At 51.4% G+C, this 134,186-nt stretch overlaps 6 protein-coding genes across 12 annotated transcripts; 3 read left to right on the top strand and 3 right to left on the bottom strand.

The window, feature by feature from the left end:
• Positions 1 to 10,400: 10,400 nt before the first annotated feature.
• Positions 10,401 to 16,708, bottom strand: RBM41 (RNA binding motif protein 41). 3 transcript variants are annotated; one of them, XM_051630087.1, is made up of 7 exons: positions 16,675 to 16,708; positions 15,636 to 15,862; positions 15,146 to 15,338; positions 12,723 to 12,927; positions 11,912 to 12,288; positions 11,177 to 11,324; positions 10,401 to 10,841 (listed from the first exon to the last, which is right to left on the bottom strand). In XM_051630087.1, the coding sequence occupies exons 2-7, from the start codon at positions 15,818 to 15,820 to the stop codon at positions 10,684 to 10,686; spliced, it is 1,266 nt and encodes a 421-aa protein (XP_051486047.1). In that variant the 5' UTR covers positions 15,821 to 15,862; positions 16,675 to 16,708; the 3' UTR covers positions 10,401 to 10,683. The 3 variants fall into 3 exon arrangements, with proteins under 3 accessions (XP_051486047.1, XP_051486048.1, XP_051486046.1); XM_051630088.1 differs by having other exon boundaries at positions 15,636 to 15,752; XM_051630086.1 differs by lacking the exon at positions 16,675 to 16,708 and having other exon boundaries at positions 15,636 to 16,650.
• A 924-nt stretch (positions 16,709 to 17,632) lies between these two features.
• On the bottom strand, positions 17,633 to 25,382 carry LOC127389514 (nuclear pore glycoprotein p62-like). Of its 2 annotated transcripts, none has more exons than XM_051630079.1 (12): positions 25,033 to 25,382; positions 24,311 to 24,717; positions 23,812 to 23,922; positions 23,284 to 23,412; positions 22,627 to 22,722; positions 22,041 to 22,146; positions 21,746 to 21,890; positions 21,351 to 21,400; positions 21,098 to 21,232; positions 20,489 to 20,600; positions 19,586 to 19,652; positions 17,633 to 17,834 (listed from the first exon to the last, which is right to left on the bottom strand). In XM_051630079.1, the coding sequence occupies exons 1-12, from the start codon at positions 25,314 to 25,316 to the stop codon at positions 17,743 to 17,745; spliced, it is 1,734 nt and encodes a 577-aa protein (XP_051486039.1). In that variant the 5' UTR covers positions 25,317 to 25,382; the 3' UTR covers positions 17,633 to 17,742. The 2 variants fall into 2 exon arrangements, with proteins under 2 accessions (XP_051486039.1, XP_051486041.1); XM_051630081.1 differs by having other exon boundaries at positions 24,311 to 24,486.
• Positions 25,383 to 25,653: 271 nt separating this feature from the next.
• Positions 25,654 to 31,913, bottom strand: LOC127389515 (nuclear pore glycoprotein p62-like). The gene is made up of 12 exons (XM_051630082.1): positions 31,564 to 31,913; positions 30,842 to 31,248; positions 30,343 to 30,453; positions 29,815 to 29,943; positions 29,158 to 29,253; positions 28,582 to 28,687; positions 28,287 to 28,431; positions 27,898 to 27,947; positions 27,645 to 27,779; positions 27,036 to 27,147; positions 26,727 to 26,793; positions 25,654 to 26,282 (listed from the first exon to the last, which is right to left on the bottom strand). The coding sequence occupies exons 1-12, from the start codon at positions 31,845 to 31,847 to the stop codon at positions 26,191 to 26,193; spliced, it is 1,734 nt and encodes a 577-aa protein (XP_051486042.1). The 5' UTR covers positions 31,848 to 31,913; the 3' UTR covers positions 25,654 to 26,190.
• A 305-nt stretch (positions 31,914 to 32,218) lies between these two features.
• On the top strand, positions 32,219 to 41,934 carry DNAAF6 (dynein axonemal assembly factor 6). Of its 2 annotated transcripts, none has more exons than XM_051630103.1 (7): positions 32,219 to 32,331; positions 32,653 to 32,767; positions 34,370 to 34,433; positions 35,647 to 35,752; positions 37,747 to 37,843; positions 38,632 to 38,717; positions 41,175 to 41,934. In XM_051630103.1, the coding sequence occupies exons 2-7, from the start codon at positions 32,672 to 32,674 to the stop codon at positions 41,302 to 41,304; spliced, it is 579 nt and encodes a 192-aa protein (XP_051486063.1). In that variant the 5' UTR covers positions 32,219 to 32,331; positions 32,653 to 32,671; the 3' UTR covers positions 41,305 to 41,934. The 2 variants fall into 2 exon arrangements, with proteins under 2 accessions (XP_051486063.1, XP_051486062.1); XM_051630102.1 differs by having other exon boundaries at positions 32,219 to 32,542.
• Positions 41,935 to 61,330: 19,396 nt separating this feature from the next.
• FRMPD3 (FERM and PDZ domain containing 3) lies at positions 61,331 to 110,886 on the top strand. 3 transcript variants are annotated; one of them, XM_051630078.1, is made up of 16 exons: positions 61,331 to 61,369; positions 81,869 to 82,021; positions 86,336 to 86,498; positions 86,742 to 86,844; positions 87,226 to 87,271; positions 88,106 to 88,210; positions 89,227 to 89,334; positions 89,861 to 89,992; positions 90,473 to 90,592; positions 90,728 to 90,864; positions 91,696 to 91,819; positions 92,505 to 92,594; positions 94,137 to 94,316; positions 101,499 to 101,643; positions 105,853 to 106,674; positions 107,452 to 110,886. In XM_051630078.1, the coding sequence occupies exons 3-16, from the start codon at positions 86,348 to 86,350 to the stop codon at positions 110,313 to 110,315; spliced, it is 5,127 nt and encodes a 1,708-aa protein (XP_051486038.1). In that variant the 5' UTR covers positions 61,331 to 61,369; positions 81,869 to 82,021; positions 86,336 to 86,347; the 3' UTR covers positions 110,316 to 110,886. The 3 variants fall into 3 exon arrangements, with proteins under 3 accessions (XP_051486038.1, XP_051486036.1, XP_051486037.1); XM_051630076.1 differs by lacking the exons at positions 88,106 to 88,210; positions 89,227 to 89,334; XM_051630077.1 differs by lacking the exons at positions 88,106 to 88,210; positions 89,227 to 89,334 and having other exon boundaries at positions 86,333 to 86,498.
• An 8,001-nt stretch (positions 110,887 to 118,887) lies between these two features.
• On the top strand, positions 118,888 to 130,736 carry PRPS1 (phosphoribosyl pyrophosphate synthetase 1). The gene is made up of 7 exons (XM_051630089.1): positions 118,888 to 119,172; positions 121,643 to 121,826; positions 122,141 to 122,239; positions 123,993 to 124,117; positions 125,764 to 125,937; positions 126,631 to 126,790; positions 128,680 to 130,736. Exons 1-7 carry the CDS (start codon positions 119,051 to 119,053, stop codon positions 128,770 to 128,772), a joined length of 957 nt encoding a protein of 318 aa, XP_051486049.1. The 5' UTR covers positions 118,888 to 119,050; the 3' UTR covers positions 128,773 to 130,736.
• Positions 130,737 to 134,186: the final 3,450 nt, after the last annotated feature.

The following is a 134,186-nucleotide window of genomic DNA, read 5'->3' as shown; positions in this document are numbered from 1 at the left end:
CTGCCATTCCCCCTCTGACATCCCATCGCCAGGGGACCCCCTTACCCTGGCTCCCTCTCCCCCAGGAAGCAGGAGGTCTACCTGCTAGCCCCTCATAAAGCAATTTAGATTAGGTCCCAGAGAGCAGGGGATCACATTCTCTGCTCAGACGTCACCACTGTTACCCTTGCACCAGTGAAATCATGTTTGCCACGGGGTTAACCTGCTCCTGATAGCACTGACTCACGCTTTCTCCCCTCCTCACCAAGCAAGGGGCCACTCAGGGTCTCATCCCTAGGGTGAAACTTGCTGGAGGGAACCAGGGTGGATTTCATGGCAGAGGCCAGTCACCCCCTCTCCAAGGCCAAGGGACAAAGCACCACCTCAGCCCTAGGGTTGGTTGAGTTACTTATTGCTGCCCTGGGACAAAGAGAGACCTGGGCGCAGAGGATGAGAAGCGTGCAAGGGGGTCAGCCTGCCAGCTGCAGCCTCCAGGAGATGCCACAAGTTCACTTAAGTCCTTCAGCTGTAAATGTGTTTTTCTTCTGGGCAGCTGAGGAGGAGGGCAGAGAGGAGGCGAGAAACTAGTTGGTACGAGAGGTCACGCCTGTGAAGAGGAGGAATTCCTGGGTACTGTGTCCTCGCCCCTCACTTCCCACCCCGGCTGCGGGGCCAGACAGCGCTGCCTGTGTCTGCAGGCAGGGGCTCGGCTAATTAAACAAAGGGGCATTTGAAACACTCGATTCAGAGTGTGACTGCTGCTGGGTTTATTAACAATTTAATTCAAGCAGCAGAAGGGAAGATTTCTGGTTTTCAAGGAGTCAGCTTTTGCATGGCTCTTCCCCCCGCCCCCCAAGGAGACAAGCAGCCAGTGTAGGCAAGGACAGGCAGAGTGAGGAGCTTGGGGACAGAAACACCCACAGTTTGGACAGACAAGGACAGGCAGAGGCACTGAGAGGGCCCCAATGTCCTCAACAGCCCCTCAGGTTTCTTTGTCACCTGTGCAACATCAGACCCCTGTTCCATGGGAGCAGCACACCAGCTTCAGCTGCAGCACAGCAAGAGAGGAGCTGAGGAGCATCACACTGAAAAGGGGGTGAACCTTTCCCCAGCCCCTTGTGCCTCCAACCCTCCCAAGGGGGAGTCCCTGCATCAAGCAGTGGGTGGGCTCAGGGAGGAGGTTTCTCACCTCAGGCTCTCCTGGCCTTTAACTTGAAGGCACCCAAAGAAGTGAAACTTGGCTACAGGACAGGGCAGGTTAAGAAGGATTTTCCACTTCTTTACTAGCAGGAGCAGAGGACAGGGAAGGGAAGGACACTGCGTGCACAAATGCAGTGGTTATCTCTGCCTCTTGCAACAGCCACATTCCCTGTTATTGATAAGCTGGTTCCTCGAGGGCCAGCTGGATGCAGACCAGCCCAGGGCCAGAGAGGACAGGAGCCCAGACTGTCCTGGGAGCCAGCTCTGCCCGCAGCGACCATGAGTGAAGGGATAGAGCTCAGCCAGCCAGCAGGGTACAGAGCCTGGGTCACCTCCTGCCCTTCACCAGCTCAGTGGGAAAAGCTGAGGGTGCTCCACGTTCTCCTGCAGGAAAGTCACGCAGAAGCACAGCACTAGCTCAGGGTAGGAGCAGGATGTGAGGGGGACAGGCAGCCAGGGGGAAGGAAGAAGAGAGGTGGGAAGAGGGTTGGGTGGGGAACAGCTTCCTCCTCCAAGCTCCTGGGCTGGAGCCCTTGCCTCATGGGACAGCTTGGTGGAGCCCCTCACTGGAGGGCCAGACTGCAACAAATAATCCCCCATCATAAGGAAACGAGTCCTTCCCTTCTCTTCTTGTTCTGGATGGTGCCTCAGATGAAGAAAAGGAGGCAATAAAATACTAACATTCCCTTATCTTCAAAAGCAATAGGGGCACTATAAACACCCTGCACGCTCAAACCCACATCTGGGCCAGGGGCTGCAACCTCATTGGATGGTTGTCAGAAACATGCCAAAAGTCCTGATTTCTTTTTCCAAAGAGCAAACAACACGTGCTGGTGAGCAAGGCCTTTGCAGCCAGCCCTTGCCCACCAGGCACCCCATCCCACTGCCCACAGCACCCCAAGTGATGCCCTGGCCCAAGCACCCTACTGCTTCCCTGGCTCCCAAGCAAGCTGAGCCTCTTCTCATGCAGAGCGAAGGGTAGGGATGCCCAGGGAGCAAAAGTGCACAGGTTTGTCCCACACACAGTCAGATCCCCCACTTGCTGCCTTCCTGAAGCCCTCCAGGCAAGCAGAGCTTCGTGCCTTATAGCATCACCAATCTGCCTCTTTTTCCTGCCCAGAACAACTGATCTGAAGCAACAGCAAATGTCTCATACAAGCACTTTGAGGAGTATCAGGCCAGGTGCTGCCAGAGCCTATCTCTGCCTGCAGCCCTCAGAAAGTGCTCAGATAAGAGAGGAAGGAGAGGTAAGAAAATTCAGGCCAATTTCCTGATGGGCTGAGGCACTTAGAAAGGGCTTCCACATTCCTCCATGCTCCTCCCTGCTGCTACACACTCCCAGCTGGTTTCTGCACCATGCTGGAGCCTCTCAGCAAGCCAGGGCTGGCACAGAAGAGGCTGAACTCTCCCTGCCTTACAGCAGCCTTTTCAGGAGCAGCAGAGGATGTGCTGTGGAGTGGGGCTGCTCTCAGGCACTTCAAATCCTGCCTCCCGGGCTGGGCTAAGCCACAGCTCAAGTGGAGGTGAGGGGTAGTGAGAAACCAGCTCCTCTTCAGAGAACACCTTCAGTCAGAGGAAAAGCCTGTCTGCAAACTCAGGGCTTTCCGTAGCCTCCTGGCAGAGACCTGTTGAGACGTGCTTTAAAGCATCTTTAGGTCTCTACAAAAAGATAGGAGGGAAGCAGGGTGGAAAGAACCCCATGACATCATAGGGGACAGAGACCTTTGAGTGCACCAGAGATTGCTAGAAAGCAGTTTCATAGCTGGGTTTGAACAACAGCTCTGAAATCTATCAGGAGAGTTATAAAACACGTTTATCTCAGAAAACCACGATACCTGTGAAGAGGACACGGGTGTTTGATCTTCCAGGTACTACATTAACATTAATTTCTCTGTAATTTGAGTCTAATCTATGCTAGAGGAGTTTCAGGTTAGTGATCTCAGCAAACTTGGCATACACACAAATCTGTAGCAGTAAAGCAGGCTTGATCAGTAGAACCTACAGCAATTCAGTGAGCAAAATAAGCTTTATCAGCAAGACACTTTTATAAATGTAAGGTCTTCTAGAGATTTTGCAGAAATATTGGTGAAAACAGACTCTACCTCTAGCTAAAATTTCCCCTGGAGAACTAGCCTAGATAATATAAGAGGAGTTGTCCTGCACCCTCAGCAGCTCTATGGACAATTGATGGCTAAACAGCACCGCACTGCACAGAAGGGATGAAGACCAGAGGATCCTAGACACCTTTAGAAGGACAAACTGAGCTGCACCACAATAGCCAGTCCACAGTGTCTTCCCAAGCAATCCAGTCTACCAGCCCCTACACTTGAGGGCACCAACATTGCAACAGATGCTAACCTGGGTTCATACCTAGAGGATGCTCAGACCCCAGACACAGCTGAGCCCCTCCAAGCTCTCTGCTGTGCACCCAGAGTCTGGAAGAAACAAGTCACCTCATGTGCAGAGAAACCAGTGAGGCTTTACCAGCTCTGGAATTGCCTCTTATCTCTGCTAAGGATTTCAGAGGAAATGTGTGCTTTGATGAAGCTTTTCCCACACTGGAGAACTAATCTTTCCTCAAGCCAGGTGCCTTTTTTCACAGCACTTGCAACTCCCTCTATTTCTGGGATGTCCAGCCTCCAAGAAAAGGCTAAAGCCAGGACAAGACCTGGGTCACAAACAGCACAATTGCCTTGAACTCACTTTCCTAGAAAAACAGTCTCTCCAGGTTTCTCAGGTCCCTGGAGCAAAGTCCCATACCACCAGCTGTACCTGGCAAGTACCCCCAAGGTTGCTCCAACACAGGCATTAGCATTACCCAGATTTTTAGCTCTTTCCTTTTGGGGTGGTGGGAACAACTCCAGGCTTCAGTGTTTTCCAAGGGATTGAGAATCCCAGGGAGCCTGCAGGCACTATAGAGCTAATGCTTCCTCATTGGCTTTCTGCTCTTCCCAACCCACCTTTATTTTAATGGTGTGTCCAGACTGCAAGCTGGCAGGTCATGTCACCCCAGGTCCAGCTGCTGGCACGTGCAAAGCTGCTCTCTCCATCTCCATGCAGGCAGAGAAGGCACAGGCTTCCTGCTCCCCTGAGGGGGCCAGCAGGGAAGAGACAGAAGATGGAAAAAACAATTAGCTCCTTGTTTTCCAGGTGAGGAGAACGGGTGTTTTGGGACCAGGGATGTTCCTCGGCAAGGGGAAGGATCTCTCTGCAAAGCCCCTGGAAGGGGAAAGTGACTCCCAGCACAAAGCACCTGTAGCTCAGCCCCAAGGAGAAAGACACGAAGAACTGCAGCTGCCAGGAGCCTGCTAACACATGAAATTTCCACCTCCCCAGTCTACAGGAGACCTGGCATCCCAGGGCCTGCTCACAAAGGGTCTTGCTGTGAGTTACAGCCTCCTTCCCAAGCCCAAAGCATTCCCTCTCCCAGATGTACCAGGGTGACTAGCATCCCATGTAAGCCTCATGGGCCCATTTCTGATTTGCAATTCTGCAACAGAAAATAGGTAATTTTTACTGCACAGGTCACAGGCAGATGCAGCTAATCCACCCAACTTCAGTGCTTCTGGATCAGTAAAAACCTCAGGGGGAACAAGGGAATAACCAGAGCAAAACACGCTGCAAAGGCAGCCTGGTCTTGTACAAAGTGACATGTTTATCCTCAGCTGTCCCTGAGGACATCTGCCCTTTCCAATGGGAGATCTGTGCATAGCTGAGGAAGGCTGGCCACAAAAAAACAGCTCCCAGGTGGGATGAAGAGAGCCCCACGGCGTGCAGCAGCGTGGGGGGAAACACGGCACTGCTCCTCCCTGCCTCCTCACGGCTCCTGCCTGCTCCTGCACACCTCTCCCACCGTGCTGGAAAGCAAGGGCAGGCCAGGCTGCCAGCTACAGCTCCAGGACTTCATGGAGCACAGCATGGTACTGACACGGAGGGCATGGAGAGCTCTGGGATGAGAAAGCTTTGTCAGGCAGCCTTATCTTTGAGATGCTTTTCTGACCTCCTCACCTGCAGTAAATATTTATCTTCATGACACAACTTAATCCCCCCAAACAACTCTAGCATCATCCCTCTGGCATGGGCCCTGTTGAGCAAGCTTTGAATGATCCAGGAGAGAAGTGCCAAATTCTGAAACCATGTACTTTGATACCAGCTTATCTAAGGAAAATTAATAGCTGCACTGTTTGCCAAGTTACATCCGTTTAGGAAATGCTCCATCACAGAACTGCTTTCTGTGGTATGTGAGGAAAAAAAAACAGCTCAAGATATGTCAGAAGACCCACGTCTTGCTGGAAGGAGCAGTATTTTTGCCCAGCTGGTAATGCAAGACACAGAGAGGTGAGAGTACGAAGGCTGCTGACTGATCACAAGCTGTTGAACAGTTCCATGGGCTCACAGATCTCTGCCAACTGATGCTTGCATCAAAGCTGCCCTCTGCTCACCACCTCCTCCTCCAGCAAAGCCCATTCCTATCTCTATCACCTCATGCCTGTTTTCTGTACGTCATGCATAAACACCCTCCTCTCCCCAGGTGGCAGGAATGAAGCAGGAGGAGCTCTGAGTTGGGCAGGCTCTGCTGTGGCTCCATCCTGGAGATAGGGTCTAGCCTGAAGGCCCCACATGTGACACAACAAACATCAGGGATCTATCCAACACAACAAACCAATCACAAACATCTGGGATTAATATTCTAAAAAAATAAGGTCAAGTAGCATTAGAGATGAAGTTCAGATCCCAGAGCTAGTTATAGCAGGATGGAATAAACAAGAGGCAGAGAGGAGCAGCAGCACCCAAGATTACTAGCTCAAAACATATGTGCTGTGAAGAGCATTGAGACCAAGCCTGAGGGAGGTGTGGACATTTCCTGCTTTAGAAGCAGCTTTGGAGAAGACAGTAAAGGTGTGTCTCTTCCCCTGCCCAGGGTAGATGCTTCAAAGGATGACTGGTTTTTGGGTTAAAACGTTCTAGTATGATCAGAAGCAGAAACCATATTTCATGCAACCATAAAAACTAATGCAAGTGTACTCCACACTGAAAATTAAATGTGATGGGGACATAGTCCTGTGGTTTCAGGAGCAGCTGGTGAGATGTCAAAAAGCAAAAAAATCAAACATTAATGGAGATAAGAAATGCTACCTTCAGACCATGAATGGAGGGAGATAAGGGAGCTACCTTCAAGCTCAAGTGCTACCACCTGCAGTACTGACCTGAAAACACAGTAAACAGTTGTATTTGGTCTGTCTGGCTGAGATGGAGTTAACTTTCCCCCTACAGCCCTCAGAACTTCGGTAGCTGGAAAGGTGCTGATGACACCCCAATGTTGTGGCCACTGCTGAGCTGGGCTCCTACAGCATCAAGGCTGTCTCTCCAACATTCCCCTGCCCTTACCAGGAGGCTGGGAGTGGGGAAGAGATGTAGCCAGGGTAGCTGATCCAAACTGACCAAAGGGAGGTTCCATGCCATATGACTTCTGCTCAGCAATAAACCTAAGAGAAAGGAGGAGGAAGGGGGGCATTCATTGTTATGATGTTTGTCTTCTGGAACAACTGCTGCACCTACTGAAGCCCAACTTCCTGGGAAGTGGCTGGACATCACCTGCTGATGGGGAGAATAAATCTTTTGTTTTCCTTTGCTTCCACATGCAGTTTTTGGTTTATTAAACTGTCTATATCTTGACCCACAATTTTTTTTTCCTCTTATTGTCTACCCCCCATCCTGCTGAGGAGGGAAGTGATGGAGAAGCTTGGTGGCCAACCAACCAGAGTCAACCCATCATAGTCCCTTTTTTTTTTTTCCGGCGCCCAACGTGGGGCACAAACAATGGCAGTTTTGTACTTCACATGCTATCACTATAGCAGCTGGTAACCAGCAAGCTCCTTTGTGGGTCAGAGAGTTTCTTGGCTGCACTGCTTATCTCTTTATTTTGGTGAGCTTGGGAACATGTTGGTACAAATGATGTCAATGTGCTTTGCCCTGGCATTGGTGGCCTTGCTGTGCTGGGGGAGCTCTCTTGGGGAAAGGGTGAGGGAACATATCTCCTTCCTACCTGGCATTGATGTGGGTGGTTTGATTATGCAATCTCCTGAGGTTCCCTGCTCACCTTTATGGGAGCTTTTAATACTACAATAAACAGTTGGCATATTATGGGGTTTGTGGAAACTGGTGTCATCCTGGTGTAAGAAAAGACAGCTTCTGGGTGAGATGATACTGAAATGTGCCCTGAGGTGGCCAGTTGATTGGTGGGAGGGTGTGTGGAAGGATCTAAGCAGATGCCTAGGGTGGTGATCACCCCCCACAGCCTGGGACTTTACACCTGAACAGGCAAGTAGCCCTGACAAACTGACACACAATGGCACAATCTGAAAATGTTTAGAGAGGTCACAGAAACAGTTCTGAGATCTAGAAACATAAGCTGACAATGAAAGAGGATTCAACCAGGCAGGAAATCAGGAATGGTAGACACAGAGACAACACCTACAGACTGCAGAAAAAACACAGTTGTATAGTGGTGTCTGTCTCCACTACCAACGGGGAAAGTAACTTCCATGGCGACATGTGTAAGTCCAGCCACAGCAGAAAGGACATGGCACAGTCCTTACCATGCAGGATGGGGCACACATCTCTGTCCACAGAGCTGTGTTGCTCACCTCTGACTTTCAAGCAATACATACTATATGTTGGGTGACATCACCTAAGCACATGGTTTCTGTCACACGGTCTCATGCCTTTCCAGGATAAATTGAAGTGTTTGAGTCAAAGGAGCAATGCTGTGCTGGCCACCCAAGCACCCTCCCCTCCATACCCACTATTTGGGCAAGAGAATCCAGAAGGACAGGAACATATGATTGCAGAGGGGGTTTCTCCTCAGCTCCTTTAAGCCAGTCATTTTATGCCTGTAGGTAACCATGTTTGATTCAGGTATCTTCTGAGCTGGAAGTAAGTACAAGCTTGAACAATACTGAACTATATTGACCTGCCCTGGCCTTTCGTTTCTTCTCATGAACCATGCTGGAGGCAGGACAGGGAGATGCAGCATCCTTTGGGTCATGTCTGGCTGCTTTCAAACCCCACATCTTCCTCCAAACACCTTATCATCCTTGAAATTCCCCAGGTTAAAAGGACAGCCATGCTGCTGGCTAAAGAAGAGTCTAAGAAAATAAGCCTAAAACGAAATGTTAAAAGTCAAAGCTCCCACACAAGACAGCACCTGTTGAAAGAAGCTGGGCTCAGCCATGCCAGCCTAGAGCCTTGCAGCAGATCTGACTGCAAACCCCAGCATCACCAAATCACTGACTGTTCCCATAGCTACACAGGAAGATAAATTTAGTTCAAGGAACCTTGTGTTGCTACATTATTTAACAAACAAACAGAGGCACTCAAGAGGAAAACACAGGCAGGGACTCAGCTTAGCTGCTGCGTGGGCTGATCAAAGCTATGGTCCTGAGACTGCTTCCTGGAGTGAAAGGGCCCAAATCCTGAAGCTCAGCACCACGCTGCTCTAGCCTGAGGCAGTCTGCTCTGTAAGTCACAGGAAGACTCCAGCACAGCCACAGAGGAGTGCCCAGGCTGCACCCTCCTGGAATATTTCTTGCTCCAGGAGCTGGGCAGCCACCACCAGGGTCTCCCTGCCTCTCTGACACTCAACCCAGACTGCTAAGAAGCCACAGGGAGTGTGTGCTGGGCTAGACACAGCCCAGCCTGGCTGTGCTTGGAGCCACGACCGTGCTGCAGTCCCCTCTGCTCACACTGCCTCTGGGTTTGCTCCACCTGGGAAAGGCCAGCCCGCAGCAAAGGGGAGCAGAAGAGCCATGCTGGTCCCACAAGACCAGAGAAGCACGAGGAGAACCCCTGCCCCACCAGAATGATGGCCTAGAGCACAAAGAAGGAAACCACGGTTTTATTAATGATCATGTGCAAAAGGCACAGTGGAAAAAGAGAGGGGACTAGTCTGAGCCAGCTAGGGATGAGCTGGACTGTTCTTACCACACAATGTTTGCAAGGCTGGTGTAACACAGCTCCTCCCCAAGATCCTGCAAAGAGGAGCAGAAGGTCAACCAGACAGATCTGTGATCCACCAACCAGCTGCATCATGTGCAGGGGGCCACGGAGAGATGCCAAGGTTCACTCAGCTGCTCTCTTGACAACCCAGGAGCCCAGGGACAGCCCTTTCCCTGGGAAACGGGTGGCCAGGCAGAAGGGACAAGTTCGGGACACGACCAGGCAGTGCCTCAGGCAGGCAAGTAGTGCCACCGTGTGGGAGCAGCCCACATTGCTCTCTCGTGACACGGGCAGTGAGGGTTTCAGGAGGGGGTGAATGAGAGAACTTGAAAATAAGTAAATAAGCCAATCGTATCTCAAGCCCCCTCGAAAGTTACAGAAAATGTGAGACTTCTACAGAGAAATTCTCTCAGCCAGAAACGTGCTTCCTTGCTGGAAGCCAAAAGGTATCTGGCTTCCCTTGGGTAAAGATGTCACCTGTGCAGAGCAACCCCTGGACAGACAGAGCTGAATGCTCCAGCAGTGGAGTGACAGTCACGTCAGCTGCCACCCACGGGGCTGGAGAACGCTAGGGATGGAGATGAATTTAGCTCACGGGGGTGTGAAGGTGTTAACACTGATACACAGAAACCAGGAGCATTTAAAAACACCAACTTGGCAAAGATTTCATAGAGCCTGGAGGAGGAGAGAGCAGCAGGGAAGAAAACAACAACTCATGGGAACATTCCTCTCCTCTGCAGGGCTACAGGTACTGAGGTATGCAGAGGAAAAAGCCTGGGTTCCCTCAGCTACTAACACCAAGAGCCCAGATGTTGCTCTCCCAGAAGCACTGGGAGGAATCACAGGACATCAGCTTCCCTCGTTCTCATAAAGAATCAAAACAGGTCAGCAGATAAACCATGGCATCTGCCACAACAGTACTCCATGACAGCAACCATCCTCCATGCCTCAGGACCTCATGGGAATCAATAGTGAGGAACCAAGACACATTTGTGACCATAAAGCACCTGTGTAATTAGATATCTGTGCAGCCCAAGTGTCAGGAAGGCAAGGAGCAGCCTTTTTTCTTGTCCTAAAGCAATGTATCTGCTGCCACCAGAGAGAGAGCAGCAGCCTCACCAGTCCCACCACTCAGGTACTCCAGCTCCCAGGCCTGGACTCTGCTGACACAGTCTTGAGAAGACTCACACAGGACAAAGGTGAATAAGTAAACACTAAGGAAATACAATAATAAATACATTTATTTACATGGCTTCCTCCCTCCTTGCCACAAGGGGCTGAGAAGGCAGACACACGTAGAACAGGAGGAAAAAGCCAGTACACCCCAACAGTGTAAAGACAGTGCCCATCACTCTCAAGGAAGAGTCTGGTCCCCAGCTCTCTCCCTTTCCCATTTGACATTTATGGACCTGCACATTAACTCCCAACAGTCCCTCACTGTGCCAGTTACAACCAAGATGTTCCCATGGCCCATGCAAATCCACAAGGTTCCCAATTATCCACCCCTTACTTGGCAGGGGGGTTCTCTCCAGCAGAGGAGTGGGGGATGGCAGAGTCAGCCTCTGGCAAATGTCCCTTGCTTTTCCCAAATGCAATCACCAGTGGCTTTCCCTGCAGCTTGTACCCGTTCAGCAGGAGCCTGGCATCCTGGGCCGACTGAACATCTGCAACAGGAGAGCAAAACGGGTGCAGGTTACACAGCAAGTTCTGGCCCAGACACGTGGGGTGTTCAGACATTCCTAGCCCACGGAGCCTCAGCCAGCAGCACAACCCAGTGCAGCACTGGGACCCTCCAGCCAGACCAACGTGCTGAATATAAGCACAGCATAATAGATCGCATCCCATCTTCTTCCAGTGCAGGAAAAAGACTGATGTCCTAGGCAGAAGAAGGAGTGAACTCCTCTCCTTCCCCTTATAAAGCAGGCCTGGCACCACTGCAGGAAAATGTGGCACCTTCGTGGGTCAAGGAAGAACTGAGAGGCAGGAGGCAGCAACTCACCAGGGAAGGTGATGAAAGCCTGACCCCTCATCCGGCCACTCAGGAGGCGGAACTGGATCGGTGGGCTGTCCTCCTTCTGGAAGCGAGCAAACAAGGACACCAGGTCCTTCATCACCACTCGAGGGCCCAGGTTCTTCAAATACAGCACCTGTTTCAGAGAGACAGAGGCTCAGCTGGCCTGTGTCACCCAACACAGACATCTTTCAACCTGGTCGCAAGTCCATCCACCTCAAAGGTGTGAATTAGGTCAGCTCCTCTGCCATCCCAGTGTCCTTCTTCCACCCACATGCTAACAGCGGGGTTTGGAAGACAGGTAGGTGTACAAAGAAAGGCAGCTCTGGACTCAAGGCATCATCACACTTGCCTGCACCAAGTGCTGACAGCTCCAGCTATTTATAAAATGCAACAAGCTCCAACTTCTTACAGTTTGAGTAAAGTCACAGCTGGTCTCAGTCAGGCCCAAACAAGGAGAGGACATCTTGATCAGTGACCTGCCAGAGCCAAGAAGGGCTGGGGTCTGAAGTACAGCTCTTTGGCAGGCCAGGCAACTTCCCGATAGATGCAAAGGTCCCCTTCCCTCCCAGAGTGGTGGCTGCTCTCCCTTACCCAGGAGGACCAAGAAAGCACGTTCCAGACAACAGTCAGTCAACAGCAAAGAGGAACCTTTGTCTGCTGAAGCAGCTTCAGGGCATGCTAGTGAGGAGGAAGAATAAATCCTGGTTCCTGACAACATACCTTGCTGGGCTCCCCAGGATGGTAGGATGAGAACCTGGGTATATGCTGGAGTTCTTCCTCTGAGAGACGGTTCTTGCAGATCTCCTCCTCTGGGACAAACTCTACAGGATCTTTGATGATCACATGCCTCGGAGGGGACTGGTGGCGCCTTGTTGCAGGAAGACTGGGACTTCTTGCCTGTTCTGCCTGCTTTTCTTGGTCAGGAAGTGATGAGTCCTCAGCCACAGGCCTCTGTGCATCCAGGGAAGGGCACAAGCATGGGTCACTCTTGGTAGGCTGGACTTCTTCAGGCCACTTCTTGCTCAGCAGCTCGTGGTAAACACTCTCCAGATGAACCATGGGGTCCTTTTCATCTGTTACCTTCTTCTGAGTGTCATCTAATCCACAATAGATAAGCACAGTGATATGACTACAACCAAAACCCTGCAAAATCCACAGACTGTTAAGACTGCAGTTAAATCAGAGAACGGATGATCTCTCTCTAGCACCACACAGGCCCCTCCTGTCACTCAGTAGGGACCTCTGGGCTCTTTGAAAACATAATCCCAGCTGCTTTTCCACATGCCAAGGAGTACATGCTGCACTAAAACTCTGCTCTTCAGAGATGGACTTCACAAGCCTCTATATTAAACCCTTCAGAGAGCCCACTCTCTATCTGCTCATTTAAGAGAGGAAAATATCTCCTCCCACACAGTGCAAAAACAGCATCGTGTCTTCAGGGACAGAAGGCCAGACAGAATTGTGATAAGACTCCCACACACCCTAGTTCTCATGCTGGAGCAAAGGCAGGAACAGCTTTGTGCCCACAAACCTTGGTGGTAGAGTGCCCGGAGGAAGGAGTGACGGTCTGTTCCCTGGAAGAGGGCGTTTTCAATCTCCATCTCCCTCCGGCTCAGCTGCTTGCTGCCAGCAAACCTCTGGGGCAGAGCCAGGATGCGCTGACGTTCTTCCATCTTCTCCTGGATGGCATGGAGTCGGTCCTGCGTGGCCTCTGGGGCTGCTCCCAGCCCAGAGCCCTGGAAGACAGGCACAGCTTTGCTCAGATATGACATGTGCCTTCAAAGACTCAGCCACCAGTCCAACTTCGCATCCTCCAGACCTGGGAGTGGGTGCAACTAGGAACCGGACCCCAGAAAACAGGTCACCAAGAGGTCCTGTCACTGCAAGGGTAGGACAGAGATAGAACCACTCAGCAACCCTCAGTTCTTGAGAGAAGTGAGCAAACAGATCCTTTCTCCTGACCTTTCTGTGCTGCTTTCTATCCCCTGGCCTCACTGTCTGATGGTACCTGTGTCCCTCTGTCCCAGCAGACCCTGCCCCTGCCAGCTATAGCCATTTTTAAGGCCACCCAGTGTAACTGCACAAGCCCCCTTGGGTTTTTCTTTTGCCATGCCTATAGCATCCCTCCCTGAGGTCAACTTTCCACCAAGCTTTTGGTCCATGGCCCTGACATCACTGAGAAAACCTCATTTGCTGAAAAGGGGATCCCAAGCTGACATTTGGCACCTGAGGATCAGTTTATGCTGAGGACTAACCCCCTGACCAGCTCCACATGAACCAGCTCCCAGAAACCAGCCAGCTACTGCAGCACAGACCTCATAGCTAAGTAGCTACAAGTGAGCATTCCTGAATAAAGAAACCTCACTGCATGGGGCCAGGGCACTGCTGAAACTCACCAGACTCTGCTGCCAAAGCACAGAGACACACCCCAACTTCTGGAGGGGTGTTTCTGTTCCCTTTCCACCTCTATCAGACTCCAGAAAACACCCTTTAATGGGGCTGTAGGTGGATTTGCTTGTCTCAAATTTAGTCCAAGTATTACTGTGGCAGATCCTTCTGCCTCAGGCAAGAAATCAGGCTCTCTCCCTGCACTGAGCACAATCTAACAAGGATTTTCCCATGGGTACCTCTCCCATCCCGCCTGACTGCAGGAGCTCACATCTGCACGGCTTCCATTCACCAATTCACAGCTTCCCTGGGGCACAAAAGGCTGTTTACATGGAAAAGCAAATCCAGGAAATCATTTGTAGCACTTTGTTTTCAAAAAAGCTGCAGCTTAACAGCTGAAAATAACAGCTCTCTTTGTTGAAAGCTTCATGGGCAATCTGAAGTTCTCTCTGTCTCAGCTGATTCCTCCTTGGTGGAATCTCACCCAGGGCCTCCACATCCCAAGCTGTACATCACTACCTGATTGGGGCTTTCTCTCTAAACAGTCATCTTCTCTCACGAGCTGTAGATGATGTACCCTAATGTCACTGGTTGTTTCTCTCAGAGCAGTGTTTTCCACGCTCATCTTTATTTTTAAACATCCCAGAACTGATTTCATGCCAAAGACAACAGCTGGTACTGCTGACATTAATTTTCATTCTTAAACGAACACCACCCCAAGCTTTAATGTAGGCCACACCAGGGCTGTGTTTGTATTTAAACACCAAAACAAGTAATGACTTCAACTGAAGAGAGGCAAAACCATGATTACCACAAACTGCTTCCTCCTGTACACAACTGTTGCTCAGGAAGAGGAGGAGAGATAAAGGGAAGCCAAGAGTCAGCCCAAGTCCTGTTTTGCACTTTCTGGTTTACCAAGTTAAGAGCAAGAGACTCCAGTGCACCTGAGACAAAAGACCCTTGTCTCTGGAACGTGAAAGTGGAAGAAGGGGAGAAACCTGCTTTGGCACTGCTCTGCAAACTGCACTCAAAGAGGAGGACACTTGGTCTAACAGCTCTGCACTGCTATTTCTACGTAGCTGTTTTAAGTCACTTGAAGCATCTGCAAGCCCCTGAGGAGAATGTACAAAAGCCTCCCTACAGCCAGCTATCCCAGGCCAGCCCTGGGAGCCAGAAATGTGTCAGAATACAGAAAAGAGGAGGTAGAGGGACTCTGCAATGTTTCTTCTTTTTCCTTCTCTGGCCTTTAAATCCTTCTTACACAGCTATATACATGTGAAATGATTTGCTTGAGATCATCGAGGCAGAGGCAGGAATGCAGTCATGTCCTGCTGTGTTCCAAAGGATCAACTCATCTCTCCACCACAGCTTTTAGCACAGTCAATTCCACCAAAGAAAAAAGGCCACAAGAAATGTGGGATCATGCTGGCCTAAAGGCAAGAGATACATGGAGTGGCGATTTTCTCCCAGAGAGCTTAAAAAGGACTTGAATTTCCTATCAAGGTGCCACAGGCCATGGAGTCAGAGGGACTTGACCACATTCACATCAGAGCAGAGCATTCCTACCTTCCCTGTTGAAGCCCTGTTCTTCCAAAGCAGGATCTCTGAGTCGGAGAGCCCCAGCTCCCGGAGAGAGGCGGTTTCCTTGTCGCTCTCCTGCAGGGCCTGGAACTGTGACAGGGTCAAAGCCCCTGCAGCCTCTTCCCCAAAAGGCTTGTAAAAAGCTGCAGGAGCAAAACATCTCCGCTTTGACTTGCACCTGTCACCCAAAGCAACAGAAGAAGAGGAAACAACTCAGCACTGAGAAACCAGGCTGGCCTCTTCCCCCCAGCCACGCTTGGTCCTGTTGCACCTCGGCAGAGGTGCCAGGTTTCCAAAACACAACTGAGCCATATTCTCCTAACCCTCTTCCAAGTTCACAAGATCATAGAATCATAGGGGATGGAAGGGACCTCTGAAGATCCTCGAGTCCACACTGCTGCTGCTGCCCCTCACGAGGCCAGACTCCCCTCACCAGCCCCTCCAGCCGCTCCCCCAGGGCCAGGTCAGGACTTACTGCTCGATGGAGGCTGTAGTATCAAGCTGGTGGTGAAGGAGGCTCTTCAGCTGCCTTTCTCCTTCTGTCTCCAAGTCTTCCACCAGGAGCTCATCGCTGGACAGGCTGCTGTTGACCCTGGGGCACACCAGCACAGCATGGGGGTGGGCAGTGAGGCAACGGGAAAAACACTGCTCCAAATGCATCCACGCTCCAGCCTCTCTACCTCCTGGACTGTTTTTACAAGGCTTAAAGCACAACAAGGAATCAAAACTACTTTGACCAAAGCTCCCACTAATGTTAACGAGAAAAGCCAACAGATCTGGGACTACTTTGAGAAAATTAAAAATACCACAGGGATTTAAAAAAAAAAAGAAACCCACCAAAAACAAAACACAAGAAACAAACAACACATGCAATCTTTCACTGCTGGGAAGCTGTTTTGTATCAGTATTTAAACAGACGCTGCTAGTTTCAAATTACTCAAGAAGGACAAAAAAAATATGAGGGAGAAGAAAAACAGGGAGTCTGAGCAGCACTCCACGGAATTCTCCCTTTTCCCTTCCCGGAGTCACCTGCTTCCACGCAGCCAGACCCCAGACCCATTGTTCCCCACACACACGTGTGCAGTGTGGCAGCCGGGACCCTGCTGACCCCTCTTTTGGGGACGTGCTCCTGCTTCTGCCAAGCGTGGGGTGTCCTCCAGCCTGGCCAGGCCACGCCACCGGCTCGGGCTGGGAGGAGAAGCCCACGCGTGTCCCGGGAAGCCTTTCTGGGCTGGCTCTGCACTGGCAGAAGGCAGGCAACCGGCCCGGTTTCAGGTGAAAGCTTTGGCTGCCGGTTCCGGGACCACGGCAGCTCCGGGAGGCTCTGACGCCAGAACCCGGCCACCCCAAAAGCAGCTTTCCAAGGATCGCCGGAACCGGCAGAGGAACGTGGCGCCGGGTGGAGCCCTGGGCCGTGCAGCCACGCGTGGGGAAAGGCTGACGCGAGCTCCACACCGCGTGTCCTGAAACATGAGGAAACCTCTCCCGGCCCCAGCCCCGCACGCCCCACTCACCTCCGCATGGCGCTGCGGCCCCGGCCCTGCAAGCCCCGGCAGCGCCCGCGGGAGGCGCCGGGCCCGGGGCTGCTGGGGCTTGTAGTGCGGAAGGGCCGGGGCGGCGCCGCGGAGCGGGCCCTGCGCCCGGCATCGGGCGGTACCGGCAGCGCTGCAGGCAGCCCAGGGGCTCCGCACTTCACTTCTTCCAGGGGACGGTACCTAAGGCAGAGGAAGGTAGCCCCTGGCACATTATTCCCACGCCTTCAGCGTCTGGCAGAATAGAAGCATGAAGTGCAGTAGAGAATTAAGGATTAGGACAATTCAGCAAAATATGTGAGCATTTACCTTCCTCCAGGATTGAAAAAAAATGCACTGCAATTATACACCGTAATTGCCCACACTGTGCACTGGAACCCAGAAAACCAACTGTGTTCTGGGTTGCATCAAAAGAAGGGTAGCCAGGAGGTCAAGGGAGGCGATTCTCCCCCTTTACTCAGCTCTCATGAGACCCCACCCTACAGCCCCCAACATAAGGAGGACATGGAATTCATGGAGAAAGTCCAGAGGACCACAAAGGTGATCCAAGAGGTGGAGGAGCTCTGCTCTGGAGACAGGGGGACCTCGTAGCAGGCTTCCAGTATCTGAAGGGGCTACAGGACAGCTGGGGAGGGACTTTTTACAAGGGCTTGTAGTGAGAGGACAAGGGGTAATGGCTCAAAACTGGAAGAGGGGAAATTTAGGTTAGGCATTAGGAGGAAATTCTTCACCGTGAGGTTGGTGAGACTCTGGCCCAGTTCAACCAGGGAAGCTGTGGATGCCCCATCCCTGGAAGTGTTCAAGGCCAAGTTTGATAGGGCTTGGAGAAGCCTAGTCCACTGGGAGGTGTCCCTGACCCAGAAGGAACACAAAGACACCTACTGCCTGCACAGACTTCACGCAGTCCCTCAGACTGGAGTAATCAAGTCCCTGCAAGGACTGACTTTGGAACAGACAACAAATTTTATTGCAAGAAAAGAAACAAACCAAGGTCCCCGATAACCTGTTCTCTGTGGAGATTTTGGGCTAATCCCTCAAGCTGGGAGTCACTCAATCAAACGTGATCCGGAAGCTGCGCTCCTGCTCCTTGCGGCGGCTGTCGCAGACCTTGGTCACCTCTTCTACCTTCCTCTGCAGCACGGCTGTGGGAGAAACCAGGGATCACTCTCACAGCCTCCTGAAACACAACCCTGCCCAACCTGACTCAAAAGAGGAGAAAGAAAAACACTTGGACAGTCACTCAGATCGGATACTGCACAGAGGAGGAGGAAAACCCAACATAAAGCACCGCTGATCCTCCAAGGCAAAGATCATCTAAAAAGTGTTCTGAGTCACTCAGGGACTGGCAGGCACAGTCAGATGAATCCTGGGACATGCTGTTGACACTTTGCTCTGCCAGTTTGTTGCAGTTTCAGGGCTGAGCAAACCCTCCCTGAGCAGGAACCACAAGCAGATCTGCAGCTTGAGAAAAAACAACTGCTTTACAGAGCAGTTTCCCCACCACAGCTCCTGCTACACTTGCTCTGATCCACACCACCAGCCAAGAGTACACACACACACTTTCCTGCAGGATATCACTCAGCCATTAGCAGCTTTCAACTGTAAATACAGAAAAGACACTGTGATTGCACAGAAGAGGAGCCACAACACAGCTCATCTGTCATTTGCAGCTCAGGGACTTGGCAACACACAAGCCACTCATGGAGCATCAACTTTCCATAGAGCAGGAATTGCAATATACAAAAAAATCCTGGCACAAGCTAAAGAAATTTCAGATTTCATTCCATGAAAGCTTATATATCAGAAACTATTCAAAAGGGCTATGGCATTATGTCAGCCTGTGGCTTGTAGACAGGCATTCCAGGTCAGGTTTTATTTTGTACAGCATGCCCAACCCAGAATCTTCCAGTAACATATTAACACATTTTCCTGTGTTACTTTTCAAAAATGTGCCACCTAACAATAATTATGGCATAAAATGGCAGCCTGCCTCAGTGTCTCACACGGCTCAACTCAGAATTCAGTTCTAGCTATGACACAGAAGACTTTGTTTCTCTCAGGGAGAGGCAGAAGGTCAGAACAAAGCCGTGTCCAAACACTCCTTTCAACTGTGGAAGCAGCACCACCCTGTGTCTGTGTTCAGCAAGTCCATCTAATTGTGGCAGGGGAGGTTGACACTAATTTGAATACAGTGCCACAGCTGCACTAATTGTTTAACAAGTCAGACAAGTTACGAGACACTATCAATGAGGGTGTTTAAAAAGATCCCTGGCTGTTGTGAAAGAGTCCTGCAGATGCTCCACAAGAAACCAAACTGGTAATATCACCTACAGCACAGATGGCCTAGTTCTGGTTTGGGGGGGCAGGTTGAAATATTTCTTTCACACAAAAAGAACGTTAAGGAATTTGTCCTTGTGAAATTCCCACACTCCGGAGTCACTGCACTTGCAGATCAATGCCTGCTGCTCAGTGTGACCTGGACTGGGCTTTCCTGTGGGAGTGAAGGGAAATGGGGATGACAACATTCAGCACACACACAACCACTCACCAATTTTCCTATTCCAAAGGGAAATCACAAAACACTTTAGGAGCTGAAATATTTAACCTTAGGTTGACAAAACAAAGCATGAAGTTTTCAAGTCCTCTGCTCTGATGCATTTCAAGCACTGCTTTTTTTTTTTTTGGTAAAACATGAGCAGTTGCCAGAAATTAATTCTGAGCAGGGGCCTTTGATGAACAGCAGGGGAATTCAAGCAGAGGAGGAACAAGGTCATTGAACAGGAGGAGGAGGAGATTCCTCAGGCAACCTCAGGGATACATGCTCAAGGAACACTTGCACACGTGCTACCTGCTTTCCATTTCCATTCTGAAAAAGCTGAAAGGCAACTCTCACCTGAGTTCTGGTCAATCCACTGCAATGAATCCATGTGTGCATTCAAAATTTTACAGATCTGCTGAAGCTGAGGAGAAAGAGAAGGTGCAAGTCATTTGACAACCATATAAACTAAGAGCAGTAAAAGACAGCCTGCCTGTCCCTGCCTATGGAACACGATGCAATCACATTCCTAATACATACAGCTCCAATAACCTGGCAGACACTTTCCCAGGAAACTCTGAGCAGCAACTGTATTGCTTTGCTTCTCTTTACCATCAAGGAAACAAACTGGTTTAGAGTATACGCCCATGGCTTAGGCTTATTTCAATTCAGCCCTAGGAACCACCACTCCATGAATCATGTTAGGCTTAAGGTGACAAAGGTAAAAAAACAATGGGAAAAAAACCTCAGTCTGCAAAACTGAAGGGAGATTTTTACTGAAAAACAGCTTCTCAGAAAAGCCACAAGGGATGTGAAGATCAGCTTAATACACATCAGTAAGAGCTGGTAATTCAGACCTTGTTTTCAGGAGGATGGAAAAATAGCATAAGGAAAAAAATCAGCAGCTACAGAGAGCGCTCTAAGCAAAATTTAGATTTGCTACAAGAAAGATTCAAGGATGCAGCAGACAGCCAGGTCAACATTAAGAAATGCCTCTGAAACAAGATGTAAACTAGGCAAAAATAGACAACCACCAAATAACCCAAGTGAGATACTTCGAAAACAAAACTGTGGAGTCAATACGTGACCAAGGATGGCTTGTGGTGTGATCTAATGCTCATTTTAAGAGAAGAGAATCAACCCAAGGAAGAAATAAAAACAACCTTCCAATGCTGAAACTGCATGTATCCAGGAGTACACAAGCAAGTTTAAATATCCTTTGTCTCTTACCAACAAACAAAAAATAAAGCTTGGATTTACCGGGTCACTTGTGTCTGCTGGGCCTCTTGATGTGTTCAGGTGCTCAGTGATGTCCTTCAGATCTTGTGCCATACGCTTCAACTGAGCATCTATGTTTTCAGCCAGTTTGTAGCTGCAAAACACAGGGGAACCAAGGTCAGAAGGTTTCAAGTGAACTTCAGAAGACCTGCTACCAGTCCCAACAACTCCGGGCAATCAATTACCTTCCGAAACTTCCAAGCAAGGCTTGAAACACATACTGTGATTACCCTGATACAATAAAACACTTAAAGCTTACAAGGATGCACGAGCCACATGTCTCAGTGCATTCTGCTCTCACCAGTGCCATCACTAAATAGCCACCAGTTTTCAGAGATCATGCCAAAATAACCTTTTCCCACACAGCTCAGTAGACCAACATCCAAACAGCTTCTCGTGCCAACCCAAGGGCTTCCACTCTCACTTCCCCCATTTCTAATGTGTAAAATCTAGGCTGCCATGCACAAAACGGGGTCATGTGGTTGACAAAGGCCAAGACGAACCAATACTCTCTTGCAGCCCAACTCCACCTCTTGCCCATTGATCACATTAGTCTGCTCATCACACATCCCAAGCAGATCTCGCTCTTACGTCCTCTCCCGTTCCTCATCCGCGTGCTGCAAGTAGATCGTCCCGCTCTGCTCCTTCACAGACTCCTCCAGAGGCGTCAACAAGTCTTCCAGCTCTTTCTGCTGGGACAGAATGAAGTCCAGCTCCTGATCCAGTCTGAAAAGAGAAGACATGAACTGCTCCACTCAGACCCTAGATACATTCCACATCTGCCATTCCACAAGGCAGGAAGACATGCTTTCTACGTCCTCTACTGCAGTTCACAGTTTCGTACCTCTTCTGATCAAGCTTCACCTTCTCTACTTCCCTGTGTAATGAAGTAATCTGCAAACACAAGACAAAAAGAGTAAACAAACTCACAAGTCAACTCCTCCAACAGTTACCTCAGGATTTACAGACCAATCACTGAACAGTGCAAGTCTGGCTCTGAAAACTCCACCCCAACGTAACTTGCTACCACAGCGTGAACCCACGGAATGTAGTTCCAAGCTTCAACACATCGAGACCAGGACAGACACAGAGAGGCTTTCAAAAGCACCACACACAACTGATTCATGCCTCTCTCTTTACAAGCAGAACGTCCCTCTAGCTGGCTCGGAGCATCTCCAACACCTCAGGCCCTGGAGGATCTAAGCAAGCACAACCAGGTCACACCGGGCAGCACCTCACCTTCTCCCCATTCTCTATCAGCGTCCGATCCCAGGCGTTCACTTGTGTCGCTTGATGGAGAAAGTGTTTCTCTTGGTCTTCCAGTTCCAGGCTCCACTTGTTTATCAAACTCTCCAGCTGGGCATACGTCATCACCGGAGGTGCCCTGAGAGAAGTGCGAGCCAGCACAGAACCCCAGGTCAAACACCAAAATACAAACGTGACAACACACCCTTACACTTCCCCCTCCAGGTACCACCATCAACTCTCTCTCTTGCCCCAGTCACCAAAGGGTCAGCTGTAACTCCACACTCACGTGGGTGCTGCTGTAGTCAGGGCAGCTGTAGAAGTCCCAGCTCCAATGGTGCCAGTTGTAGTTAATGGCTTCAGGTTCAAAGCAAAGCCAGGAACTGACGTGGTGCCTGAGAGGAAAGACTCCAGTCAAGCAACAGAACAAGCAACACAGCTGCTGTCCAGAAAACTGGGAACAGGTCCAGTGTACACGTCTAAGGACGGTGCTGTGTGAGCTCTGATAGGTCCCTTTCACCATAAGTAAATCCCATGTCTGTCACCAAGAGAAGGAAGCACATCCTGACACAAAGCAGGCGACTGTAAATGCCTGACTAGCGGCTCCAATAAAGCAAGCAGCTGTCAGCCTGCCCGTCACCTGGGCATGAGTACCAAGAAACACACATTAGCCCACATCCCTCTCAGTCTCCTCGTGTTTTAGCATTAGATCTAATGACCACCCACTTCACCTCCTGCGTTTTGCAGGTAAGATTTCTGTTTGCACAAAGATACAAGCATCTATCAGATGGCTTTGTCAGCCAGGCACACGGCTGCTGCAGGGCACTCCACTCAGGCTGCCTTCTCTTCAGCTACTTGCAGCATCAGGTTCTTACTAGTGGCAGTGCTGGTGGTGGCAGCTGTTGTTCCAGGAACTTTTAATCCAAACCCAAGCGATCCAAGACTGCCTGTCCCAGTGGAAGGGGCACCAACTGCAAACAAAAAACAACACTGAGATTTTGCAGAACCCATTCAATACAGTAAGCTGTTTGTCTTGACCTTAACAATTGTGAAGGTCCTTGCAAGTCCATGCCTCAATTTTCAGAGGCATGTGTGAGACATCATCACATACAGAATAGTTCTGTCAGGGCTGGTAAACACTGACATTTACGGTGGCCAGTCCAATAACCAAAGGCAACTGAAGCTTTAACACCACATCACAGGCTGAGGAAGGAACCTGGTAAGCCTGTCTCCAAACCTGGGCTACTGCCTTAAGGCTATCAGAAATCAGAAATCATTTCCCGCCCTAAGATGGAACTAGGCAGTTATTGCCACAGGAACTCACAAACATGCAGCTCTCTGAATACTTGTTCCTGGCTTGCTGCAACTCCTCTGCCACAGCCACCATCCTTACAGAACACCTCATGCAAGAGTCAAAGGCAGCTGTACCCAGACTAAAGGCACTGAGGCTTGAGGATACCAGCCAGAACATCATGAGAGAGCTCAGCTGTGACTAGAAAAGAAACAGCAGAAGTTTGTGTGCTGTGCCTTACGCGAGAGGCCCGTGGTGGTCGACGACGTCGGTGCCGAAGAGCTCGCTACAGATCCAAGCAACGTGGGGCCCGTTGAACCAAGAACAGAGGTTGTGGTGGTGGCAGCTGTTGTAGCAGCTGTGGAGGTCACTGCAAACAGAGAAAGCGTCACCTCCTACAGCCAGACCACATCAACCCTGCCCCATTTCAGAGGAATCATGCTGAGAACACAAGACATATCTGCCCATCTGCACCAGCTTTCTATGGACGCAAGCATTTTAAACTACTTCCCCTCGTGCTCCACCTCAGCTCTCCCTCCTGCCCAGGGAATGCTGCAGAAACAAATACCCCACAGAACTCGGAGCGTGGGATGCAATAAAAAATACGGGATAAGCAGCTCAACATCTGTGTGAACTGTCAGGGATTCCTGGTGCCATTGCATACCCAGGGTAACAAACACTTCTGGCCCATTCCCAGGCTCCAGTTCAGAAAACTACTCCCAGGGGGTCACTAAGTCATGAGTAAGTATTTCCTAAAATCATCTCCTACCTCCAAGTTTGGGTCCAAAGGACAGGGTGGGTCCCTGGCTGGTACTGGTGGTCAGCGTGGCTGTGGGTGCACTCGTGCCTGCTGTTGAAGTCAATGACCCAAAGCTCAGGCCTGGAACAAAGAGCACAAGGAAAAGACAAACCTTTTACTTCACAGACACTAGCGTCTACTGATCACGGCAGGAGTCAAGTTAGAAGCAATCAGACCTTAAGTAAAACGATCACATTTGATGTAACCAACACTCCATGTTGCCCTGGACATTAACTAGAGCAAACAAGCTCCTTACATGAAAAACTTTCCAGCAGGACTCTAACACAGAAGAACATCACCCTCACCACAGAGCTGAGGGTCCCTTGCAGCTGGGACTCCCCAGGAGAGAGACCCTGATGCCAGCCACCCTCTTCATCTCACCCCAGCTGGAGGCTGCAGAACCTCCACACCACCCCCAGCTGCCCACCCTGCTGACACACCTCCTGCCCCTTGAAGCCCAGGCCCTCACCTGCAGGCTGCCCCCCAAGGCTGAAGGGGGCTGCTGACTGCGTGGCAGCTCCCAGGGTGGCCGCCGTGGTGGCAGCAGCTGCAGGGGCTGCTGCAAAGCTCAACCCGGTGGGCGCTGCTTGCGGAGCTGCGGCGCCAACGCTGAAGATGGTTGTTCCAGCCTGAGTCGTGGTGCCACTGGAAAAGGTGAACCCTCCAGTCGTCCCAGCCTGGCTGCTGCTGCTGCTGCTGGCTGCCGTGGTGCTGGCCGTGCTGCTGCCAGCAGATCCAAACACAAAGCCAGAAGGGGCTGCTCCTTGACTCGAGGGCACGCTGCTTGGCGCCGAGCTGCCAAACCCAAAGCCCCCTGTGGTGCCAGCAGCTTGAGGCTGGGTGCTGCCTCCGAAGCTTAACTTGGGTGCATTTGCCCTGGACAGGAACAGAAAAGAAGCCAACCCGCTCGAGACACCCGCCGCTGAGCTGCCCCTCTCACAGGCACCACCAGGCACCTCTGAAAGGAGACGCCCGCTTGACCCAGGGAGATGCGTCTGCTTGGACCAAGACTCCATCCCAGCTCCTGCCACCTCCAGCCTCTGCTCAGCCCCTCTGCAACGACTGCCCCTTCGCTTCCCTTCCCGGCACCTGAGCAGCAAACAGCTCCGCTCCCTCGGGAATTCCTTCCCAAGCGCTGCCGCGGCAACATCCCCCGCCCCGCCCCGCCCCGCCGGCCCCCGGGCCGCTCACCCCAGCGGGAACGCCGTTGCTGCCGGAGCCGCCGCGCCCGTGGCCGGCGTCCCGAAGCTGAAGCCGGCGGGCTGCGCGGCAGCGCCCGGCGTGCTGAACGAGAAGAGCCCGGCGGGCTGGCCGCTGCTGCCCGGCGTCTGCGCCGCGCTGCCGAAGCTGAAGCCCCCCGAGCCGGCGGGCGTGGAGAACGAGAAGCCGCTCGTGGCCGTCGTGGCGGCCGTCTTCGGCGTGCCGAAAGTGAAGCCGCCTCCCGCCGCACCCGCACCGAAGCTGAACTGGCTCATGGCGGCCGCGGGCCCGCCGAGCCCCGGGGCGGCGGCGGCAGCGGCCCGGCCTGACGGACACCGGCCGCCGCGCGCACGGATGACGCGCCGCGCGCCCGCCCGGCGCTTCCCGCCCTCGGCGGCTATTGGCTGCGCCCGCCGTCGCTCACTGACGGCGCGCCCTGATTGGCCACCGGGTCCGGGCGGGGCGGGACGAGTGCGCTGGGTGCCGAGGAAACGCGGGCGCAGCGCGGGGCACGGGGCGCGTCCTGCCCGCGGCGTTACATGAAAGGAAGTCGTGGACCAGGTTCTGTGGGACTGGACAAGCTACACTACACCACATCACCAACAGAAATACTACTTTTCTAACAGCACATTTACTAGTTTTAATTTTAGAAAACCCAGTTCCAGGTACCAGCACAAAAGCAGCTGATGGCGAAAAGTACAGAAAACAAGGGCCACTCTCAGAGCTGGAAGCAAACCCGACTGCAACACAAGGTCAGGCAACCGCTGTGATGTATGTGCATCCTTCAGACTGCTGCAGCTCTTTCTGAGGACACCACTTCATTAAGCAATCTCTAAGGGCACGAATAAAAGCTTATGAAGTCTCAGCTGAATGTGGTCAAGGTGCAACTCTGTGCTGTGGGGCAGCATCTCTGCACCTCCCCAGGCTGCATGCAGTTACCCAGAAGGGACACAGACACCTACTGCCTGCACAGACTTCAGGCAGTGCCTCAGACTGGACTCGGTCAGGGTCAGTACGACACAGCTAAGACCGAGACAACAAATTTTGTTGCAAGAAAAGAAACAAACCCTGATCATCATTTGAGTCCAAGGTCCCTAATAACCTGTTCTCTGTGGAGATTTTGGGCTAATCCCTCAAGCTGGGAGTCACTCAATCAAACGTGATCCGGAAGCTGCGCTCCTGCTCCTTGCGGCGGCTGTCGCAGACCTTGGTCACCTCTTCTACCTTCCTCTGCAGCACGGCTGTGGGAGAAACCAGGGATCACTCTCACAGCCCCCTGAAACACAACCCTGCCCAGCCTGACTCAAAGGAGGAGAAAGAAAAACACTTGGACAGTCACTCAGATCAGATACTGCACAGAAGAGGAGGAAAACCCAACATAAAGCACTGCCAATCATCCAAGACACACACTGGTGTTACTGCACTTGCAAATCAATACCTGCTGCTCAGTGTGACCTGGAATGGGCTTTCCTGTGGGGGTGAAGGGGAATGTAGATAATAACAATTAATTCTGAGCAGAGGCCTTTGGTGAACAGCAGGGGAATTCAAGCAGAGGAGGAACAAGGTCATTGAACGGGAGGAGGAGATTCCTCAGGCATCCTCAGGGATACATGCTCAAGGAACACTTGCACACGTGCTACCTGCTTTCCATTTCCATTCTGAAAAAGCTGAAAGGCAACTCTCACCTGAGTTCTGGTCAATCCACTGCAATGAATCCATGTGTGCATTCAAAATTTTACAGATCTGCTGAAGCTGAGGAGAAAGAGAAGGTGCAAGTCATTTGACAACCATATAAACTAAGAGCAGTGAAAGACAGCCTGCCTGTCCCTGCATTTGGAACAAAATGCAACCACAACCCTCATACGTACAGCTCCAATACCCCGGCAGACACCTGTTGAAACTGCATGCAGTGGAGTAACCAGAGTGGACAAAGAGGCAGAACTGTTTAAATATCCTTAGCCTCTTAACAAGTAAAAAATAAAGCTTGGATGTACCGGGTCACTTGTGTCTGCTGGGCCTCCTGAAGTATTCAGGTGCTCAATGATGTCCTTCAGATCTTGTGCCATACGCTTCAACTGAGCATCTATGTTTTCAGCCAGTTTGTAGCTGCAAAACACAGGGGAACCAAGGTCAGAAGGTTTCAAGTGAACTTCAGAAGACCTGCTACCAGTCCCAACAACTCCGGGCAATCAATTACCTTCCGAAACTTCCAAGCAAGGCTTGAAACACATACTGTGATTACCCTGATACAATAAAACACTTAAAGCTTACAAGGATGCACGAGCCACATGTCTCAGTGCATTCTGCTCTCACCAGTGCCATCACTAAATAGCCACCAGTTTTCAGAGATCATGCCAAAATAACCTTTTCCCACACAGCTCAGTAGACCAACATCCAAACAGCTTCTCGTGCCAACCCAAGGGCTTCCACTCTCACTTCCCCCATTTCTAATGCGTAAAATCTAGGCTGCCATGCACAAAACGGGGTCATGTGGTTGACAAAGGCCAAGACGAATCAATACTCTCTTGCAGCCCAACTCCACCTCTTGCCCATTGATCACATTAGTCTGCTCATCACACATCCCAAGCAGATCTCGCTCTTACGTCCTCTCCCGTTCCTCATCCGCGTGCTGCAAGTAGATCGTCCCACTCTGCTCCTTCACAGACTCCTCCAGAGGCGTCAACAAGTCTTCCAGCTCTTTCTGCTGGGACAGAATGAAGTCCAGCTCCTGATCCAGTCTGAAAAGAGAAGACATGAACTGCTCCACTCAGACCCTAGATACATTCCACATCTGCCATTCCACAAGGCAGGAAGACGTGCTTTCTACATCCTCTACCGCAGTTCACAGTTTCGTACCTCTTCTGATCAAGCTTCACCTTCTCTACTTCCCTGTGTAATGAAGTAATCTGCAAACACAAGACAAAAAGAGTAAACAAACTCACAAGTCAACTCCTCCAACAGTTACCTCAGGATTTACAGACCAAACACTGAACAGTGCAAGTCTGGCTCTGAAAGCTCCACCCCAACGTAACTTGCTACCACAGCGTGAGCCCACCAAATGTAGTTCCAAGCTTCAACACATCGAGACCAGGACAGACACAGAGAGGCTTTCAAAAGCACCACACACAGCTGATTCATGCCTCTCTCTTTACAAGCAGAACGTCCCTCTAGCTGGCTCGGAGCATCTCCAACACCCCAGGCCCTGGAGGATCTAAGCAAGCATAACCACAGCAGCAGCACCTCACCTTCTCCCCATTCTCTATCAGCGTCCGATCCCAAGCGTTCACTTGAGTCGCTTGATGGAGAAAGTGTTTCTCTTGGTCTTCCAGTTCCAGGCTCCACTTGTTTATCAAACTCTCCAGCTGGGCATACGTCATCACCGGAGGTGCCCTGAGAGAAGTGCGAGCCAGCACAGAACCCCAGGTCAAACACCAAAATACAAACGTGACAACACACCCTTACACTTCCCCCTCCAGGTACCACCATCAACTCTCTCTCTTGCCCCAGTCACCAAAGGGTCAGCTGTAACTCCACACTCACGTGGGTGCTGCTGTAGTCAGGGCAGCTGTAGAAGTCCCAGCTCCAATGGGGCCAGTTGTAGTTAATGGCTTCAGGTTCAAAGCAAAGCCAGGAACTGATGTGGTGCCTGAGAGGAAACACTCGAGTCAAGCAACAGAACAAGCAACACAGCTGCTGTCCAGAAAACTGGGAACAGGTCCAGTGTACACGTCTAAGGATGGTGCTGTGTGAGCTCTGATAGGTCCCTTTCACCACAAGCAAATCCCATGTCTGTCACCAAGAGAAGGAAGCACATCCTGACACAAAGCAGGCGACTGTAAATGCCTGACTAGCTGCTCCAATAAAGCGAGCAGCTGTCAGCCTGCCCGTCACCTGGGCATGAGTACCAAGAAACACACATTAGCCCACATCCCTCTCAGTCTCCTCGTGTTTTAGCATTAGATCTAATGACCACCCACTTCATCTCCTGCGTTTTGCAGGTAAGATTTCTGTTTGCACAAAGATACAAGCATCTATCAGATGGCTTTGTCAGCCAGGCACACGGCTGCTGCAGGACACTCCACTCAGGCTGCCTTCTCTTCAGCATCAGGTTCTTACTAGTGGCAGTGCTGGTGGTGGCAGCTGTTGTTCCAGGAACTTTTAATCCAAACCCAAGCGATCCAAGACTGCCTGTCCCAGTGGAAGGGGCACCAACTGCAAACAAAAAACAACACTGAGATTTTGCAGAACCCATTCAATACAGTAAGCTGTGTGTCTTGACCTTAACAATTGTGAAGGTCCTTGCAAGTCCGTGCCTCAATTTTCAGAGGCAGGTGTGAGACAGCATCACATACAGAATAGTTCTGTCAGGGCTGGTAAACACTGACATTTACAATGGCCAGTCCAATAACCAAAGGCAACTGAAGCTTTAACACCCCATCACAGGCTGAGGAAGGAACCTGGTAAGCCTGTCTCCAAATCTGGGCTACTGCCTTAAGGCTATCAGAAAGCAGACACCATTTCCTGCCCTAAGATGGAACTAGGCAGTTATTGCCACAGGAACTCACAAACATGCAGCTCTCTGAATACTTGTTCCTGGCTTGCTGCAACTCCTCTGCCACAGCCACCATCCTTACAGAACTCCTCATGCAAGAGTCAAAGGCAGCTGTACCCAGACTAAAGGCACTGAGGCTTGAGGACATCAGCCAGAACATCATGAGAGAGCTCAGCTGTGACTAGAAAAGAAACAGCAGAAGTTTGAGTGCTGTGCCTTACGCAAGAGGCCCGTGGTGGTCGACGACGTCGGTGCCGAAGAGCTCGCTACAGATCCAAGCAACGTGGGGCCCGTTGAACCAAGAACAGAGGTTGTGGTGGTGGCAGCTGTTGTAGCAGCTGTGGAGGTCACTGCAAACAGAGAAAGCGTCACCTCCTACAGCCAGACCACATCAACCCTGCCCCATTTCAGAGGAATCATGCTGAGAACACAAGACATATCTGCCCATCTGCACCAGCTTTCTATGGACACAAGCATTTTAAACTACTTCCCCTCGTGCTCCACCTCAGCTCTCCCTCCTGCCCAGGGAATGCTGCAGAAACAAATACCCCACAGAACTCGGAGCGTGGGATGCAATAAAAAATACGGGATAAGCAGCTCAACATCTGTGTGAACTGTCAGGGATTCCTGGTGCCATTGCATACCCAGGGTAACAAACACTTCTGGCCCATTCCCAGGCTCCAGTTTAGAAAACTACTCCCAGGGGGTCACTAAGTCATGAGTAAGTATTTCCTAAAATCACCTCCTACCTCCAAGTTTGGGTCCAAAGGACAGGGTGGGTCCCTGGCTGGTACTGGTGGTCAGCGTGGCTGTGGGTGCACTCGTGCCTGCTGTTGAAGTCAACGACCCAAAGCTCAGGCCTGGAACAAGGAGCACAAGGAAAAGACAAACCTTTTACTACACAGACACTAGCTTCTACTGATCACAGCAGGAGTCAAGTTAGAAGCAATCAGACCTTAAGTAAAACAATCACATTTGATGTAACCAGCACTCCATGCTGCCCTGGACAATAACTAGAGCAAAGAAGCTCCTTACATGAAAAACTTTCCAGAAGAACCCTAACACAGAAGAACATCACCCTCACCACAGAGCTGAGGGTCCCTTGCAGCTGGGACTCCTCAGGAGAAAGCCCCTGATCCCAGACACCCTCTTCATCTCACCCCAGCTGGAGGCTGCAGAACCTCCACACCACCCCCAGCTGCCCACCCTGCTGACACACCTCCTGCCCCTTGAAGCCCAGGCCCTCACCTGCAGGCTGCCCCCCAAGGCTGAAGGGGGCTGCTGACTGCGTGGCAGCTCCCAGGGTGGCCGCCGTGGTGGCAGCAGCTGCAGGGGCTGCTGCAAAGCTCAACCCGGTGGGCGCTGCTTGCGGAGCTGCGGCACCAACGCTGAAGATGGTCGTTCCAGCCTGAGTCGTGGTGCCACTGGAAAAGGTGAACCCTCCAGTCGTCCCAGCCTGGCTGCTGCTGCTGCTGCTGGCTGCCGTGGTGCTGGCCGTGCTGCTGCCAGCAGATCCAAACACAAAGCCAGAAGGGGCTGCTCCTTGACTCGAGGGCACGCTGCTTGGCGCCGAGCTGCCAAACCCAAAGCCCCCTGTGGTGCCAGCAGCTTGAGGCTGGGTGCTGCCTCCGAAGCTTAACTTGGGTGCATTTGCCCTGGAGAGGAACAGAAAAGAAGCCAACCCGCTCGAGACACCCGCCGCTGAGCTGCCCCTCTCACAGGCACCACCAGGCACCTCTGAAAGGAGACGCCCGCTTGACCCAGGGAGATGCGTCTGCTTGGACCAAGACTCCATCCCAGCTCCTGCCACCTCCAGCCTCTGCTCAGCCCCTCTGCAACGACTGCCCCTTCGCTTCCCTTCCCGGCACCTGAGCAGCAAACAGCTCCGCTCCCTCGGGAATTCCTTCCCAAGCGCTGCCGCGGCAACATCCCCCGCCCCGCCCCGCCCCGCCGGCCCCCGGGCCGCTCACCCCAGCGGGAACGCCGTTGCTGCCGGAGCCGCCGCGCCCGTGGCCGGCGTCCCGAAGCTGAAGCCGGCGGGCTGCGCGGCAGCGCCCGGCGTGCTGAACGAGAAGAGCCCGGCGGGCTGGCCGCTGCTGCCCGGCGTCTGCGCCGCGCTGCCGAAGCTGAAGCCCCCCGAGCCGGCGGGCGTGGAGAACGAGAAGCCGCTCGTGGCCGTCGTGGCGGCCGTCTTCGGCGTGCCGAAAGTGAAGCCGCCTCCCGCCGCACCCGCACCGAAGCTGAACTGGCTCATGGCGGCCGCGGGCCCGCCGAGCCCCGGGGCGGCGGCGGCAGCGGCCCGGCCTGACGGACACCGGCCGCCGCGCGCACGGATGACGCGCCGCGCGCCCGCCCGGCGCTTCCCGCCCTCGGCGGCTATTGGCTGCGCCCGCCGTCGCTCATTGATGGCGCGCTCTGATTGGCCACCGGGTCCGCGCGGGGCGGGCCGGGGCAGCTGCGCCCGTTGCCGTGGGGACGGGGACGCGGCCGGTGGCGGCTCCTGGTCCTGCCCGTGCGGCGGCACCGGCGCCTCCGGGCGGCCCTCGGCGGCTGCTTGCTCGGCTGGAGAGCCGGCCGCCCGCAGCCGGGCCCCTGCGCCTCCCCTGCTGCCTCTGTGGTCGGGTGGGCTGCCCCGGTGCCCGCATTCCAGCTGGAGAGCGGGGCCGCGCTGAGGACGGGTTCCCCCTCTGCTTGCGCCTGGAGCTGGGGGTGTCCTAAGCCTGCCTGGAGCAAGGCAGGTGGGCAGACAACCTGCGGCAGACCCCTGCCTGGCTTCTCAGTGCCAGGCCTGAGCCCAGGCCTCCTGCTGGCAGAGCTCACAGCCAGGCTAGGGCTTGAGATGTGGTTGCAACTGATGCCTAATGTGGACCAAAAGAGTCTCTAACCCGAGAACAGAGAAGACAGGCTGATGATGTTCCATTAGATGTGTTTTGACAGCACACGTGAGAGGTTGGCTAAACTTTACCCTCCCAGAACACACAGGAGGAAGTTTGTCATTTTCTGGCAGCACAAAACACATTTTCTTCTTCCTTCATCTGTCACTTGTTTTTTCTGCATAGGTGAGCAGTGAGTATTGAAATGGACAGTGTTTCCTCAGGCTCCTCTCTGCAGCTCCTTGCCAAACTGCTTCATGATGCTCCACAAGAAGATGATGGTGATGATGATGAACATGGGGTGAGTAATTCATAAGAAATGCTGCTTCTTTTACATGGTGTCCCTAACCTTTTTAACCAAGGAGAAGCAAACCTCTCTTTTCCCAGAGTGAGGAAAAAGAGAATTAAAACCTTCAAAAGTCTTGGACTGACCAAAGCAGCTAGAAGATACTTTTAGGCTAACCAGTTCTTGAGGGAAGAGAATAAGGAAGATGCCCCAGGAAATAGAAGGGGAGATTGTGATCAGAAAATGTGAGGGAGATCTAATTTTTCAGCCTGAATGAAAGGAGCACACACAGGTGAAATAGCTTTAGACTTCCTGCTACTTTTCCCTGAAATCTGCCAAAGATGAAGGCAATGGCAGCTGAAGACTTTGTATGAAAGAAACAAAGCTGCTCCTCAACTTCTGAGTGAAGACTTAAATATCCAAAGGCAACTGGGTGTAGGTATGTTGGTGATTGTAGAACAGGGAATTCTAAGGTGAAGGATCTGAATGTTTCATGAGAGAAGCATCTTTCCATTCTTCTATATCGATTCATCTCAGGGCTAGATGAACATCACAGCTCTTGGAAAACATCCAGAAGGCAACTGCTGCTTTTATCTGTGTGTGTGCTGGGGAGAAATCCCCCAGGAGGACCACAGGTGCCAACAAGCACAGTGTAAAAGGCCTCAGAGCTTTGGCAAGTCCCTTAGGATTTTGAACAAGTCATGTCACAACACGGATAAGAAAAATGGCAAATGCCCCAGTGTTCCTCAAATCACTCCCAAACACAGAGCCAGCTGGCTGACCCAGCAGTTGTGCACTAGCAGTGGGAGTGGTAGTAATATTTGGGATAAAAAGGATGCATATCCACTGAAATTTCCTTTCAGTAGGTGGTAGATGGAGTCCTTCACACTCTTAACTACCCTTCAGCTGTTTAATGCCAGCCTTTTAAAACTAGCCTTTTTGCTGTACATCTCTGAAGTAAACATCCTGATTTTAAAAAGAATTTATTTACATCTTATTAGTGAAATGAAAGACACTTCAGAGACAGAAATGGAAAATTGCCACAAGGGATGTCAATTAAGTCTGAGTCAATCTGGGTAAATTGAAATCTTTATTTTGATTTAATGTTCTGCACATATGAGGCACTTTTCTCAAACCAGGGAATCTTCATGTATAGAGAAATGCCTCACAATGGCCTATTAGCACTAAATTGAATCATAATTAGAGAAAACTGTTGTTGCCTCATATAATCTTTACTGTCAAAAGGAAGCCAAATGCTGTGGAGGGGTCTTCATGGAGCACCCTTTGTTTCCTGCAGCACTTTGATGGCAGGAAAGGCATGGAAATTCTGCCAACATGCCATGGAAGCTAACACTCAAAAAGCACATCTGTCTGTAATACTCTGCTTCTAGGAGTCCTGCTCAAACCCAGTGTGTCAAGGTCACTTTCTGCTAGGTGGGAGAGGAGAGGAGAGGATGTTCAGTAGCTCACTCATGGAATTGTGGGATAATATTTTTGGGGGATTCTAGCAGGGATGTGTTTGACCCCAGATAACATTTTGTATATCGTGATGTTGTCGTTGTTACTGAGCTGGGCTTCTGTGAAACTTGCTTGAAGTTCTGTTTGTCCTTTTTGCAGCCACACTGTTCTGTCAGCACCTTGACTCCTGGTAATATTGGACCACTAAAGAGGGAGACCTCTGGTAAGGAGGAGTGGTTGTGTGTTTTAGCATTCAGACCTGTTAGTTAGTCACCACTGAGGGGGTTTGCTTCAGTAGGAGAGGGGTCAGTGACATTTGGGATGGAAATAGCATTGCATTTTTAAATTACACTGTAAAATTCTTCTTTTCCTGAAAGCTTAACTGAAAAGCATAGAAAGGGAAGCAGAAAGGGAGACTCCAGAGCACAGCAACTTTGTGGTGATGATAAACAGAGGATTGAGCCTGGTCACATGCTGAGGGGGATCATAAGTGAGCAGCAAAAAAACTCCCTAAAAGTAGAAATAGAAGCTTTGCTCACTGCTGCCCTCAGCAGACCAAGAGGCATTTTTCAATTATTCCCTTTCCTGCATCTAGTAAATGTTTGCCTGGAAACTCCAGACAATTACATGCTTTCCCTGACTCCAGGTGTTCTGGCATTATCCAGAAACAAGCTGAGAACAAATATCTTGAGGATTCCCAAATTTGCCTTAACACTTAGGATTGGACTCAGGAAAGAAAGGAAGGCCAAGTTAAATCTTGCAAAGTTAATGTAAAGCTCTTCCTGAAGCTAATACTTTACATTATTGGGCAGCCTTGTTATGAGCCATAAGAAAGGTCAACAGAGACTAGGATGAGTGTAGCAGAAACTGACAAATAGAACAAATAAAGTATTTTTGCTTTGGGTTCTTTTCACAACTAGAGATTCTACCAGCTTATTGGAAAATGCATTTTTCCATGTAGGACAGGCACAAACCATAGCATTCTTCCCCTGAGCTTCCCTGTGACTTCAGCACCTCATCTGGGCTGTGCTCAGTAATTAATGAGAAGAACTGGATTTGTGTGAGGAGGAGATCCTGGTGTAAATGACTCTGCTCACTGAAAAAATCTCATGTCAGGGGACTTGGGGGACATTAACATTTTATTCTTCTGCACTTTACCCATTCTGAAGTGCCAAGATATTTTATGCCTGAAAGGAGGGTTTCCTTGACACAGAGGCTGAGTAAAGATTTAAGGCAAATGGAGGGAGGGAAAACATCCTCCCTCTGCAAATTCTCATTCATAAGATACTGAAGTGAAGAAGACTGGAATAATTAATTGGGAATGCTTTTAAATACAACCATTTTTCTAAAGCCTAGAAAAATCTCAGTTTTCAGCAAACCTAGAGAGACAGAGACCTCCCAAAATAAGACAGTGTGATTTTTCTTATCACTTACAGACACTTCTCAAGTGAAATCTGAAAACAGGAAAACTATTTGGAATACAGAGGAGGTGCCAGAAGGATCTGAATTTGATGATACCTGGGACGCCAGGGAACAGCCAGAGTAAGTGAGCTGAGCCTGCCTGGGCTTTACACAGCACTAATGGAAACACAAATGAAGCAGCAGCTCCTACATTTCAGTGGAATAGCCACCTGCACAGCTTGTCTCATGGAAGGAGGAAGGAAGGAAACTGGTGTTGCACCTAAAGCAACATATAAGGAGTGGGTTTTAACCCCTCCCTTGGTAACCTTCTGCTCTCATAACAGAAATGTAGGCTTGGCTTTTCCCATCCTAGGATCACTTGCAGTGTCAGAGACTTGTCTAAAGTGAGATCAGGAGGAGAAGTGGGCCAGCAAAACCATTTCCTAGTTTTCAAATGTGCCATTTGTAGGAAATACCTGGCTTTTCCCACTGCATGGCAGACACATTGACTTCTCATAAAGTGCTCCAACTTATATTTGTGTGTCAAAGAATTAAGCTCTTTAGAGACAAATAGTAAAACAGGAAGGGAAGGCTCTGCAGGCAGTTTTGAGCTCTTAACTCTGGGCATTCAATCTTCACCTGTCAAGGGAAAGCCTAAAAGCAGAATATTTTCTCTTCCTCATAGAAAAACAATAACAGTAGATACAATCAGATATGTTGGAAATTCCTGACTATGAAGTGGTGAGACCCTGGCCCAGGTTGCCCAGGGAAGCTGTGGCTGCCCCATCCCTGGCAGTGTTGAAGGGCAGGTTGGATGGGGCTTGGAGCAACCTGGGCTGGTGGGAGGTGTCCCTGCCCATGCAGGGGGGGTGGAACTAGATGATCTATAAGGTCCCTTCCAACCCAAACCAGTCTGTGATCCTATATTAGTGGTAGTGTGTAGGGGTCAGGAAGCCTTCAGGGTCCATCCACAAAGCAGCCTTTGCATTTCTAATCACTGTGTTCTGATGACATATCCTGGAATGCTAAATGCTGGAGCAGATGGGATGGAGCCCATGAAGCTGCATATTGTATGCCACACTGCAGTCCAGAATCCTCTTTTCTCTGCACCTAAGTCATGCCCTTGGGTGTTCAAGTTCCTGACAAACACAGGACTGAGACCCACCTGAACCTTAGACTCAGCATTTCTGAAAATGACTTGGCATCCACCTATAGCCTCACATACAGCCTGTTCTTGGAACCATCACCCATGAGGTACAGAAGATGCTCTCCTTGTGTTGTGGGCACAACAGAAGTTTTTCTCAAGCTATTTTTGACCCCTCCCTGATGGGCAAAACACAGTGCTTCTCTAGCCTCAAGCAATTATGACCTGTGCTGCACAGCTGAAGGGTTCAACTCTTTGTAACAGTTCATTAAATTGAATCAAAGAAAAATGGCCCAAAAGGAAAACAGATGGCTAGAGAGGTACATCCAGAGCTACTGGAAAGATTCCTCATTGACTTAGCAATTATTACATACACTGGAGATGTGAAAAAGACTTTGCATGCACTCCAACAGCTTAGAGAATGACTCACTCCACTCAATTTCCCTCAGTTTAGTAAGATAATACATGTTCTGAAGACAATCTTGAGTTTGTATTTCCTCATCCATTAAGTATCAAGAGCAAGGGAGTACACAGTTCTACACTTTGTGGAGGGGTAGAAAATAAATGTTGGCTGAATGCAAAAGAACTACAGTTTGACACAAGAATGTTATGCTTTGGCTGCAAGATTATGTTGAATGCCAGAACAGAAGTCATGTAATTGCAACAGCATCATCTTCAAATCCATTTCCCAAGAGTTTGTGGGGTTTGACTGGTTGATAAGTAGCATATTCACTTTGGATACATTTCTTGATCCTGGTGAGTGAAGTAGAAGCAGCAAAGTGGGTGCCTTGGGTGGTGGAGTGAATGATCTTCACCCATCTTCTAGCTAACCCAGTCGTGGCTCTGAACAGAACCCAGTGCTGATGGGTTGAAGGGAGACCTGAAAATGAGAGGCAATGCAGTGAGTCTGTTTATGGTCCTCTGAGAAATAAACCTCTTTTAGTCTCCTGCCAGCTCTCCAGTATTTTAGGCAACTACTTCTCTTTCCCAGGTATCAGATCTTATTCAAACAGTGTGTAGGAACAGAGGATGTCTTCTTTGGGATGAGCAGGAAAGACCACTCCACAGCCTGCTGTGAAGACATGGTGGTGAGCTGAACCTCTATCTCCCATCCCTCCTCTGTGCTCTTTCTCTGTCCCTTTCAATCTTGCCACCTTCTGGAGGGACAGAACGTAAACACCAAGTCCTGTGGCTGCCTGTGGCCTCCTGCAGGATTTTCTTGTAGTTCTTCAAGCATTTGTAGATGATATTTATACTTTCTAACCCAAGGCACTTGTGTATCTCCTCAGGGATCTAGTGTACTCAAAAGAATCTATAGAAATGCATATGCCAAATACAGACTTGAGGGCAATAAAAAATAGCTCCAAGATGAAGTTTCACCTTGGACACAATTGTGGAGAGGAGATGCAAGGAGATGGTTTTCATCTGCCTGCATTTTATGATAAGACATGCAAGTTAGCAGAATGCTACAATACTGACCAGTCTTTAAAGTTACAGGTATCAGATCCTGTCCCACTATTAAATGATCAAAGAGCCTCCTGCTTTCTGAACTTCAGGGCAGGTAGAAGTGCTGTGCAGTTTTCTAGTCAAAGCAAGCTGTCCTTGGAGCACTCATCAAAGCCAGGGGGTTCTGCTGGATGTAGAATACCTGGCAAGTACATTATCAGCTCAGGATTTTGAAGAAGATAGGATATCAATACACATCACTAAGCTATTGAAAGCAATGATTATCACTTTCACATTTTCTCTGGTACAAACTGCCTGCTCAGAAGGTTGCTCTTTGATACCAGCATCAAAATATTAAGGAAGCCAAGATCTTTTGTAGCTTCTAGGACTTCGTACCTAATCACAGCTTTACCTATGACTGTCATTTCAGATTAAGATCAAGCTGCCAGAGACTAAGTACTCAGACATTACATTAGATATCCAGGAGAAGGTTCTTGACCTCCGAACTCCCAAAAAGTAAGTGCAACAAAGTGGATAGAAGTACAAGTAACACCTTGTTTGAGAGGAGGTTTAACCAAGCCTTCAACTGATTGCTGTGTGGAAAGCAAAGAGGATTATCTGATCATTAATTGCACATCAGAATTAGCTGTAGACAAAACCAGCCATAAGCCATTTGGAGTTGTATAGTGTCATGGCTTTGACTCTGGGATACTGTTCCAGCAAAAGTTATTTTAAGACAATTTTTGGCTACTTAAGCAGCAAAGCTTCAGGGGCCCATAAAATGCCTGGCAAAAAGCTGCCCATGGTCTTGCAGGGTTTCTTGGTAGTTTGCTTTCTCAATATCAATTTGTACAAATATGTAACTGAAGGTGAGAGCCAGCTTGTGGCCATATCCAAGCATGGGTGCAGAGATGGAAATGTTACAAGGTTTCCTTGGAGAGATTTCCTTTCAGTTTGTTGTTTTTATAGGGCTATTGCAAGCCTACAAAGATAATCAAATGGCTGATATACTCTCCATATTTTCCTCTGTGTGCAATTGCCCTGCCTGAGATTTCCAGATAACTCCCATGTCTGTTTTGCTCTAAGTCCTTTTTCACAATAGTGTTTTCCTAAGAAAGCCTAATCCACTCTGGGCTGACTTGCTGCTTTGAATGGGAAGTGAAAAGATCCACACACAAATAGCTTCCTGTAAATAAATTCCAGGTTCAGGCCATGAATTAAGGCCCAAATAAGTTCTGTTCCTAATGAACTGAGTATAGGAAAGCCACTTTTTTCACAGACAAAAACCAGGCTGAGGTGGTTACCCCTGCTTGAATTTAACCCAGAGATGCAACAGCAGTAGAAGAATATTGGAAGTGCTAGCTGTGAAACTGGAATATCAGGAGGAATAATTGTTCAGCTGATGACTTGCAGAACCCATAGGTAGTGCAAAAAACATAACTTAATGAAATACTACAGATGTAGAAAAACCTCAGCATCCTTTTTCTTTTGCAGTTCTATCTTTTTTGTGACTCAGATCTGCCATTATCTTCTCCTAGGATCCAGCTGTCTGTAGTCACAAGCCTAGCAAATAAAAAAATTGCCATAAATCTAATGGTTGCTTGGGTACAGCCTGAGCCAGTGCTGTTTTCACAAATGGAAGTGCAGGTCTCCTCAGTAGGAAGGAAACAAGCAGGATTTCAAGTTCTGCATACAGAAAAGCACAGCACTCTCACTGATGGGTAGTTCTGGGCTAATTCTAAGCAGAATTCTCTTGGAGAAACTGGCTGCTCACAACTTGGATTGGTGTACACTTTACCAGGTAAAAAAACAACTGGCTGGCTGGGTCCAAAGAGCTGTGGTGGATGGAGTTCAATCCAGCTGGTCACAAGTGGTGTTCCCCAAGGCTCAGTTTTGGGACCAGTTCTCTTTAATGTTCTTATGATCTGGAAAAGGGGATTGAGTCCTGACTTGGTTTGCAGATGACACCAAGTTGCAGATGACAGCAAGTTGGAGGGGGAGTGTTGATCTTCCTGAGGGTTCCTATGTTCAGTTCTGGGCCCCTCACTGCAAGAAGGACATTTAGGTGCTGGAGCATGTCCAGAGAAAAGCAACCAAGCTGGAGAAGGATCTGGAGCACAAGTCTTATGAGCAGCAGCTGAGGGAACTGAGATTGTTTAGCTTGGAGAAAAGGAGGCTGAGGGGAGACTATTGCTCTCTACAACTGCTTGAAAGGAGGACGTAGTGAGGTGGATGCTGGTCTCTTCTCCCAAGTAACAAGTGATAGGATTTGAAGAAACGGCCTCAAGTTGTGCCAGGGGAGGTTTAGATTGGATATTAGGAAAAATTTCTTCACTGAAGGGATTATCAGGCCCTGGAACAAGCTGCCCAGGGAAGTGGTTGAGTCACCATCCCTGGAGGTATTTAAAAGACACATAGATGTGGTGCAGAGGGACATGGTTTAGTGGTGGGCTTGGCAGTGCTGGGTTAACAGTTGTGTTTGATGATCTTAAAGTTCCTTTCCAATAAAAACAGTTCTGTGATTCTATATCCTTTGTGAAACTGAACTGCCCAGAATCTCCATTCAAGCTGCACCACTTACTTCCTTTTATTAGAGAAGACAAACTCCTGCAGACACATTCAGGCTTTAGGTGTTACTCAGATTTTGATCACCAGGAGAGTATTATCAATGCAGCTCCTCCTTCCTCTGCATTTAAAATGCAGCCCTGTGAAAAAACATGGACAGTGGAGAGAGCCCACAATCCATCATTGGAAACCATTGTCCTAGCCATGGCCAAGAGCAAGGAATCCTATTGGAAACATTCCAGGGCCTGTATAACTGTGCAGCAGGCATTTCAGGAATCCCATAACATGTCAGAACAAGACAGACCAAAAGAACATTTCTGTGGTTTATGAACTGCAAGAGTAACTTGTAATGCCAACTCAATTGCCCACCTAAACTGAGACAACGACATTCAGTGTCCTCTTTTACAGGAAGCTGCTGCTGCACCTCCCCTACCCTGTAGACAGCAAGAATGGTAAAGCTCGTTTTCTCTCTGAAGAGGAGACCTTGGAAGTCACCTTGAGGATATCAAGGCAGTTTGATTTCATAAATTTTGCCTGATGGACAATGAACAAGTTTGCAAAAAAGAAGTAGTCTCTCAGTTGGAAATCTTCTTAAAGCCTAACTGGTCATGAAATAGTGGGTTGTTTTCCTTGAACAGTCCTGGGGGAATATCCCTGGAGAAATTAAATTAGTCAGGAGGAACACAGCACCCATAGGTGCTATAAACTAAGGCTGTCCCAGCTCTTGCACTGCTCTGGTTAATGTTCTGCTTCCTTCAGTCTAATACTGGTTCTGAGAATGAGAAAATAGGAGATAACAATTCTGGAAGCCAGATAAAGTCTTTTTGTGGTTATGGCTGATAAGTAAGTAGCACAATGAGGCTCTGGCTGATGAGTCTGGTGCTTAGTCACTGTTCCAAGACTTTGAAGTGGCAATATTCTTGCTTGGCCTCCAATGCTGGGACTGGGAACAGTTTAAAATCTCCTCAGCTACTTCTTGATGAGAAGATCAAAGCTCTTCAGGGTTCCACAGCCACATCTGATGCTCCTTCACACCAGTAGAACAAGATAACAAGCTGTAGTTGGATTGTTAAACAACTCTTCTGAACAATTTTTGACAGTGCGGTTCAGTGTCCCCTATTCACATGCTGTCCTGCCAGCTGTTTTTCTAATCTTTCTTGAGTAATAAAATGTGTTCTGATTAACAGTCCCAGTTACCTTTCACTTTGTCTTCTTTATATTATGCCCCAAGAGACCTCCTAGAAGTGAGATAAGAACTTTGCAGACTAGAGCGTCACTTAAAGGGCTGAAATTCTGTGAAAGCTTTTCTTTGGCTTTCAGCTCCAACCTAGAGCTCCAGAAATGGGGAACCAAAATGTTCCTCTTGCACTTCCCGACCCTTCTAGGTGAGGTCAGCCCCTCTTAGCACCTCAGGTTTCCCTTAGAAGCCTTCTGCAGCTCTGACAGTTGCTGCTGACCAAGAGCCACACATCCAGATAGGTCACACTGACCTTCCAGCCTTCACACAGTTCCTATGACCCACAACAAAACCAGAAACGTTTCTTACCTTGTCAGAGCTTCCCACATCCAGCCATTAGCCAATTGCCTCCTGAATCTCCCAAGCACAGCATGGATAGTTCCAAAGCCCAGACAAATCATGCACCTTCCAGCAACCTTACTGGTTTTTGTACACTAGTGATACACCTTTCCCTCCTGCCCTCCCTAGGACTATCACGAACAAAGCACCTACTAGCCCTGTCACCTCCCTGGCTTAACTTCTCCTAGGGCTGTTCTGCAACCATTTAACTCCTTCTGGGTGGAGCCCACTTGGCTCCCAAGTGGCTGCAATCAGCTCAGATCTCTGACACTTGCTGCAGACTCATTTAGGCTACTATGGGAGGCAGAAATTCCCCCCAGAGCCTTAGCTCCCCATTTGCTGTTCTGTCTGAACCCCCAAGCACCATTCTATTAAGATAAGGGAGTAGCTGGGCAGGGGCCACAGCTGCCCTGGTGCTGATGCACTGCCAAGCAGGCTGGGAGCTTTCAATAAAAAGTAATTAATGGTAAAGCAGACTCCTGCAATTCTGCAGAGCCTCTTCTGTTTGTGTGACTTAGGCTTTTAAAGGCAACAAGATCACAGTGGCTTGACTTTCTTCTTCAGCCAAAGAAGGAAGAGCACTTAATCTAGTGACCTCACATTTATCTTCTGTCCTTCATTATCACCATCTGTCTCCCTCTGCCTGTTGAAAGGCAGCTGTGCTGAGACAATATAAATATTGCCCAATTACAGCAATGCTCTAAATGCAATTACTCAATTGGAGTTTTAATTGAATTATTTGAGTTTAATTATCCCATTAGGAATTCTGTCAGTACAGCCCAAGTTGCTTGCTTTCTCTCTGGGCTAGCAGCACAATGCAGCATCTGGTCACACAGGAAAGGGCTGGTTTTACCCAGACTCAGCCCTAATTAGGCTGAGGAAAAATCTGGCACTGTTCAGAAACAGTGCTCTCAAATTCAGGGACAAGCCTGGAGGCTGCAGGGACCTGCTTTCCTGGGTTTCCAGGCACAAAAGTACTTGCAGGCAGAGAACAGTGACTATTTATGCAGAAATAATTTTGCAGGAGAGCTAGTGACACAAATACTTGTGAAGGGTTTGTGAGTGAAGGAATCCATCCCAAGAGATACTTGGCAGAAGCCAAAAGGACCAGTTGCACAACATGAGCCTGTAGTTAAAACTACATATAGTCACTGAGATTGTTGCTAAAGGGCTGCTCAGGGGCCACGTAGGGACTTGAGACAGGAGCTCTTCTGAAAAATTCACCTGGGCAAACAGAAGAACTGTTTGGGATTTGTTCCTGATTCATTCCTAGAAGAAACAGAATAAAAAGTGTTAGGATTAGGAAGACAGGGACCAGTATGCCCTTAACCCCCTTTGAAATTCCCAAGCTGCATGCATTCAACACTGAAAGCTGCTTTCCTGCCTCCCTGGGGCAAGGACTGCTGCTGCCTCTGGCCAGGGAAGCCTGGATCTCCTATCCCAATATCCTACCACTCTCATTGTTTTTTCCTCACTCTCAGCATCACCAGGAGCTGTTGTCTCTCACCTTGTGGGGCACACTACGATTAAGAAGAATACTTCAATCTTTCCCTCCCTTCAAACAGATGAGTTCCCTCAGTTGATGTCAGGTGTGCAGCATGGGTTTAGAGCTGTGACAGGCAGACTGGAATAGCCCTGCCTGTCCCAGCAGCAGCTCTTCAGCCACAGCCTCTTCTCCTAGCAGTGCTGAAGCTGTAACACAGCAGCTCTGCAGCAGCCCAGGCCTCTGACTACCAGAGACAGTGGCCATAGCAGCATCTCCAGGGTATCTCTGTCATTCTGGCAGATTGGGTCTGTGAAGCTCGACCTTGCAAAGCTGCTTTGGTGCCAGCAGATGAACCAAGGCTTTTCCCAAGCACCTGCAGGAGCCTTCTGCTGAGGCTTGATGGCTATTCCTGCAGCAAAACACAATGAACCTCTGGGGAAAGCAATAGCCTGGCACTGGGAAGCCTTCATGCATCACCCTCCTCTACCTCAAGGCTCCACGGGGAACTCTGAGCCCTGAAAGCCCCAGCTCCTATTTGAAACAGAAGGGAGCTTGGGGGGGCTCTGAGCATCACCAGGGCATTAGCGAGGGGCAGTGCAGCAGCAGCAGCTCACCCAGCAGAGGGCTGGAGTTTGTGGGTGAGCACTCACCTCTGGCAGGCATGAGCCATGGGCCCCCAAGCCACCTCCTGTTCCTGCTGGCGCCAGGGCTGGGGCACTTCTGCCATAAATCCACACCCATTTACATCACGGGCAGGCAGAGCCAGCCCCTGGGGGTATTGGAAAGCAGCCTGCAGAGGTGTAAGCTTGTTCTTTTGACTCTTAACACCTCATTTAATATTTCACAATCTTGGCAGTGCTTTACTGTGCCACAGACACCCACAAAGGCTGGCTGGAAGTTCAGCCACTGACATGTACATCATTAAGCTGAGGCTCCAGAGCTCCTGCTCAGTGAGGTGAACAGGGCTCTTTCTTTGCTCCTAACTGGAAACACAGGGTTTGCAAAATGTTTTGGCACTGGCTTTTAGTGCTGGTCCAGCTGATGGTTACGGGTGGCAGAGAAGAGACAGGACAAAGCTGCTTTTGGAAGCCTTGCCCAAGGTTTTCTTTAAATGGAAAGTCTGGACTAGGGCAAAACCATCAAGAAACATGTTAAGCCCTCGAGAAAACGTGATCTTGAGTCTGAATCTGTTCTCCAGTGCTGTTCTGAACTGCTTCCAGATTCTCTGAAGACACCAGTTTAAATAATTGCTCTTCAGTTTGGAAATATTGGCTCTTCTCTTGTATCAGATAACATCTAATGTCACTGTTCCTGAAAGCGAGGAGGTTAAAATTGCCTGCCTTCTTTTTCCCAGTGTGTTGGCTTTGTGCATTTGGCAGCATTTGGAGTCAAATCAATCTTACTTTCTTCTCCTGGACAGGTACTTAGTTTTGCCAATGTCAGGGTACAGCTTCCCTGCGGGGAGGGGAGAGGAGGCAAACTGAGGCTGAGAGCCCAGGGAAGGGCTTTGCAAAACCTCTCAGGCTGGAAGGGAACCTCCAGGCTGGTGCTTGTATCTGAGATTCACTGCATCTGCCTCCAGCTCCTGCCTTGGCTGCAGTCTTCCCTGGGACAAGCTGCTCTGCTCAAGCTGCTTATACATTCCCAGACCCCAGTCCTGTTACCGTTTTAACCAAATTCCAGAAAGACAGACCAAGAGACTACGTTGAAGAAGGAGACATTGCTTTATTTGATTGTGCACAGAATCGGTCACTCGGGGAACATTTCCCCATGGAGTGACCTGTTGCTCACCAAGCTTCACATAATTTACATTCTGAAGCTGTCATCACCAGCCTACCTGGCCTTACCTCACATCAATCCCACCTATCTACTACATTTGCAGAATGCAACGTGGCAACACAAAACTACACAAGGGCAGGGGCCTTGGGTGGTCATTTGGGTAAGTGCCCCCTACTCATTCCAAGGTGAAGTTCACTTAAGAACCCTTCTCATGTTGATGTTCTTGTGACCTTGTGAATGTTTCGCTTAAAGCTGCAGAGAAATAGCTCAAAACATCCCCATAGGGATTTCTTTAACCCTCACTGGCATCAATTCCCCCCTTTGGAAGTCTTGAAGATAAACTAGTAACCAGCTTCCATAAATATGCATCAACATTACCTTGTTATTGAACAGAGCCCTCATCAAAGCTCACTTCAAGCCCACAAAAAGCCTTGTAGGAGTATATCTAAACATATAAAAGCCAGCAAGATCATCATCAAGAACACCAACGCTCTCTTGAGCCATAGGCTTAAATCAGGGAACCAGGAAATTGACCATCCCCAAATCACTTCAAATCCCACGGATGTGTTACCTTTTTGAATTACCTGTAGGATCTTCGTTTGTTGCCAGATTTCATTTAAATCAGTAGCAATTTTCCCCCTCTGATCTACATATACACAGCAGATAGTATTAATGACTGTGCATGCTCCACCTTGAGAGGCCAACAACATATCTAGAGTCATTTTGCTTTGAGTAGCTCTTCTAGCAACTTCTGGTACCTCTTCCTGCAAAGCAAGGATACCATCAGAAGTTTGATTTCCAAATTCTTACACAACCAGCGACTTCCTCAATTAGCTATTTTCACAGCATTTTCAATAATTTCCAAATGATTATGATTACAGGAATCAGAGCATCTCTCCTGGTTCTCTTTAGCTACCTGTGGTAGTCACCATCAGCTTCCTTTTAAGACCATGCAAGGCTGACCCACACTGCGGGGTCCAATCCAGAAATTCTCCCTTGACAGCCCCATACAAAGGTTTCACCATTAATACAAAATTCGGGATCCACAGGCGACCCCACCCGGCCATGCCTAAAAATGCTCTCAGCTGTCTTCTTGGAGGTATCTGGCCAATTGCCACTTTTTGCCCCAGGTCCAAACCTTCTCTCTCCCTGGGGCTGTGACCACTGCGACCGATGAGGTGTTTCCCCATCCCTATGTCAAAGCTGACTGGCTTTCAAGTCAAACTCACCAGCTGTCCAGAAGTGGAGCTAAAAGGGACAATCCTCCTCACTCAAGCACCTTAGGACCTGTGTGGCCTCCTGGGGTGTGGCTGGGGGGGAAGACCCCCTTTGAAGGAGGCTAATGTCACAGGCAGACACGCTCCACTTGCATCCAGCTGTGGGACTCCCACACTGCCAGGACAACTCCCCTGTGCTGCCAAGTGTCCAACCAGCACTGTGGTCACCCTCCTTAGAGCTTTCCTTTCATTACCTGTTCAGGTGCTGTCTCTTCTCTCCACCACTGAGAGTGATACCTTTCATTCTCTTCAAGAGGCCTCCTGCTGCCTCTTCAATCTTCTCAGCTCACCATGTTTACATTCTGTAGCCCACTCCAAAACCTGATAAGACTGAGTGAGCATGGTGAACATCATGTCTTCAAGAACTGTTTTTCCTCTGGATTGGGAGGCTGGGGATCACTCTCCACGTGGGGTGCTGGGACTGGGGAAGGGCAGGCAGCTGGACAGTGCTGCTGCCTATCAGCTGAGGCCTTGGGCTGGCTGGAGAATGACCTCCCAGGGCACACAGATCCTTAGGAGGCTGCTGTCTCGTTCAGCTGGCACTGGCGTGAGGCTTTTTCACCCTCTGGGCAAAAATGGCTTTCTCTGAGTGGCACCTGGGGGAAAAAGCCTGCAGGTGAGGCTGTCAGCCCTGGGTTTCTGGTCTCTTCCCAGCTGCAGCATCTGCATTTCTCCCCTCCTCCCCACCCAGCTGCTCCTCAGGCTGGCTTACTGTCCTGTGAGCAATGACAGAGAGAAATCTTCCTCTCCAATTAGTGCTTTTGGTGCAATTGCAGCCGTGTCCTCCCTTGGATGCCCAGCAGCCCAGGAGTGCTGGTTTTCCAGTCATAGCAGGGGGAGTGTAATCTCCATTCATTGCTTTATTAGTGCTGTAGCTGCTTTGGGCTGCAGTTGCCTTTAATTACTGGCTCTGCTGGGGCTGGTTGTGCCTCTTCCAGTGAGCAGTTAGTTTGGAAGTCCTTGCTCCCAAACAATCAAAGCACTTACCATCACTTATCTTTTAAATCAGAGCGTATATTTAGCTGGTACCTGCCATTCAGTCTGTTCCTCCACACCTGCATGGAGAACAGCCCTGCAATCATGCTGTTCACAGGAGGATTTGAAAACTGTCCTCAAGCCCTGCTGCTGCAGCTCTGTTGGGACGTGGTGTCAAGGAGAACATCAAGGTCTCATTGCATTTGCCTTGTTGTTCAGCTTGATTATTAATTTTCTTCTGCTTTGTGCAGCACAATAGTGGGAAAAAGTCTCCCAAGCACGTACAAAGTCCTTAAGGCCAGAGAAGGGAACAGCTGAGAGTCCCCCTCACTATGGAAGTGAAGAGAGGAGCTCTGCATCTCTCTTTCTTGGGGGGTAAAAGGCAGAACTCAGCAAGCAGCCAAAGTGTCTGCTTGAGATCCCAAAGAGTTGGAGACTTCTTCTGCAAACGAGTAAACCAGGAAACAGGGTTGTTTGCCCTGAAATCATTATTCCTTGGATTTAACACAAGCTGAAGAGAACAGGGAGCAACCCTGGCACATCCCAGGCTGTTATTTCTCTTTAAATTCAGCCACAGGAACTCCTGCAACAAGCTTTCTTCAGCAAACACTGGCTCTACCACCACATGGCAGAAACTGAGGCAGCAGGCAGGGAAATTGTCCTTCCTGCTCATCCCTTCCCGATGGCCGTGGTTTTGGGACAGCTGTGCAGAGAGGCAGTGTTTGGAGCACACAGTGCCTTGAAACAAAACATGGCACCATCATCTCCAGTGTCTCCTTTGATGCCAAGTGTCCTGCACTGAGCAGAGAGGATGTTTCCCCCTTGGCAAGCCCAGCCATGCTGCATCACGTTGGAGCCAGCGGGTGGCTGAAGCCGTTTCGCACCGTTTCCCATGCAGGAGGAACAGCAGGACAGCATGTGTCTGTAAGATGCTCCACAGCTGACTGCCTGGCATGGCTGGCTGGGTCTGCAGAGGACCACATGGCACGTCTGCCTGAGCATGCTCCGTGCAGAATGAGGTGGTGGGGAGATGACCAAGAGCCTCCTTCCGATGATGGCTGCTAAATCTGTACATGAGACAGGAGAAGTGAGCAAGAGACACAGACTCATGCTGGGAACTTGATAGCCTTAGCTGGGTGAGTTGAGAGGCAGGGCAGTCCAATTAAGTGTCTTCTTTATGCCCATCATTCCGGTCCTTTGTGTTGCCTGCCTGGGAAGCTGGATCACCTGCAGTGCTCCCTGTGGCAGGAGGTGGCTCTAGGGGAGCAGGGATGTCCATCCCTGGGCAGGGAGCAGGAGGGACCCAGTGGGATACAGGAGGGGTGCAGGGACCTGCAGGCAGGGCCAGGCAGCAGCAGGGACAGCCTGTCCCACCACCGGGTCATTTCTAACCCCCTTTTGGCTCTTGCCATGCACCCTTCTCTTGACCAGGGTTTCAAAATGCTATTAAAGGATCAGAATGTGCTCCAGCCCCAGGTGCCTGGGTGCTGGCAGCAGGCAGGAGAATGAAATAATTGATTGCTTTCTCCCAGCAATGCAAAATGGTTTTGATGTCAGGCCACTCATTGCTGTATCTGGAATACTAACACAATTCGTTTAAGCTGCAGCCCCACAAATGGGTGGCTTTGCTGATGGCTAATCCAGAGTGATGGATGAGCTGGGGGCGGGGGGGGAGATGCTACTGCTGAGTAAGGAGAAGGCAGGGAGAGGGAGGCAGCAACAGGCTGGGACCCAGCAGGCACTGTCCCAACTGTCCCCCAGCCAGCCTGGGATCTTGAGGGGGCAGCAGTGGGCAGGCAAGTTGGGCTTATCCTTATCTGTGTCCCGGGCACCTCTGCTTGGATCAGTCACATGAGAGGTAACATCAGATTTTAGCCACCTGATTCTTGCCAAGTCTGGACTACAGATTAACGAAGAGCTGACAAGCCTTCTCTCCATCCTTCCTGCAGCCCTTCTTAAAAATTAGATTTATTTATTTGTTTTTAATTAGAAGTGTCCCAGAGTTGCCAGCATCCTCAGGTAAATGAAGGGCAAAGCTGAATGCAAAACAGGGCAGCAAGAAACAATAAGATTAGTGATCCCAGAGGAGAGCAGTCATGCTGATTAGCAGCAGGCAGGAGCTGGAGTGTTCCCCAGTACACCAGCCCAAGCCTCCCGTGGACCCAGTGACTGGTACCACCTCCCCAAGCAGAAGCACACCACTGTGTTCAGCATTGCTCCTGATTTACACTGGGCTGAGTGGGAGAAGAGGTAGTTTCCATGGCCCCTCCACCCTGCATGCAAGGCAGGGGAAGGGGATGCCCACAGGAGAAGGTTGGCCTGCCTCCTAAACCATGGTTCATGCTGAGGATTCAGTTCATGGCAAGGCTGGTGACTCAGGGAGAAAGACTCTTGGGAGGAGGACAGGGACTTGTCAGACCCCTGGTTCAATCTTCACAAAGAGGGTCATTCTGGGCTCTCACAACAACAGCTTTCCACCCAAAAAGGAGCTTCCACACCTACATGCATGTGAACACATTGACTTCAAATGGTTGTGGATCAAGAAGGAGCCTCTCAGTTATTGATCAGCTACTCATTACTCCAGCACTTGGTCTTCAGCTGGTAAATACAATTACAGGGTAAACCTAAAAAGGAAGCAGACAGATGATAAGATTCTGCTCATTTACAATAAGCTCAAAAAACTTTTCCCCCTCCACCTCTCCTCCAGCTTTAGTATAAAGTCCAAGAGATCATTTGTAAGTTGAGAAGATCTTACAAAAGATTTCAACTAAGGGTTTTTTTGATGGCAAGTATTTCAAGTGCTAGATGGGGAGTACAATGCAATAGGTTGTTGTCACTGTTTTCAGCCCATCTCTGCAAAAGAGGGGAAAAAACAAATGCTTTGCAGCTAGAAATAATGTATTCCTCTTCTTTCTCCATGCTGCTGCAGTGCTCTGCTTTGGGCTCCTAGCAGTGCCAAGTGTCCTGGATCTACCAAGGCAAGCTGAAGGAGACTGTGATTTAATGGCAGGACATTTATGAGCTATGCACACCTTTGCCAGCCCTGGAAGCATCTATCTTGTGATATCAAGTGGGTCAAGGAAGTTCAAGTTCCCCCCTTCATACATTTTTTTCCAGATTTGGAGAATCTGGGTGTTCAGCCCACCTGCCACCTGAAGAATACCTGTCACACCTCACACCCTGGCTGCCTGCTGCTGGGCTGGAGCAGCTGGGGAGGAAATCCCACAGTCATGTTTCCCCAGTGAGAGAAGTCCTCTCCAGCCCTCCATAGGGCACAAGCTGCCCACAAGAATTCACACCCATGCTGAGAAAAAAAATAAGGCCACCTCCTAACCAAAAAAAGGTAAAAAGGCAGCAAAAAGTTATAAACACCTTCAAAAATGACTGATAAGAATAGAAATACATGTTCAGCCGTGGCTTCCTCTCTGCAGTGCCCACCTGAAATGCAGATGGCTGCTGCTGGCCCCACTGTGCTGGAGGCAGAGCCTGGGAACTGGCACAGGAAAGTGCCCAGTTCTTGGGGCTAAGGACGATGCTGGGGATGGCAGTGTCCTCAGCCCAGGGTGGGAGTCCCTGTGCCAAAAGTGAGGAGCACTTGAGTGAAGGGGCAGAGAGGCGGATGCACACCAAGACTGAGAATGCCACCAGCAGAATTGCCTTCAGCTCCTTCCTCCAAATAAATCACCACAGGGCTCTAACTGCTGCGCTTGCCCTGGGTACACACCAGCTTCACAGGGAAGATGAGCATGGAGGATTTATTACTGCTGATCCTTATCTTCCATTTTTGATATTAAAATGTTTAATTCATTGCAACATTGATTAAAATAAGGAAGGCCCCAGGCAGCCTCTGGTTTCACTTGGGGAGAATTTGGTTTGCCAGGGATCTGTGGTGGCTCCTGTGCCCTTTCATGCCAAACACAAGGCCAGGTCTGTCTTAATCAGATTTGATTTCACCACCACTCGGCAGCTCCTCTGGTTCAAGCAGGGTGCTCAGGAGGCACAGGAGCCCTCGTTTGCAGCTGCCCTGGCAGGACAGACGACATGGGATGCACCCCAGAGAAGTGCAATGGGAGGCTGACCGAGCCCCAAGCCTTCCCCAAGGAAACCTGCTGCCTGGGCACCCTGGTGTCCCGCCGCGGGAACGGGAGATGGCAGCGCTTCACATCGCCATGGCAACCTGTGGAAGCCGGCTCCACATCCTGCATCTCAAGGAGGAGCCTTGGCGTATCAATAATCCTGGCAAGGTTGGGCTGGGGGTCCCCTCCTGCAGGGCTGGGGACCAGAGTGTCTCTGCCCTCTGGCCACAAATTTGACCATCTGCTGGGGAGCCTTTTTGCCCAGTACCCAAACAGCTGAGCCAGAGGTGCTGGTTCTGCAGCTACAGCTGCCCAGCTCCCAACGGGGCACTGGTGTGTTCTCTGCACCCATATTTCTTCCCTGACACTACTGGGAAGCTTGTCTCCTGAGGAGGCTCTCCGTGGAGCCTTGGTTAGTGCTCAGTAACTGACAGACTGTGTCACACTGAGCTGGCAGGGAGCTGGCAGCCCCCGCGCTGATGGAGCTCGCTGATTAGGAAAATGCTCTTGTGTTCTTAGTGCTGCAGGGGTTTGGGCCAAAAAAGATCCTCGGAGGAAACCATCAGCCTGGAAATGCTCTTGCAAAACACAGCATTTCTGCGCCGGCAGCTCCAGCAGGATGTGCTCCCATCCTCTCCCCGTGTGCCTGCCTGGCAGTGCCCGCCAGTGGCTGGTGCTTCTTTGCACCTCCCCTTTCCTGTCTCACCGTCGTGGCCCCACACCAGGCCAGAGCATGGGTGGGAGAGCAGGGCTGCCCTGCTCTAGACCTGTCTGTTCTGAAGCTGCAGATCCATTTGCACCTCCTGGAAAAGGAGGTTTCCATGAGCCCCATTTTGGGACAAAGCCTTAGGGCTGGGTACAGCCCCTCACGTTTCCCAACCTCCCAGCATCTGCCTGGGGGTCCTGCCTGGTCAGATTTGCCACTCTGCCCTCACATGTCCCTGGGACACAGTGCACATCCCAGGGCTTCCTGTGATGAGTGATGAGTCCAAGTGTGCTCAGCATGGGGCAGTGACCCCATCCCTGCTCGTGTCTGCCAGAGGTTGCCCGCTGGATCATGGGGCAGTTTAAAACATGGATCAACATGACATCACTCCCCAGCAGCAGCTGAAGCCTGTGACCACCCTGCCACACTCACTGTCCCCTCCTGAGGGCCTGATCCTTGTGGGTGCCAGCCAGACCCCTGGACACCCCAGCTTTCCCCTTCACTGGTTCTGCCCCAGGCACCACTTACAGCCTTCCCCCAGCGCCTGTATTTATTTGAGGTTGATTTGTGCTGTGACAGAAAAGCCATTAAGGCCCTCTTGTTAGTACAGAAGAAAAGAGGTCTGCTGTGTGTCCATGGCCACTTTAGAAAACCAAGAGGAGGGCAGTAAATAAGGTTTCACTCTATTACTATGATTGGAAAGTCTTGAACGAGAGCAGCTGGCCAGCCAAGCTGCAGGGAAGGTGTCCTCCAAGGGGCAATTGTGGAGCAGCAAGCTGCCAGCACGGTGCTTTGGTCTCCATTTATCTTTCTTCTGAGCTACAAGATGGTTTCAAGCTCCTTGTGCTGCCTGGGGTGTCTGACACGGGAATGAGTGCCCCTGGAGTCCTCCTGTGGGACAGGGCATGGAGGAGGTCTCCCTAGCAGAGGAGGTCTGGCATTTGGCTGGATTATGGGCAGCAGATCTGCTTCCCAGGGATCATGAAGCAATGTAAAACATGGGGAGGGTCTGTCCTGCCATGAGTGGTATCAAGCCAGAGCACCAGGTGTTCCTGGCTGGGATGCAGAGGGTGGTGGAGGTCTCTACCCCTGCTGTCTCCTTCCTGACCTCAGTATCTCTGTGTGCTGCCTTCATCCCTGGCGCAGCAGCAGCTCAGCTTTTCTCTCCGTGCTGGGTGTTGGAAGATTTAATTCATTAGCATTAACAAAGTGTAGTGGTGAGACTCAGCTGAAGGTGTCTCCAGCCCCAGGGAGCTGCTCAACTGAGGGGACGTGCTGTCAGCACCAGGAGGTTGTAGCCCCTGGGTTCCCCTGCTGCTGAGTCACAGCCAGGTTCATTGCAAAACAGGCTGTGGTGGCTGTCTAGGGTTTATGTGGTCCCCAGTCTGTCACAGCACGTGTCTGAGCCTGTCCAGTGCCCCTGTGATGGGCCAGACTGGTGGCAAGGGCTGATCTCTGCAGGATGCTGCTCCAAAGACACAAGCTCTCTCCTATAGCATTAGGAAAAGAGCAGTGCACACTCCCTGCCGTGCTTAATTCATCACTTTGAAGGGCAATGCCCAGTGCCTAAAATTAGACTCCCACCTTCTAATTTAGGTACTTCAATAAATAGAATTATTTGCCTCTTTCCTCTCTGGCACTGCTCCACACCCAGAAGCTTCCAGGGAGGTGCTCTGTTCTTGGGCATGTTGGAGCAATCCAGAGCCACCAGCTGCAAAAAGCCAAAACCTTCCTGTAGCCCTGATTTACCCCAGGTAGAAGTCAGAGCCTGGGGAAGCAGGAGCTTCAGCAGTTCTCCCATTCCTAGAGGGAGAGAGCCCTCCTGGTGCTGCAGGACCCTGGTGTCTGCTCCAGCAGCTACTAATGAGCATCACAAATAAGCAGCCTGGTACCCAGCCTCAGCATCTCCAGGGTGGGCAGGGGGATGCACCTCAGCCTGGTTATGTCCCAGGGGGTCGCTGATACCCCAGCGTAGTACCTCTGTGGCACCACCCTGCTGCACGTTGCCTCTCCAGCCTCCAGGAGGGACTGAAGCGCTTTGACCCCTCTCCATCCCATGACAGGTAAGTGATGCAGGAGGAAGGTGTTAGACAGAGCCAGCAGTGTGGAGATCTAGCTGGGGCCACAGCCCTGCATCAAGGGAGCCACAGGGGCAAAGTGATGGTGTCCCTGCCCAGGGGACTCGCTGCAGTGGGACCCGCAACTCCTTCCCCATGCCTGGAGAGACGGGTGACCCCCCAGCAGCTCCCTGAGCCAGGCTGTGCCTGGAGTGATCTGCCTCTGCACGTTTCATAGCACCTATCCCATTAAGAAAAAAGATCAGAGTTCCCGTGAGCTAAAAATAACACCAGGCAGCAGAGTTCGTCCAGGAGACGGTAAGCGAATGCAGAGGTGTGGAGCAGAAGCTGTAATTTCACTGCCGGCTCCTCCAAGCATCAGGGCGCGGGGAGGAGGCCAATGAATCAAGCCTGGCACCGTGGAGAGAACTCGCTGCTGCAGGAGCAGCTGCAGGCCCTGGGGATTCAGCTCCTCCGCATCGCTCCTCTGACCCGCGGCGGGTGCGGGGAGCTGGGCGGGGAGCAGAGCCGGGTGCCCTGGGGCTGGCGGGACAGAGTCCCTGGCTGTGTCCTGCCGGGATGCCTGGAGGGACAGAGTGCCTGGCTGTGTCCTGCCGGGATGCCTGGAGGGGCAGAGTGCCTGGCTGTGTCCTGCCGGGGTGCCTGGAGGGGCAGAGTGCCTGGCTGTGTCCTGCCGGGATGCCTGGAGGGACAGTGCCTGGCTGTGTCCTGCCGGGATGCCTGGAGGGACAGTGCCTGGCTGTGTCCTGCCGGGATGCCTGGAGGGACAGTGCCTGGCTGTGTCCTGCCGGGATGCCTGGAGGGACAGAGTGCCTGGCTGTGTCCTGCCGGGGTGCCTGGAGGGACAGAGTGCCTGGCTGTGTCCTGCCGGGATGCCTGGAGGGACAGAGTGCCTGGCTGTGTCCTGCCGGGATGCCTGGAGGGACACAGTGCCTGGCTGTGTCCTGCCGGGATGCCTGGAGGGACACAGTGCCTGGCTGTGTCCAGTGCCGCCCGGCAGGCAGCAGCGGTGAGACCCCGGGGCAGCAGCACCGCGGGGGAACGGGGGCTGAGCTGTGACAGAGCAGTGACAGCGCTGCTTTCAAGTATGGCAACCTCTGGGGCTCAATGAAAAGGGTGAGTGCAAACACAGAATCTAATTACCGCAGCTCCTCCAGAGCCAGCTCTGCCTGCTCTTCCCAAGCTGTCAGATGCTCTCTAGCAAATGCCTCCATGTCCTTAGCCATTGCCAACTCAAACCTGTTTATTCTCTCCTCAAGATCCTGTTCTATCACTAGTTGAACAGCAGGGAGAAAGAGCAGGAGGAGAGGGGAGGGGAGAAGCCCCTGTAGCTCCTTGTAGCAAGATCAGTAGCACCATGAGGTCCAAACACCACATGACATGGAGGGGACAGAGGCCACTGCTCTTCCCTGCCATGGGAGCACCTGGCAAGCCTTGCTGGGGGAATGACCTGTATTTCCCATCAGTGGCATGGGGAAATGAATTTGGTCTTCAAGGTAATTTAATGCCTTGGCCTCCAGATCTTGCACCACAGCATGGTTGAGAGCACCTGGCAGGACCCTGATAAACCCAGCAGGCTCCTACCACAGCCTGGAAGGAAAACTACAAAGAAAAATCCATGGCAGTGTGTCTGATTAGCAAAGGCACTTAGGTTCTCATCACTGCTCCCCATCACCACTGGCTTTTGCTAGGGGTTGGGCAGGATGACTGGCAGCCCCAGCAGCTTTGTGCAGATGGACCCATTTAGTCAGGTGAGGAGCTGGAGAGCTGCCATCTCAGGCTGGCTCTGGCATTTCTCTGCTCTTTAATTGCTGCTGCAGGTGGGAGCAAACAGCTGGTATCTCTCACCTCTCCTGCACCCAACCTGCTCCTGTCGAAGACCCCTGGTGGGACAGCATCCATGGCAGCACCACGGAGATGCTGCCTCTGGGTGCTTCATACCTGCAGGGACTGGGCTTGGAGCCTCAGCTGGACAGCTTGCTCTGCCCTGGGGCTTTGGGCTGTGAGTGCTCCTGGCTTTGGTGGTTCAGGCTCTCTCAGCCGGGCTTCCCTGGGTGGCTGTGCTGCCTGTCCATGCTTGGTCCCCTGGCCTGCCCTCAGCTTTGGGGTGGAAGCTGAGACCGGGTTAAATGTGAGATCCAAAGATGCTATCTGACAAGGTTTTTTTGAAAATCAGAAACTGATTGGAAAACAGAAACCCCTTTTCCTATCCTCCATGGTGGGGGAAAAATGTGCTGTGTAAAATTAGTGACTCCTTAATAACAGCAGATGGGAGGCAAATCTGGGAGAGGCAGGAAAGTGAGGACCTGGAGGCTGGTGGTCCCTGTGCCATTGGCCACTGTTTCCTCCCCAGCCTGGAGTGAGCACTGCACTCCTGCGAGAGGGGTAGATGCTGCTACAAAACATCCTCACAACACTTCAGGAATCACAATATCACTCTGGGGACTCCCAGTTTCCTACTTGTGCAGGGTCCCTGTTCAGGATCCCTTCAGCCTGGCTCTGTGTATGTTCCCCAGGATTCCCTGGCTGTGAAAGCTGTGGAGTGGGTGGCTTGAAAGCTTCACATCCTCACTGTCTGTTCCTGGGCAGAAGGAAGGAGAAACCTCCTCACAGCTGCAGCTTTGAAATTACCAGTTCTGGGCTGCCTAGGGCTTTCTGTTCTCCTCAGCATCCCATGAAAAGGGGCATCTCCATAGTCCCCTGAAGTAATTGCAGGCAGTGCTTTGCCCTGCCCACTCGTGAGAAAACCTTTGGAAAAGGCAATGGTCTCCCTGCTCCCAGCTCTGCTCCCTTGTGCTGTCACTCTCCTCTCAGAGGGTGAGCCTGTTGCTTACATAAACTGCTCACTGCCAAGTGCTGATAGAGCTGTTTGCTTCCCACCCCACTGGGCTCTGCAAGCTCATTTTATTTTTTTCTTGGCTTAATGGGGTGTTTACTACATAACAGGCTTCCCTCGATACCCGGCAGGAGGGACTCTGAACCATCACCCCAACAAAGCTCTGACTTTCCCACTGAGCCAGGACTGGACATGAGCTCCCTCCCTGCTGCAGCTCCTGGTGCTGCTGGGGTGGAATGCTGGTCCTCAAATCCCACCTAGGAGGTTTCTGCTGTGCCTGGGCTCATTTCTGCCCCAGTAAGAAGCTCCTTGTTTCGACTGGGTTCTGAGGACTCTTCATCTTTGAGCAGGTAGGGCTGAGGCTGGGACGTGTGCCAGAGTCCTACCCTGTCATGACAGTGCAGCTATAAGCAGGCGACAAGGATATGGCTTGACAACTGTCAGGCTTGTTGCATGACAACTGCCAAACAGCCATCAGGTAGTCGTGATTTCTCCTACTCACTCTGGCTTGGAGCAAGGGACAGAGTAGGCTGCGATGTTTTACTTGTAGAAGAGAGAAAAGCCAGGTATGCATAGATGCCTTTTCAGCTGTCTCCCTTACATAGTGTGACACTTGCTCTGCTCCCCACCTTCCATCCTCACCTGATCCTCCCTGTGTGCTGCTCCAAGGGCAGTGAGGGTTGCTCCTACACCAGCAATCAGCATCACCAGCATCATTGGTCTGAGCAGTGGCTGTTCATGTTGCCTTTGATAACTCTGCCACATGCTGGTGTCATCATCCTCTAGCCAAGCCTCCCCTGCTGGGGAAGCCATGCCTGCCAGTATGCAGTTTCTTTGGAAAACAAAAGCCCCCTTGAAGTTTGCTTCTTGCTTTCCGTGACCTCTGTAATGTACATTTGTCATCTTGGTCTCACCTCATTCTGCTATTCTTTCTGACCATCAAAAGCCCCGGCAGAGTCTCATTTGAAGTTCCTCCAGTGCTGCACTCCACAGTGAAACCCTTCATCTTGTCATCACGGACAGTGAGAGTCCCTGGGGGAGGAGGCAATAAAGCAGCTAATTAAGAAAAGGCTAATCCAGCACCGAGCAGAAGTGTGGAAGAGCAGCAAGTGTTACAGTGGTCTTTGTCTCATCCTGCAGCAAGGAGCTGAGGACAGGCAGCACGGGGTGCTGTGCTGGCACTGCCAGTGAGCCCACAGCACCCATGGGGTAAGAAATGCATAATGTGTGCAGTGGTCATGTTCTGAGATTAAGAGATGATAGAGGAGGGTCTGTAAATTAACTGTACCTGGTAATGAACCTTAAAACATTTGGAAAATGCAGAGAATACCCTGGAGCAGCTATTCAGGCACCCAAGGAAGAGAAAGAACTTGGTGTTTCACTCGCAGCCAGTGGGCAGGACAGCAAGTTGCACATGTTGTAGTTTCCTACCACTTCCCAACTCTTGCCTAACACCGACTGCAGAACAGCCTTCTGGAAAAATAAGCTGTGCAAAACTAAGGAAACTTGGCCAAAGAAGCAGCTGAATGAGTAAAATTCTCACAAATGATACTGCTGCTCTGAGGCACTTAACTCCTGCTTTTAAGCAGGCTCTATACCAGTACCCAAACAGAGGGAAAGAAAAAGAGACAGGTGTACATAGGCAGGTGGGTACAAACAAACAAATCCTCATACTCTGCAATCAACAGTTTATGTTTTGTGAGGGATGTCTTCATCAACAGGCAGGCAGAGAGAGGAGCATGGTTGTTTTTTTATGGAATAATTTCTGATACTAAAATCCAGAAAACTATTAGAGCTTTGTTACATCTTCTTCTCAGTCTTCATTCTGGAAATATTTTTTAAAAGTTCCTTTCAGAGCTGTATCTGTAAAAGGCCAGGATAACTCCAACAGGTTTAGAATAGCAATGTAAAGGAGATAATTGGATGTCACCAGCCTTCAGAAGGTGCATGTTGTGATCAAACAAGGAAAACAGGAGAGGACAGAACTTTGGCTGAGGTAAATGTAAACCTCTAGGATGAGATGAGTTTTAAGGTGCTGAAAGCACGAAAACATGTAATGAAGACAACACCAACATCACAAGAAGGAAGGCAGTCAGTGCTGTGCTGGCTTGCTGGGCTTTTGAGGCTGCAAAAAGCTTCGAGAGACGAGCACCACACAAAGCCAAAATTAATTTCTTTACATCAGTATCTTCATGGAGGTTGTTGAAAAATTCACATCCTGTGCCCTTTCCTATGGTAGATAAATCTGAAGAACTCTCTCAAGCTGAGATGTTGCAAGAGGTTTTTGGGAAAATAGCGGTGAAATGGAGAGCAAGGGATTGCCAGGATCAGGCATGATTTCCCCAAGGGCTCTGGAGGAAGAGCAGCATGGAGCTACTGAGCTACCAACAGGGCCAGGAACCTGCTGCTGAGATGAGCAGTGGCAGCAAATGAACAGGAGGCAGCAAGTCTGACTGTGATTTTTTTAAAAAGCTTTGAGCCAGGAAACCACAGGCAGGTACAGCTTCTGTGCAGAGCAAATGAGTTGCTTGGAGGTCTGGGAAATAATAGAAGTGGAGATTTGGAAAATGATGTGATTGCAGTCAGACTTTCAAAGGAGGAATCTGTGGCTTGCAAATCTATTAACATTCTTTCTTGAGGATGTAAGGCAGCTAATAGTGTACTTGAATTCCCCAAATCCATGGTAACCTTCCTCCCAACCCTCGTTTCCTGATCTTTTCATAAGAAATGCTCACAAACCTCTTTTTGTGCATCAATAGTGTAGTTTCCTTAAGAGCTTTTGTTGGATATTTTTTTTCCTTTCCAGAATGGGAGAGAAGTTACTATGGAGTTACCTGCAGATGGGCAAACAGACAATTCCATGCGTTTGGAAAAGAGGATGAAGAGTAAGGCACCAATGTTTGCACAGCATACATGATGTCTAAAGGTAAATAAAAATAACAATAATAATGAAAAAACAACAACAACAAACCAAACTAGAAAGCAAACCAAACAAAAAGCAAACCCAAACAAGTAATGGAGAACTGCAGAAGGCTCTCATGCTACCGAGTGAGAGGACGACAAAACGGCAAGTGGCTTTGAAGGAAGTGCCACAGGCAGAGGGGCTTGCAGGGGCGGCAGGGCAGGCACAGCAGTGGCTGTGAGAGGGGCTGGTGCTGGAGGAAGGAGCAGGTGCCGCTGCAGATGGGTGCCGGGGGGGTGTGTGGCTCAAGCACCCGACAACAACGGAAAGGCACCCAGGCTGCTCGGACGGGGAAAGGGAGCAGAGCCGCTGAGACCCGCTGCCTGCGGGTCTGCCTGGGCTGTCTGCTGAGACGTGGGGCCAGAGACGGGAAAGCAGCAGGAGGGAGCGGAGGGATGCGTCGGCTGGGGCTGGAGCGGGCAGCGGGCAGCAGCGCTCGCCGCGGGGGACGTGAGGATGTGCGGGCGAGGGGCTTCTCCGGCAACCCCCGCTGCAGCCCCGCTGCCCACCGAAAGTGAGGGCCCAGCAGCGTCCGGCAGGCAGAGGGGGGCAAGGCCCGCGGCCCCGGCGGGGCGGGAGGAAGCGCTGGATCCCGCCCCGCGCCCCGCCCCGCGGAGCCGCGCACAGCGCCCGCCGCCGCCGGCCGGCCGGGGGGAGCGGGCAGCGCCGGGCCGGCATGGCGGGGGCGGGCGCTGCGGGGCGGCGGCAGCGGGGACGGCGGGCCCCGGCCCAGCGCTGAGGGGCGGCCATGGGGGCGGCGGGGGGCTGCGGCTGCTCTGCCCTGCCCGCCTTCCGCGCCGCCCGTCTGAGGCTCCGCAGGGTCACGGAGGGAGCGGCGGCGGCGGGACCCAGGTGAGCCCGTGTCCCCGGGGGCACGAGTGGTGCCCGCCGGGATCCCGCGGAGCATCGGCGGCAGGGAGACCTGTCGGTCTTGCGCTCCGTCTGGGGAGCTGCCGGTTGGCGGGAGTTGCTGCCTTCCCCCGGGGATGCGCTGGCTGGAGAGAGGGGATTGCGACGAGGCGGGAGGCCTCGCCGGCTCCTCCCCAGCACTTTCCGACACCCTAATGCCGGGCGGCTCCGTGTTTCCCGCGGCGTGCGGGAGGGATGACCAGCTCCCTGGCCTCTGGGTGCCCGATAGCCGTCTGTAGCATGGAGGTACTGGGGCAGAGCTCTGTCTCGTCCTCCCCTGAGAGCCCACGGCACAGGGTCAGCTGGTGATGCGCGTGTGGCCTTTTGCAGGCACCAGAGTGGTGATGGAATATCCTCTTCCCAGCTGTCCCACTGCCCCATCTCTCTCTTGCAACCTCAGTGGTCCCTGGACGGTGTATCTGTGGGAGGTACATGCCGTGATGCACAGGAAGAGGAACCTGGTTTGAGGGGCTCACATGGTGTGAATCAGATCAGTGCTGCTCAGCACTGAGGTGTCTTTTGCCATTCCAGGGCTCCCAGGCAGGGCAAGGCTGTGCAGAGAAAGAGGGGTGCAGGGGAGGGAGCTCTGCCACTGCCCCCCAGGTCACCTTGGCGTGCTCCTGGGTGGTGACGTTCTTGGTGTTAGCCCAGTGTCGTGGAAGTTATCACAGATCGTGGTTGATTGAGCTGAAAGAACAGAGACAAATCCATTTTAGCTTGAGGCTTTTTTGGGTTGTCTTCCTCATTTCACTGTTCTAGAGCAATTTGGATGGGATGTTTTCCTCCCTGTCAGCAGCAGGACTTGCTTTTGGGCAAGACCATTTTGAAAACATTTCTTTCTCTTCCCTCATTACCAGCAGTGAGCTGTGTGCTGCCTTCCACCTTCCCTCAGTTTCCCCAGGTCGACAGGGGAAAGCTGGAGGACAGGAAAGCTGGTTTGCACCACGGCAGGCTGGGCTGGGTGTTCTTATGCGTGAGACTGCCTCGAGGGCAAGAGAGGCTCCGGGTCAGGCCCGAGGGAGGCTGGACCTGTGGCCGGGCTCTGGGTGGAGGGCAGGGGAGAGCTGGTACTGCCCCTCTTCTGAGCAGAGACCCAGGCGGGCTGCTTCCCTCTGCTTAGCAGCCGTCCCTACTCCCCACATGCCTGAGCTGCTGGCATCCATGTCGTCCTGCAGCAAGGAGCTCACGCTGCACCTGAGCGGCAACCAAAAAAAAATCTTTTTTTTTTTTTTTCTATTTTCAAGAAGGTTCTTACTGCTTCACCGTGTCCCCCCCAGGCGTTGTCTGCCCAGACAGTGCCCTCTCCCTGTGCCTTTCAGCACCGGCGTGTGGCTGAGCCTGCAGCCTCCCGCTTTCTGGTTGCTGGGGGAGGACCTGCTGCCGTGCTCGCCCCCCCGTCATGCTGAACGTCCCCCCACCATGCTGAACGTCCCCCCACCATGCTGAACGTCCCCCCGCCATGCTAACATGCTGGCTGCCTCCTTCCAGCGCCGCTGTCCCCACACAGGGGACGAGCCGGTGCTTGCGGCTGTCAGCAGCTGCCGGCTGGAGCCGGTGCACCGGTGCAGGGGTGCGGGGGGTGGGCAGCGGGCTCGGGGGGCTGTGTGTACCCGGGAGAGCCTGTTGCTCGGTGGGGACAGCTGGCTCTGGGGTTGTGTGTACCCGGGAGAGCCTGTTGCTCGGTGGGGACAGCGGGCTCCGGGGGTTGTGTGTGTACCCGGGAGTGCCTGTTGCTCGGTGGGGGCATCAGCCGAGAGCCGCTGAGCTCCTCGGGCTGGGCGATGCTGCTGCAGGAGCCCAGCGGGGGAAAGCAGCAGCCCCCCCCGGGCACCCCGAGGGTCCATCTCCAGGAGCATGGCTGCTCTCCTGGTTTGGCAGTCCCGTGTGCCGACTGCCCGCCCGCTCGGCACGGCAGGAGCCACCATTGCACTGCAGCGCTGCTCCCGAGCCCCTGCAGCAGCCCCAGCTGTTGCAGCTTGTACCTGTGTGAAGTCCCCGATCCCGCCCTGGGCACCAATGCTGCTGGCTGCCAGCAGCTGACTCGGCTTCCCGGGAGGCTTTCCCAGCACAGGGGAATTGGGATCGCTTGATAAGGAAGGCACTGTGGAGCAGATGCAGCGCCACATCCTCTTGGTACAGTGGTGGGTAGGGGGAGAGCATTGGGAAGGCAACGGAAACAGGCTCAGGCTTGGTCCTTCAGCTCTGTAAGCCAAGGAGCAGGGTGCTGGAGATGAGGCTGGGGAAGGGAAGAGGTGCCACCTGATGAGTTAGGATGGACAGGGACCCATTGGCTTCAAGCTTCCTGAGGGAGAAGGGTGGCCTGATCCTTGCAGTGAGCAGCAGTGTGCTGGTAACAAGCTCTGGAGCTCATTTCTGTCTTGAGGTAAGCTAGTTGGAGCCTTGAACTGAAGCCTAAAAGCATAAAGCCCAGTCTAGCACAGGAGAAGTCCCTGAGTGGGAAGCACTCAGGAGATAAGGTGCTGTTTGCACCAGCCACCTTCATGTTTTGCTTTACTGCCTGAGCTTGTGTGAGCTGACCTGCATGCTGGGGGACAGCAGGAAGCAGAGCTCTGGGACTTGACCAAGGCTCTTCAGAGCTGGAATTTTGCCTCCAATAGCAGCCCCCATAATGCCAGGAAGATGTTTTTGTGGTTCGCTCAGTGGTTGCTCCCTGGCATTGAAGGACAAAGCCTCAGGCCACAGTCCTTTCCCATTCCCACTGAAATCAGCACAAGACTCTCATCTGATTTGCACCCGTGAGTTTAGCACCAGTTGCTGTTGGGTTGCTCTGAATTTGAAATTGGGGGACAAAGACATAGATGCACATCAGCCAGGGAGAAACACTCAGGAACATGGAAGAGAATGTGGCACCTTCCCTCCTCAAGTCCTGTAGCTTGGGGAAGTGATGGCCTTGGGCACTGTGGGCTGGAAGATGCCCTGGATTGTTGAAGGACTAATCTTTTTTCTGATTGATCCAGCTTACCTAAAACAGAGTCTTCTTCCGTGGCTCCTGCTGGGAGTCTGTTCAGATCCTTGCTGTTGGAGGGCTGGAAATCTCTCATCTGCCAGAATATTATCTGTTGGCAGTACAGTGGCAGTCTGTTGGCATGGCAGTCATGTCCTTTGGTTTCAGTAGTGCTTTCTCTTCAATGTCATTCTCCCTTGAATGCTTGTCTTCCACAGGAAGGAAAGGGATGGCTCCTTCACAGTCTTCCACTATGAGCCTGGGTGAGCTCTGCTCATCCTCGGCTCTGACCGGTTCTGGTGAGAGTTGACCTTTCCCAAACATGGAGGGCCAAAGGTGGGTTGAGGGAATCTCTACATGCACCACATCAGAGGCTTCTCCTGCAGCCAGGACAGAGACATGGAGGCCAGGAGCCACCTTTGAGGGTTTGCCAGCCAACATGTCCCTTCAACCTGCTTGAAGTGATGATCAAAACATCAAGGCTGTGTGTGGGTTGGTAGAGGAGCATCAAATCTGGCACAGCCACAGCTGGGCTCAGGGAACACAATGTCCAAGCTTTAATTTGTGTATGGCACAGTAAGTGCTCGTACGTGTTCAGATGGACCTTTCCTTCCTCAAGGGAGCACAGATTCTCAGCTGTGTAACAATCAGCGTTTCTCTGCCTAGCCATAACTTGTGGTCCCTGCTGGGTTTAAGACTCTAGTCTCAGGTCTCAGAGCTGTTTGGCAGTGGAGTTGCATCCCCCTTAGAAGATGGGTCCCTGCACAGCCCTGTCTTGCTGTAGCACACAGACAGATGGTCCAATCCATCCCTGCCTACACAGCCTGAGCACACAGGACTGATGCCCAGTGCCACTGGGAACGCTTCTGAGCTCCCTTGCCATTCTCTCTCTCTCTTTCAAATTAATCAGGACCTGGCCTCAACAGCCAGTCAATAGTGAGATTTATCTCTTAAATAGCATTATTGATTGCCTAGGAAGCCTGGTTTTGTATTGATAGATGTGTACACATGCAGACAAGCCCTGTGCCAGGTCCCAGTGGTGAAAGGCACAGTGTAACGTGCAGAGATGGCTTGTTGCAGTTGGGGACGTGTGTGTGTGTGTGTCCATCTGAGGGAGATGCAGTTCCCCGTGGTAAAGCAAGGTGAGGCACCTCAGGGTCTTCAAGTACGAACCTTTTCATGTCTGTCCAGCATTTTTATGCTGCCTTGACCACTCTTGAGCTTTTGCCCCTTTCTTCCTAATATGTGATGTTGCAATGCAAAAACCTCTGCCATCTTGCATTGCCTCTTTGTTTGCAGGTTGGGTGCTGTATGTTCCTTAGGAGAACGCATGCAGGTGTCTGCCCACAAATGGTGTGGTCACCTCAGAGGTCACTGGCCCTGCAAGTATTTTTCATTTGGGAGGCTTAGGATAGGTGTGCAAAACAAAGTCTGCTGGAGCATTACCTGGAGGAGCTGGTTGGAGAGGAGGATGGACAGGACGGGCTGGACCTGTCCTGCCAGGGCAAGGTTTTCTTTGTGTGGCTTCCTGAGCCGGCGGGCTGTGAGCTGTCCTGTGCGGGGAGCACGGTGCTCAGCTCTGATGATGTGGAGCTGCGGGAGTGTGCCTGGGGGGGCTGCCGTGTCTGCTGCTGGAAAGGCAGAGCTGCCGCTCCCGAGCCGTCTGCCTCCAGGTAACGGGGAGCGGGTGGAGGAGTGCTCCCGTGGGCTGGGGGGCTTCGCCAGCTTCGACTCCTTGGAGCTCAGAGTCCCCCAGCAGTGACAGAGTGCTTGCAGCAGCCAGAGCCGTGGCACTCTGCTGAAGCCCCCGTTGCCTAGCTGCCTGCACGCCCTGCCGGCAGCACGGTGTGGGGGCAGCCCCTAATGCGGGGGTGCAGGGGCGTTGTTAGCACCGTAGGAGAGGGGCCGGGGGCTGGAGCTGAGTGTGAACCAAGCTGTTGTGTTGGGCAGCGCTGCTAGACTCCCCCTGAAGCAGCTCCGTGTGCTGGGAGCCTGCCTGCTCCGTCCTCCAGGGTCGTGGAGCACAGCCAAGGTGCAGTGATGCTCGTGAGAGGAATTGCAAAACCTTGTGCCAGGTTTGCTGTAGCAAAGTTCAGGCTGTGGCCGTTCTGCAGCGTCCCTCTCCCCAGCCTTGCCTGGGGCTGGGAGCCCTGCAGCTACCACAGCAGAAAGCCCTGCTTGCCTCGCTGTGTGTGCCCACACGTGCACACTCACCCCCTGCGGTGTGACAGAGCATGGCCCCATGTCCCACACCTTGCCCCGCCTTGTGTCAGGCTGCACTGCCTGATGCTCTGCTCTCTCCTGGGATTAGCTGAGCCTGAGGAAAGCAGCAGCTGCCGTGGCACAGGCAGCTGAAATGGCACAGCTCATCCAAGGGTCAGATTGCTGAAGCCTGGCAGATCTTGGGTGACCTGTGTGTGTGTGTCACTGTTCAGCCAATCAATGGGCATAGGAAGGTCTTGGGTGCTGTCATGCCCATGTGTACGTGCATATACGTGTGTGTGTATGTGTGTATGTATATATATATGTAGCACTACTACTGTTTGGACCCTGTTTTTCCAAGCCATGCCTGCCCACAGCACACACCCAGACACCTGATCTTAGCAAGCCAATCTATGCAGGGACCTCGGGAAAGAACAGTTGGGGTTTTATGAAGCTGGCATAATTTACAGCTAAAATAGCACACCAGAAATATGTCCAATCCAATCTCCTTTGTAATCTTGTTTTCATTTAAGCCTCCAGGGTGGTTGTGGGAGATGTAAGGAAAGCAAACTGCAAAGGGAGTATATTACCAGTGCCAGGGAGATTTGCGTGAGGCTCTGTACCAAATGGCCTCAATTTGCAGAGGTTAAAGCTGGCTGTGGTGCTCCCCTGCTTGAAGTGACATCTCCTGCTCTAACTGGGAGCCTTAGGCTGCACATCCTTTTGCAGATGGCTCTGTGGTGTGCTCAGGACCATCTATGCCATGGAGCCATACCAATGCCAGCTCCTGCCACCAGGCAGAAAGGGTGATGGTGATGCTTTGGTGACCATCATGTTTATGTTGGCCTGGCCTGCTCACCAGGAAAGGGAATGAAATGATCTTGCTGCCTCTGCCTTTGCGGGTTGCATTTCTCTTTAGTTTTCAAACCACATATTATCCCAGATCTCCTGCCAATAGCAGGGAGTGAACTGATAATGCAGCTGCTATTAATAAAGCAGCGTTGTTACATATTCATATCAATCAGACTTCTAATTTCACAGGATTTTTGGTTTGTTGTTTTTTTTTTTAAAAAAAAAGGCAGTGCCTCAGCAGGGCGATGGAGGAGGGCGTCAGGTGAGATGCTGTTGGAGATGCATCTCACCAGCCTTGGCAGAACCTGCTTCCCTCATGTTTCTTCTCTTGGGGATTTCCACACTGAGCTGGCCTTGGGTTCCCCACCCTTCCTTCTCCCTGGCAGCGTGGAGCTGAAAGATGGGATCCCAAAGGCAGTTGTGGGATCCCCAGAGCACTGTCACTGCAGGGAAGCCCAAGTGGTGCGAGACAGGGGAGTGCTGGATCCAGGCGGGTGGGTTGGCAGGAACAGCTCGGTGCTCTTCTCCATTTTATATAGAAAATTTCACATATTATGTAAATCAAAAACTGGAAAATCTGGTATAAATCTGGGATGCATGTATGCTTGTACAGCCATTAGAGAGGAAAGTATCCCACAGAATCCTGGCCAATGGGTAAGTATACTTACACTTCCATTCCTGCAACCAAACATACTTTTTGTCATTCCTACAAAGGTGCTGTCTCCAAAACTGCAGCAGCATTTCATGGCAAGCCATAAACTGGAAGAGATACCTAATTATTCATAGAGGATCACGGAAGTGTCAGTAAATGACTTCACCATTAAGGCTGTACCAAGACTTGCCTGTAAAGTAAAACCCTCTCTCTCACTTCTTAATGATTTAATTCAATGTCCAGATTTAGCCAAATAAATCTTGCAAGGCCGAGCACATTTTCTGTGAACACTGGTCTGGAAACTCACCCTCTGGCCAGGAACGTTTTGAAATATATCGATAGGATTTCTGAGTCCTCCAACAAGCCCCCTGGTCTCTGAGCCTTTCCTGGCTTTCTTGTGCCTGGTGCATGTCAGAGCTGCTCCCATCTCATCTCTGCTTCCTCTGGCTCCCAGCACATGCTGGGAAAGGGAGCATGGTTGTGCTGCCAGGTGCTGGCAGCCCTGGGAAGCAGGTTGGCCTTGGTCCCTCCCAACGGTGGCTTTCGGTGGCTGCAGCAGTTTCCAAGCAACTCAGAGGCTGTTGGTCTAAAAGGACTCTTGGTAGAGACATGTAATGTATTAACTGGAGCTACTGAAAGGAGCAGCAGTAAAAAGGCTGTAGGAAGGGCAGCTGATGTGGTAAAGCCAATATCCTGCCATCGCTCAGTTTGTGCTTTAACAAATCTGGAGGAACATCTCAGCTGAATTGCCTGTAGAGCCTGGCAAGGCTGCAGGCAGCTCTGGTTCCCAGCCTGCTCCTCCCAGTGCTGCAGGCTGGCTGGGTTCAGGGCACTGCTGTCCTGCCAGCTCTTCAGCTGGGGGCTGGAACAGATGCAGAGGATGCAAAAGATGTGGTCCCTGCCTCAAAGAACATGTGTCTTGGGCCTCCATCCAGCTTTGGGACCCTTTGGGCAGATCTGTTCCCTGGTGTTGCCCAGCTGTGGCATAGCCTACAGAGAGTCTTCTGCTCATCAACAGGTGGGAGAAGGTCCCTGGGTGGATCAGGTGGGTGCATCTCCCTGTGTGGATATCCAGCCTTGCTCCATGGCCAGCCATGCATTTCCTCTCTGGAAGCTGGGCAGGTGGGGATGAGATCCACCTCTCCTTGTGTGCAGGAAGAAATTCCTGGATTTTAGAAATACCATTGAGGCACTTCAAATCCAGAGATGGATTGAATCTGGGTCTCCACCTGCCCTGCAGCACTGGAGAAGGTTCTTCATTATCTCTGGCCAGACAGTGCTGGCAGTGAGAGGGGGTCACTGGTGCTGCCCACAGAGACATTCGCACTAGGGTCTTGCTGCTGCCACTGGCTGCAGGAGGGGCTGCTGAGCTGCTGGACCAGCACAGCCAGTGCCCACACTGCTACCCTCAGTCTGCTTGGTATCCGTGCGTGGGGACGATGCAACGAGCATTCCTGCTGACTTATGGCTTCTTCTCTCCATGGGGACAGGAAATGTCATCGTGTGGCTGGCTCTGCTGGCATTTACTGCATCATGAGTTGTCCTTCCTCCCTGTGCAACGTCAGTGAGACTTGGTGTGACTACCACCAGGCAGGCAAGCGTGGGCAGGGCAGTGTGCTGGGAGCTCAGACCTCTGTGAGTCTGGTGGCTCCAGTGATGCTGTGGGAAGTGGTTGTTCCTGCTCAGGGATGCTGCGTGGTTATGGCATGGCAGTGTTGTATCAGCTGTCCCCATTAACACCAACCTTATGCTGGGGGAAATGTGGTGGCCAAATGTGAAATGGTGCCACCACTGCTGTGCTGCCTCACAGCCCTTGTCTCATGTGCATCAACCTCCATCCTTCCAAATCAGCATATGATCCTTCCAATGCTGCCTTGCTTGCAAGGCTGAAGTTGCTGTCAGGGTCCTCTGCCACCAGCCACCAGGCTTGTGGCCCACTCTGCCCTCAGCAGTGGGGTAGCCATGCTCACCCCCATGGCTTTGGGACCAGTTATGCAGCCCCCTTGAAGGCTGAGGGCTGTAAGGCTGACCCACAGTGGCAGCAGAGAAGGCTTGAAGAACTCCAAAGCAGTTCGTCAAGGAGAACAACCAGAACTCGGGAACATCAGGGAAGAAAGGGGTCACACTTGGGACCCTCCTGCAGGGAGTAGCAGAACAGACAGGTGACCCAAAACTGACCAAACACAGTGTTTCATCCCACACGTGTCATACCCTGTATAAATCTGAGGAATCGTGAGGGTCAAGCTCTCTTCATCCATGGCCAGTGTCCTGGAAGGGCTCTGTCCATTCTTCTGGCTTTGATCCCAATTTGTGTGTTCCTGAATCTGTGTGTTCCTGCATCCAGCTCCCATCTGCTGCTGACTCCAAGAGCCCAGTCTGGGATTTCCACAGGGCCTGTCCTGCAGTCTCAGTGGTGATGAGATACTGATTTTGCATATATTTGTATATCTTGCATGATTTCCCTTTTCATCAATCCTGTTTCATTAAAGCTGTGTAGCTTAGTTTCCAACCTGTAAGTCTCTCTCCCTTATTCTCTTTCCTTTCCCTTTCTGGGAAGGGAGAGGGATTAATAGAGAGCATCTGACATTCCTTGGATTGCTGGCCCAGTGTTAAACCTTGACACCCCACCTGTTGAATCAAGACTCACAGGTCCCTCCTTAGCCCTCCCTAACCAGCTTGCTGTGGTGGCTGCTGCCATCCCAGCCCATCCCGAGTAGCCCACATATTTTTCCCCATCCTTGTGCTCTTGTTGCCTCTCTCAACACCTCTGCTCCCTGTGAAGCCAACTCTGGCAAGTCCAACACCTCAGGCCACAGCAGTGAACACCAGCAACCCAGGGGCACTTGCAGGGGGAATGGGAAGCAGTGGGATGCCCCACTCCATGCCCAGCTTGGGGCATCCCAGCAGCAGCACCTGAGCTTCTTCTCTGTGCACGCTGGGTCTTGGTGGACAACTGCCTTCTCCTTCTGTGCCTCAGTTTCCTTATTCTTCCAAGGGGACTGATAATAATGGCTCTGAAGTGCTTTGGAAGGAAAGGGCAAGGCCAAGTGCTGTCTCTGTCCCTGGTGTGATGGTCAGTGGGCTGTGGTAGCTTCCTAAAGCCCTTCTGCCCAAGGAGGACCCTCTCCACATCTTGGTGCTTTGAGGAGACGGGATGCAGTTCTTGGCTAAATTAATTGTTCCACACAGCTCCTTTCTTTCCTGCTCAGCATTCAGGGAGCATCATTTTGGTAACCAAGATATTTGCATAATCTGTATTTTGTGGCAATTGCTCCTTTTCAGAAGAGGTGCTTATTATCCCATGGATTTTGGAGGAGTTGTGCTGTCTTTGAGGTCAGGTGAGGAGGTGATCCCTGAAGAGGAGTAGCTGGGATGCTGCCCTGTGGCTCAAGCTGAGGAGGCTCAGGGGAGCTTTGATCTGCTGCAAGTTCCTTCCTCACCACATGCCTCAGTTTCTCCTTAGCCCCAGAGCCTCCAGGCTGGAGACTGTTTTCTCATGCCATGTGCCTCCATGCAGAGGGGCACGGCATCTCTGTCTCTGCAGGAGCTGCCATCCCAGGGCTGCTCCCTCTCTCCCTGATGCTATAGTATGGAAAAGCAGCTCCTGGGAAACACTTCCTGGTGCTTTAGCAGCTGCCAGAGCAGCAGAGCAGGGCAGGAGGCATGGGTTTGTCACCCAGCCACAGGAGATGCTGCTCAATGGGGACACCCTGGCTTTCTGCCTCTGCCATCGTGGCACCCAGGGGAGCAGAGGGTCCTGGGGGTGAGCGGTGGCTGGTGCCTGGCGTCCCTGCGAGCCACCCTCCCCTGCCCAGCAGTGTGACTCACTCCCCAGGCAGCATCTCCCACGCGACAGCGTTTCCAAGAGACTGGGGAGATGTCTCCCAACAGCAACTGCTGAACGTGGAGCCTGGGTCCTTGTCCTCGGGGCTTGGACATCCCCCCCTCCCTGCCACCGAGGAGCGGTGGGAAGTGGCCAGAGTCCTGCTCACACCACCCGAGCCTATAACCACCAGGAAGGAGCAGGGTCCCTTGACAGCAGCAGTTCCCAGGAGCAGATGGGTGCCCCTTTGACTCTCTGCACAAACACACACACACACACACTTGCTGTCGGGCTCCTCCTCTTCCTTCAGGCTCATCCCTAGGCTTCCCAGAGCAGAGTCTCAGGTATCGAGTCTTATATAAAAAATATTGTATTGAAATGATACAGTGGAAAACCAGCTTGAGCTGGGTGCCTCCAGAGAGGGACCCAGGACAAAGGAAGCCCTGGACAATTATGCCCTTACAATCTATGCACTTGCCCCTCACGTGCTCTTTATGCATTCTTCATGTGCCTTTTTGGTCCAGTGGTCTGGGGTCTTCTAACACCTTACTGGCATCTTTCCCTGTCTCCAGGAATGCCATTAAGTGTTCTTATCTCGTTGAATTGCAGCTTCTGCTCATGGTTGTAGCCTCCTTATTTTCTGGTTTGGGCTGCTGGTGCCTCAGCTGGCTGGCAGAGCATGGGAAACTAAAAAGTCCCAGGCTTAGGATAAACATTACATGGCAAGAAGTAAAACATCAGTGTGTTATCAACATTGGTCTCATAATAAATCTGAAACACAGCACTGTACCAGCTACTGGGAAGAAAATGAACAGCCAAAAGCATATCTAGGTGAAAGTACAGAGCTTCCAGACTATGGCTTCAGCAAAGCTCATGCTAATGCTGAGTGATTGACTCTGAGCAATTCATTCTGTTTCAATATTCCTGATTTCAGCTAAAAGACCAGTATTTCTTAACAGTGGCAAACTGGGCAGCCTGCGTTGGAGTGGAAAGCAGCAAAGCCTGGTCTCGCCCAGCACTGGCAAAGGTTGGAAGGGCTGGGAGGAGGCAGCTGCTTGCCAGCTGGGATGTGGCAGTGAGCAGGGGAAATGCCCAACTCCGAGGGCTCGGGCATCCACAGCCCTGGAGAAGGAGAGGCAGGCAGCCAGCTCTCTGCAGGCTTGCAAGCTGGCTCTTGGGTTTGCTGCCCGTTAAGCATGGGGAAACAGCCTGTTCTGGTCTTGAATTATTTCTGTATCTTGCTCTTTTGAAGCCCATGTGTGTTGCCTGCAGGTCCTGGGCTGCCCGTTGGTCTGGGAAACCAGCCTGGCTTGCAGTGCAGAGGTTAAACCATCCCTGTGCTCCCTGACTGCAAGAGAGAAGACAGCACGTCCTCTTCCAGGTGCCCGGGCAGTGTTGGTTCTGCCTGAGCTGACTGCTAAGCAGGGGCTGAGGTTTCTGGCAGCACTGCCTGTGGTGATGCTGAGCTGTGCTGTGCCCCATCCTGCTCGGGGTGGGAATGCTGTGTCTGTCCCTGCTCCTCTGCACCCGCATCGCTCCCGGCACAACCCTGCTGTGCCAACTCTGCTCCTCTTTATTGCCTGCTCTACCCTCAGGCCTTGCTTCTGCACTGCCATCAGCCAGACAGGGGAGGCTGCACCTGCCCCAGCACCTGTTGTCTCCCTGGCTGTATTAAATGTTGGTTTATCTGTATAAAATATCATTTATCTTTCTAAAGGCTGGCAGGAGAGTCTGTAATTGCCATTGCTCCAGTGGTGCTGGCCTCTCTCCCTGCTAGTTTGAGATCCTCTTCGGGTTTAATCCCCCAGGAACTTCATGTTGCCTTTGCAGTCCCCAGAGAGTATTGCTTCTAAATCCAGATCCCAGTGCTGGTCTCCCTGGTAAGCCATTAATTCTCTTTCCCATCAGCAGGATGCCCACTTGTGGTCTTCTTCTGGACCTCCCCATGGCAGTGCTCCAGCTGCAGGGGCTGGCTGTGTGGGGCTTGGCTGTGGTGGAGTCCATGCCCTCTCCTCCTGGCAGTTCTCACCTGGCCCCAGTGCCTGGCTCTGGAGAAGAGTCCCTCCCATCCCCAGGCAGCCAAACCCAGAGCTGGGTGATCCTGGGATGCTGCAGCAGTGTTTCCCCACATCCTGCAGAGCCCCTGCTTTGATTCCTCCCAAGGGGAGGAGGGTGATACGTCCCATACAAGGTAGGACTTCAAAGCACTTTGCACTCCATGCTGTGCCTCAGAGACCCTGTGGAACCCATGGAGGTTTCTCTCTGCAGCTCCCCTGGGGAGGCTGCACTGGGAGAATCTCCCAGGCCGTGGTCTCCCACTGGCAGAGGATCCTTTCTTCAGGTTAGACAGAGGATGCTTTGAAGTGATTCAGTGCTTGGTTGGTTTTGTGCTTTTCTTTTTTTTTGCCTCCCTTTGATAGGAATTGTATTCTGTTGGTGGAGCAGCTGGTAATTCTCCTCCTGACTGCTGCCGCGTCACCTCTGAGCAGCTCTCCTGAGATTCCTCTTTTCACTGGCTGTACAGAGAACTCAAGCAGAAGAGCTTTGGGTCTGCTTCTGCTGTAACCCTACTGATTAGAGAGATGTTTCTGAGAAGGCATTAGATACCTGGTCCTGCTTGGTCCTGCAGCACCCCCACCCTGTTAGCTGCAGTCAGCCTGGAGGTCTGTACAGTCACAGCCAACACAGCACAGCGTGTGCTTCACTGGTGCTTAACAGCATTTCAGGAGCTTTCCTCAATCAAAACCCTCTGGTCCCAGAGGAGATCCAGACCTGAATTGGGCAAGGAAAAGGATTGTTCCCCAGAGAGTTTGGGCCATCCTGGAGCTCTGGGTTCCTCCAGAGAGGGAGAAAGATCTTGTGGCTGTGGGAGAGAAGCCAGATGAAGCTGGATGCTCTGGTCTCAGCTTCCGTGCCTTGGCTCTGTAAGAGGAGCATGCTGGGGTTTGCTTCATTTCAGCTTTTCAGAAGAGATCTCTGTGGTAATGCCTTCCCTTGCTACCTGTTCACACTGGATGAGATCCAAGTTAGATAGTCTCTGCTAACGCTGATACTTGCCTGTGTTTACCTGCCCCCGGCAATGTTCTTCCCAAGGAGGTGTCAGCAGGGATGTAGGCACTTGTTCAACACAGGGTCCTTGTGGAAATGGCTTGAACTTCAAGTGTGCCAACCACAGCTCCTGCAGGCTCCTCTGCTGAGAAGGTGGCAGTTTGTTACCCAAGCTTCAGCACAGGCTGCTTCCCCAGGAATCACTCTAGTTGGCATGAAGAGCAAGAGTCAGGTATAACAGCTGTGGGTCTCCCAGTCACAGTGTGATTTGGCAGCAGAGCCTTGCTTCTGCCTGTCCATGAAGGAGCTGGGACAGATAAGTCTCAACCTACTAGTCCCACTCAGAGTGTAAGTGATTCCCACAGCCACAGCTCCAAGGAGAGTGGGAAGCATCTCTCAGTCAATAACTCTGCATCTCTTCTTCAGTGGCCCTAAACCTTACTTGGAAACAGCCCCTGTTTGGGGTCTATGACTGACTTTCTTCCAGGGTGCCCTTTAGTTTGGTGGCCTTTCTTCCACCTGTCCTGGTGGCCTTCCATCCTTTGTGCTTCACTGCATAGGGCTGCTGTGCAAAGGATTCCCTTCCTGTGACAGTTTGGCTACCACAGCAGTCATCACTGAAGGCCAGGGCTGGGGCTGAACCCACAACCCATCACTTCATGACCCTTGGCTAGGGAACCCCTCAGCTTTCCCAGATGGATGTCCATCCTAGCCCCAGGATAGGGCTTGTGCAGCTGCTGTCTCCCCATGTCAACAAGCTGCTGGCAGCCAGGAGACACTAAAGACCAACTAGCTCAACTGCTGAGAGCATTTGATTGTTGTTGTTGTCATTTTGATTACCTATTTTATAGGCTAGCAGAAGGATTTTAATCTGGGCAGTAGAATAGAAATTGGGAGAAGCTGTTCCTGGAGCTCACTGTGCAGGTGGTGGGGGCTAGTGTCTCCTTGTCTGTGTTTCTGGGAGGTGATTTCGATGTTCTCCACCGAACGAGGAATGTCAGGGAGAGGCATTCCTGGCCTGGCCTTGCAGGACTGCAGCTGCCCTTTTGTTATATTCATGGCCCAGCTGGTGTCCAAACAGCTAGTGATGCTTAACCCCAGCCCACAGCTGCCTGGAGCCCATTGCTGCCTCAAAGCATCCATCTGAGCAGGCAGGAGGAGGCACAGTGAGCTCCCAAGGCCAAGCTCTCCCTCCCACTTCTTGTGATTCAGGGCAGACAAAGTCATCTGATGTGTTCCTGCCAGTGGCTACAAATTGACATTCAACAAAAGTGCCAAGGTGACAGCTGTGGAGCCCACGGGCAGTGGTTTCACTTGCAGATGAGGAGCAGCACAGACCCTGGCTCTGCCATGTTCTCGGGATGCTCCTGCAGCCGATGGGAAGGGCCATGGTGGTTGTGGGAGCTGCTGCTGTGCAGTCCCATGTTGCAGCTAATGCTGTGGGACAGTTTGACCAGTCCTCTTGGGACAGCCAGAGCTGACAGGCCACCTTCAGAGCTGTCACTCTCTGACTTACACACTATGGTGTTTATCATAAACAGGCAGCGTGGATAACTCTTTCCCACAGTGTTTAAGAGTGAGAAGGGCTGTGGTTTTATTTGCACATCCTCAGTCCTGTGTTGATCAGCAGAGAGATGGAGCTGGTGAGGGGGAGAGCAGAGGGAGGGGGAGGTCTAACATCCCCCTGGTCCAAGGAAGTGATGCCAAACACCTCCCTTAGAAGATTCAGGACTCTGGCAGGAGCTGAGCATTGCCATGCTCTGCTCCAGGACTCACCCCTGCTATCATGGACAAGCCCAGGCAGGTGCTTGTGGACCCGTGCCTTCTGTTTCTCTGCTCCACTGGGTGCTCTTCGTGCTGTCCAAGGGCAGTGAGGCTCCCAGTGTTCAAACTCTTCCACTCTCAGAGAGAAACAAACTGGGAACACACACAGCAATGCAGAATTACCAGGGTGTCTGGAGAGGCAGAAAGCTGGAACAAGATGGGCTCTGACAGCTGATTTCAGGAGGTCTGTGAGAGCAAGCAGTGTGTCAGCCATGCACAGCTCATCCTGCAAAGCATCAGCCCCTGTTTTGCCCAGCTGCCTTTTAGCACACACAGCCTGTCAGTGTCTCAGGAGCTGCCCTAGCTCTAACTGTCCTGGCCATGAAGTCCATTGGGTATAGGTGCCAGGGCAGCAGCCATGGGCTGCTCCCTCTTTGGGTGGCAGCTGAGCAATGGGGACACACTGGTCCTGCAGCGGGGCTGGGAAGCAGCATTTATTTCCAGGCTGAGTCACACTGGTTGTGTCTTGTTCCTCATTGAGCCCAGATATGATATTCACTCAGCAGAACTGAGCTCATCATCCATCTCTCTCCACCTGTCTGTTGGTCTGTCCATCCCTCCCAACTCCTCCACGTACCAGCAGAGTAGCATCTTCAGAGAAAAAGAAAAAAATCAGATCTCTGCCTGAAAGATTTGGGTTGCTCTGCAGGGCTGTGAGGTCAGGAAAGCAAAAGCTGGTGCTTGCTATGCAGAGCACGGAGCCAGCGTGCAGGGCAGGCAGGTACTTCCTCATCTGCAGCTGCAAGGGCTGGCTTTGCACTGGGGTGGGGGCTTCTCTCCATGGGAGGGTGAACGTGGTGCTACCAGGGCCAGAAGGGGCTGGCAGGCAAGCAGAGGAGATGAAGACATACTGAGCTCCTGGGTGGGACTCACTGTCCTCCTTTCTGTGCAGTCGGTGCTGTGGAGGGGGACAGGGCACCCCTTGCTGTTCTGTCCCCCCCCTTGCCAAGTTGTCTTTGCTCAGCTGCTCTGTGCCCAGGTTATTTTAGCTTCGATCCAGCTCTGAAATTGCCTTGGCTGAAATTCTGCCTCTATTGTTTTCAGTCTGCAGGAGCATCTTTGAACGTGTCAAAAAGATGAATGGGAGAAAAGAAGAGGGGGAAAAAAAAAAAGCAAGCCAGAAGGGAGCAGTGCAGTGGGGAGAGCCATGCTGGCTGTGGGCTCCCAGGGCAGCTGGCTGCTCCAAGCACACACTCCTTTCCCCCTCCTCACAGCCTTGCCCCCTTCTCTGCAGGGCTGAGACACCCTTCCATTCATCTCTCTTCCCTTAGCACCAGCCCTGTGGAAACTTAGTCCATTGGGAGCATCGGGAGCTCGGCCTCTGGGACATGCTCTAGCTGCCCTGGCTGGGGCTCAGACACTGAGTCCAGCCCCGTGGACACTGACCTAAAGCCCCTGGAAATCAGCCAGGAGCACCATAGCAGGGATCTGGAGACCAACAGAAAAGAAGGAGGAGGGATCAACACAAAGCCAAGCAAGACAGACAGAGGGGTCCTGGGCCCTGGGCAGGACTCAGAGCAGACATGTGTTCATCCCCAGGGGTTTCACTCACTGGTGGGCTTGTGCACATCTTGGGGTACAGCATCCCAGAACACCTGGTCCAGCGTCCATGGAGCTGGGGAAGGCTTGTGCAGCACAGAGCCAGTCTGCATGGGTTGGCTTGGGCTCCAGCCCAGGCTCTCTGAGGAGTTCAGGGAGCCCCTGTCCCAGCAGTTTGAAGAGGGTTCAGGCTTCTGCATCTCTGGAAGGATCAGGCCTGAGGGATGAGGTTTGAGGGTTATCTGTACTGCTGGTTTGGCTCCTGGGAAAGGTGCTCGTGGAGAGTTAAGGAAGGTTGAAGAGGCAGTTGTTGTTGCTGCTGGGGATGCCAGGGTAAATGAATAGCCTATTAAATAAAATGAGAGCCAGAAATGGATGAGAACTGGCATTGCTTTTTTAGTTTGTACTTTACAAAATGAATCTCCTTATGCATGGTTGATTTGCATATTCAAAACAGGCCACAACGGAGGGGCTCTCCTGAGCCTGCTGACATCAAGGGCTAAATTGTCTAAATTCAGTTATCCAAATGCTCATCTAAATGATTGGAATGATCTAATGACATAATCCATTGCCAGAGGAGATGTTTTTTTCAGAGCATAAGTCCCTTTGTTTCTGGAAATGATGTCAACTCACATGTGAGAAACCAAAATGAGAAATTGCTGGTGAGCGCCAAGCTGGGTCCAGTGCCTGGGCAGGTGAAACCATCCTCTGCCCCAGTTGCCTTTAGGGGAAGATTGATTTGTGTGAAAACTTCAGGAGGCAAATACTGAATGGATTCCATTACATAAGCCTGGTTTCAAATAAAAACTAATTTGCATGGGCTGACCAAGCTAATTACTACAGCAGAAACTCAGAAAATCATCAGATTCTTACGCAGTAGGAGTCCTGAGGAGTCTGGTGCTGTGAAGCTCCATGCTTAGATTCCTGCCAGTGTTACTTTGCCTTTAGCAGCAGCCACACAGGCAGCTCCACTGGGATCTGTGCATGGGATGTGGCTGCTGTGCCAGCTCCCTGTGAGGCACTCTCTGCCAGCAGCAGCCTGAGCTGCCATCCCCCCTCCTCTGGTAGGGGAGGCAAACCTGTGACATTGATAATTTAGGAATCATTTAGTCCTGTTTAGAAACCTGCTGTGTGGTCCTGTGGAGCAGCACCTGGGGCACCCACACAGCACAGGGGTAACAAGCATCTCATTCTAGCTGCTGAGTTGGTCCTATCTGGTACATTGGGGACCAAAAGAATGTGCTGGCATCTGTGCTCCTCCTTCTGCCACAGCCGGGCAAGCGTGACCGTGGGTGCTGCCTCAGAGCACTGGCAGAGCGTGGGAGCCAGGAGCTGGTGGGCTCTGCCCCTCTGCAGGCAGCCTGCTGAGTGACCAGCAGGGATCTGTGCCATTGGCAGGCTCTTGGGTGGCATTTGGCTTGGTGGAAGGGAGATTTGGATGTTCCCACAACCCCTGCCTGTGTCCAACAGGGGACTGTGTGTACGTGCATCCCACAGGGACTCCAGGTGCCTGTGTCCCACAGGGGACCGTATGTGTGTGTATCCCACAGGAGACGACGCATGCACGCATCCCACAGGGACCCCAGGTGCCTTCATCCCATGGAGGGGAGACCAGGTGTGCCTGCATCCCACGGGGAAGTGTGCTTGTGTGCACACCACAGAGACCCCACTGCATGTGTGCCGTGTGGTGCTGCTGCAGGAGCAGCTCCACCTCCCCGTGCCCTTTCCCCAGGCAAGCACCTTCAGGTGACCTGTGGGTGAGGACATGTGTGGCTGGTGAGAACGGGTGTCTCCTGCTGACAAACGGAGAGACCTCGTCTCCCAGGGCTGTGGGTGAGGTGCAGTGTTTGTACACACGTGTAGAAACCAGAGAACGTGTGGGCAGGTGTGGCTCTAAATATAGGCCTGGCTACCTGGGGAGCCTGCTGCACTCACAAGCCCTCTTGCTGCAGCCTGCAGAGTCCCCTCCTCGCCCTGTGTCCCCAGAAGGGTGCTGGCACTGGCAGCAGAGCTTGGAACAGGTTATAAAGAGATTAGAAAGAAGTATAAATTAAGCCTCTCTGCTAGAAACGCCAGCAGCCCCAGGCTGAAAGCATCACACTCAAGGGCTCCCAATGCTCCTTTGCTTCTTTCTTTTTTTAATGGTTTTGTCTTTATCTGGCACCAGCTCAAGAGCCTTACAGAGGCTCCCAGAAAAGGCAGGAGTCGAGGGGGATGCAGACGTGCTGTGTTAGTCACCTTCTGTAAGCGAGTTCCTGTGTCCTCTGGTGACAGAATTGGTGGGATGGTCCCCACTGCCGTGTAGGCAAGCTCATAGCCAGCTCTGTCGTGGCTCAGGGAACCTTCTTGCCAGTGTTGTGCTACCAAAAATGCTCCAGAGTTTGCCACCTCTCTGTCAAAGCGAGCTCTCTCCCTGGATGGGCTGGCAGGGCTGAGCTGTGGGTCACTGAACCACACTGGGAGATGCTGGATGAGTTCACTGGGTCCAACTCACACTTTCCCTGTACCCCAGGGCTGTCAGGGCTGTCATGCAGCCCTGTGGGCTAGGGATATTGTTGTTAGATATTAGAAAAAATGTCTTCACTGAAAGGGTAATTAATTAAGCACTGACACATACCTCTTATTAATCCTCTTTTGTATTCCTCAAATTTTAGCCTAGTGCTGACTGTCTGTTTGTAGTCCTTGCAGAGATAAAAATCCCTCTGAGTGTGTAACTTTTTCACCAGCCTTGTCCTGGCTGGGCAAGGTCAAGGTGGGGCACCTGCCCACTGGCACTAGTGGAGCACTATGGAGGAGAGGACCAAGGTAACGTGCTTGTGGTCACTGTGGAGGACAGTAGCCAAGGAGGAGCTGGAAACCAGTTTCCCCCAGACCCTAGATTAGTACCCATCCACACGGATATCCCCAAAGAGAAAGAAAAATACCTGGAAGTAATTGTCAAGTGCTATGCCTTTGCAGCTCACAGTCAGGGCATGTGCTCAAGACCCTAGAGAGGAGACAGGCTTTCCTCTTGCCATCCCACTGTCATTCCCAGCGGATTTGTCAGAGCCCTGTGAAGGAAGCCCTGCATGTCCCAAGTCCCTCTCCTCTGACCCAGGCTCTCAGCACAGTTCTGTCCTGCTAGGCAGCCCTGGCATAGCAGCTTCCCTGCCTGCTGCTGGGAGAGGCAGGAGCATGAGCCTTCCGGGCCTGACCCTGTTGTTAAAGGATTTTGCTTTGATACTCTTCTCAGCAAGGTGCTTCTCCCAGCTGCAAAGAACAAAAATGCCTTAAACAGCCAAAAAACTGCAGGGAAAACTAGAGGAGAAAGTGGTGGAAGCCTCCAGGAAAAAGCAATTCACATTTACAGGAGAATGGTGTCTGTATCAGTGTGGAAACCTGCAAGGATGAGGCCATCCTCTGTCTTTGGGGGCATTCAGACAGATTGCACGGCACCCAGCCTGTCCCCAGGTTGTGTGGGCACAGCCAGGCTGTGTGTGTGTGTGGACACCCTGGAGGTCTTCACCACCTTACCCTCAGTGTCCTTTGCTCCCACAGGTACCCGCTGCCCTGCAGTGCCGCTGCCGAGCGCTCGCCCTGGAGCCCTGCTGCCTCCTGAAGGCTGCCAGCAGGCAGGTGCCAGCAGGGTCCCCTCTCTGCCACCCTCACCTATGCCTCGGGGAGCCCACACCAGCAGCCTGACACGAGCAGGTGGGTACACAGCCCGTGGATGGGCCTGAGAGGTGGGCTGAGGTCCTCCCTCCTGCTGCGTGTTGAGGGAGAAGGCTCATGCCCATCAGACTCTTCTTGGTGTAAAATTTCCCATGTTTTGGCAAGGTATAGCATGGGAGTTTTGGGGGCTTCTGGCTTTAGTAGCTGGACATTGCTTTTCAAACCAGGGTGAATGTAAAGCCCCCCAGCACCCTGTGGCAGTGAGCTCCAGGGATTCATTGGCTCTTGGGTGGCAAAGCCCTGCCTTTTCCATGTTTTAAACCTCCTTCCACAGGTGCCTTCCAGTTCTTATGTGGTGCCAGGTCCCTGCCCCACATCTGGCTGTTTTTAGGTGCCCCATCACAGTCCCTCTTCCTCTTCTCTGTTCCAAGCTGGAGAGCCCAGTTCTTAGATGGGGAAGATGATGTTTGTGAGTGTTTGCCTGTGGAAGGTGTGATCCAGGCCGGGCTTCAGGTTCTTGGTGGTGCTTTTGGCTGTGTCTCACAAGGCTTGTTTCAGGATAGTCTCTCTTTGCACAGAAGCTGTTTGTTCTGTTGACCTGAGTGCATCTGGAGGTTGGGATGCAGGGTCTTTAGTAGCCATGCTCACACTGTATTTTCTGTTAAGCAGCATTAATTAATTAATAAGCAGCATTACTCTGGGAATGGCCCCTCTGGCACTTCAAGATTCAGCTCTGAGCACCAGGTCGGGGCCTCCCGGCCAAGGGGAGCTGAGCCCCTCTCCAACCCCCTCTGCCACCCCCGGGGTACCACAGATGCTGGGATTTCCACCTGGCCCCCAATCCCTCCCTGCCCCTCTGCCTGTGTTTAGCTGAGCTGCTAGGACCATTTGGAAAGCTGCATGCTGAGCAGCAGAGCTGTGGCTGCTGCCCAGAGCCAGGCTGCGGCTGCCGCTTCATGATTTACAGCTGCCTTTGGCCACTCGTTGGCTTCTTCAGCAGCTCAGCTCTGGTTGTGCTGGGAGGCTCTGCTCACCATCTGCTTGCTCCTGTGTTGAAAACCTTGAGTATCTTTCCCTCAAATAGTTGCCATCTGGCACCCGACCTCTGTACCAGCAGCACAACCAGCATACCTGCTAGCTCAGGACAGACCCGGTGCCAGCAGTAAAACTAACCCTTGCTGACCCTTTTGAAGAGCTCTGCAGATTTTAAATTGCTTCCTAATGTTGACAGTGAATCTGAGCTGGAGCACAGGGGGTGAAGTCCTGGCCCATATGGCAGAGCTGTACACAGGCTGCAGTTCTCCAGTCTGGGTCCATGAAGAACTTCAACCATGAAGGCCTGGGTCATTCTGCTGCCTCTAATGTCAGTCTCAGTGAGGCTGGTGTCCCTCGGTCCAGCCCTCTTCACTTCAGCATTAACTGCTGCCAGAGCAAGGGCAGCTGTCACTGGACCATCAAACACCACCTCCATGTGCATCGTCTGTCTGAGCAGCCTTGTGGTGGGTGGTCTGGAAGCACAGCATCTGTTTGTCCTTGCTCGGGACATCTGACACATTCATGTGGTCCAAATAGAGACTTTCAAGGCAACCAGCTGCATGCTGGACACAGATGTGCAGGGCTGATGGAGCAGAGATGCACATCACAGTGGATCCCATACTGGCCAGCTCTCCCCACTCTTCTGTTGTCCCCACTGTTTGTTGCCATGTGCCATGACAGCCCTGAGGGCTCCATCTGAGATGGAGACCAGCATGCAAGACTAGAGCTGCCATATGCTCCCCATAAAAACACTTCTTGGCCTGTTCCCCAGTGTTTCCTGCCACTGCCACATGTGCTCAGGATCCCACATGCCTCACAAGCCGTTCACCAACTGCAGCCCAACAGATGGAGGAGCCAGGCATGGGTTTGCAGCAGGAGAGACAGGAATCCACAGGCTCTCTTTGTTCTCAGGATGTTCACAGCAGCAGCAGAAGGGGGAAGAGAGCTGGCACCAACTTCTGCAGTATTGTGTATGCAAAGTGCCCCTTTGCAAAAGGCTCAAGACCTTTCTGTAGCCACTCCCCATCCTGGGGCTCAGCTATAAGGTCTTCTTCAGCTGCAGAAAGTGTTTCCACCTGGTGGGCCTTCTTCAGCTGCAGAAAGTGTTTCCACCTGGTGCCATCCTACTTAAAGGTGGTTGGAAAGGGTGTGAGTGTCCTGAGTAGATGGGAGGGGGGTTATTGCTCTTTCCAGGCACTGGTTTATTCTGGTGGCTTTTCCTGCTAGCAGAGATGGTCTATCAGCACTAGGAAGAAAGCCAGTCCTTGGAGGTGGCAGAGATTTATTGCAGTAGGAAATCAAAATGTAGACATGAGGTTTTTGAGTAACTCTTATTCTGCTTTTATCTGTCTGGGGGGAATGAGGGCTCTGGATTTAGCCCTGCTCTGTAGTGTGGAGGTCTGAAGGTGTTCAGGAAGCTGAAGGCATAATCCTTGGTGGCTTGTCATAGTGGGCAGTGAGTGGATGGAGCTGATGTCATTACTTCAGGGAAGCAATGGCTCCTGGGGTGCTGCCAAGCTATAATTACCAGTGTTAGGGAGAGTGTTACCAGCTGCTGCTGCTGGTTCTCTCCAACTTCTTGCTGTGGTCCAGGGAGAGGACATGTCATGTCCCAAGGCCAGTGTGGGAGAGCAACTGCAGGAAGGATGTTGGGAGCCACAGCCTGGAGAAGGCATGTCATACCTGCTGATGAGCACATTACTGCTTCTTTAGGAGTGGATAAGACCTGCTCACAAGGACACTGGTCCTCTTTTATTTAATTTCCTGGTAATGCTTCTGCAGTGTCAAAATGTTATTAGGAGAGGAGCAGCTTAAGAGCCTGGCAAAAGAGTGTTATTATCACTATCCAGCTCTTTATTCCCCTCTTCCCTTTAACGCTGGGCAGCAGACTGGTTGTGTCTGAAGTGACTGTGTGCTTTCTTTTCCTTTTGTCCCTTTAAGCTGCAAAGATTTCCCTGCTAACCTGTCTGATGGTAATTCATCTGCATGAGAGGCTGCTGTTCCTGGGCTGTCATCAGAGGGTTGTGGCTCAGCACAGGCTCTGTAGGAAGCAGTGGGGGTGAGGCCTGCTCCCACACTGCACACAAAAGGACAGATGTGGGGACATAACAGCTTTAACTGTGCAGCTGTAGTCTGGGACTTGCCATCCACTTGGTTGTGACTTGGTGAGGAAACCACTGCTTCCATTTCCCCAGAGCAGTTGCATTGACCTCAGCCATGTCTCTGAGGCATCACAGTGCTCAGAGCCCCATGGTTCATCCTCACCTTCATGTGCTGGGGGGACCTTGTTGGATGGGGGGAGCCGGAGCTGCTGTGCGCAGTCTGGGGGGAGACAAACAGGAAAGGTTTCCTCTGGGAAGACAGCAGCTCTGCTGTCTCTTGGCAGCCAGCTCCATCTCTGCAAAAAGCAGCCGTTCTCCCCAGCCGTGCCAGGCGTGTGGAGACGCAGCGCTGTGTTCAGCCCTTTTCAGACAATGCCTTTGGATAATGTTAGTTGGAGAAAATTGCTTGAATCGTGTAATTTTGTTGTTGTTCTTTTAAATGCTCATGGGAGTAGCAGAGCAGTTAATGAAGCAGCACGTAGCCAGTTGCAGGGGAGATGGTCTCACCAGCGCTTCCCCAGAGCTGGGCTCTCCTGGTGATGGAGCTGGCCCTGTACCCCACATCTGCAGGTGCTGCATCCCTGCTGGGACCTCTGACAGGTGCAGGACTTCTCCGCCACCCCAGGAGTTGCCCATGCCCTGCTGCTCCTCAGCAGTTCCCTTCCCCAGGTCTCATGGTTTTGTTTCTCCAACCCTGTGCCACTGCATGAGGAAGGAGAAGGCCATTGGTAACAGTCTGGCTGGGCACTGGAGATGGACCTGGCAGTGGTGGCATCCCATCCCCACAGAGCACAGCTCATCCACAGTCAGCACTGAATCCCAGACACTGGGTGGAGCCCTCCTGGCTCCCGTGGGAGACAGGGTGGCAGGGACAGGACCTCAGGTGGTGTCACACCACCGGGAGTTGATCCTGCACAGGGCTCCCATCTAATGAAGCGAGATGCTGGGAGAGAGATGGGACTGTCAGATGCTAGGAGAGGATGGCATGGTCTGTCCTTGGGGGCCAGCAGTCCGCCCGAGCTGCTGGCACTGTGGCAAGGACAGGCACCGAGCAGCACCACCCTGTGAGGGAGGATGGGGACAGGGAAAGCCGCGATGTCCCGGCAGGCTGCTGGGATGCACGGCGCTGGGAGGCAGGTGGAGCAGGGCTGCAGAGCCTGGGGTGAGCAGGGGGGGCTGCCCTGAGGGGCATGACAGCCTGTGTCCCCCCCAGCAGCGCAGCCATGTGATGCCGGAGGAGCGCAGGGGCGATGATATGGAATGTGGGCAGCTGCCTTCGGACACGCTCCGGCAGGTGACGATCCAGCGCCACCCCAGCTACGGGTTCGGCTTCGTGGCCGGCAGCGAGAGGCCCGTGGTGGTGCGCTCGGTGGCACCAGGTAGGGGGTGAAGGGGGTGGGTGGGTTGGACACGGGGTGCCAGGAAGCACAGTGGCACTTTCCCCTGGTGGGACCCTATCCCTGGGCTTCAGTCTTCTCCCATCCCCTGCAGTGGGCCCGCAGGGTGCCCTCTATAGCTACATACCTGGGCAAATGCTTTGGGGGTGATTGGGACCCTCTTGCTTCCCCCCCAACTCCACAGCCCCAGGATGCTTGGCTGGCTCTGACCCTCTCTCCCGGCAGGCGGCCCCTCTGAGGATAAACTCCTGCCAGGTGACCAGATCTTGGCCATCAATGATGAGGATGTGAGCGAAGCCCCCAGAGAGAGATTCATCGAGCTCATCAGGTGAGGACAACACTTGTCCCTCATTGCCTCAAGGGAGGAGGCTTGTGCCAGGCTGCTGTGCCCCAGCTGCAGCCTTGGGGTGTCAGTGCACACCCCCAGGCTCCACTGTCACCAGTGGTCACTGCTGGCATGGGGAGGCCTCAACCTGAGCACGGGCAATGCCTTGGAGCAAGTGCCATACCCATTCCTGGCTGGCCAAGGAGTGGGCAGCACTGGGAGAACACCCACAGCCAAGTTACCAAGCACCCTAAGGAGCCCACAAAGGTCCTGGCTACCATCGAGCTGGGGCATGTGGGATGTGCTCTCTTGATAGCCAAATATACATACTGAGATCCACCACTGTGAGGTCCTGTCCACCTTCATTTCTCCTTTCTGTCACAGGAAGGCCAAGGACTTCATCATCCTCACAGTCCTGCACACCCACCAGGTGAGACCAGCAGGGCCAAGGCCAGCCCTGGGGGAGCCAGGATGGGGTCAAGAGCCCTTTGGGAGACTGAGGTGGGGTCCCTGGAGGCCCTAGGGGAACACTCAGGCAACTCAAGTGTTGGACTGGTGTCCTCCCACCCCAAGGCTCTTACAAGCTGTCAGGTCTGAGAGCTGCTGCAGCCCCACAGGGTCATTGTGGGCACGTGGCTATCTGCCTGTCCTCATCACTACCTCCTTACAGGAGCGAGGGAGGAAAAGTGTCCCCAAACCCATACGGCCGCCAACCAGGACAGGCTGCTCAGCTGATGCCAGCACCCTCAGACACACAGCTCTGTGGCATGACTGTCTCCATGCTGGGGCATATCGAGGCAGAGAGTTCCTGATGCCAAGTGCTGTCACCAAAACATCCCACAGGGTTGACCAGGGTCCTGCCATCCATCTCCCAGCTCCTCCCTGCGGCTGCAGATCCACATCCAAGGGGCTTGTCTCTCCCATCCAAATCAGTCCTGGTGCCTCTGAACAAAACCTGGCTCGTGTCTGCTGGAGCTAAGCTGGCTCAGGGGCTGATGGGCACATGTTCCTCTTGGGGTGCAGCGTCCCCTGTCATGCTGAAGGCCCTGGTGTGACTTCAGGGGCTGCTGCTCTGGCCCTGCCTGCAGCACTGTTATAACCACAGCAAAGGGGACTTGCTTTCCACCCCCCATCTCATGGTTCACCACTTGCTTCCCATCACCATGGTGGCTTTGGAGAGGCTTTCTCTGGGCCCCATGTCTGGCTTTCCCCACACCAAGGCTCTGAGGACAGGCAGGTGATTTACCCAGTGCTCTCTTTCCAGTCTCCCAAATCTGCTTTCATCAGTGCAGCCAAGAAGGCGAAGCTAAGGTCAAACCCGGCGAAGGTCCGATTTTCAGAGCAGGTGACAGTCGGCGAGACAGACCCAGTAAGTCCTGCCCTGCCTTCCTCTGTAATTCACCCCCCTCAGGTGTCCCCAGGGCCATGGGACATGAGGTGGCTGGGAATTGCAGGGTTCCTCTCCCCTGATCTGGGCTCCGTGGGTGAGAGCAGCCCTCTGGTCCAGGGAACCCCACAGGGCAGATGCCTGTGGGCAAATTCAAGGCATCAGGTGGGAGGAGGTGTGATTCTCCCTTTTGTCTTTCTGTCTGGATGGAGCCCCTGAAACTATCCTTGGAAACCTGAGTCCCCCTGGGCACTCAAGGGTGACTTGTTGGCAGTGCTAGAGCCTGCCCTAAGGAAGGTCTGTGGCTTCCAACCCAGTGCCAAAGGCTTTGCAGAAGTCCCTGTGTGAGGCTGGGTGACCAGGGCACTGCTGCGTGGCCTCAGTACTGTTCCAATCCACTGCCATTATCTCCTCACTGCAGAAAGGTTTTGTTAAGCAGCATACAAAAAAACCCCACAACCCTAAAACAAGATGAAACCCTGTAAAGCACTTCTAGCAAGTGCTATTTTTAAGCAAAATCAGTTAAGTAATTATCTGGTGGAAATGCTTCTCACTAAAAAAAATCAGCCTTCACCCAACTTCCTGCACCCTGCTTGAGCAAGTTTGAGGTGGGCTAGGTTTGGGTCAGGGGTGAGGAAAGGGAGATGGGCTCTGAGCCCCCCTGGATATCATCTTCCCTCTGGGACATCAGCTGGGACGCAGGACAGGTTGCCAGGCATAGGCACAGTTCTGGGATGTGCTGGATGGAGTGGGATGCTCCATGGCCACTACAGCTGCTGGGAGCTGGGGAGTTGAATCTGGCAGGCAGCTCTGAATTGCTCCAGCTCTGCGCTTCTCGATGGCTCAGCAGACACTGGCTTATGTGCCTCTTGGCACATAAGGGCAGAGAAGCAGAGATGCCATCATTGCTCCATCACTGACACTCTCCCCACCCTCCCTCTGTCTCTCTGTGCCCCGCTGTCCTCCTCGCCTCCCCCACTGCTGGCCCTGCGTGCCAGGACATGTTGAAGAAAGAAGCTCTCCTCCTCATTCCCAACGTGCTGAAGGTTTTCCTGGAGAACGGGCAGATCAAGTCCTTCACATTTGATGGCCGAACCACTGTGAAGGTGGGTCCCTCTGCTCCCCCCGCAGCACCGTGGTGCTTCTGTCCTCCTGCCTGATCCATTATTCCTTGTCTCCTGCTTCCTTGCACAAACACTGCAGCAGTGCTTGGCTGGCTGTGAGCTGCCACCACATGATAGATAGCCCCTCTGCCTCCCCGGGAGACATGCTTTGCAGCTGCCAGGAATGGGGGTTTGCTGTCTTTCTCCTTGCTGTCATCCTGCCCTCCAGCCAGCATAGATGCTTCTGTGAGTCCCTCTGCCTGGGGCCAACTCCCTGCAGCCCCCTCTGAAACACCATGGTGTTACCTGAGGTGCTGGGGGTCTGGCTGCTGGTCACCTCCTGCTGCGAGGTCACTTTGCCCAGCAGTGGCTGGGTACCATCCTTCAGCCCCTTTCAGCAGTGCAGGGCCTCATCCTGCACTGCCATGGCTCCAGGTGCTGGGGAAGAAGAGGCTCTCAGTGGGGTGCCAGCTCCCACCCTGGGAGGGAGCCAGTGCCTTGTGCCCAAACCTGTCTGTGACATTTGCAGGACGTGATGGTGACACTGCAGGACCGCCTGTCCCTCAGGCACATCGAGCACTTTGCCCTGGTCCTGGAATATTCCAGCCCGGAGCACAGTCACCGGTTCCTGCTGCTCCAGGACAAGCAGCCACTGGCCCACGTAAGCTGCTGTGTGCAGGGGGGTGTTGGGTCAGGCTTGGCTGGGGTTGTGCTGTTGGGTGGTGTAGCCTCTTTTGGCCTCTGGCATGGTTGTGTGGGCTCAGGGGTGCAAAAGGTGGCCAGAGAAGGAGACAATTGGGCTTTTATCCATCTCACCGACATCTTGGAGATGATCTGTGCTCCAGCCAGGGAGACTGCAGACAACCTTCGTGAACATCCTGCCTAGAAGAGCCAGGAAGCTGGCACTGCACAGGTCCAGGGATACAATGGGGATTGAGGAGGAAGTGTTAGCTTCTTCCCTGCAACACCACAGCTGTCACACCAAGGAAGGCTGGACTGTTCCCAGGATGAAAGGACCAGGGGGTGCATGGAGGAGAGAAATCAAATCCCACCCCCAGGGAAGAGGAGCAGGGGGTCTCCTGCCCTGCAGGCAAATAAACATGGCTCTTGAGCTCACTGCTCTCCTCTGTTCTTGTCACAGGTTGTGCAGAGGACACACTATCAAGGCATGAGATGCCTTTTCCGTGTGAGCTTCTTCCCCAAGGACCCTGTGGAGCTGCTGCGCCGGGATCCTGCAGCGTTCGAGTACCTGTACATCCAGGTAGGGGATTCAGCCCTTGGAACTTGGAGCTGACGGTGCTTGTGGCCCACACATCTGCCCAGGCTGGGCCCTGTGAGAGGTGGCAGGTGCCCTGTCCCCGTGGCTGTCTGAGGATACCCTTCCTCCCTCCTGCAGAGCCGCAACGATGTGATCAGAGAGCGCATCAGCACAGACCCCAAGCCTGAGATGCTGCTGGGGCTGGCTGCCCTCCACATCTACATCACCGTCTCAGCCACCCGCCCCAGCACGAAGGTTTCCCTCAAGAATGTGGAGTGAGTCCTCCTCCCTCTCCCCATGCCACCACACAGCCCTCCTCTGTGTCCCCTCCCAGTGCCCCTGCTCACAATCCCTGGGTAACTGAGGTGCTCCCAGCAACGTTTTGGGGTGCTGAGCATGAGATGCCCTGGAAGGTCCCCTGCAGCTGGCCAGTGGCACATGGGCTTGGCAACAGTGACACACAGCCCCTGGTTCCAATGTGGGGCCATCTAAGACCCAAGACCCACACACTGACACCCAGCCATGCACTGCAGCCTTTCCAGGGCTGGCAAGGATATTTGCTGCAAGCCCGGGGTCATTTCCATGGGAACCCAGGCTGAATTTCCAGCTGGCATCCAAGGCAAGGAGAAGGCACGTGTGGCTTAGCCCATCGACAAGCCATGCAGCCCTGGCTCAGCCTTCCTGAGGCTCCTGGTGGTCTTAAATCTGTAGTGAGTCCATCTGTGCAGGCTGGCCTTGTCCCATAGGTGTGGGGAGGAAGGGGCGAGATGGCACCCTGGGAGGATCCCAAAAGAGGTTTGGGGATTTTCCCTGCATCCCTTAACCTTATCTGAAGGTGAGTGGGAACTGGGCTGCAGACCCTGGCACTGCTGCATTCCCCAGCCCAGGGCTGATACTGTGACATCCGCTGGGGGGCCCCATTCCCTTGGGGACCCAGGCTGGGGTCTGCCACTGCTCCAGCTGTGACACCAAGGAAGTGCTGATTTGGCTCCTGCTCCCTCTGATGGCAAGAGGATGCTCTCTGGCAGCATACCTGGTTTCTGGCCCTCTCTGTCCATCAGCAGGGTCTCTGGCCTGGCAGCTCAAGCAAACTTCCCTCCCTGCAGGAAGGAGTGGGGCCTGGAGCCCTTCCTGCCCCCCTCGCTCCTGCAGCTCATCAAGGAGAAGAGCCTCCGGAAATCCCTCTCACAGCAGCTCAAAGCCCACCAGAACCAGCCTGGTGGCACCAAGGTGAGGCCAACTCGTGTGACCACAGCTCAGGGCTGGTGGGGTGGCAAGGTGCCCCTCACCCCAGCCATCCTGTTGGTGCTGGCTGCTCAGAGACTCCTGTTGTTGCTGCTTCAGTCCCCTTGGGTGGGAGATAAATCCTGGGGTGCCAGCCAGGCAGCCGCTCTCTCTCCTGAATCCACTTCTGAGAGCTGATGTGGATTTTGGGGACTGCAGTGAGGATCAGTAGGATGAGGTCAGCCAAGAGCTGGCTCCCAGCTTGGCTGAAGCAGTATGCATCAGTTAAGCCTGTGTTTATCATTCTTTTGGGCTTGGAAAGCTCTGGAGGAGGCTGCTGAGCTACTGTCTCAGTCTCTGCAACTGTCAGAGCTCCCAGGGGGGTTATATATCCTCCAGGAGGGGTATACATCTCAGGGGAGTTATACTTCCCCTGTGGGGGGTTATATGTCAAGTGTCTGGGCTCCTCCCTGGCTGTGCCTGGTCTGAGTTACCTCCCAAACATCTGCCCAGGATAGCAGGGGAACAGAGGTCCCCTCCACCCCATGTCAAGCCCCCAGGCTCACTGCCAGCACAGCTCATACCCTGAGATGCCCACCACCCTGCTTGGGAGCTCCTGAGTTTGTGCCAGCCTCTTGCATTTCTTCACTCTTGTGCTGGTGGTGATCACCTGTGTGATGTGTTTTGCCAGGTTTCCACGGCCCAGGCAAAGCTGCAGTATCTGAGGATCCTGAATGAGCTGCCCACCTTTGCTGGGGTCCTCTTCAACACAGTGGGACTGGTACGGTAATTCAGGATGGGCTGGGAGGTGCTTGGCACTGGTCCTGAGTGTGTGCCAGAGGGCACAACCAGGGGAGATGTGACTTCCCCAGAAATTACTTCCCTTGGTCTCTTGCTCTGCCCCACTGGGGTTCAAGCCCATCCAGAAAAGCCTTCAGAGCCTCTGCTGGCAGTAGATCAGATGTTCAACTCTGCAGGGGCAGGGCTGGCCATGCTCTTGCCAGCCTTTTGGGCAGTGAGGTGACTTGCTCAATGGAGTTGCAGTAGTTTCAGACACATGCTTATAGCTCAGTCCTGCCCTGGCAGAATCCTGCCGTCCATCTTGGAGGAGGACTACCCTTGACAAAGGTCACCACATACCCTGCTTGTCCACACAGGGAGTAGCCTAGCTGGTCTTACTGTGTCCATCAGCATTGGTCCAGCCTGACGACTGCTTGGCAGTTCTCAGGAAGCTGCCACCACTATGGCCCACTCCTCTCTCATCTGCATCAGAGGTATCTCCACCCCTCATCCAAGCCACCTCATTTTCTCCATGGCAGGAGGAAAGCCACCAAGCCAAAGAGGAGAATGGTGGACCTCCTAGGGCTCCCCACTGCCTGGCTCATCTCTCCATCCCTCTTGTTCCACCTTCCATCCAGGGGTCTCCATGTAAGTGTCACCTCTCTGTCATCCTTCCCTAATCCCCACCCAAGGTCTCTGCTTCCCTGGCTTCCCTTGCTTTGCCTCCTGGATTCTATCTCTTGCAGCCTTTGATATGCTGTGTTTCCACCACACCTTGGAGCTTCTCACCTTGCAGCTCAAAGGGCTGCCTGTAGAATACAGGTGAAGGCAGAACCAGGTGGTGTCTCGTGGGTGCCATGGCTCCTACCGTGCAGTGGGAGCAGTGAGAGCCTGCCTCCAACACTGCCTGGGTGTGCAGAATTGGGCAGTTCACCTCTGGTGTGGGTGCCCTGCCTTTTTTTGTCATTTCTCACACCAAAGCAATTACTCTGAGCCAGCTTAGGAGTTAAACCACATGTAAGTGGTGAAAAAACATTCCTTCATTCTCTTTTGCACTGGTCTGCCCATCTCCCTTTCACCTCCAGCTCTGACTTGAAGCATCATTCCTGGGTGCACCACAGCAAGAAAGATCTCTATTTTCAGTCAAGAGGTTTAGTCTTCCTTCTTCTCTAAAATGCATTCACTCCCTCCTCTGCTTCCTTCTCTTAGAAGCAATGTCAGATCAGGCAGATTTGTAACATGCTCTTACTTTTCTGTAGTGACACCAGCAGGCCTGAATATTTCATGTGGACAGTCAGTTCAGTGCTGTATTTTTTAAATAGCCTGGGCATCCTGCAGAGCTCTGCAGAGAGGCTCGGGGAGACGTGTTCATGGCACCAGCTTCATCTGTTGCTCTGCAAAAGCCATTAAATACCTGGCCAAGCTGCTGAAATCAAGGCTTGGCTCCATGAAGAGAGCCAGCCAAAGCCTGTGCAGCCCCACAGTGCATTTATTCACCCCTGTCCATCTCTCTCTCTCTTTCTCCGTGTGCTCATGCTCCCAGGATGAGAAGCAGCCAGCCACCACACTTCTGGTGGGACCCCGGCACGGCATCAGCCACGTCATCGACCTGAAAACCAACCTCACCACGGTGCTGTCAGAATTCAGCAAGATCAGCAAGATCCAGCTGTTCAGGGAGAACCAGGGGGTGGCCCGGGTGGAGACGAGCATCCTGGATGCCAAGGTAGGCATGGGTTCCATGGAGACAAGCACTGGGGAGAGGGGCTAGAATGAAGGCTGTGGGTGGGGGTTCAGTGCTTGGCTCTGAGGGGGTTCAGGACACAAGTGCATGTTCAAGCATCTTCTCAGAGATTTCTAGGGGCTCAAAAGCCTCTTTCATATGCCAGTCACAGGGCACAGGGTGTGTGACATCGCCCCTGCCTGGCTGGCTCCTGGTGCTATAGAGGCAGGGACTGAGGCTGAGGGTGTGCATGCAGGCACAGTGGTGTTCTGGCCATGACCACACACCTACCCAATGGTCCAAGCAAGGTCCTTGGTACAGCTTTGGGTGTTAGCAGCACTTGTGGAACTTGTCAAGCCATGCAGGATCATTGGATGAGCTGGAAATGATGGATTGAGGGGTGTCAGGCTCAGAATGTGAGAAGAGATTGCCAGGCATCCCTGGGCATGGGTGTCCCTGGCTCCAGTAAGTCACCTCTGGGGTATCTTGCAGAGCTGCCTCCATTATCCTCCCCATCAGGCCACAGAGGTCTGTATTTCAGCCATAGCCTTGCAGATGTAATCACGGTGGGTTTGTTTAGAATTCTCCTGCTGTCTCCTCTCCTGGTGGATTTTAGCACTTCCTCCCGCCAGGGTCATTAATTCCTCCAAATCTTTATTGCTGCTGCTGCTGTGTCTGGTCCAGTAGTTCTGCTGAACTGCAGTAACTCCCTGGTAGCCTCTGCCAGAGCTGTGCTTGTTCTTATCCCCTCTGCTTCAACTGTCCCCTCCAACAGTCTCATCTGTGAAGCCCTTTTTTTGTATTTGTAAATCAATGAGTATTTAGTCAACTGTGATATCCTTTAATTTTGCCTCCTCTGCATCCCACCAAGGTGAAGTCCTGGTGTCCTGCTGTGCCTGCCCCTACCTTTCAAAACCCTCAAACCTCCCCCCCTGCAGCCTGGGCAGGTGGAATCCCTCCCTGCCTAGCCCCTTCAGCTGTCTGGGCTGAGCAATAGCCCACTGGCTCTCCTGCTTACTACTCACAGAAGCAGGTACAACCAAGGGATATTGTCCCTTCTGGTTCCTCCTGGTGCCCACGCCCTTGGATACATGCATATATATAATGATATTAATATATTAATAAAAGGCTGCTCATGCCCCCTTGGTGGGGGCACCACTACAGCTGAGACTGACCCCAGGAGCAGCAGATGTGCTGGAGGCTGAGGTGGCGCTGATATCCATCTGCTATAAATTAAGTGGCAATTCTCACACAGCCTCTCCACAGATCCTGCAGTGTTGCTCCCCTCAGCTGGGTTCTGCAGCAGTAATAAACACCACCAGCCCTTGCCTGCTGTAGGAGCAGACTTTCTTCCATGTCCCCTCCATCCAGCCTCCCAGTTGCTGTAGAAAAGGCAGCTCACATGCAACTTTCCTCAAGTGTGTGCATATGCATGGTGGCTTTATCTCCATGAGAAATTCCAGGCAGCTGCCTACAGCCACTGAAAGCCCCTATGCCTGCCTGGAGCAGAGTGAGGATCCCATTTGTGAGTCTCAGCAGGCTCAACAGCACCCTGCCAGTGCAGAGGCTGCTGTTATCTGTCTTCATTTAACCATTATCCAAAGGGCTGGGTTTTAAAGCCAGAATGTCTGCTCCAAAATGAGGCATATGCTAATCCTGTGCAGGACAGCGATGGATGAGACAGGCTAAGAAAAGCAGGGAAATAGATCGTTACCTTGCAGGGCTAATCTGCCTGCAATTATTCTATTGCACTGAACTGTGCTGCTGGCTGAAGCCCTGACTTGCAAATAAATCTGTTTCTGCTGTGCCTTGTAAACCATTAGAGGGTTGTGCTCTAAGTAAGTGTTCTGACTGCTCTGGGGACCAGCATTCAAATCCGTATCACCCCTGGAAGTCTTGTCAGAGCCCTGTAGATTGCAGAGCCAGGTGGGGGTGCCTCCCTGGGGCCATTGCACTGTGATGCCTGGCATTGTGGGGTGCTGGGACAGCTCTGGTGGGTTCCCCAGGTAACTGCAGGGGTGCAGATGAGCCAGCCTGAATCGGTGGGGTGGCAGCAGCCCATTGCAGCTGCTCACTGGGTTACTGTGGAAACAGTAGATGTTCAGGGATGCTTAAGGGATTTGTGCAGAAAGGTCATTCTGAATTTCTAAGTGCCAGGCTTACTGATGTGTAGTTGATCTTGAAGGTTCATAAAAGGGGGCAGGTCATGGAGCAGCCATCAGCCAGGAGGTCTGCACGCCCCAACCACACCAGCCAGCACCATCCCAATGTCCTTATCTATTGCCTGCCTGTACACAGCCCAAGCACACCTGCCAGGAAGGAGCTGGGGAAGATTTTCAGGTAACAAGCAGGCTGGAGATGGTTCAGGAGGAAAAAAAATATGGTGTTTGTCTTAAAAATTATTCACTGGGTAGTTAATTCCCACTTGGCAAAGTCCCCTCTCTGCTGGGACCATCACTTCTCTTTTCTTCCTGTGCTCTGGACTTGCCCGTGTTTGAACATTGACTTTGGAGCTCATGGATTCACTGGGGACAGGGTGGTGGCACGTGGTGTCTCCTGTGATCTTTATGCATTAAATTCAGCTTGTTTTGGTGGTCTGGGGACCTCACAAGCCTGCATCTCCCACGGACTTCCCCCTCCATTTCCCAGCAGTGGTGTGACCAGCATTTGAAAGTGGCCAGTGCTCCTGAGCCATCCCAGCTTTGGTCTTCCTGGCATGCATCTTCCTCCTGCCCAGTGTAGGACTGCAGAGTTGTCTTCTACCTCTCAGCATCCCCAGAAGGGCAGCATCAGCATCTCTAGCCTGGTATCAGGGCAAGCCTGCCTTGCTGATGGGGTGCAGAGCAGGAAGAGGGGCTGCTGCTGCTCAGTGTGCTCACACAAACTCCCCAGGGCAGCAGGCAGGGGGAGAGCTGCTCAGCTCCTGATGTCCAGCTGGATGGCTCCACCAGGTCACACCCCTGGGTGTGTGGCTCTGCAGCTTCTACAAAAGCAAAGGTTTTGTTCTTACTCAAATGCCTTTTCAAATGGAGCATTTCATCTTTCTGATTTACACAGCTACATGCTGCTGGACTTACTATTAACAGCCTTGACACTGGCAAAAAAAAATGCTGCCAAAGGGCTCTGAATGGGAATGAAAGAGGAACAGTCAGGGGGCAGCTGGATTGCCTGAGCCTGGGCTAGTGTCTGCAATTGAACGGAGGAGCTGTCCCAGGCTGTGCCTTGTCCCCGCTCCGGGCTGTGGGGCAGGAGCCCACGGTGGCTGGTCACTCACCAGGAGCAATTCAATCAAAGTCATCAGGGTAATTGACTTCACGTCTCCCAGCAGGGCCTGCAGCCAGCCAGCCCCTTAGCTGGGATCAAGACTCGACAGAGGAAAACAAAGGAAAAATTAATTCAGAAAGATCTCCGGCTGCTGCTGTGCCTGGAATCTGGCTGTTGATGTTGGTGTTCCCAGGGCCCTGGTGTGCTTCCAGCCTGCCATGGAAGTAAAATGTTGCCATGCATGGCCAGGGTGCAGCCTTCTCCTCTCCCCCTGGCAGGAGCTGAGTCCTGCCTGCCTGCCAGCCCTCCCTCTCACTGGCGATGGGATGGTGACCCCTCTGCCTCTGAACCTCTCCTGCTGGAGCCGGTGGCAGAGGGTGCTGGTTGGGCCACACTGGACCCAGCCCCTGATGCTTCTGCCAGCCCAGTGCAGCACAGACATGCTGTGGGTGCTGGGGCCTGGGCTCTATGTGCCCAATCATAGCCTGAAAATGGTGGGGGACCCCATCAAACTGACAAGAGCAGGTGAGGCCAGCATTACTGCTGCTTGTGCAAGCCATGTCTGAAGCCCATCGGATTTCTCCTGCGTGAAGAGTGAGGTCTTGGAGTGATGATGGACCTAAAGGCTCTGGTTCCCTAAGCTGAATTCATCTCTAGTTGCACTAAGCCATGCTGAAACACTGTCTTCTTGTAGAAGAAAGGGAGGGATTGAGATTTCCTTTGGCTCAGTACCTGGGGTAGAAGACATGGATGCAGTTTCCTCTCTCACAGAGCCTTTCCAGCAGGATGTAAAGCAAAGCATGTACCAGCATGTAGTGTCAGCCCTGGTGCCACCCAAGGCACTGCCTGTAGGCACCCAGGACAGGAGCCAGCCAGGAACACAGGAGTCAGACAACATGTTGAGAGGATGAGATTCCAAGCCTCCAAACAAACAAGCAGACCTCAGGCATCCAGCACTGTGGACATGGGCACAGCCTTAGTGCTGCAACCTTGGGAGTCCTGAGAACTTGCTTCAACAAATAGGAAACATGGAGGATGCCAAAATTGCTGTGATTTTATGACTCTGTGCAGTAGCCAAGGAGGAGATGAAAGCCAGCCAGGGTGGCAGAGGCAGCATAATGGGAAGGTGGAGGCTGGACCTTCCCCAGGACACAGCAGCACAACGGGGTGCAGCACCACCATCAAAGTGGAGAGGAGACACCTACATATTTGCAGTCTGTAGAGGAACCTCCCCATCCCCTGCGAGGTTTGGTGGGTGCAGAGAAGGAGGGTGTTCACTCAGCTTAGGTGGTGGCTGCTTAAGCCCTGCAGAAGGAGCCACTGCTGCAGAAACCTGAAAGTCTGCTGCTAACAAAGGCATGAGGTTTATTGATCAACAAATGGGAAATAATGGTCCTAATCACAAGCAGCTTGGTATTGATAGAGCTGAGTTAATAGTGCTTCAAGGGAGGGAAGGAAAGGTCAATGTACAAGTGAAAAATTGACTGCTGTCTCGTTAGGCCTGGCTGCCTATATTATTAAATATAAACTTGGCAGTGCACCTCAAGTAAACCAGGGAACATAAATTATGTAAATTCATCTCCCACCTTTCTACTGCACTACATTAAAGGAAGCAGGATAAGACCCAAAGTATGTGATAAAGTGGGCTGATTAGAAGGAATTGCACGTAAGCTTATGGGTTATAGCATGCATAGATCACGTAATAAATTAATTTCAATATGAGGACTGTGAAGATCCTCTGTCATAACCCTGGCCATAAAATTTCCTCCAGACATTCTTAAATGAAACCTTCACCTTTGCCTGAACAAGAGAATATCCTCTAGAAGGACATCAAGGTTTGATTTAAAGGCAGGGCATAATAGAAAAAGCACTATATCCTTAGTAAGCTAATGGAAAACTCATCTCATATCCAGTATAAATGTATTTTTATTTGTATTTTTTTACTTTCCAGACAGACTGGTTGCCAAGCAGGAAACTTGAAGTGAATAAATGTCCTTTTCTTATTAGAACTAGAAAATCTCTTGAAAAGCAGTATTAGTAAAAGATCAAAACATAAATAATTTCAGGCTGGTATTATGCTTTTAGATGTAGAAAGAGCATTATCTTTAAAATTTGCTTCTTTTCATGCCACAAGAGATGGGTATCACAAGGAAGCTCAAAGCACAGACTACAGTGCTATGTTGTTGTTACTTAGAGCAAAGCCCTTTGTAGAAGGCACTTGTTTTAAGGATGCTTCATACAGCAGATCTGGAACACATGGTTTCCCTTCATCACTTATGTCAAGACAGGAGCTGGGCTGAGAGGTGTGACCCCTCCTCCTCCTCCTCACCACTGCTTGCCTGCCTCCTCTGAGCTATGTGGAAAATCTCTTCTCTCCCTTTTCTTTTTCTTGATACTTTCCGTTTGATCTATGTCATTTTAGGTTTACTTTCTATGATGCAGAAAGAGCCTCCTCAAGCAAGCAGAGGCAGAGCCTCTCAGCAGTGTGTTTGTCACATTATTTCTCTTCCACATCAGGTTATTTCTGTTCCTTTCTCTTCCTGCACAGCAGCCAAGGAGGGAACTGCTTTACTCTGGTCCTAGGAGGACCAGGCTTGGGGATCACTCATGGCTCTGCCCAGGGCTGATGGCTTCCATGATCTGCTGTAAGGCTGAGTCTTCCTTTGCCAGAGTTGGTGGCTTAAAAAAGCAACTGTTGAGTAGAGCACAGAACTGGCCAGTGGGTGCCAGGCACCCCCTGTGGTTATAAAACAAGAAAACAAAAATAGCTTTAACACTTTTCACACTGCGTAGGTTTCAGTAGTTTTTAAAACAGGTTTGGTTTTCCCTGGATGTGGTAAATGAGTTCTTCTGAGTCCTGGAGGCCTGTCAGAGAGCCACAGCAGTAGCTGAACATCTCCCAGTTGCCTCAGATAAACCCTGTACCTAGGTACAAAGGTCCTTTAGGTGGGGGTGCTGTGTGCAAGGGGTAGGTGAGGGCTGGAACTGCCACACAACAACTATATTGAAGGCACTGTCCATTTTTTTTCCATCTCACGGGTCCACCTTGAGCAGTGCTGGGGGCTCAGACTGAGCTTGGACTGCTGAGCTGTGCTGGCACAGACTGATCCCCACAGTGCATGAGACCTCACCAGGTGGCTAAGAGTTGATCCAACCCCAACAGCTTTCTGAGCCTAGCTAACCTTCTCCTTAGGACAAGCCAGAGGTGAGGGAGTCATGATGTCTGCACCTAAATTGTATGGTGAGGTTTTATGTGGCACACAGATCATGTCTAATTTTTTCTTCTCCTTAAAGCACAGACCTTTTTTAGCATGCAAATAAATGCTCTCCTAAATGAGAAGACACCATCTGCTCCTAAGCACAAATTTAATTTCCCGAAGGGTTAGATTTAAGTAAGATCCACAGGCTCAGAGTTGTGGCTAGGGGAGCCTGTAATGCATTTTTGCCCCTTCTGCATCTTGCTGGAAGCACGTCTCTAGTTCATGGGAGTGTAACATGGTGCTCACAGTGAAACAGGGGTTCTGGCAGCTGGAGACCCCACAGACTTCCTGAGCTCCCCAGGGCCTGACGGTTAAACGGCTGCTTGCAGGTAGGCTTAGAGCACTGACATGCAGACAATCAGGAACCAGTTACAGGTCTGACACACACAGCCTGTGCCCTGCCAGGCTCCACCTCTGTCATAATCCTTAGGGGAGTCAGCAAGCAGGAATTTCAGCTGCAGTGAGGTGCTTTCTTGTGCACAGCCATTTGTTGGATGATCTGCCTCAAGGACATGCACCTGGCTGTTCTTTTTCCTGTGTGGCTGCTAAAAGTGCCAGCCAGCTCACCAGCACAGGGCCCTGGCACAACCACTTTGGAGCACTGGTCCTGTGTCAGCTGAGCTGCATGGCCCCCATGTGCTTTCCCTCTCTTGTCTTCCAGCCACTGGTGTTGCTGATGGAGTGGCCTGAAGCCACCAACTTCGCCTGCCTGATTGCAGGCTACTGCCGTCTCCTGGTGGACTCCAAGAAGATGATCTTCTCCAGGACCCCCTGTCAGCCTCCCCCACCTCAGATTATCAAGGCAGGTACGTTTCAGCCTCTGCTTTATGTGCCAGCCCCTTCCCCAGCCGCCTCCTCCTCCCTGCAGCCAGGGCTCTGCAGCATTAGAAAGGAGAAGGGTTTCACTGGTGTATGTCCTCTGCTCCCATTACCCCTCTGCTCCCATTCCTCTGCTCCCATTCCCCCCTGCAGAACCAGCAAACCTTCTTTTCTTTAAACCAGAAAACAAGGAGCAAGGGAGACAAGTCCTCATTTTTTGATAAGCTCTCACGTAAGTGGTGGTGTCATCTTGGGCCCTAAGCACTGACTGCAAGTGGTGTTCTGGAGCTCCTGGAGCAGCTCCAGGCAGTGCCACTTGAAGAGACCTGTGATGCTTCCAGCTAAATGCTGGGTCCTGGCATTGTTGGGAATTGCTGCAGGGATGCAGCACACGCTGCTTGGCCAGCATTCCAGCTCCAGAGACCAACGTGAGTGTATCCACTCAGCCAGGGACTGCAGTCCTGCTGCCTCTGAGCACTGCTGCCTTCATCACTGGGGGTCTGGGCTGCACGGGCAGCTCTGCAAGCACAGTTGCTCTGCTCACTTCCTAAATCAGGAAGGAAACTTAGGTGTCCCAGCTTTTCAGGAGCCCAGCTTGATGCAGGGAGCAGCGGGGCTGGTCTGGGCACCACGTGAGACCAGAACAGCTAAAAACAGGTTCTGTCCCACCAGGCACCAATGCTCTGTTCCTTGAGGATGGATAGCAGGTGTGAGTCACCCTCAAAATTGTTTATCAAGAGTGATTTAAAGCAGGAGGCAAACATGAGCTGCGTGCAGGTGTTCACAACAAATGTATTTTGTATAGGGAAGTATAAAATACAGAATCAGTGGCTGGAGATGGGCAGAAGAGCAACTCAGCTGAGTCTGGAAGGCTTCCCCCAGACCTCTCAAGTGACACTGCAGCTCCAGAGGGCTGAGACGAGTCTTCAGTTTAGCTGGCAGAGTGTCAAAACGGCCTCCTCAAGATGGGACTAGCTGGGGGAGGTGGGAGTAGTTCTAAGAGCCAGCAGGATCCTAGGGAAACGACACCATGCTTCTGAGGTCTGAAGAAGGCACCAGACACAGACTTTGAACATGTGGGAGGACACATGCATAAAAGGCATCAGGAAACCATCTGCAGCAGCCTGTTATTAATTCAGGGAAAGATGTGGCAGGTGATGGTGGTGCAAGTATATGCACATGGTTTCCTTTTGTTTCTTCACCCGCCCCTCTTACACATTTTGCTATGAGTAGAGGGTGTGTCCAGCTTAACTGGCTATCATCCGAGTAGTCCTAGGTCATGTCACCCTGAAATGGGCTACAAGCACACACAGGACACATGGCTGTGGTGAGTCAGAGGAATGCAGTAAGAAGAGGAGAGAATTCCAGAACATCCTTGAGGGCTCGGAGGGATGCTGACAGCACCCACAGTTACTGGTCACTCAGGGTGTCTCAGCATGTGTGAGTGGTGCTTTTCCACACTGTAGCAACAGTGATAATAGCCAGGACTTTTCCTCAGGGAGATTGTGTTCTCTGGGCATGGTCCAAACCTATGCCAAAAGGAGTAGTAGATCTTGCCTTTTTCTTGACAGTCTCAAGAAAGCAGTATCACTCTGCAGGGGGCTGGAGTGAATTTGAGGGGAAGTCAAGGTGACAGTAGGACAGCAATGGAGCAATGGATCCATGGTCTTCATAACAAAGAGCTAGCCCCTCTCTGGATGGCCTGGTCTATCCTCAGGGCTGCAATGGAAACCTCTCTCACCAGTGGAGTGGAACAATTTCCCTGCAGACATAGTACACTCAACCCAGCAGCTTAGGCATCCTTCAGAAGGAGTAAATTTAGTGTGTGTTGAGAAAACAAAGTGTGCCCACGGTTCTGGTCTCACTACTGCTGCAGGCTGAGCTGTCAGGAGTGAGGCAGATCACAGGGAGCAGGGACTGCTGATCATTAGCACATCTCTGCAGGAAAGATAAGAAAGCCTGACTGAGATGAATCAAGTTAGCCCAAGCTTTGACTTTCCAGGCTGCAGTCAGGCTGTGGCAGAATCTTAAATGTAAAATCAAGCCCTGGCCCTGCTTTTTGTCTAGAAGAGGAGCACATCCAATTTCCCTGATGCCCATTAAGACCTCCTGCTGCCCTGCAGACGTTTTTAGAAATGCACACTCTGTCCAGATGCTGTCAGATCCATCTCTCCATGTTTCCTTGCAGAGCTGTATGCCAGATCCTTGCTCTCCCCCAGAATGGCTGTGCCATGCTGGAGCTGTGCAGGCAATTCCCCTCTCTGCCCCTTCCTCTCCCAGCTCCCACCAGCAACCATCATCAGCCAAGCAGCTCCATGCCCCTGGCTGCTCTCTTGCCAGAGGTGTCTGGCTTTGGCCTTGTGTTCACTCACACAACTGTCATTTCTGAGCACTGGTGTGTCCATAAATGAGAGAGATATTGTTTTGATTGGGATTCTATCATTGCAGGTGATGAACAGGATAATACAAACGTGTGTTTGGGGAGACAAATTGTCCAATTTGTTGAGCTAATTAATTTAATCAGGATTTATTTTATTTAATTTATACTTGGTAAGACAGAGCCTGTATCCCCCGGCAGCCATTCTCAGCACAGCTGCACAATTCAACTTGTAATGCAGACAGATGCCTCTCCTGAGGGCTGGACCACTGGCCAGAAGCTCAAGGAATATTTCAGCTGCCTGCCTCACACAAGGAAGCAAGGGGAAGCAGTTCCAGGGAAATGCTGAACAGCAGGAGCAGAGGGTTCTTTTGGAGCTAGCCTGATCCAATAGCTTTCAGCCAGAGAAACAAGACATTTTCCCAGCTAGCCAAGGTGGATGAAGTCCAGCCCAGAGCAGTAAGAGGGATGAGACATTTAGGGAACAGATACATCAGGAAAGGTTAAAGGAATTTTCTGTGGTCAGCCTGGAAAAGAGACAGGTGGGGAGGTGGAGAGGGAGGAACAGACAGTATTTCTGATGTCTAAACGTTGTTTGTAAAAGGGCACTGATCAGTTGTCCTTCTGGTTCATGTGTCATTGATCTAATTCCTTGCAAAAAACCCTAGCTTTAGGGTCAATATTTTCTTATTATAAATGGCATATTGTTTACCTTATAAAAATTATGTGATTAAATTCTATACCACGTAATCATTTTGGAGACAATAGAGCAAACCACGCGAGGAGGTGGCTTGTTCCATCAGTGTGTCACTAGGCTTTTGCTGACTGGAGCTCAACTGCTTCTAAGTCCTGTCAGCCACCCTCTAAGCTCTTCTGTCCTCCATCAGGACTGTATCCCAGCCACACCGAAAGGCCTTTCAACAGATCTTTCTCAATGGGAATCCAGATTGTATTGATTTAGGGAAAAAAAGGCATGTCAGCTTCTTTGATACTACACAGGCTTTTTTTTTTCACCTGGCCATCTTCCATGTCCATTGAGGGAAGTGATTCTGCCCCTCTACTCCACTGTGGTGAGACCCCACCTGAAGCACTCTGTCTAGCTCTGGAGTCCTCAGCACAGGAAGACATGGAGCTGTTGGAGTGTGTCCAGAGGAGGCCACAAAAATGATCAGAGTGCTGGAACACCTCTGCTGTGAAGACAGGCTGAGAGTTGGGGTTGTTCAGCCTGGAGAAGAGGAGGCTTCTGGGGAATCTTCTTGTGACCTTTTAATCTTAATGGGGGCTTATATGAAAGACGGGGACAGACTTTTTAGTAGGCCTGTAGTGATGGGACAAGGGGTGATGGTTTTAAAGTAGAATAAGGTAGATTCAAACTATATATAAGAAATTTTTTACAATGAGGGTGGTGAAACACTGGAACAGGTTGCTCAGAGAGGTTGTAGGTGCCCCATCCCTGGAAACTTTCAAGGCCAGGTTGGATGGGACTCTGAGCAACCTGACGTAGTTGAAGATGTCCCTGCTCACTGAAGGGGAGTTGGACTACAACACCTTTAAAGATCCCTTCCAACCCAAACCATTCTATGATCTGCATGTGCAGCACATTTCTTCCTGCATCCACCACTAGTAGATAGGCCCAGTGGGTTGCAGCAGCTGGTTTTTCAGAAGACCAGCCAGATGGCCTGGCTGTGCTGTAGGGAACACGTGTCCCTCTGCAATCCAGCATGTGAGATGTTCCTCCAGGGTGAGCAGGAACTTCCACATGATGTTTTCCCTTCTCCCGGGTGCTGTTGCTAATGTGCCTGTTGTGCTTTTGGTTTAGATTACATCAACGCACACAGCCTCCCCCGGCCTGCCCCAGCAGGACACCTGGGAAAGAAGGAGAGCAGGTTGGTGGGTGGCTCTGCCACCAGCGCCGGAGCAGCCGAGGCTGCGGCCACCAGGGCTTCGGACTCGGAGCTCATCAGCTTTTGCTACCTGCACATGCGGGAGCAGAGGAAGGAAAGAGAGAGCAGGACAGATATCAATGAAAACTTGATTTTTTTTGAGGAAACTCGTCCTAGGACCAAATCCGACCCCACTTCCAAAAGTTCTGGCCAAGGCTACAATGGGGCAGCCAACAAATACGACCCAGATGGCCTTGACCAAGACAGGCACGTGAGCAGGGCCAGGGCACACACCATAGACACCCACCTGCGCAGCGACACCTCGCACTTCTACTGCGAGTCCTGCCAAGCCAAGATCAAGAGCCGGCTGGCCTCGTGCAAGGGGGGCAAGCCTGGCACCACCCGGGACAATATGGTGGACTTGATGTCACTTCCTCCTCCTGGGAGTGATGAAGAAGAAGATGAGACGACGTCCCTGCTCCCCGCCATTGCCGCCCCCCCTCCCGGCTTCCGAGACAACAGCTCGGACGAGGACGACCCTAAGCGCCGGGCGGCTGCCCAGAGCCAGGAGCAGGGCCAGCACCTCTGTGGTATCCTCTATGATGAGATCCCTGTCACGCTGATAGACAATGTGCAACCACGGACAGTCCGAGACCATGCCCAAGAGCTGGACGATGCCCTGGTGTCCACCCTGCAGGCGCTGGAAGCCCTGGCTGCTTCAGAGGATTGTCCACATCCCCCACCACAGCAGACAGCAGGTATTTCAGTGGCTGTGACCTTCTGGCTTTTTCCTTATGGCCTTTCTTTCCTATGGTGCATCCTTCCCTTTAGTCTCCTTCTCCCATCCTTTATGTGATTATGGAGCAGTTTCTAGTGAAAACTAAGTTGTGGCAACAGGCTCTAGCAGGAGCTGCCAAGCTGCTGCTCAGAAGATTTCTAAGAAACTGAGCTGGGACTCCTCTTTCTGACAATAGTTGGAGTCTCTTGGTTATCCTGTATCTGCCATGGTCCATGTGCCACCATACTGTGGTGAGGCACTAACAAACCAATTCTGTGAGCCTGAGTTCCTCCCTGCTGTGACACCACAGCTGGTACCTTTGGCCTTCGGTCTTCACAGGTTCCCACCCAGGATTTGCAGTGTCTGAGCCCTTCACAGGACAAACCTGCTGTCACATGGGTCCAGCCTGCTGGCAGCACAGTCCTTTGTCCCTCTCCTCACCTTAGTTTCCCTATTGTTGCCTAGTTTTCCTCCTTGCTCCAGACAAATCCCTGTAGCTCTGCTATTGTTACACTGGAAGGCTTCCCAGGACCTTTTCCTAGGCCAAGACTTCTTGCTGAATCGAGCTAGGAAACCAGCTCAGTGCTGACAAGTGACCTCTCTTAAAAGCATTAACCTCTGGTTGCAGAAGTCACTAAAGTTTCTCCAATGGGATGCTGTGTCCTGCATTCCTGGGACCCTCCTGCTGCATGGAGTTCCCCTCTCCTCCAGCAGTGTGGTGTGTCTGTTGTAGGGTTTTCTTTGTGTCCCTTCTCAGGTCTTATTGTCCTGGCTGCTATCACTCCTGAGTCATCCTTGGATTCTGGCCATGAAACCAACTCTTCAGAGCTAACTGATGTCTCAGAGATGGTCTCTGCTATGAAGCAGCATCAGAATGCAGCCTACTTCCTCGCTCAACACATCAACAAAGAAAACCTCCTGGCCAGAAAGGACTTGCCTTTCCGAATCCAGACCTGTGCTGCCCAGGCTGTTCTCACTTCACCCTATCCCCTCAGCCGCCAGGAGCCCAACCCTTCATTGAAGCCAGCTTTCCCTCACCAAAGCCCCAGCCTCACCAACTGCAAAAGCAAACAGGAGCAGCAACATCCTGAGCGGAGCTACCCCTTGGCTGTCCAGCCAGCGCTGACCCCCCAGCTTAATAAGCAGAACAGGGGGGCACCAGTGCCAGGCTCTGAGTGCAAAGGTGCAGGCCACACAAAAGCTGCCTTTGAGGTATCTCTGCACGCCACAGCAGCCCCGAGCAGGGAGCAGCCACAGGATCTACAAGAGAAGATGCCCAAAGAGGTCCAGCCAAGCTGCAAGATCCTCCTGGATCAAAAAAGTAGTGTAACTCCAGCCACCATTTCAGCTGCTCTGCAGCAAGTGGCAAATGCAAAAGGCTCAGCTCCTCAGGTTGTAGCAGCCTCCAAAGAAGACAAGAATGTGAATGGTACCAGCAGCTGTGCATCAGCCAGTAGCAAGCCTTTGAAACTTAAAGGAGGTCCACAAACTGCAGAGGCTGCATTCAACTGTCAGCAGCAGCAGCAAATCTCTCCACAGCAGCACTGTGAAGTTTCTCCAAGCCCTGAAGAAGCCCATGGCAGTAAGGCTGAAGCTTTCCACCTCGCCTCAGCAGCTGAGGAAATGATGCCCAGTAAGACTTTTGCCTTTAAAAGCTATGAGCAAAAAGTGAGTAGAGATGTTCCAGGAAAAGCCACAAGTGGAGAGCAAGGTCAGAAGGCAGGTGGGGAAGCCACGAGCCTTGTCTTTCAGAAACACAAAGCTCCTTCAAACCAAGGACAGAAAATGCAACAGGAAAGTTCAGCCAAAAGCTTAAAAGCTGACAATAGCGATCTGCAGTCTCCATCACCTGGTAGCACTTTCAGGAGCACCAGTGAGGAACCCAAAGGGCCAATCCAGCTGATGCCCAGATCCGAGAGCCTGCAGATCAGCACTGTGCCTTCCAAGAAAGCAGAAAAAGTCCTGGAGGTGACCCAACAAGATGCTGATGTCCCAGCTAAACCCAAAGCTCCAAAAGCCCCCTTCAGGTTGAGGAATCTGTTCTCTGCAACATTTCCAACCCGGCTGAAAAAGGAGACGGACGAGCGGCAGGCCCAACTGCAGAAGGTGAAGCAGTATGAGCTGGAATTCCTTGAAGAGCTCCTCAAGCCAAAGAGCAAAGGCGACCTCCCACCACAGGAGTATCTGCACCCTCCTGCCCCTGGGCGCTGCAGCTGCCAGCTGAGGAGCAGTCCTGTGCAAAAAGTCCCAGGGATGTCCAGGGAGCAAAGGCGCAGCTGTGACTGCAAGCGGATTTGCAGGGGGGTGAGGCCACCCCCTAACCAGTTGGTGATGCCAGAACTGGAGAGGCAAGGGAGAGAGAAAGCTACAGATGATCAGAAGCAGGCAGAAGCCATTAGGTTGTCAGGCGTGAGCAGCCCTTCCAAAGGTAGGCGGATACGATCCACAAGTTTAGAGTCCAGAGACTACCGGTCAGATCCAGAGAACAGCATGTCCTGTCTGACAACCTGCACTTCCCAGGGGGAGTGCATGAGTGCTCCACACTACAGAAAGCTTCTGCGGCGCTACAGTGTTGGTGAAATAGATAAGACTGATACGACATCCCTGTCTTCTGACATCTACCAGAACATCTATATCACCAAGCAGAAAGGCCCTCCGAAAGACCCTGAGCCCAGCATCCTTTGTCCTGTTCTGAAGAGCAAAATCCAAGAAGCCTGTGAAGTGGCTGATCCCTCTTATGTTCAGATAGCACAGGAAAAAAAGAACCAGAAGGGTTCAGCAGTGTTCTCTGTCCAGGAGGAGATGTATCCAAGTCCTGCTGAGCTGCGAGATGAGGACATGGCGGATGAGAAGTGCTGCTCCATCCGGTACTGCTTCTACTACAGGAAATGTGATGTTGCAGATGATGGGAGTGAGAAGGATGAGCTGTCCTATTCCATTCCCATGCAGATACTCCCGGGAATGAAGCTGGACAATCAGATGGTCCCAGTCATGAGCAGGACTCTTCAGGTCCTAGATGCAACAGCCTGCAGCAGTCCCAATGACAGTCACACCCAGGAAATAGATTTAAGGACCCCCAGTTTTGAGGGGAGTTTGGCAAAGATCAACACCCTTCGAGGCCATGCCTACAGCTTTCCCAATGGGTTTCAGCAAGTGCAGCTGGATACCAACGAACTCCTGACTATCCTGAGGCAGTGTGTGGTCAGCCCTGATGTCCAGGACTGCAAACCCTACATCTCCCAGCTGGCTGAGTACAAGCAAGAGCTTGCCCTCAAGTTCAAGGAGTTTCGAGCATCCTGCCGCCGCATGGCAGCCGTTGACAAAAGTCCTACCCACATGCTTTCCGCCATCACGAGCAGCTTCCAGGTGCTAAGCAGCCTCATCGAGACGTTTGTGAGGCTGGTGTACATCGTGCGCTCGGAGTCCCAGCGCAAAGAGCTGCTGGCAAAGGTGGAGGAAGTGGTGAGAAACTACACCTTCCTCCTGAAGGCTGCAGAGGAGTCCACGGCCAGAACGCTGAGCCACCAGCAGACGGTGGAGCAGCTCGCCCGCCAGTCAGCCACAGTTGCCACTGTTATGAGCACGCTCACACGCTCCCTAAAGACGTTGATCAATAAGTAAGCCAGCTGTGAAAACCAACAAGCCAGTCTGTGCTGGCCCATGTACTAGTGGTTCTCAAATCGCATAGGTCTGGTGAGGATGTGTGTCTACAGGCCCACATCTACTGGGATTTGTGGTAGCCAAGATGCTCTTTTATCTCCGCAGAATGGATGGTTGTGTTGGTTGTGTTGTTGAAGGGTAAATCCATGCCCTGTGGCAAGCTGTGCAACCAGTTCATCAGGGGTCTTAAGCAGCTTCCTCCCCCTGATGGTACCAGGGAAGCACAGTCAGCCTGTCTCCACACTAGTTTGGTTTCATGTGGTTTTGGGCTTAACTTGAGCAAAGAGCTTTGGTCATAGTGTGTCGTGGGCCAGTGACTTAGCGGGAACTGAGCTGAGATCTTGTGGCTTCTATTGGGCAGCCTGAGCCAAACCAGTGTCTCGCCAGGTAAACAGCTCTTCCACCTCCAGCCTGGCCCACAAATGCAACATTATAGCAGCAGAAGGGATCTCTGGGGTGCAAGTCCCTGCTGCTATGCTAGGGCTTGGGAAGTAGTCCTAGCATGGGCCAGACACCATAATCCTGAAGAAGAGCTAGGTCACCCTAGGAGGCTCTGCTCTCACAGCTTAGGCACCGGTGCCCTCATCCTCAGCACAGGAACTGCCCATGCAAAAGGCAAGGCCTGATGTGTGCAAGCAGGGGGGACCCAGGGGGCCACAGGCCTGTCAGTCTTGCCTCAGTGCTGGGGAAGGTTACAGAGCAGATCATTTTGAGTTTGATCACACAGTACATGCAGGACAACTAGGTGATCACGCCCAGTCAGCAATGGGTTTATGAAGACAAGTCCTGTTGACTAACCTGATCTTCTACAACTAACCACTTAGTGGATGAGGGAAAGGCTGTGGATGTTGTCCACCTAGACTTTAGTGAAGCCTTTGACACAGTTTCCTACAGCATTTTCCTGGAGACACTGGCTGCTCATGGCTTGGACAGGTGTACGCTTTGCTGGGTAAAAACTGGCTGGCTAGGTCCAAAGAGATGTGGTGGATGGAGTTAAATCCAGCTGGCAGCTGGTCACAAGTGGTGTTCCCCAGGGCTCAGTTTTGGGGCCAGTTCTCTTTAATGTCTTTATAAATGATCTGGACAAGGAGACCAAGTTCACCCTCAGTCAGTTTGCAGACAACACCAAGTTGGGCAGGCCTGTTGATGTGCCTGAGGGTAGGAAAGCTCTACAGAGGGATCTGGACAGGCTGGATTGATGGACCAAGGCCAATTGAAAGAGGTTCAACAAGGCCAAGTGCTGGGTCCTGCACTTGGGTCCCAGCAATGCCAGCCAATGCTACAGGCTCGGAAAAGCTGGAAAGCTGCCTGGTGGAAAAGAACCTGTGGGTGCTGACTGGCCCCTGTGTGCCCAGGTGGCCAAGAAGGCCAACAGTATCCTGGCTTCTATCAGAAAGTGTAGCCAGAAGGAGTAGAGAAGTGATTGTCCCCCTGCACTCAGCACTGGTGAGGCTGCACCTCGAATCCTGTGTTCAGTTCTGCGTCCTGCACTGCAAGAAGGGACATCTAGGTGCTGGACTGAGTCCAGAGAAGGGCAGCCAACCTGGTGAAGGGTCTGGAGAAAAGTCTTATGAGGAGTGGCTGAGGGAACTGGGATTGTTTAGCCTGGAGAAAAGGAGGCAGAGGGGAGACTTTATTGCTCTCTACAACTGCTTGAAAGGAGGATGTAGTGGGGTGGATGCTGGTCTCTTCTCCCAAGTAACAAGTGATAGGATTTGAAGAAATGGCCTCAAGTTGTGCCAAGGGAGGTTTAGATTGGATATTAGGAAAAATTTCTTCACTGAAAGGGTTATCAGGCCCTGGAACAAGCTACCCAGGGAAGTGGTTGAGTCACCATCCCTGGAGGTATTTAAAAGACACGTAGATGTGGTGCAGAGGGACATGGTTTAGTGGTGGACTTGGCAGTGCTGGGTTAATGGTTGTACTTGATGATCTTAAAGGCCCTTTCCAACAAAAATGTTTCTTTGATTCTATGACTCCCCTTCTTCTGCTGGATGGCTGTGTCCATTCTAGAGAGCCTGTAAGGAACCCAGATTGACCTTTGACCATTGCAAGCAGAAGCTGTGGTAACAGCTGGGAGGAAACTTCTTTCACACCATTCTCCAGAGGTCAAGTCCTCATCTCCAAGGCTCAGCCCAAACCCTCTCCTGTGTTCTTTCACCATGCCCAAAAAGGAGGAATCCCAGATTAGCTTTTTCTGTGAGCCATGGCCTGCCCCCAAGCCAGGCAGTGCTACTGCCATTGGCCAAAGGAGCTGCCCTCCTTGCCAGCACGTTGGGGTCCTTTTCCTGTCTCCACTGGATTGACTGCCGTAAGAAGCATTATTTAGTACTGTGTGATGGTTATGTATTTGGAGTTGAGGTTTTTGATTGTTTTCTTTCAAGGTAAATAGTAAAATGATTCCTAACTGCTTCCCTTCGCACCCTGAGGTTCCCCTCCTCCTCCAGTCTAGCTTCTAGACCTAACCAATCAGACCACCATAACTGGTGCTTCCCTGCAGTCACCCACCCTCCAAAACAAGAGAGAGGAGAAAAATGCCAGGTTACACAAGGCTCCAGGACTGAGACTGGTTGTCAAACCCAGGCAGCTTGCCCCAGCCCTTGGAGATGATCAGGGATCCCCATACGATCAGTCGCTTCCCATCTTTATTATGTTTTGATAAATATGCACATTCAGAATCTCTCGTTCTTCCATGGGAGTTATGGAAATAAACGCACAACGTGCTTTTAACATCCACATCCTCAACCCAGTGCAATAACCTCCCCTTGCCCGTGGCTGTCCAGGCCGTTGCTGTCCACAAGGCAGAGAGGATGCTGCTGTGGGGATAGCCTCCTGCTTTCAAGAACCATGTAGCAAATGTACAGGGAAAGGGCCAACCTGGGTTTCAGTCTGGGGTGGGCAAAGCCTGGTATGATGCTGAAAGCCAACAAGGAGCTGGGTTTTTTCTTTTCCCCATGAATTATCTATTATGAAACTCTTGAGTTTCTTTGATCTCCCCGTTATGTCTGTATCATTCCTCCATAAATCTCTCAGTTGAATACAGAGGGCAATTTTTTTATTGTCTGTATATAGTATATATAAATAAAAATATATAAATTATATATATACACACACAAATTTATGTCTTGTTTTACAAACAAGAAAGATTAAATATATTAATCTTCATACCCAAACTAGCATTTGTGTCTTTTTTTTTTTTTTTAAGAACTTGATGGAAATATGGCTATTCTTATCTGTACAAAACACTGTCCATAAGCACAGCTCCCTATTTTTGTTGTTGTAGAAATGCATGTGTCTCCATACTGGAAAGGTACAGTGTAAGGACTCCACAATGTTGGTGGACTCCACAGCAGTTCAGTAGCAGGTTACGAAGGAAGCCATGAAGCAGCAAAAATGTTGGTTTGAAATGACTGTTTGATTTGGCATGGTTTTGTGTTGTTCATGGGTGCTTTGGCTTGATTCCCCTCAGGGACGGGAGCACCTCCAGTGGCACTCAGCCCTTCAATGCTGGGGACAGCACGGTCCTCCTGGTGTCCACAGGACAGCCTCCTGCCCCTAAAGCAAAGGAGGCCTTAATTCCCCTTTGTTAGCAAATTCCTGCCTGAAGCATTTTGGATGACGCACTGACCAGCTCCAGGACATGTCTTCAGTCAAACTGCAGCCCTTGGCTGGCATTTTCTCTGCTGCCTGGGAAGAAAGGACAGCGTGTGACCTGCCATCAGTGGCCTGATGGTTCTGCTGTCCTGTGGGACTGCCCTGGTATGTCTGCAGGTGAAAGCCCAGCAAAAGTGTAAGGGGAGCGACCTGAGCAAGGCAAACAGTTCCCCAGCTACAGATGACATTTCCAATATCCTGCTTGAGGACACGTTCTGCCTGGCACAATGAACTGCTCTCTATTCATGAGGGAGGAAGGCATTGACGTGTGCCCTCTATGTGCCCCAAAGCCTCCAGGAACTACAAAAGCCAAGTCTGATAAAGATCCAACAAGAAAAAGCTGAGGAACTGGGTCATTTTCTGTACGGGGGTAGAAGGGGGTTGAATGTGTTGTCTAAAGCAAAGGCAGCAGCACTCAAGACACATTCTCAGTGCCTCCAGGCTCGTTATTTTAATCTGCATCACACCATTTCCCATGCTGAACTAACCAACGATGGCACCGAATGGGACAGAACCCACCTATTTATAAAGTTGAGCATGGGTTTAAAAAAAAGGAAAAGCCAAGAGGTTTTTTAACAACTCCTAGAGCCTGAAAATATTCTTGACAGCAGGCAGTTAATCAGCAATTTCAGAGTCGATGCTTAGTACCATCTAGTGGGCAATCAGCAACCCAGCAGAAAGGAATTATTTCTCCACAGCACACTTATTATTTGTACAGTGGTAGTGGTGGTGGTAGGTGCTCAGTCAGGTGTCCCTGTGTGAAGGGAGGAGCTGTACTGGGACCTACCTGAGAAGGATGATGAAGCTCTGCCTTTATTATTGCTGTACTCATCATTTCAGTGCTGCATCTGCAGCCTCACTATTGGACACTTTTAAGTACTCCCAAAGGAAATGATCCCCAGGTAAAACGTTCTAGTTTGTTTTTGAACCATGGGGTTTTTTTTTAAAAATACCTCTCTGTTACACAGCACAGGGAATTAAAAGTAAGTATTTTTTTTCCAAATCTAGTTCCCATCTCACCGTCCATCTGGTTTATCTACCTGCAGACTGCCTTGTTCTTGTTTAGCATCAGCATCTCTTCAGACCAAAGCCACTGTCCCTCATCAAGTGAAAGCAAAATATACAGTTCTTGGAAAAGAACAATATTGCTTTGCAGTTGTGTGTTGCTCAGCCACAACATGCATTCATGACCATCTGATGTCACTGCACTCCTATCATCTGCTTCCTCCCTTCATCTTCTCCAAATTATGTCTGCTCACCAGGGCTCTATCAGTGACAACTTACAAAAAAGGAACAAAACCTGGGCCATCACTGGTCCTCTAATACTCATAAGAAAAGCAGAAGACCTGGCTTGCAGGGATTAAAGGGCTGAAAGCAGGAGCTGGAAAATTAGCAGACCTGAAGCAGCAGTCCCAAGATGGGTTTGGATAAAATTACGTGTGTCTCTGTGGACTTTGCTGATCATTGTCAGCTGGAGATAACTGGGCTCCATGGTTTAAAGCACTTTGAACTCTAATCCTCACAGCGTAGTGGCCACATTCTCCTGTCAGGATTTCCATCCTCTCCAAGGTCCTGGCAACACTACACAGGAATTGCAGCAGCCCCAGATACAACAGCAGGGTGAGCTGAATAGTTGGGACCCACTGCTGCTTCCTCCATGCCCAAGGGAGCTGACAGTCAAACAGAAATGAGTTATGTCTAAATTTTATCCTCATTTAAAGCACCGTGTCTGGATTCCAGTGTAAAACATCGTAACAAATTCCTTGCATAGGCAGACACAGTGGCTGGGAAACCCATTGCTTTAGCTGGACATGGGAGAAGTCTGCCAGGGAAGACAGGTACCTCAGCTTATTTACAACACCCAATCTTATTTAGTATATAGGAAAACAGTCAACACACATGGTAGGAAACTTCTCCGAAGATTTTTGTGTCAGGCCATGTCAGCCTGCCAACCCTTTTCAGCCTTAAATTTTTCTCAGCCTCTACTCTCCTGTTCATCCCAAACACACCCCTCTGCCTCTGCTTTTCTGCCTCCCACTCCTTCTTGGCCTCCACTTTATTTCCAGCTTCTCCTTTACTTTCAGCCACCAAGGCAAAGGGCAGAGCCTTGTGTTATTCCTACCAAGTGCTATTCATTAACAGAACCAGCTCCGAGGCAGTGCAGTCATAAGGCAACAGAAAGAAAAAACCCAGAGCCACAGGCTTTCTGCATGAAAATGTGTCTTTGATTAAGTGACTGGTGGTAATTGAGTAGCAATTGTATGCAGGAATGTGCCAAGAGAGGGACATGAGCTACTCTGTCATGATTGATTGCTCCATGAAATTTGATAGTGTTAATGCGCTCTGCTTAAAATGTCCTGGAAAATATATTCTCAGGCCATGAGACACAAAGATATTTCTGATTAAATGCATCTCCATAGCACCAAGTAAATAAAAAAGGGGGTTTTGCCATTGTTGTGCTTTCAGGTTCTCTTCAGTTGGGCAGTAATTTACTTCACTATTCCCAAAACAGGAGAGAACACAGCAGCTCAGGCTATGAGCTTGTTCTTTCTGTTAACCAAAACCAACTTGTGCTTGTCTGCATCATAAACCACAGGAAAAATAAATAAAACCCTTGAGATTGGAAGTAGCTAGTTCAATTTATAATACTTTGCTTTCAGAATTAAGCAAGCAAACTGGAATTGGTGCCTTACTTCTGAATAAGGGTGCCCACTCAAGAGTTGAGATACTCCAATGCACCTTCACACCTAAACTTCACTCAGGCTGTCATAGTTTTCCTGAGTGTCCTTTGGCAAACAACTGACTCACAGGCCAATGGTTTTCAACCACACAGTCTCTACCTTCATCCCATTTAGGCCAAGAACCAGATAACATTGCCCTCCTCCAAGCTGGTTCTACTTGTCCCTTCTTCTTCAGTTAATGGCAATGCAAGATGCTAATAGACAAGCTATGGCTGAGGAACTCATGAGCAAGCTTTTTTGGCTTTGTTTAACCAAAACCTTGGTGCATTAAGAGCTTCTCCTCAATCAAATATCTAGTATTAACCCATTCTAAGAGTTCTTCTAGCGATAGTGATAAATTGTGTTAAGGTAGCTGTCTAACCTACAAAGGCACTGAGGTAGCTGAAACAGTGAAGGGTGGCAGGGGCTTTTCTTAGATGGCACTCGTGGCCACTTAACACTGCTGTGAGCAGTGGGAGGCAGCAAGACAACACACAACTGGAGGGACTATGAGCAGCCACAGCACCCACCCCTGGCTCTGTTTGCCTTGAAGGAAAAGGTGGTGTCACTCACCAGCAGCTCTGCGAGATCTTTGCTCCTGGGGGGGGCAGCTTCTGCTGGCTCACAGGGCTCCTCAAAAGATGCTTGGCGTCTAGCTCAGAAAGGCCAAAACACAAAAAAAAAAGTCTTTGATTTTACACATAAAAGGTTGCCAGTCCTTGTTTTACAGGATGAAGGATCTAATTTCATCTTCTGTCAGATTTTTCACTCTTGCAAATCCCTCCTCTGTGATCCAAGGAGGGAGCTGGTAGACACACTCCTTCGGAAGTCTATCATTGGCTCACAATGGGTCAGCTAACTCCTCACTTGCATTGGGTGGCAATGCTCAAAAATTCACTACACCTGCTCAAAGAGTAAGGGGCTCGTTGTCAATGGAGGTCCCTCTAGCCGGTGGCTGGCTATTTTAGTATGCTAATAGTTCATTAATACGTTAATTACTTCGTGTTTTTCTACTCCTGCTGAAGGCTGCAGCCCAGGGAAGCGGCGGGAAGGGCTCCTTTCACCCTTTGCCTTGCAGGCCTGTCTCAAGGCCCAGATGCTGACTACTTGGCGTTTTTCTCTTAACAGAAACTGGTTTTGCTCATTTCACAGTTCTCTAAGCACCATTTTTATTCTGCGAGCCCCTTATGCTCTCTTTTATGTGACTTTCTTCCCCAACACGTTACTTCTTTCAATCCACAACTGCCACGACAGGCGCAGGGCCCCAGGCCGGGCTGGGCCCGGCTGATGGGGCAGCAGAGCTCCCCGGCTCCCCCGCCGTCCTTGGCAGCGCAGCGCTCAGCTGAGGCGCCGGGGCTTCTGTCCGGGCGGGAAAAGGCCGCACTTGTGTTTACCCGAACTTGTCGGCTGTGGAAATCACAGAGAAACGTGCAACGGCGGGTGCCGTTGGGCAGAGGGCAGACACCGCAGGCCTCGGGGCTCTGCCACAGCCCGGGGGCCCGCCCGAGCCCCCCGCGCGGTGCGGGAGCCGCTGGGGGGCCGCGTTACGCCGCGGTGCTGCGGCCGCCCCGGGTGACGCTGGCGCGGCGCGGGGCAGGCTCTGGCGGCGGCGGGAGGCGGCGGGCAGCGGCACGGCGGCATGCTGAGGTAACCTCCGCTCCGGCGCCGCGGGGCTCCTCACCCGCCGCGGCCGGGGGGCGGCGGGGAGCGCGGGCGGCCCGGCAGAGGAGCGGGAGGCTCGGTGCCGGCGGGGCTGCCGCTGCCGGGGCCTCGCTCAGGGCGCGCAGCCATCATGGCCGCCGCTGGGGGGGGGGGGGTGTGTGAACTGCCCGTCACGCGCCCAACGTGCCCCCCCAGCACCACGTGGGGCAGCGCTGCCGACCGGCCGCGGCCGCACTGACCAATCGCAGGCCGCGCGGCCGGGCGGCGGCCAATCGCGAGGCTCCTCCTGCCCTGCGCCCCGCCCCTCCCGCCGCCGGGGCCCGTTGTTCCAGCGGTGGGCGGGGCAGCAGAGACCTCTGGCCACGCCCACCCTCCTTTCCGCTGTGGCGCGGATGGGCGGGGCCCCGCCCCCGCGCGCCTCGCAGCCAATGGGGCTCGCCGGGAGGCGTGTCCTCGGGGGGGGGGGGGGGCAGGGAGTCTATAAAAGGCCCGCGCGGCTGGCGGGAAGAGGCAAGATGGCGGCGTAGGCGCGAGGCGGCGTGGCTGCGCGCTCACGGTGCCGCGTCCCCGCGCAGGAGGCGGACGGGTCCCCGCGCGGCCGCCGGTTGCGGCGCCAGACGGAGCGGGGAGGAGGAGCGGGACAGCGCCGCAGCCGCCACCATGCCCAACATCAAGATCTTCAGTGGGAGCTCGCACCAGGACCTGTCGCAGAAGATCGCGGACCGCCTGGGCCTGGAGCTGGGCAAGGTGGTCACGAAGAAGTTCAGCAACCAGGAGACCTGGTGAGGCGGGGGCGGGGCCGCACTACAGCTCCCGGCGTGCCGCGGGGCGCCGCCGCGCGGGGCTCCCTGCCGCCGCCGCGCAGGGGCTGCTGGGGCTTGTAGTGCGGGGCGGGGGTGGCCGCGGGGCCTGGCGCGGGGGCCGGCCCGGGGCAGCCGCAGCTCGGCCTGCCTCGCTCCGAGACCGCGGCTGGGAGCGGAGCGTCCTGCGGGGGCCCCGCTGGGCCCGAGACCTCCGGTGCATCCCGGCCGCCGCTGTGCAGCCTCGGGTGAGGGCCGCGGCCGGGCTCGGCTCTCCCGCAGCCGCGGGGCCGCCGAGCAGCTCCCGCCCGGAGCCGCTTCTGCCGCGCGGGGCGGGCTGCTCACCCGCCGCGGGGCCGGGGCTGCCGGCTGAGCGGGAGCAGCTCGGCCGGTAAAGCGGCGGGGTTCGCACGGGGAGCGGCCCGGAGAGCTCCCGCAGCCCCGGCCGTGTCTCCGGTGCTCGGCGCCCGGCTCGGCGGGGCTGCCCCCGGCGTGCTCCCGGGGCGGCCGCGCTCCTCCGCAGGGAGGGAAGGGTGGTTGTGCCACCCGGCCACCAGCCCCTCCTCGTCCCCAGCGCCCCGAAGCCAGGAGCTGGTGGGAACGCGCCTCCCGGGCTTCCCCCGCCGTCATCAGCCTCTTCCAGGCTCAGTTTAAGCTGTGGTGGTGTGAGGCTTTGAGTGAAGTTGGTGCCTTAAAACGAGCCTGAAGAGCATCAGAGTGTTAATGGTATTGATAAAATAACCCAGGAAGGAGAAGAGGCTGACATAACCTCGCAGCCTGTGCTGCAGTTATGCAGTATGTGTTCCCCCCCAAGCTCTGAAACCTAAGATTTGTCTTGTTTTCTGTCTCTGTGCTCTAAAAGCCTTGCTGTCAACCTACTTGGAGAAGCCAAAAGAAAGGAGAACCTAAAAATTATTCACAGTTCCTGGAGCTTGCTTCTAGAGAAGCACATTAAGCATGTACATGCCACGCAGTATAATGCAAAGAAGCCTCAGTGATTGCTCCAACCCATTTCTTTCTTCTGGAGACTCATTTGTTTTCCAGGAGAATCCAGATGTACATGTGATGTACAGGATCATGTTTCTATTGTAACCGACAACTTCAGAGGTGGTGCAAAGAGTTGTAGGAGAGTTGTAAAGAGTCTTGTTTGATTTACAGCTGTTGCCATTGCCCTGTTCTCCTTGCTGTTTGTTAATTGCTGTTATCCATCCATTTGGGCAGCCAAATGCAGGTTCTCATGTCAGCAGGTAATGTGATTTTAAGACCTAACAGGGGTCTTACTTACCCCAATAAACTGATAGCAGGTGCTTCCCAGAAAAGGGAAACTTAACAGAGTAGTTAATGGGATATTTTTGCACAATAAATGTCCTGAATCAGCTTAATGTTAGACTGTTAGTAAGTAGAGTTGGAGGTTACTCTTTTATTCTAACTACTGTGAATTCAGACATTTACCTAGCAGAAAGTACTCATGCTGGCTGGAGCTCTTCCTGAGAGATTGGTGTGTACTCTTAGGTCAGTGTGCAGTAAAGATGACAGCTAATGGATATGAAGCAGTAAGGCTGTAAACACCTAGAAAGTCATCAAAAACATGTTGAAGAGGGGAGAAAGATCAGAGAATGAAATACTAACATTATAAATCTACCCTAAGGTGCTCTGTAAGTTATGCCATGACAAGTGGGTTGGGATATTGCATGTCTACTTGTTCCTAGAGTTTAATGAAGCAGCAGTCTGCAGGTTGGGTGAGCATCTCCAGTGCAAGGAGGAGAAAACCATGCAGGACCTTTGTCTTCAGTAGACTGACTTCTGGTTACTTCCAGATCCGTGTCTGTCTTTCCAACTTGGTCTCTGGTGCAGGTATCTTGATACATGCACTGATACTGGCAATTTGCTGCTGGCAAACAGAACCTTTGGCTCGGATTCATTCCCTTCATCAGCAGGGATTAGTGTGCCTTACATCCAGGAGGAAATTAACCCCAAAAGCCCTTCCCAAGTGAAATGCTGGAGGGCTTTCTGATCAAGCCAGTGTGACTCAATCTAATAATCAGCTGCAGCATAACTTCTGGTAGAAGTCTGGCTGGGCTTTCTGTGCTGACTGGCCATCCTCCTTGCTTCCTTTGCACTTCTGCTTTTAGCTGATGTGGTTGTAATTCTAATTCCAGGGGATCGAGGCCTTTCCTGGGGTGTTTGTTTACATGCTCAGATTGTGTTGAGACCGAGAGTACAGGCTGAGTGCTTTTAGCCTCACTGACTGAACCATTAAATTCGATCAGTGAGCAAAGTAAAATAGCTACTGAGCAAGCAAGCAACAGTGTTCCTGCTCAGCACCCTTGTTTACGTGGCCCTGTCACCCACAGACCCGTGGGAATGCAGTCCCTGGGTTGCTTTGCAGGTGGTAATGGCTGTGTTCTAATTTGGATGTGGATACAACTCTCCCCTCCTCATCTGTTCCCAGCGTGGAAATAGGCGAGAGTGTGCGTGGGGAAGATGTCTACATTGTGCAGAGTGGCTGTGGGGAGATCAATGACAATCTGATGGAGCTCCTTATCATGATCAATGCCTGTAAGATTGCCTCAGCCAGCAGAGTCACCGCTGTCATACCCTGCTTCCCTTACGCTCGGCAAGACAAAAAGGACAAGGTAAGGCATTTTCTGCTGGGGAGATGAAAGTCCTGACTGCTTGGATAGGGATTAGATGAAGTTGAGTATGCAAGGGAGGAGATAAAGCTTAATTTAATTTATTTCAACCTCAGGGCATTGGCCTGCATATGCATCTTTTCATAAAGATCTGGTTGTTCTTGAGAGAACACCAAGCTGTAATCACCAGTTGATGAAAATATGTTAATGAGCACTCCTTTTAGTAACTGCTTGTGAATCATTGCCTGGAAGTGGAAGACTGACATCTTGATTGAGGGATTTGAACTTGTCTTAAATGCTGTTCTTTCCTGTACCAGAGTCGAGCTCCCATCTCTGCCAAGCTGGTTGCAAACATGCTGTCTGTGGCAGGTGCAGATCATATCATCACCATGGACCTGCATGCATCTCAGATTCAGGTAGGAGCTAAAATCAACGAAGTACTTGATCTGCTCCAGTCTGAGCCTCTTTACTACCTTGCAGTCATCTGCCTTTTTTTTTTTTTTAGACATAGTAGTGATGATGTGCAACAGCTTGATCTGTAAATGAAATTATAGATGTTCTTGATCAGATGAAGCATAATGAGTCCTGTGTACATGATTTTTGGGCTGGTAAATGATCTGGGCAACTGCATTGCCACACAGTGACACTGGGTATTCTTAACTGGTCCTTTAAGGAATTTGAGGTGAATAAGGGGTTTATCAAGAATGTTCTTAAATATTGGGTAGAGCTTTCTGATGTATACTGGGTTGTCAGGGAGGAGTGAGCAGTGCTGTTTGACATGGTGACTGGGAACACTGAGGTTAGCTCTGCCTCCAGAGGAGCTGGCACAGCTGCTGGTGAGGGTTCGGCTGACCAGGACAGTGATCTGCTAGCTTCCTGCTGACAAGATGGGCAATCTCACTTGTATCCATTCAGTGCCACCCTATGTTGGCTGTGGCTCTCTCCCAAGTTGCTGGTGGGTTGAAAATTTTTATTTTTGCTGGCTTAGTGAATAGAAAAGTCTCAAACAGCAACTAGAACCTTGACCAGAGCTGTGTAAGAGAAGTGGCAAGAGTGTATACCAGGGAGAGGAAAGACAGCAAGCTGCTAAATGATCATTCTTGTCTCTTCCCACCTTGAGCAAGTGCTCTGAGACCAAGAAACCAACTCAGTGCAACTGAGAGAGCTGTTGTAGAGGGGAGGAAATCTGTTGTATTGCTGCAAACACTTGAAACCCAGAGGGGTAAGATCCCTACTGTCTGGTGAAGTAGTGAGGCTGGCTGTCTTTTTAACAGTTGAAAATGCAGCTCTTCACACTTCAGTGTAATTTCTTCCAGTATAACTTGCCCAGAAATACTTTGTCTCAGATGAAGAAATTCTATGGGGCACAGCTGAGAAGACTTTCAGAAAGATGGTTAAATACAACAGAGCACGAGGGGGTGTTATGCCTTTCTCTGAGAGGCTTGGAGTTGTGTTGTGCCATAGGCTTGACCTTTCAGCAGCAGCAGTGATGAGATTCACTTAATTGGAGTTGGGGTTTTGTGTAGAAGGTTCCAGCAGCTGGCTGGTTTCACACAGGTTCTCATAGCTGCTGGTTTGCTGGGTGCAGAAGGAATGATGGTGGAGAGGCTGTTAGCCCTGTACCTTGAAACATTCCTCTTGAAGCTGCCTCTGCTCTTCTATTACTCCCTGTCCAGGATTAACTTCTGGCTTTCAGTGACCTTTGAGGTTTACCTGGAGGAGTCTGCTGGGTCAGTGTGAAGTTGTGGAACCAGCTGCATTGGTTGAAAAACAAATGTTGCTCAAGCCTTTTTCATAGGTTTCATGTAGATGCAAACAGTGCAGGTAATGAGCTTTAAAGATTGGCTTTGTAAACAGGCAGCAGCTGCTCTGAAAATGTGTTGGATGCTGGTTTTCTGCACACCCTTAGGATAGAACTGGTTCCATGTAGTGAAGGTGTCAGAAGTAAAGTGTTATTTATGCTGCTAAACTATTTCTGTCTCTGAAGACTTCTTACATTACTCTGCTGTGTGTCCCAAAGGCTGCTGCCCTTGCATTAAGGGAAGTAGGAAGGAAAGCTAAAGGCTGTGGGGAGGTGCTGGCTGCATGCCTAATCATATAGAAGGTTTCTTCCAACTGTTTTTGGAATGTGACCTTCAGCTACATCTGTTCCTGTTGTCTTCCTTGCAGGGTTTTTTTGATATCCCTGTTGATAACTTATATGCTGAGCCTGCTGTACTGAAATGGATCAAAGAGAATATTGCAGAGTGGAAGAACTGTACCATTGTTTCACCAGATGCTGGTGGAGCCAAGAGGTAAGATGTCAGACAGCTAGCTTGATGTGCTTCTCTAGCTACTTGAATTCCAGAGTGTTGGTGACCATATTCCTAAGATATACATTCCCTCTGCCATTATAAGACAGTCTGTGGGACCTAGTAAAGAGTGGTCAGATATTCTTCCTTGGGAATGTTTAGAAGGTTTCTTGGAAAATAAAATGGCTTTTAGAATCACAGCTGCATAGGTAGGAACTGCACAATTACTACATCCCTTGGACTATACCAATTTTAGGTAGAGTTTTGTCGGGAAATTGTGCAGGTTGAAGAAGGGAATCATGTAGCTCACACCCCTGTGGCAAAACAAGATACCACTGCTGGTTAATGATCCATTTTTAACAAGGCTATTTCCTTGCAGTATTAAGCTTAGTCTATAGAGGCACTTTCTTACTCTTAATTTTAATATCTAACTGGGACTTAAACCTGCTGCCACTTTTCCTCTTCCCTGAGAGCAAGGAAGATAGATGGTTCCTTTCCAAAAAGCAGCAGCATCTGCTATAGCACATTTCTACTTTGATAGTCTGACAATCTTCTGCAGATAACCATGCAGCTCAGAATGTTCTTAGGTGCTTATTAGGAGAAACCAGGCTGTTCCTTAATGCTTCTGTGTGAGGGCTGCATGTGAACAGTAAAGGGATGCAGATATTTTCTTTAATCCAGGACTGTCACACCAAAAATGTTGGTCTCTTCTGACCTGAGGCACACATACTTCACGGTATTTCAAGCTGTTAAAAGCAGCCAGGGGATACCACTGCTGCAGGTTGCTGTGTCTGCCTGCAGTTTTGGTGTGGCCCCTGTATTGGAGAAGACCTTTTGTGTATTCAGCTACCTCTGTAATGCAGTGTATGAAATGCCAAGTCAGCCAGCTGCAATCTGACCTCTGGAGAAACCTCTTCAAGAGCCCCTTAAACTGAAATGTGTTGATCTTAGCTGGTGCAATATTTTATGGAAATAATGCAGAACTAAGTACTTTAGTAAACAGTTTAGTTTAACTATCTTGTGTAGGACTTTTACAGGGTGATGAGGCTGATCTCTTGAGGCTAGGAATCTCTTCAAGTGTAGAATTTCTTAGAGGTGTGTTCCTCTTGCTCTTAACGTTTTTAATGTTGTTCTGTGGTCACTTTGACCACTGTAAATGTGAGATGGTGGACTTGCATGTCTTTGGTGTTATAGTCCTGCCACTGTTCTTGTGCCAGCACTTGTATGCAGGACCATGGAGTGCTCACATGAGTGCAGGCAGATCCCTGTCACTGTCACGGCACAACTTCAGACTTCCCAGTGTAGTGATGTAAAGCTGACAACTTCCAAAGCCTTCTGATGACTTCAGGCTTGTCAGACTTGCTGGTTAAGGTTTGTTTTGAGCTTTAGATGCAAATTAATTGAGTGGTCAGGATGAAAGACTCTTCTCTCTTAATCTAGTTGCTGTGGTCAGGGGAGGTGAGATCAGAGTTGAACTGTCTGAAGGGAAGCTAAAGTGTCAGTGTCTTCTATTAATTGCTCAGGAGCAGCAACAGGTGTGGTGACAGCTTCTCTTACTGCAGTGGCAGTGAGTGCTTAAGAGTTAGAAGAGACTCGATTGAAGCTGCTGTGTGGAGTTAAGTGTTGTTTGGGAACTGTTCTTCCTTCAGAGTGACCTCCATTGCAGATCGGTTGAATGTGGACTTCGCCCTCATCCACAAGGAGCGCAAGAAAGCCAACGAGGTGGATCGCATGGTGCTGGTGGGGGATGTGAAGGACAGAGTGGCCATCCTGGTAGATGATATGGCAGATACATGTGGTACCATCTGTCATGCTGCAGACAAGTGAGTGGGGCTGGCTGATTCCTAAATCAGAAACCTGTGGTTAGTGAACACTATGTGACGAGTGAACAGGGTTGTTTGTGTGTCAAGTTCCACAAAGTAACGTAGTTTATTGATTATATATCTCATACAAAATAAGTGAAAAGCCTAGTTAAAGTTCTCACAGAGAATAGCTAGAAGACATAGTGTCTGTTTTTATTTGAAAAATGCTTGTGCTGACAGTATGTCTTTCACCAGACCATCACTGACTATGCTCAGTAGAATTAAGTGCTGCCTGGTCCATCAACTTCAGGTCATACATCTGGATTTCTATTAGAATTAAGCTTTTCAAACCTTGATGCCTTTCAAGCCTTCTACACTAGAAACACCAGCATATGCAGCACTCAGGGTTAAATATCTGCTACCTTGTGTTGGCAAAAATCACAGGAAGTGGTTTGTGTGATCTCATCCAAATGTCCCACGGCTAAGAACAGTGTTTTTTTAATGTATACTTCGCCTGTGGTGGATTTGGTGGTACTTGAGAAACTGTTTTCCTCCCCCAAACCAGTAGTGGGCTGGAAAAGGGAATCAAATGTAGCCTGTCCCCTAAGCCTATGGCATTGTCTCATTTCATGCTTACCATGTGACCCCTGCACTAATGTCAGCTGAATACTCGCAAAAAATTTCTCATCCTTCTCCTTTTTTACTCCCTTGTAGGCTTGTGTCAGCTGGAGCCACCAAAGTTTATGCCATCCTAACTCACGGGATCTTTTCTGGGCCAGCAATCTCTCGAATCAACAATGCCTGTTTTGAGGCAGTTGTAGTCACAAACACAATACCCCAGGAGGACAAGATGAAGCAATGCCCTAAAATCCAGGTGAACATCCCCTTTCTCCTCTCTCGCTCCTAAAGGACTGGTAGAACTTGGCTGCCCTCCTCTTGGTGGGAACACCCCATAATACTGTCTAGTGCTTACAGCACTTTTATTGGTACTGGGATCAGTGACAATGGTGACTAGTTCTTATTGTGGGTAACAGACCCGTTGCACTGATAAAATGCAGCTTCTGGTCTATTTCATCTTAAGCAGTTCATTTAAATCAATCTTTTTCAGGGCTTGTTTTACCTAAATGAGATCTAATGTGGCCACGATGTGAGCCACCAGTTGTGGCTGTGCACTTTGGAGGGTTGATAAGCTGATGGTGTGTAATACTGAAGTAGATAGAACTTCTGAAGGTGGCAGTGGCAGTTTCAGTTGTGTACCTGTCACCTAATGCCCAGCCCTTTAAGCAGAGGGTACTTTTTGTGAAGCCAAGTAGGCCTGGCCTGGGAAAAGTGAGAGCTTCATGTCTGGTCATCCCAGCAGGGCAGGTGAGCTAGAGAAGGGGTGCAGTCTCATCCCACAGCTGTCTTGCTGGCTTGACTGCTCCACAGTACAATGTTCAGATACTTGCCAAAGATAAACAAAACCACTTTGCCATCCATATGAAAGCTAAAAGCTCGGGTTTTCCATTTAGGAAATATACTGTGGCATTTTGTTTCCCAAGCTGAGGCTGACTTTGCTGGAAGGAAAAAAAATAAAATTGGTTGTGCCACTTGAGCTAGGCAGAACTTGAGGATTTCCTGTGATACTGGACAGCTGGAAGTTGCAGCTTTACCTGAGCATTCAGGCTTAACAGGTCCCTCAGAGCTTCGGGTACAGCTGTAACATGCACACAGCCAAGGACATCCTAAATACTAGCTCCACAGCACAGACACATGGGACACAGGCATTTGGAGAAGTCCTAGAAAGTGAAAGACACTGCTAAGACTCAGCTAGTGCTGTGCTGGAAGTGTAGCAGGTTCCTCAGTCCTGGCGCTCTGCGGAAAAGGAAGCTCAACTGGTTGAAGCTGCAGTGAATTTTAAACTGCTTTTGCCCCTAAGTTAGAAGCTGATTATGACCTGCTTATTAGGTTACTTTTTTTTTTTCAACACTAACTTCTGGATGATATTCCTGCCACTGAGCACATCTAAAAGATGTCTGATGCTTCAGCTTCTTTCCAAGCTCTGCACTGCAGCTAATGCAGACAAAATGTTCAGCTGGTAATTGGTGTGTCAATTCCTGGAGCCCAAGATGGCAGAACTAAAGGACTTGTCATAAGTCTCATGCTCTGTCTGCTCTGCAGCTCTTAAGTTGTTTTCTTTCCTTCGTTAGGCAAACTGTCACCCAAATTTGTAACATGCCAGATGCAGATAAATGACTTCTACATGTGACTGTGATTTAATTACATGTAGTTCTGAAAATATTCTACATACAGCACTACAAGAATCATTTCACTATTGATCTTTGTTAGTCTACTGTCACCTTTCTTTGCTGGGACTTCTGGAGTTCAGTTTGTTTACCTTAGGACTATCTTATGTTCTGTAGGTTGCAGAAAAGTTAGGGTCATTTAAATCAAGGTCAGATTGCTTCTCTTGAATGTTGAGGCTTTCCCATCGCTGTCATTAGTCCAAGAAAGGATGCATTGCTTTACCTGCTGGGGTTCAGAGCTGGAGTTCGTTTACTGAGACTTGATTTTTCCCTCCTTGTTAACTGCATTACCCCACCAGGTGGAGCCAGCGCAGTGGCTGGGAGCTGAACTGCAGCACAGTAGCTTCATCTTCCTTAGATTTGGGTGATAATCCTTTAAGTTCTTATTTACCCTTTCAGTTCTTCCTAACTTACCAGCCAATCTTCCAGGCTTGATGTCTTTTCTCGGTGACACTGATGCATCTTTCTTCCCCTCCAGGTGATTGACATCTCAATGATCCTTGCGGAGGCCATCAGGAGGACTCATAATGGGGAATCTGTCTCCTACCTATTCAGCCATGTCCCTTTATAACAACAGATGTGCCAGCTGCTGCTTGTATGGCTTTTTTTTTTTTCAAACCAAAAGTTGTTCAGCTTGTTGTAAAGTTCAGTAGAGGACTATGCTTTTTGGTTCCAGTGCAGCTCTCCACAGCTGCTCCTGCTTAAGTCAGGCTTACTGGCTCTGATCCCAGCACTGGGAGGCAGGGGGAGGGAAGCTCATCTCTGTAACACTCCAACTCCACCAGCAACCCTGTGCACTGGGGCTCAGCAGTAGCACTGACTGAGTCTGCAGACCTGTGGAGAGCAGGACTGACACATGGCTCATTGCCACAATTATTTTATGGGGAGGGGGTTGGGGGGAAAATAAGAGGGTTTGTCTGTGGGCAAGGTTAGATGATCTGGCATGCACACCCTAAATTGTTTGGGAAGCAGAGCTCCCTAGGACATGTTGATCTGCATCTACAGCAAGAGCCTGAGAGACTGCTGGCTGTCTTACCACTCTGTACCTGACAGAAGCCCTTGAAGTGATGGGGAAGGCTGGTGCCTTGGCCAAGCTTGACCCTAGACTTGACCGTGGGTGACATCTGGGAAGTGATTCTGCTACGGCTTCCTCCCATAAAATAAGGTCAGTGTAGCTGGCAAACTTGGGTTCATCTTAATGATGAAATCAGTTCCCTTCAGTGTGCTGCACAGGAAGGTGAGGGCACAGGCTGTGCATGCTGCCTTGCTATGTTAACTTGGTGGTGAAGGTGCATCCTGGACAAGAATTATTCTGCCTCTTATGTAGAGGACTCATGGTAGTTGTGTGCTTTAGTGTAGGCTAAAACCAGTTCCTCAGTTTCACAGCTTACTGTTGGCCTGGCTAGCAATTAGAGGACTGTTGTCACATTCTGTAGCTGTACCTTGGCTTGCTGTGCAAATCCTTGATCCTTGTTTTACCAGTACACTAGTAAACTGAGCCTCTTTATCCCATAGTAGTTTGGTTGATGCATCAAGCAAGTGCCTGCTCAGACACTGGGGTGACCTAATATGCAACAGCTTTGTGTCTAGCTGTCTTAGCCTCTCATTGCCTGCACTCCTGTTCTGCTAGTTACTGACATGTCTGGTTGCTTGTCATGGTCACTGTCTGCCTGGCCTTGAAGGTGTTGCTCCTTGCAAAAGATCTTTAAGGAGCACAGGAGGTTGCAGGACTACAAACCCTAAAGAAGCTCGTGGAGTGGATTTGATGCTGCTAGTGAGTGCTTACAGCAATGGGTTAAAGAGGCTGGTGGTACATAGTACTGGGAAAACTGCAGCTCTGACACCAACCTGCCAGGCAGCAAAGTGCTGGAAAGAAAAATACCAAAACTAGAGCTGGCTGAGGCTCCCAGATGTAATAAGTATAATCTGAAACTTGAATACTTAGTAACTGTACCAGACAATCACAAGGTAAACCGTTAAATCTCTTCTAGACTCTTATGGGGTTATAGACCAAGCTGGTTTATGCTCTGTTTTTTATAAGCACTCCTCTTTTATTTGATTTTTTTTTTCAGCTGGAGGAAGGGAAAAAGGGGAAAGTAATTTGAAATTACTTGCTAGAATAACCAGCATGGCTTTGAGAGGCTAGGGCCTGGGGTGGGTATAAGTGGAACAAACTGAAAGGCTTGGTTAAGATCTGTGGCAGTATGTCTTTAGTTGTGCCTTTTACTGAAGACTTCATTCCTAGAACTCCTGTCCTGTGGCAACATTAACACTTCTATTCCAGTGTAGGGGTTTATTTTTTGTAGAAGAATTGATGTTTGTCTGGAAAGTGTGTGTCTCTTGCTTCTTTGCTTTGCGTCCTGCACTGAGCTCTCCCAAGAGTCTTGATTCCTGCCTCCTGCACAGGAGCCCCTGCTGCTGCACTGCCAGTGTCCTGAGTCCAGAGCCACTGGGGTAGCAGTGGGAGGATTTTCAGCAGCATTTGTGTTTGAACTTAAGACCTGATGAAGGAATTAAACTTTTATTTAAAAACAATAGCCTCTGCCTATAAATGCTTCTAAAAACTAAGGTGATGTCCACCTTCTGAGTTGGGTCACTTTGCAAGGTAGATCATGGAATATTGTTACTTGGAAGGTTATCTGGTTTAACTCTCTTAGAGCAGGGCTGACTGTGGGATTCAGTTTGGCTGTGCTCACATTGCATGGAAGAAAGAGCTTGGGACCAAGCTGCTTCTCTTGGTGAGTAGTGGCTTTTGCCTGTATCTGATTTCCTAGACTTAATTGTTAGAGGAGGTACTGAGGTTTCTCTTGTACTGTTCAATTATGTATCTGAACAGATCTGTTCACAGAATGTTCAGGTAGTGGAGAACCTGAATAGTTTAGCAAGTACAAATGAAGAATTGCTAAGGATCTTGCACAAAGCTAATGATCAGAGGCAGCAGGATTATGTTCTGAGAGGTACTGGCTCTAACTCAACTATAATCCTTTCTCATAGTGTATTGTAGACTGGGAAAGTGTAACTGAAGTCAGAAGGATGATATGGCAGGTCTAGAGAAAGATCTTTGGCCTTACAATGGATTTCCAGGCCTAGATTGAGCCCTGCTTCAAGATACATGCTGGGGATCACTGCTGTCTAACCTGTTTTAAAATACTTCAGTACTAGTCAATGAGTAAATGAACTATTATTTTTTTTCCACAAATAGCAGGGGGGGTGAGGTAGGTCTTGTCAGGGTGATGTAGGAGACTTCACCTTCCTTAGAGAAGAAACAGAACATGAGTTTTACAGCCAAAAATCTGTACAAAGGTTACCATTGCTGTTGTTTGATATATGCTGTTTTCTTAGTTACTTCAATGAAACCTTGAGGGTTGGAGTTGGGGAGGACACAGAGTTAAACTGCTGTATGACAGCACTGTAGCTTTTAAAAGCAGAGGTGATACGGAGAGTATAAGAATGTCCCAAGGAAGTAAAGTTCTTCTCTAGAAACCTCCTTCAGATCAGCAGGGTGGGACATGTTAGCAAAGCTTTTTCCCTAAAAGAAAAAAAAAAAACAACTACCAACTTTTGAATTACTAAACCTATTTTGTAGGTTATTTGTGACTGATTGACTAGAAGTGACTGTTGTGCTATTAGAACAAGCATGCCTGCCTTTAACACATGCATGTGGTAGAATTAAAGCACTCCTCTACCTGTCCAGGACAGTCATGGATGGAAGTACCAGGCATTCCTGGGAAGGATGTCTCTTCACTGCAGCATGAGCTGGGAGGAAAACAGCCCCAGAGGTGTGGATGGCAGAGAGACAAGTTCTTCCAGTGTCCTCCAAGTTTGGGAGTGATGCTCATCCCTTAGCCCAGGCAGGTTCACCTGCAGCAGCACTGGCCATGCTGTGCAGAGCTTGTGCTATCTTGAGTTGCCTGCTGTAGTGGAGGTGATTGTCAGTTTGCCCTGGAGAGCTGCTGCAGTGAGTCCTGAGCATGCAGTGTGCCCTGGGGATGAATTGTGTGGTGTCTTCCCTGCAGCTGAAGAAATACCATAGAAACCAAGTCATTGGTTCCCCAGGAGAAAATCCCAAGGGAGTAATTTGCTGTCCTTCTGTAGTTGGAGAGCTGGAAGAGCAGGACAGAGGTGCAACAGCCCAGTGTGCCACGGGCACAGCCAGAGTGTGGGTGCAGATACTAGTGCTAGCAGCTGTCTCATGCCTCTGCTGCCTGGGGTAAAAGCAGCACGAGAAGAGAACACAGCCAAAAGTCCTACATCTTAACCCAGCTCACCTGCCTAATGCATTTAAGTCCCTGGGAAATCTGGGCTTGTATTTGTGCCTTGCAAGAAAGCAGGACTTGTCCCCTGTTTGGAGCAAGACAAGACACGTCTCAAACTACTCTCACCAGCAGCTCCCTCCTGCTGCTTCTCCCTGAGCCTTAGTGGAGTACAGATTATTTCTCACCTAGAGCTGGTGTTTCTGTGATCTAGAGAAAGCAGCAGCTTGCCTTGCTGCTGTTGGGCAGTGGGAAAGCAGTGAGGATTAACAGAAAGCCCTTCTCTAAAGTGCAAGGAGCAGCAAAATCCACTGGAGGAACTAGCCTGGGTGTAAGACTCTGCAGCCTGAGTGTGCTGACTGCCTTCCTGGGGCTCTCTGCTCCTGCCCCCGTGCTAGGAAAGGGTCGTTGCAAGAGGCTGGGGGTAAAAATGAGCAGGAAAATGTAAACTTGCCCTGTGGAGCAGGAGAACTGATTCACAGGTGGGCAGTGGTGGCTGAAGGTCCTGGCTGGCTGTGGTGGTGCCCTGCCTGGCCTTTGAGGCAGGAGGGTCAGTGGGCAGGAGACTGGAAAAACCTCTCTGATCAGATCGAGAAAACCTGCCCCTTTTTCCTGTAGAGGAGGATAAAGCATTCCTGGAAATGACCATCAGTGGGGCTGTGTCTGAGCCCTGACAGCCTTGTTCTGTGGGAGATTTAAAACTCATCTAAAATGGCTGGCAGACATTCTTTCCTATTTCGAGTCAGGGCTGGTTTTGCCTTCCCCATTATCTGTTGATGTCTCAGTTCTTGTGTTATGAATTATTGAAAGCAGAAATGCCTAAAAACACATGAGAAAGAAGCAGGCTGTGTGGTTACAGGAGGCTTTGCAAATTTGTCAGGGGGAAAAAACAACAAAAAAAATGTTCCTGCAGGGTTATAAGCTCCTTTCATGTTCTTTGTGCAAGATGGGTTTTAAAAGCTCCCCAGCAGCAGCCCTACACCTTGCCTGCTGGAAATGCAGAGGGTTGGCTTTAAGACTGCTCCGGCTGTGGTTTGTAGGAGCCTGGTGGAGTGTGTGTGGCTGTGGCCCCCGGGAAGGGGGAGCTCCCCTGGCCCTGCCTGCACGGTCAGGGTGGTGGCTTTGAGCCCAGACAAAGAGCCCAGCGCCGCAGCATCGAGGGGCTGCAGCATGGCCCTGGCTGGGGGGTGGGTGCAGCTGATGCTGGCGAGGGGCTGTGCATGGGGAGGGTGGGGACCGGGTCCTTTTTGCATTTTCTGCCTGCTGAGGACAAAAAGCTACAGCAGGCTGTGCAGCATCTGCAGAGGTGAAGCTATGGAGAACAGGCAGGGAAAGGTGGGCACAGCGGGAGGGCAAACACACGGGAGAACACTTGTCTGGCGGTTTGCATACAGGCAAAAAGGATTTCCTGCTCTCATTTTGAAAGGAGTGGGAATTTTGTTTCCTTTTGGCTGTGCAGGGGTGGGGGGGATGGAAAAAGATGTGCCTTTCTCAGCTCAGAGCGGGCTTTGTGATGCGGGTTCTGCAGGGTGGGCTTGAAGGATGCTTGTGAAAGCAGCCCTGCCTGGGCTTGCTGCTCCTGGCTGTGTGGCACCCTCCAAACCTGGTCCTGCCAGGGGGGCTGCAGCACCAAATCAAACCTGCTCTGGGAGCAACCTGGCCTTGGGCTGCACCTGCAGCCTCTTCCTCTCCACCCGCAGAGGACAGGCCCTGCAGGCTGTTTGCCATCCAG

The sequence above is a fragment of the Apus apus genome, chromosome 12 (genome assembly GCF_020740795.1).
Source record: "Apus apus isolate bApuApu2 chromosome 12, bApuApu2.pri.cur, whole genome shotgun sequence".
Classification (NCBI taxonomy): domain Eukaryota; kingdom Metazoa; phylum Chordata; class Aves; order Apodiformes; family Apodidae; genus Apus; species Apus apus.
The sequence above is the reverse complement of the archived record's forward strand: the minus strand, read 5'-3'. Positions and strand labels throughout refer to the sequence as shown.

Coding starts and splice junctions, on each gene's coding strand:
- RBM41 (XM_051630087.1), bottom strand. CDS start 15,820: ATGCATTTGGAGCAGTGTTTTTCCCGTTGCCTCACTGCCCACCCCCAT. Junction 12,289..12,722: donor CCGGGCACTCTACCACCAAG/GTTTGTGGGCAC, acceptor ATTGTGGATTAG/ATGACACTCAGAAGAAGGTA. Junction 11,325..11,911: donor ATCCTGGGGAGCCCAGCAAG/GTATGTTGTCAG, acceptor TCTCTGAAACAG/GTGCTGTATTTGAAGAACCT.
- LOC127389514 (XM_051630079.1), bottom strand. CDS start 25,316: ATGAGCCAGTTCAGCTTCGGTGCGGGTGCGGCGGGAGGCGGCTTCACT. Junction 24,718..25,032: donor GCAACGGCGTTCCCGCTGGG/GTGAGCGGCCCG, acceptor GTTCCTGTCCAG/GGCAAATGCACCCAAGTTAA. Junction 21,233..21,350: donor GTGAAGCTTGATCAGAAGAG/GTACGAAACTGT, acceptor TTCTCTTTTCAG/ACTGGATCAGGAGCTGGACT.
- LOC127389515 (XM_051630082.1), bottom strand. CDS start 31,847: ATGAGCCAGTTCAGCTTCGGTGCGGGTGCGGCGGGAGGCGGCTTCACT. Junction 29,944..30,342: donor CTTTGGACCCAAACTTGGAG/GTAGGAGGTGAT, acceptor CTCTGTTTGCAG/TGACCTCCACAGCTGCTACA. Junction 27,780..27,897: donor GTGAAGCTTGATCAGAAGAG/GTACGAAACTGT, acceptor TTCTCTTTTCAG/ACTGGATCAGGAGCTGGACT.
- DNAAF6 (XM_051630103.1), top strand. CDS start 32,672: ATGGACAGTGTTTCCTCAGGCTCCTCTCTGCAGCTCCTTGCCAAACTG. Junction 32,768..34,369: donor GTGATGATGATGAACATGGG/GTGAGTAATTCA, acceptor TCCTTTTTGCAG/CCACACTGTTCTGTCAGCAC. Junction 35,753..37,746: donor GACGCCAGGGAACAGCCAGA/GTAAGTGAGCTG, acceptor TCTCTTTCCCAG/GTATCAGATCTTATTCAAAC.
- FRMPD3 (XM_051630078.1), top strand. CDS start 86,348: ATGCCGGAGGAGCGCAGGGGCGATGATATGGAATGTGGGCAGCTGCCT. Junction 86,845..87,225: donor AGATTCATCGAGCTCATCAG/GTGAGGACAACA, acceptor TTTCTGTCACAG/GAAGGCCAAGGACTTCATCA. Junction 91,820..92,504: donor ACCAGCCTGGTGGCACCAAG/GTGAGGCCAACT, acceptor GTGTTTTGCCAG/GTTTCCACGGCCCAGGCAAA.
- PRPS1 (XM_051630089.1), top strand. CDS start 119,051: ATGCCCAACATCAAGATCTTCAGTGGGAGCTCGCACCAGGACCTGTCG. Junction 121,827..122,140: donor GGCAAGACAAAAAGGACAAG/GTAAGGCATTTT, acceptor TTCCTGTACCAG/AGTCGAGCTCCCATCTCTGC. Junction 125,938..126,630: donor ATCTGTCATGCTGCAGACAA/GTGAGTGGGGCT, acceptor ACTCCCTTGTAG/GCTTGTGTCAGCTGGAGCCA.